The sequence below is a fragment of the Mytilus californianus genome, unplaced genomic scaffold (assembly GCF_021869535.1).
Source record: "Mytilus californianus isolate M0D057914Y unplaced genomic scaffold, xbMytCali1.0.p SCAF_12, whole genome shotgun sequence".
Classification (NCBI taxonomy): domain Eukaryota; kingdom Metazoa; phylum Mollusca; class Bivalvia; order Mytilida; family Mytilidae; genus Mytilus; species Mytilus californianus.
The window spans coordinates 12,978,981-13,080,819 of record NW_026262604.1 but is presented as its reverse complement, the minus strand read 5'-3'; the positions used below and the strand labels follow the sequence as shown (position 1 = coordinate 13,080,819).

The 101,839-nt window shown below is 32.6% G+C and overlaps 3 protein-coding genes and 4 long non-coding RNA genes across 9 annotated transcripts; all 7 read right to left on the bottom strand.

Annotated features, from left to right (window-relative positions):
* Positions 1 to 2,439: 2,439 nt before the first annotated feature.
* LOC127721401 (uncharacterized) lies at positions 2,440 to 5,720 on the bottom strand. The gene is made up of 2 exons (XR_007991215.1): positions 4,023 to 5,720; positions 2,440 to 3,864 (listed from the first exon to the last, which is right to left on the bottom strand). It is a non-coding gene; the product is annotated as an uncharacterized LOC127721401 (long non-coding RNA).
* A 5,836-nt stretch (positions 5,721 to 11,556) lies between these two features.
* LOC127721395 (uncharacterized) lies at positions 11,557 to 29,316 on the bottom strand. Of its 2 annotated transcripts, XR_007991209.1 has the most exons (4): positions 28,837 to 29,316; positions 18,780 to 18,852; positions 16,513 to 16,609; positions 11,557 to 11,815 (listed from the first exon to the last, which is right to left on the bottom strand). It is a non-coding gene; the product is annotated as an uncharacterized LOC127721395 (long non-coding RNA). The 2 variants fall into 2 exon arrangements; XR_007991208.1 differs by lacking the exon at positions 28,837 to 29,316 and having other exon boundaries at positions 18,780 to 21,673.
* A 2,804-nt stretch (positions 29,317 to 32,120) lies between these two features.
* On the bottom strand, positions 32,121 to 48,105 carry LOC127721386 (zinc finger protein 239-like). The gene is made up of 2 exons (XM_052228122.1): positions 47,961 to 48,105; positions 32,121 to 34,602 (listed from the first exon to the last, which is right to left on the bottom strand). Exon 2 carries the CDS (start codon positions 34,551 to 34,553, stop codon positions 33,525 to 33,527), a length of 1,029 nt encoding a protein of 342 aa, XP_052084082.1. The 5' UTR covers positions 34,554 to 34,602; positions 47,961 to 48,105; the 3' UTR covers positions 32,121 to 33,524.
* A 5,347-nt stretch (positions 48,106 to 53,452) lies between these two features.
* Positions 53,453 to 54,048, bottom strand: LOC127721396 (uncharacterized). Its single transcript, XR_007991210.1, has 2 exons — positions 54,019 to 54,048; positions 53,453 to 53,795 (listed from the first exon to the last, which is right to left on the bottom strand). It is a non-coding gene; the product is annotated as an uncharacterized LOC127721396 (long non-coding RNA).
* A 4,386-nt stretch (positions 54,049 to 58,434) lies between these two features.
* LOC127722289 (uncharacterized) lies at positions 58,435 to 63,024 on the bottom strand. The gene is made up of 2 exons (XM_052229179.1): positions 61,795 to 63,024; positions 58,435 to 59,498 (listed from the first exon to the last, which is right to left on the bottom strand). The coding sequence occupies exons 1-2, from the start codon at positions 62,474 to 62,476 to the stop codon at positions 58,435 to 58,437; spliced, it is 1,746 nt and encodes a 581-aa protein (XP_052085139.1). The 5' UTR covers positions 62,477 to 63,024.
* A 6,885-nt stretch (positions 63,025 to 69,909) lies between these two features.
* Positions 69,910 to 71,957, bottom strand: LOC127721389 (uncharacterized). Its single transcript, XM_052228125.1, has 2 exons — positions 71,686 to 71,957; positions 69,910 to 71,103 (listed from the first exon to the last, which is right to left on the bottom strand). Exons 1-2 carry the CDS (start codon positions 71,768 to 71,770, stop codon positions 70,583 to 70,585), a joined length of 606 nt encoding a protein of 201 aa, XP_052084085.1. The 5' UTR covers positions 71,771 to 71,957; the 3' UTR covers positions 69,910 to 70,582.
* Positions 71,958 to 75,101: 3,144 nt separating this feature from the next.
* On the bottom strand, positions 75,102 to 77,246 carry LOC127721399 (uncharacterized). 2 transcript variants are annotated; one of them, XR_007991212.1, is made up of 3 exons: positions 77,183 to 77,246; positions 76,072 to 76,151; positions 75,102 to 75,594 (listed from the first exon to the last, which is right to left on the bottom strand). It is a non-coding gene; the product is annotated as an uncharacterized LOC127721399 (long non-coding RNA). The 2 variants fall into 2 exon arrangements; XR_007991213.1 differs by lacking the exon at positions 77,183 to 77,246 and adding an exon at positions 77,030 to 77,107.
* Between the last annotated feature and the right edge of the window lie 24,593 nt (positions 77,247 to 101,839).

Sequence of the window (101,839 nt, the reverse complement as noted above, 5' to 3'; positions counted from 1 at the left end):
AACTTTGTGAAAACACTGTTTATTTTAAACTAAAGATAATGTTATTTATACCGGCGAAATCGTGTCATTCTATAATGGGCATCAAATACGACTTGTACTCTAGAGGCGTATTTAGTGGGGGACAGGAGTCCCGGTCCCCTTTGTGGGAAAATTTGTTTGACTAATAAGTTATTTAGGGATCAGTGAAGCATGACTGGAGCGGGCCCCCTCTTGGCCACTACAACCCCTTTATCAAAATTTCTGGATCCGCCACTGGTACTGCATACATACTTTTATCATCGGTACTTTATATTTTTCTCCTTTGCTTTGTTTTTACTTTTATATTTCGGCTCTGCGCTCAACTTAACTGTTTTTTCAATGTTGCTATCATGAGCACTGTGACATCTTGTTTCACTTAATAATGCTTTCACATTGATATGCATTTTATTTTATTTGCATGTCTTAAATTGTTTACATGAATTGTATATGCCTTTTATTTGTTCGTTGGTAAAAAGATGTACAGAGCTTACATTAAATTTTATAGGTTTACAATGTATCAAATTTTATTTTTCTCAACCTTGTTATGTTTTATAGTCTCACTTATGGGTACTTATTGGTCATCCCTAATGACCAACTTGTTTTTTATTTCTGTGAAGCAGATTTCCTACAAAACATTTCAAAGATAACAAATTGCTTCCCCTAGCGCAGCTATATACGACCGCGGAGGTCCTACCATGTCCTAACAGTTGGGGCAAAAATTGACACAATATTCGCGCTTGGGTCTGAATTTGGTTTGTAATTAAATATTTGACACATAATAGGTTTCTGACAGAGAATAACTGTAGTCAAGGAACTTAGAATTGGTTATATGTTTCAATTTATATTAATTTTTTATGCTTATATGCAATACACTAACTATGCTGTTGCGAATTGACCCCCCTCCCAAAAAAAATACACCCCTTTTGTTTTGCTTTTGTGCAATACACTATGCTGTTGCGTATTGACCTCTCATTTTTTTTTGCTCTTGTGCAAAACACTATTATGTTGTTGTTTATTGACACCCCCTCCCCCCTTTTTTTTGCAAAAATAAATTATATTTAAAGAAATTTTCTTTTTAATTTCTGAAATTTCTGTAATCTAGAATTTTAAATTTAAAATTCCAAATAGAATTTGCAACCATAATTACCCATTTAAATACCAAAAAAAAATTTTAAAACAGCAAGTTCTCTCTTGACAGCTGTATTTTTGACATTTTTACCTGTTATGTCTGTTTGATTTGTTCACACATCGTTGTCAATATAATGGAATTTGATGCGACTGTCATACAAGTGAGAGGTTTAGCTAGCAGGCTCAATTTTCTACATAAGAAAGTGTCTGTACCAAGTCAGAATATGATAGTTGTTATCCATTCATTTGATGTGTTTGAGCTTTTGATTTTGCCATTTGAAGAGGGACTTTCCATTTTGAATTTTTCTATTTTAGTATTTTTGTGATTTTACTTTTTTCTAAAAACAAATTGACAGCAAATTACCTCAAGACAATACAACATTTCATTATACATGATTTAAAAGTAGTGTAAGTGATGTAATTCAAACATAACATTCATGTACTTTAATAAGTAATTGTCCATCTTTAATTCTTAATTTTGAAGTGTTTTGGTTGTGTTGATGAAATAACATGTTGCAAAAAAAAGACTAGATGTGCCAAAACGACACGAATAGCCCGGTCTCAAAAAGTTGAAAATCTGCAATTTCAACAACACATGTAGACACAAACATGATGGTAGTCTCACATATCAATTCTGCTCAAAATCTTCAGGCTTTAAAAAACTCCATTTAACTGTGATTTTCGACCATTTATCAAAGTTCAAAGCCTGTAATTTCAGGAAAAATTAGTGAAGAGGAACTTAACATAAACTTGATCTGTAACTCATCATGGTCAACTCACATACCAAAAATCAGCCCAATATCTAAAGGCGTTTAGAAAAAAACCTGTATAACTGTGATTTTCAACAATTTATCGAAGTTGAAAGCCTGTTATTTCAGCAAAAATTAGCAGAGCGGAATGAAACTCAAACTTGATCTAAAACTCATCATTGTTAACTCACAAACCAAACATCAGCCCAATATCTGAAGGCTTTTAGAAAAAAAGCCTGTATAATGGTTTGTTGCGGAATGACAGAATGAAGGAATGACTGACAAGGGTAAAACTATATGGCCCCAACAACTTTGTTGCGGGGCAATATTTGTTGCAGGACCATACAAAGCTTAATCATGTGTAATTACTAGTTCATAAAGATTAGAAATGTTCTCAACTTGGAAGAAAAACACAGCACTTGGTATCATTCCAACATGAACTGTACAGAAGCTGTTGCTTAATTTGATGAAAAGCCACAACTCTATCTAGCTACTGAGAAGTGCTACAATGTTTATATATAAGCAGCACATAAACAGTAACAAGAAAGGCTGTTAATCTGAACTTTTAGACGACAGTAATTTCAATATTTAAACTTATCAGATTGATGTAGAAAACAGAAACTACACAAGACAAAACAGAAACTGCACTTCCAATCAAGTACACCCTACCCTTACTATGAAATCACATTCTCTCACAGATTAACTCCCTCTCTAAATTCCACTCACAATCATATACCCTCACTCTCTCAATCATTTTATTTTTCTCCCTCCCTTTGACATTCATTACACCTTAACCACCTACCCCTATACCCCTTCTGCTTCGTGTTAAGTCCCTATGAGAAAATTTGGTTAGTAGATGAATAAGATATTATAAGATGTACCAGATATGGAAGATCTTAAATTTTAGAAATGTGAAGGAAATTTAGAACTGATTGATATCAAACATAAATATATGAACCTGAGCCACTTTTAGAAATGTAGTCTTATTTTCTACACATAATGGTCATCATAGCATCCGTACAAACGATTAACAGCCAACTTTACAGAAAGCCAAATTGTGTAATGTAAATTTGAAAATAGAATGCTATTTTGATTGATAAACATTATGGAGGCCAAAAGTATATATCCAACTCTTAATTTTGAAGTGTTTTGGTGTGCTGATTACAAAACATGTTGCAAAATATGAAAAAACATAAATGAAAATTGCCAAATGGTATAAAAATCCAAATAGTTCAAAAACACATAACAAAAAGCCAAATGAAAAATGCCAAAGTTTAAAAATGCCAAATGGTATTTAAAATACCTGTCTGCTTGTACTAGCCAACCGGCCTGTGGGTTAGCTGGACTTTAAGGTGCTAGTTCACCAAGACAAATGCCCACAGTAGGTCACCTATCTTTTCCTTTTGGAGTACCAGTTTTTAAGTCTTTGATTTGACTTGGGGGCTTAACATTATCTGAAAAAAAGATAAAAAAATAAGTCTCCTGTACAAGTTAAAATTTGGTCTTAAAAGTAAATTATTCCATTTGTCCTCCACACCCAAATGGATAAAATAATGTAAAAAGTCCCTCATTTCCTAAATAATTATAAAATGACCTGCCTCAACTTATAAATTTGGATAAAAAACAGTAAAATATTCCCAATTAACATTTAGATAAAAACAGTAAAATATCCCCAATTAAAATTTGGATAAAAAACGGTAAAATATCCCCAAATTAAAATTTGGATAAAAACAGTAAAATATCCCAAATTAAAATTTGGATAAAAACAGTAAAATATCCCAAATTAAAATTTCGATAAAAACAGTAAAATATCCTAAATTAAAATTTCGATAAAAACAGTAAAATATCCCCAATTAAAATTTGGATAAAAACAGTAAAATATCCCCAATTAAAATTTGGATAAATACAAATAAAATACCCATTCCCCTTTAAAAGCATGTTACAGAGCTTCACATGCAGACTGAGCCACCTCACTCTCAGTTTGTTCTTGAAAAACAATAAAATATCCCCAATTAAAATTTGGATAAAAACAGTAAAATATCCCCAATTAAAATTTGGATAAAAACAAATAAAATTCTTTTTCCCCTTAAAAGCATGTTACAGAGCCTAACATGCAGACTGAGCCACCTCACTCTCAGTTTGTTCCAGTAAAAACAGTAAAATATCCCCAATTAAAATTTGGATAAAACAGTAAAATATCCCCAATTAAAATTTGGATAAAAACAAATAAAATATTTTTTTCCCCTTAAAAGCATGTTACAGAGCTTCACATGGAGACTGAGCCACCTCACTCTCAGTTTGTTCCAGTAAAAACAATAAAATATCCCCAATTAAAATTTGGATAAAAACAGTAAAATATCCCCAATTAAAATTTGGATAAAAACAGTAAAATATCCCCAATTGAAATTTGGATAAATACAGTAAAATATCCCCAATTAAAATTTGGATAAAAACAAATAAAATACTTTTTTCCCCTTAAAAGCATGTTACAGAGCTTCACATGCAGGCTGAGCCACCTCACTCTCAGTTTGTTCTAGTAAAAACAATAAAATATCCCCAATTAAAATTTGGATAAAAACAGTAAAATATCCCCAATTAAAATTTGGATAAAAACAGTAAAATATCCCCAATTAAACTTTGGATAAAAACAGTAAAATATCCCCAATTAAAATTTGGATAAAAACAAATAAAATACTTTACAATTAAAAGCATGTTACAGAGCTTCACATGCAGGCTGAGCCACCTCACTCTCAGTTTGTTCCAGTAAAAACAATAAAATATCCCCAATTAAAATTTGGATAAAAACAGTAAAATATCCCCAATTAAAATTTGGATAAAAACAGTAAAATATCCCCAATTAAAATTTGGATAAAAACAAATAAAATACTTTTTTCCCCTTAAAAGCATGTTACAGAGCTTCACATGCAGGCTGAGCCACCTCACTCTCAGTTTGTTCTAGTAAAAACAATAAAATATCCCCAATTAAAATTTGGATAAAAACAGTAAAATATCCCCAATTAAAATTTGGATAAAAACAAATAAAATATACAATTAAAAGCATGTTACAGAGCTTCACATGCAGACTGAGTCACCTCACTCTCAGTTTGTTCCAGTAAAAACAATAAAATATCCCCAATTAAAATTTGGATAAAAACAAATAAAATATACAATTAAAAGCATGTTACAGAGCTTCACATGCAGGCTGAGCCACCTCACTCTCAGTTTGTTCTAGTAAAAACAATAAAATATCCCCAATTAAAATTTGGATAAAAACAATAAAATATCCCCAATTAAAATTTGGTTAAAACAGTAAAATATCCCCAATTAAAATTTGGATAAAAACAAATAAAATACTTTACAATTAAAAGCATGTTACAGAGCTTCACATGCAGGCTGAGCCACCTCACTCTCAGTTTGTTCCAGTAAAAAAAATAAAATATCCCCAATTAAAATTTGGATAAAAACAGTACAATATCCCCAATTACAATTTGGATAAAAACAGTAAAATATCCCCAATTAAAATTTGGATAAAAACAGTAAAATATCCCCAATTAAAATTTGGATAAAAACAAATAAAATACTTTTTTCCGCTTAAAAGCATGTAACAGAGCTTCACATGCAGGCTGAGCCACCTCACTCTCAGTTTGTTCTAGTAAAAACAATAAAATATCCCCAATTAAAATTTGGATAAAAACAAATAAAATACTTTACAATTAAAAGCATGTTACAGAGCTTCACATGCAAGCTGAGTCACCTCACTCTCAGTTTGTTCCAGTAAAAACAATAAAATATCCCCAATTAAAATTTGGATAAAAACAGTAAAATATCCCCAATTAAAATTTGGATATAAACAGTAAAATATCCCGAATTGAAATTTGGATAAAAACAGTAAAATATCCCCAATTAAAATTTGGATAAAAACAAATAAAATACTTTTTTCCCCTTAAAAGCATGTTACAGAGCTTCACATGCAGGCTGAGCCACCTCACTCTCAGTTTGTTCTAGTAAAAACAATAAAATATCCCCAATTAAAATTTGGATAAAAACAGTAAAATATCCCCAATTAAAATTTGGATAAAAACAGTAAAATATCCCCAATTAAACTTTGGATAAAAACAGTAAAATATCCCCAATTAAAATTTGGATAAAAACAAATAAAATACTTTTTTCCCCTTAAAAGCATGTAACAGAGCTTCACATGCAGGCTGAGCCACCTCACTCTCAGTTTGTTCTAGTAAAAACAATAAAATATCCCCAATTAAAATTTGGATAAAAACAAATAAAATACTTTACAATTAAAAGCATGTTACAGTGCTTCACATGCAGGCTGAGCCACCTCACTCTCAGTTTGTTCCAGTAAAAACAATAAAATATCCCCAATTAAAATTTGGATAAAAACAGTAAAATATCCCCAATTAAAATTTGGATAAAAACAGTAAAATATCCCAAATTAAAATTTGGATAAAAACAAATAAAATACTTTTTTCCCCTTAAAAGCATGTTACAGACTTTCACATGCAGGCTGAGCCACCTCACTCTCAGTTTGTTCTAGTAAAAACAATAAAATATCCCCAATTAAAATTTGGATAAAAACAGTAAAATATCCCCAATTAAAATTTGGATAAAAACAAATAAAATATACAATTAAAAGCATGTTACAGAGCTTCACATGCAGGCTGAGCCACCTCACTCTCAGTTTGTTCTAGTAAAAACAATAAAATATCCCCAGTTAAAATTTGGATAAAAACAATAAAATATCCACAATTAAAATTTGGTTAAAACAGTAAAATATCCCCAATTAAAATTTGGATAAAAACAAATAAAATACTTTACAATTAAAAGCATGTTACAGAGCTTCACATGCAGGCTGAGCCACCTCACTCTCAGTTTGTTCCAGTAAAAACAATAAAATATCCCCAATTAAAATTTGGATAAAAACAGTAAAATATCCCCAATTAAAATTTGGATAAAAACAGTAAAATATCCCCAATTAAAATTTGGATAAAAACAGTAAAATATCCCCAATTAAAATTTGGATAAAAACAAATAAAATATACAATTAAAAGCATGTTACAGAGCTTCACATGCAGGCTGAGCCACCTCATTCTCAGTTTGTTCCAGTAAAAACAATAAAATATCCCCAATTAAAATTTGGATAAAAACAGTAAAATATCCCCAATTAAAATTTGGATAAAAACAGTAAAATATCCCCAATTGAAATTTGGATAAAAACAGTAAAATATCCCCAATTAAAATTTGGATAAAAACAAATAAAATACTTTTTTCCCCTTAAAAGCATGTAACAGAGCTTCACATGCAGGCTGAGCCACCTCACTCTCAGTTTGTTCTAGTAAAAACAATAAAATATCCCCAATTAAAATTTGGATAAAAACAAATAAAATACTTTACAATTAAAAGCATGTTACAGTGCTTCACATGCAGGCTGAGCCACCTCACTCTCAGTTTGTTCCAGTAAAAACAATAAAATATCCCCAATTAAAATTTGGATAAAAACAGTAAAATATCCCCAATTAAAATTTGGATAAAAACAGTAAAATATCCCCAATTAAAATTTGGATAAAAACAAATAAAATACTTTTTTCTCCTTAAAAGCATGTTACAGAGCTTCACATGCAGGCTGAGCCACCTCACTCTCAGTTTGTTCTAGTAAAAACAATAAAATATCCCCAATTAAAATTTGGATAAAAACAGTAAAATATCCCCAATTAAAATTTGGATAAAAACAAATAAAATATACAATTAAAAGCATGTTACAGAGCTTCACATGCAGGCTGAGCCACCTCACTCTCAGTTTGTTCTAGTAAAAACAATAAAATATCCCCAGTTAAAATTTGGATAAAAACAATAAAATATCCACAATTAAAATTTGGTTAAAACAGTAAAATATCCCCAATTAAAATTTGGATAAAAACAAATAAAATACTTTACAATTAAAAGCATGTTACAGAGCTTCACATGCAGGCTGAGCCACCTCACTCTCAGTTTGTTCCAGTAAAAACAATAAAATATCCCCAATTAAAATTTGGATAAAAACAGTAAAATATCCCCAATTAAAATTTGGATAAAAACAGTAAAATATCCCCAATTAAAATTTGGATAAAAACAAATAAAATACTTTTTTCCCCTTAAAAGCATGTAACAGAGCTTCACATGCAGGCTGAGCCACCTCACTCTCAGTTTGTTCTAGTAAAAACAATAAAATATCCCCAATTAAAATTTGGATAAAAACAAATAAAATACTTTACAATTAAAAGCATGTTACAGTGCTTCACATGCAGGCTGAGCCACCTCACTCTCAGTTTGTTCCAGTAAAAACAATAAAATATCCCCAATTAAAATTTGGATAAAAACAGTAAAATATCCCCAATTAAAATTTGGATAAAAACAGTAAAATATCCCCAATTAAAATTTGGATAAAAACAAATAAAATACTTTTTTCTCCTTAAAAGCATGTTACAGAGCTTCACATGCAGGCTGAGCCACCTCACTCTCAGTTTGTTCTAGTAAAAACAATAAAATATCCCCAATTAAAATTTGGATAAAAACAGTAAAATATCCCCAATTAAAATTTGGATAAAAACAAATAAAATATACAATTAAAAGCATGTTACAGAGCTTCACATGCAGGCTGAGCCACCTCACTCTCAGTTTGTTCTAGTAAAAACAATAAAATATCCCCAGTTAAAATTTGGATAAAAACAATAAAATATCCACAATTAAAATTTGGTTAAAACAGTAAAATATCCCCAATTAAAATTTGGATAAAAACAAATAAAATACTTTACAATTAAAAGCATGTTACAGAGCTTCACATGCAGGCTGAGCCACCTCACTCTCAGTTTGTTCCAGTAAAAACAATAAAATATCCCCAATTAAAATTTGGATAAAAACAGTAAAATATCCCCAATTAAAATTTGGATAAAAACAGTAAAATATCCCCAATTAAAATTTGGATAACAGTAAAATATCCCCAATTAAAATTTGGATAAAAAAAAATAAAATATACAATTAAAAGCATGTTACAGAGCTTCACATGCAGGCTGAGCCACCTCATTCTCAGTTTGTTCCAGTAAAAACAATAAAATATCCCCAATTAAAATTTGGATAAAAACAGTAAAATATCCCCAATTAAAATTTGGATAAAAACAGTAAAATATCCCCAATTGAAATTTGGATAAAAACAGTAAAATATCCCCAATTAAAATTTGGATAAAAACAAATAAAATACTTTTTTCCCCTTAAAAGCATGTTACAGAGCTTCACATGCAGGCTGAGCCACCTCACTCTCAGTTTGTTCTAGTAAAAACAATAAAATATCCCCAATTAAAATTTGGATAAAAACAGTAAAATATCCCCAATTAAAATTTGGATAAAAACAGTAAAATATCCCCAATTAAACTTTGGATAAAAACAGTAAAATATCCCCAATTAAAATTTGGATAAAAACAAATAAAATACTTTTTACAATTAAAAGCATGTTACAGAGCTTCACATGCAGACTGAGCCACCTTGCTCTCAGTTTTCCCTTAAAAGCATGTTACAGAGCTTCACATGCAGACTGAGCCACCTCGCTCTCAGTTTTCCCTTAAAAGCATGTTACAGAGCTTCACATGCAGACTGAGCCACCTCACTCTCAGTTGGTGCAAAAAATATTTTGACTGAGCCATCGCACATCAGTCAAACTGAGCCACCTCACTCTCAGTTTAACGTACCAGTAAGAATGGATACTTGATACGTATGACGGGGGACGTTCCTATACCTAAAAGGGAGGTATAGTATCTGTGAACCCCAAACACAGAGCGCGGCTTAACTTCGTCATACGTATACACAAGTATCCAATGCTAACTGACACATAACGTTGTCGTGTTTTTCATGTCAGTCACTGAAAATAATTTTTAAATGTTACAACTAAAATAATAACAAAAACCTTGATTCCAAGTTGCCTGTGGTAGGAAGTGAAATAATATCAAAAACCTTGATTCCAAGTTGCCTGTGTTAAGAAGTGAAATAACTTCTCTGTAAAATATATCTAGTTTTGAAATTCTTGATGGTTTTCTTAAGGATTGAAGAACATGTGGCATTCCGGTAAACACAGTGTGACAGCAACTCAACTATAAAGTAAAACCAGAAAGATATGAAAATGTAAAAAGTTGAGGTCTGGAGCTGGCATGTCAGTAACTGCTAGTAGTCTGTTGTTATTTATGTATTATTGTCATTTTGTTTATTTTCTTTTGTTTCATATTCTGACATCGAACTCAGACAACTCTTAAACTGAGTTTCACTATGCGTATTTTTGTGCGATTTTTTTTTTCTACAATGGCTAGAGGTATAAGGGGAGAGTTGAGATCTCAAAAAAACAACCCGGCCACAATTTTGTGCCTGTCCCAAGTCAGGAGCCTCTGGCCTTTTACTCTTGTATGATTTTCAATTGTAGTTTCTCGTGTATAATTAGGAGTTTAGTATGATGTCCATTATCACTGAACAAGTATATATGTTTAGGGGCCAGCTGAAGGACGCCTTAGGGTGCGGGAGTTTCTAGTTGCATTCAAGACCCATTAGTGGCCTTCGGCTGTTGTCTGCTCTATGGTCGAGTTGTTGTCTCTTTGACACATTCCCCATTTCCATTCTCAATTTTAGTCTTTAATCATTACTTTTCAAATTATGACTTGGATTGAGAGTTGCCTCATTGGCACTCATACCACATATTCTTATATCTATTTAACAATGAATTGTTCTTAGGTTATTATATGGAAAGTCATTTTACTATTTATTCGAAATTCAAGATATCTCATATAATATATAAGATATGTTATATAATATATAAGATATCTTATCTAATATATGATATCTTATTTAATGTATAAGATATCTTATTTAATATATAAGATAGCTTATAATTTCATTTTTATACAATATCTTATATATCAAATGAGATATCTTATATATCAAATGAGATATCTAATATATTATATAAGATATAGATATCTTATATATTATATAAGATATCTCATAAAGTATATAAGATATATTATATACTTTATAAGATATCTTCTGAATTTTATTAGATGTCTCATATAGTTTAAAAGATATTTTATAAATTTTATGAGATATCTTATAAACTATATAAGATATCTTATGTAATATGTGAGATATCTTATAAAATTATATGAGATATCTTATATAGTTAATGAGATATCTTATATAGTTTACAAGATATCTTATATAGTTTATAAGATATCTTATATAGTCTATTAGATATCTTATATAGTTTATAAGATATCATTGGCATTTAAGGATAGTTATTCTCATTGGCAACCCTTCCATATATCCTTATTTTTTATATGGTTGAGAGGTAAATGTAGTTTCCTGTGTGTATAACCGTGCATTGAGTTGCACTTTCAGGCTAAAAATAGACTTGATAAATTTCTGGCAGCACATCTATCAAGAATTAGCATATGACAATTTATTCTGTTATAAGTTTCAAGAAAGAAAATAAAAATTTGTCTATCTTTTATGTTGTTTTTGTTTATTCTAAACATATAAAACATTTTCATAATTCATTTAAATGAGCAAAAATTCTTCAATTCATACCAAGAATGTATCGTTTCAAACAAATTCTACTGAAATCTGAAGAATACCGTACAAGTTCTTCAAGTCTTTAATTGCATACAAATGTTTGTCACAGACTATTATCTGCCTTGTAAGTGTTCATATGAAAAATACCACATTTAGGTCATACAAATGCTAGTCCAGATAACATCCATGTAGTCTTTGAATTACTTGATTATTGTCTCATTTCTGTTAAGGCTTCACTTCTAATACAATTGACTTTATTCAAAGATGACGTGTTGACAACTCCTCTTCAACCAAATTGCTTGTTCTGAACTTCTCTCAACATACTGAAAAGTAAAAATAACATTTATTATCCCTAAAGTATGCATGTTTGAGTTTAAGCAGCCATTCATGTAAAGTTTAGTTTGATCAATTTTGAATTGGTAAATGATTATAAAAAAGATGTGGAATGATTGCCAATGAGACAAATCTCAACAAGAGACAAAATGGCACAGAAATTAACTACTTTAAGTCAGAGTACAGCCTTCAGCAATGAGCAAAGCCCATGCCACATGGTCAGATATAAAAGGCTCCAAAATTAGCATAGTAAAATAATTCAAAAGAGAAAACTAATGGTCTAATATAAGTACAAAATAAGGAACAAAAAACAAATATATGACGCAACCACAAATAACTACCACTGAATTACAGGCTCCTGTCCTCAGGGACAGGCACATACATACAGAATGTGGTGGGGTTAAACATGTTAGCGGGCACCCAACCATCCCCCAACCTGGAACAGTGGTGTCAATGTCATAAACAAGCTTCTGTCCAAGTTTGGTATACGTCCAGGTTCTTTAAAGAAAGTTATTCAAATTTTTAAAACTTTAACCACAGAGTGAATGTCCATAATGTTAACTGGCAGAAAAAATTTGTAAGGGTTCCGCAGAACCCAGTGTCTAGCCTACTTTTGCTGTTAATCACACACTCGATAAAAAATTATGAAAAAAACAATAAAAATATTCCTCTCGATACCATCTTTTGATTGTCAGAAGCTTCTGTCAAAGTTTGGTAAAAATCCAGGTTAGTTTAAAAATCTTAAAAATGTTTTAAAAACTTTAACTGCAGACATAACTATTGGTTTATAAAAATTTTAATCAAATATCGTCTTATAATTAAGCCTCATTTAATTTTACAATTAACTGGAAGAAAAACTAAGTCCATTTATAAGTAAAATACAGGAAAGATAGATATTTTTTTTACAAAATTTACATCTGGATACTATCTTATGATTAGAAACATGCTTCTGTCCAAGTTCGGTACAAATTCAGGATAGTTTAAGAAAGTTATCAAAATTTTAAAAACTTTAACGACAAAGTGAATGTAATGTTTCCTTGCAGAAAAACAGTCCATTTATAAGTAAAATACGGAAAAAATGGAATTTTATTTTTACAAAATTTACTTCTGGATACTATCTTATGAACATAAACAAGCTTCTGTCCAAGTTTGGTAGAAATCCAGGATAGTTCAAAATTAAAATTTCAAAAACTTTAACCACAGAGTGATTATTTGTGGCCGCCACCGCCGACACCCGACGGAATGTAGGATCGCTGTCTCGCTTTTTCGACTAAAGCTCGACAAAAACTAAGTTTATTTATTAGTAAATTACAGATAATAAACAGGATTTTTTTTTACAAAATTTAAGGCTAGTTTAAGAGAGTAATTAAAATTTCAAAAACTTTGACAACAGAGTGAATATTTGTGGGTGAAGCTGATGACAGAATGTAGGATCGCTATGTCTAGCTTTCAATTCATTGGAAACAGTTTTAGTTTACACAATATCTTATTTACTTTATAAAATTGGTACTGCTAATGTTATTGTTCAGCTTAAATAGATATAAGAAGATGTGGTATGAGTGCCAATGAGACAACTCTCCATAAAAGTCGCAGGCCTTGATTTATAAAAGTAAATCATTATAGGTCAAAGTACAGTCTTCAACACGGAGTCTCGGCTCACACTGAACAGCAAGCTATTAAGGGCCCCAAAAATTACTACTGTAAAACCATTCAAATGGGAAAACCAACAGTCTAATCTATATAAAAAACAAGACACAAGAAACTCTTATGAACCACATCAACAAACAACAACTGTTGAACATCATATATTTCATTTAATTTTTATATATATTATTCTGAAAAACTGGTGAAGACAAGTTTACAAGATATCTTTAAAAAAAATAATAATAAGATATATAAGTTTAGATAAGCAAGATTTTTTTTTTATACAATAAGTTATCTTTCAACCTAAAACAGATAATGAGTAAAACTAACACAGATACCTCAATAAGATGTTAATAAGATATCGTATTTACTATATAAGATATCACATCTTATATATAAGATTTATCTTACCTCCTATACATTTCTAGGAATAAGATTGGTTATAAGTGTCCACGTGGAGAACTGGTATATTCCATATTAGGTTAGTAGGGAGGCGGGGCTTATTTCAGTACATGTTTAGTAGAGAAGTTACGACTTTGGCTCTATTTGATTATTTAAATGTATTTAAATTTAATCTTAATATTTTAATAAATTGTTATTGTTGACATTAGTTTTTTAATGCAGACTAATGAAAGTAGGTTCTTAGAATTGAACACTTGAACACTTTAATATAATAAACAGCTGCGCCATGAGCGCATGATACGCCCTGTCGTCTTGTGTGAGAAGTTTTATGCAATAATCATAAATAGTTTCTGAGATACGGCGCGACATGTGAAAAAAATTTTTTTTTTACAAAAACTTCAATAACTCTAAAATAAAATTTTGAATCATCACCAAAAAATATACAGATCTTTAGATTAATATAACTAAGAAGTGTGTAAAGTTTTAAGCAATAGTCATTAATGGTTTTTAAGATATGATGCAACATGTGAAAACCCCCCTCTTTTTTACAAAAAACTCAATAACTCCAAAATAAAATTTTGAATCATCACCAAAAAGTATACAGATCTTTAGATTAATATAACTAAGAAGTGTGTAAAGTTTTAAGCAATAATCATAAATCGTTTATGAGATATGGCGCGACATGTGAAAACCCACCCCCCTTTTTTACAAAAAACTCAATAACTCTAAAACAAAATTTTGAATCATCACCAAAATGTATACAGATCTTAAATTTGGATTAATATAATTAAGAAGTGTGTGAAGTTTAAAGCAATAATCAGAAATCGTTTTTGAGATACAGTGAGACATGTGAAAAATACACACCCCTGTTTTAGTTATAAAGTCCTGTAACTCAAAAAGTTTAAATCCTATTTTAACCAAATTTAGACCATCATAAGAAAAAACCATTTTAAGTTTCATGAAATTTGGATAAGCGGTTCTCAAGTTACGGTGCGACTTGTGGACGCCGGACAGACAGACAGACGGACGCCTGACATTTGTATACCATAATATGTCCCGTCAAAATTTTGGGCGCATAAAAATAAGGTGTTGTTGTATGATTGCACATGATATAAAAAAGAAGATGTGGTATGATTGCCAATGAGACAACTCTCCACAAGAGACCAAAAATGACACAGAAATTAACAACTATAGGTCACCGTACGGCCTTCAACAATGAGCATAGCCCATACCACATAGTCAGCTATAAAAGGCCCCGAAATGACAATGTAAAACAATTCAAACGAGAAAACTAAGGGCCTTATTTATTTTAAACCAGGTGCTCTGCAGGGCACAACTTTATGCGACCGCAGAGGTCGGACCCTGAACAGTTGGGGCAAGTATGGACACAACATTCAAGCTTGATACAGCTCTGAATTTGGATCGTGATCAAATTTTTAACATAAAATAGGTTTCTGACACAAAACAAATGTCAAGATCTTACAAATCTATTGTGCAATATTGTGCAATTAAAGATTTCTTCTTGAAACTTTACAAAAATTTGAAATTTGAGAAATTTTGAGAAAAAAAAATTGCAACCCCCCAAAACTTTTTGAATCCCCCTTGGAGCAATTACCCCAAAACTCGATCCCAGCCTTTCCATTGTAGTATATGGAACCTTGTAGTACAATTTCTGTGAGATCCAAACACTTAAACACAAGTAATTGTCCGGAAACTAGAAAAATGCTTGTTTTTAGCCCTTTTTTGGCCCCTAATTCTTGGATGAATGGGGCAGTAACCCCCAAACTCAATCCCAGCCTTCCTTTTGTGATTTGGAACTTTGTGGTACAATGTCAGAGAAATCCATACACTTACACACAAGTTATTGTACAGAAACTACAGAAATGCTTGTTTTTGGCCCATTTTTGACACCATAACCCCCAAAATGAATCCAATCCTTCTACTTGTGGTAATAAACATTGTGGTACAATTTCAGAGCAATTGAAATACTTAAACACAAGTTATTATCCTGAAAGTAGAAAATGCTTGTTTTGGCCCCTTTTGGGCCCCTAATTCCAAAACGGTATGGACCATCATCCGCAAAATCAATCCCAACCTTCCTTTAGGGGTATTGAATCTTCTTATTAAATTTCAAAGAGATCCATTAACGTAAACTAAAGGTATTGTCCAGACACCAAATGTGTCTTCGGACGATGCAGACGAAGACATCATACCATTATACGACCCCAAAAATGTTTTGCAGTCGTATAAAAATGAACAAAAAACAAATATGTAACACATAAACAAACGACAACCACTAATTTACAGGCTCCTGACTCCTGAGACAATTCTAGTCTTAATTTAACAATTAAAGATAGTCGGTAAGATAAATTTGTTACCTAGTGTGCTAGTGACCTAATACGATATATACAGGGTCAGTAAATTCTAAATCAGGGTTCAGGCATTCACACTCACCCCATATGGAATTTACTGACCCCATATATATCATATGATGTTACTAGCACACTATAATTAATAATATCATGTAATATACAATATATATCCTATTTAGTTTATAAACATGATAACATATCTCAATTAGTTTATAAATTAAACATGGATAATTTTCAAGTCAAGACACTAAACAGAATGCAAAACCTACCATGTATGAGGTACAAATGTCCTGTGTACACAAAACTCAGGAACCCTGGGATGTGGTACTACATCATATACAATACTGGAAAAGTCAGGTTCAATATCTGCAATAAAAACATAATCATAACTGTTGTGGCTAAAAGTTTAATTAATTTGTTTATACGTACAAGTTATAATCCCAAAAATGTCTTAACATACAAGTTATAATCCAAAATATGTCTTAACATACAAGTTATGCCTTAAAACTTTTCCAGATGCACAGGTTTGTTTGTACTAAAGAGTAAATTTTAAGGTGAAAACACAGCCATTTTAGCCATAGGATCCACATGAACTTTACGATAAATTTAGATATTGCAGTCAGGATTCTACTTCGTCAAAATTATCTCCCCATTATGCCAGTTTATTTTTACAATTGTTGAAATGGAAGCCATTGTAGGGATGACGCGCTGCCGATTTAGCTCTTGAAAACCGATAAATTTATCCACCTAGCACCATAAAGATCCTTATTATAATAATGTCAGTTGTATTTTAAAAGACAAATGTATCTACTAGCTATAAATGAGCATCAGTTAATGTTCTTTTAACATCCAACTTAAAAGACTGTCGTCAAGTACTTTTAGTAAAAAAATAACTATTAGAACACACCTACTCTGTTTTTGTGATTCATTAGAAAGGTATTTCACTTGACCCATATATTTCATCTTTTAGTACTACCGGTAATTTTTTTATGTTATAAAGTCAACCTGTAGCCTTAATATATAAAAATGATATAATCTGAAGCGAGATCACGTATCAAATGCTCTTGCTTAATATGTTTTCAAGACAAAATATTCAACTCAAACACACCCTATCATAAAAAGGTGCACTTGATTTTCTCTTTTCGATACAATTGTTACCCATTTTTTGGATTTTTTTCTTGAGTCACATAACGGAAGGGCACACACGAAAATTACTGACCTAATAGATTGATAAGTTCTCTGTCCGTGGTAATTTTTTTTTCAAATCGGAGGTTATGCATTTTCTACATCCAACTTGATAGATACCCATGTCGTCGACTTGATATCTAATTGTTCTGCTTAACTATGTTAAAGATAAATTGAAAACTCATGCAAATGGTGTTTTTAAAATAAAACACTTCGTAATTGAGCAGAAAATTGTCATTTTATTTGTTTCTATTAACTTTTAAAATTTTTGTTACTATAGTAAACATAACAGTAAGCATTTATCGCCTTCTCAAACAAAGAGCTTCTATTCTTTTGTTCTATTTCAACCGGGTTTCCGCCTGATTGGTAAAAACAAATATAAATATGGACCAATTCAAGTAGTCACCTTCTAGGGTGTGCTCCACTTTAGTGACTCAGCAATTTTTTTTAGAATTTAAAGGTTATTTAGGATTTTTTGGTAAAAAATAAATGCTAGCAAATCTTAAAAAAACAAGTGAGTATTCTATGTTTATAGTTTTATAACAAAAATCTATGTATTAAAGTCTGGATTTTACAAAAATCTTGATTTTATTTGCCACAAAATCCTCTATTTCCATTAAAGGGGTCATATACCTTTACAAATATTTCATATACATCTATGTGTTTAAACAGGCCAAGACTAACCATTAATTGGTCAGTGAATTGTATCTCAATTAAGGTATAATTCATCCATTGACATATAATGTGGTATAATTTAATGCAGTTTTTATATAAAAAAAAACATTAAAGAAATATTGTAAAATGAATTAATTCATACATTTCTCCACCATTGATGTAATTGATTCAATAAACTCCACAAATTAATTGTTATTCCTGACATGTTTAATCTTTAAAATATCTGGAATCATTTATTTTGATCATTTATACAATAAAATCACATTAGTATATATGTTGAAAAAATTATGAGATATTACAAATGTAATAATAGAAAACTGACCTTTTTTTTATATATAAAATCAAAGACGTCCATTAAATATGAATACAAATGATATCAGCACCACTCAGTTCAAGATATAAGCAAATTCTAACCAAACAAAAGAATTTCCCTCCAAAAAAAAAAAGACATATGACTCAATGAACCAATCATTATAAAGAAGAGCGAGTTGTCATACCCCAAACTTTTTAAAAAAAAGCTAAGGGGTTATAACTCATTGATCCATGAAGAAGTTTAACAATAAACATAATCACTAGTGCATGACTAACAACTACTCACTAAGTAACTTAGAATTAAAAATATTAACTCATCAGATATATTACTTAGAACATTGTTAAAGAATTAATAATTGTTTACCTCTGCTAGTCTGCATAGAAGTTTATTCACTGGAAGTTTTGGAAGTTTCTTGTGATATGGGGCAATTCTGAATCTAAAAAAAATCAAATATAATTATTAAAATTTCTATGATGGAAAGTGCAAAAATATTGCATACAAGTGCTATGTAATACCAAAAGCTAAGCTTTAATGGTTATTATGATAAATTCCATAGCTTATTAGTACTACTGCTTATAAATTGGACAAGCCAGTTTATATATTAATCATGTTACAAGTGTGGACACAGATCAATGTGGATAGTGTTTGAATGTTTGACATTTTTTTCTGACAAAGAGACCTCTCAGGGGTTTTTTCCACAGAGTTTTATATTTAATGTGTTGCACAATGACAGCCAACCTGAGCCAAACACTACACATTAGCAGTATTTTTAATTTATCATTTAGTTTAAATGGTCAAGACTGTCATGGAGGAGAACCTAATTGCAAACACATTATGTTTCTTTCGGCATTATGATGTGATTTTTTGTATGGGAGATGGTATCTTGAGAGCATGCATGCATGTACTATTTATGTTACTTTGTGGTTGATCTTCGAATTCCCAGTATCATTAGTAAAATATTTCATTTAAATGTCAAAATTGTTTCTCAGATTAGAAAAAAATTAATGGTTTTAAGTAATGACAATTCCTTACATGATGCTTGGATGTAGATGAGCTAGAAAGTAAACTTCTGTGTTATTTTTTATAAGTTCTTCGAAAATGTCTTCTCCAAAGCATGGTCAAAATTTTTTTTTTTTTACCAGTATGCAATTGATATCAACAAAAGACCCTTTGTGAGCAAGCTTCAAAGACTCATATTTGCTGCAAAATTCAACTGATGAGATTTCTAGTGGTTATGAAAATGTCATTAAAATTTCTAATTATCTAAAAGTTCTAGTATTCAAAATGAAAAAGGTACTGCAAAAATATTCTTGTTTCCAGGCGCATAGCTATGTTTACGTCAAAACGCCCGGCGTACACTTGAATTTTGGTGAAAAAAATTTATTTTAATCTAAATGAATTAAAATGAAATGGTTAAAAGCACATCAGCTTTGTAAATCTTTCTTCAGACAATAGCTTTTAATTGCAAATAAAAGTGATGACATTCACTTTTCAATCAAATGGTACTGTGTTATATATTTGTTCATTTTCTGTCAAAGTCTGAATCTACTGTGAATTCTACTAACTTTCCTTTGGTTTAATGCATTTCATTATCTGCTGAGATTCGATATGTGGTTTGCATTTTTATGGAGCCTAAACCATTTATGTCGCGAAAGCGAGACATAGCGATCATAGAATTCATTGACGTTGTCACCATTTAGGTTTAGTATTTGGTTCAAGATTTTTTTAAATATCATTGTCCTTGTCAAATCTTCATGAAATTTTACGAAAGTTGGACAGAAGTTTTTGTGATCAAAAGACTTCAAAGAGTATCAAGAACAAGTGATGAAATAGTATTTTTAATTTTCCCGTATTTTGCTATTGAAAAGGAATTTCTTTTTGAAATTAACAAGTAGATACAGCTGTCTGGGGTAAAAGTTTATAATACAACAATTGCTTTGTCAAACCTACATTGAATTTTATGAATCTTTGGCAGAAGCTTTTTTATGATTAATCAAGGGCGTTTCCAGTATATTTGAAAGAGGGGCGGAGAATGAAAAATTTTTGGAACCTTATTTTTTGCCAAAAAACATCAAATAAATGTAACAGTTCCTGACTTGGAGCATGTATATTTTATAGCTAAAGTGTCAGGGTTTGACATTCTTTATGCCAAATTCTCCCATTATCTTAACAGCAGGAGACCAATAAAGAGAAATTCTAAATCCTACCGTTTATGGCGTTACTTAACTTTTCAATAGTCTCAGGCCAAGATTTTATGAATGGGAGGCGTAATTACAGTTGCCCTGGTAGAGGGTCCATTGGGAAGCTCAGAAGCTCCTGGGTTTCAACAATCTAGCATTAAATTATGAAAAAGCCAGACTATAAATATCTCTCTATTTTAGATTAGGGTCTGGTTTCTTTGAACGACACATGATACAAGACAAACAAACACTGAAATATAAAGTTCGTTCCTTCTAAATATTGTAGGCTTTAATGTGGAACACATGATTGAATATGGAAAATTAATGTCATTGTACAACAGTACTAAATTAAAGCAATCATGTCACTGTCTAGTTCCGATAGGTGGTATATGGTACATGAATAAATATGGGGCTTGAACTTGATGGCAAAATGTAGGTCCGATGATGTCACTTAGCTATATATAGTTACTCACTAATAGATATTGAAACAATATGATACTACCAAAGGCTATCCAGATTGAGAAGTAAAAATGCTATACCAAATATACAAGTTACTAGTATAAATGTACATTAACGCAAAACCTAAAATGAACATGAGGTCAGTCACTGCTGGGCCCTGATTTTCGATAAATGGTTATTCTAGACTGGATTCGTTAGAACCATTTTATGCTGATCTCTCATGGTGTAATCGTCAATTATTTTAATACCATAATCTGGTTTAATGTCTCTGTGATTCTGAATTAATATAAAAAGAAATCAGATGACGATATTATTTTTAAATTCTGAAAGTTTTAGTTTTTTTCATTTTTCAGTTGACAGACGGACTAATCTTTTCGCAATTAACAGACAGTCTGGGATTATTATTTTTTACATGATAAATTTGAAAACCTTTAGAGTTTTACACTGGTAATTTTTGGGGCCCTTTATAGCTTGCTGTTCCGTGTGAGCCAAGGCTCCGTGTTAAGGCCGTATTTTGACCTATAATGGTTTACTTTTATAAATTGTTACTTGGATGGAGAGTTGTCTCATTGGCACTTATACCATATCTTCCTATATATGCTTGCTTGCTTAATCCTGTTGCGCTTCTGTTCTTTGCTAGCCTCTCCAGATCGTGCCACTTGTACCCTTCTTTCTCCATCTCGGCTGCAACATTCCTTCTCCAGGTGTATCTTGGTCCCAGGCGAGAACTAGGATTCCATGGATCCCTTGACGAATTTTCATAATACATCTATGAAAATTAACTACTTCATGTCATTAACGAAATTTGCACAAACAAAGGGTCTTGATCGAGTGCGGCTCCCTTTATCATACTTGCCAACCTCTGGCAATGAGAAATCATGTCATGACATGACATGACATGTTAAAAAGCGTGTGAAAACGCGTGACGTAGATGCAGACTTTTTCATATGAACAATGTTCATAATTTCACAGTAATCATTATACAAATTTGTTAATATAATAAACAATTAAGAGTCTACTGTAAGTTTTTATTGAATTCAACTGTTGCTTTTGAAGCAACATCACTAGGCACATATATATTCAAAACAACTGCCAGTTTGGTTACATTTACTTGATAACAAGGCACAATTGTCAAGTTCTGATCAGAATTCAGTGTAATTTTATTTATAATTGAAAATGCTCTCTCACAGTCAGAATTGGTATTTGGCTGAACTAAAATAGCTTATCAAGCTTTGAACAAGTGTCATAACAATTTTTTTTGCCATCTAAAATGTCATCTTTAATCACTGCCTTTGCTTCCAACAAACTTATATGTTGCTATTGCCTGGTCAACACTGGGTAGTTCATCAGAAGACAGCTGGTACTATGAGAACTGATCCAACAGTACAGTGATATTTCCATCTCCTATGACCTGTTGAAATCTGTTGGCCAGATTTGAAACTGAAAAAGAAAAATATTTTATAATTTGATTACCAAAATGAGTCCATTATTGATTAAACATGTTAAATGCCTAATCAAATAGCTCCATTGTTGTTCTCCTCTCACATGTTTTGTTATGATTGCAACATGGGTGCACAAATTATGCGTTACTCGTCCCTTGATCATTTAAACTCGAACTCCCAAATATAATTTATAAATCTTGAATCTTGGTACGTACACATCGTTTTCGCTTAGCAATCTTATCTATAGACGACGGTACAGGCCCTGAAAGCAACCTCTTTCTATGGACATTTCCCCTAAGTTAATTTGAAAGAAAGAGTGTCACAAAATTGTAAAAACTAATCACAAACTACTTACCTTAAGGCGTTTTGCTGTTCGTCCATCATGATAGAATTTTTAAAAAACAATGGCTACCAAACAATTACTTCGGAATTCTTGTTATTTTTTGTCTAATAACGGAAAAACCAAAGAATTGCAATATCACTAACGACCAAAAAATCAAAACAACGAAAAAGCATGTAATTGCGTGTAAAGTGGTGAAAAGCGTGTACACGCCATGTGACAAAATCCTCGCGTGTAAACCGTTGAAAAAGCGTGTATTACACACGAATATCATGTCACTTGGCAACTATGCCCTTTATACATATTTTAAAGTAAAAGGTTTGGACATTTTCACTTAAACCAATGACCACTAGATACCAAATTAACACAACATGAATAAATTAAGCATAAGAGATAAACAAATTAGACTCTAAAGTATGTTGCTACAATGTATTGATGAGTTTTTAATGACAGAAATGGTATCCCTTTCTCCATAACTCGTTTGCCTTGAACCCACTACCAGTGGATACTTTAACTGGACCCGATTGGGGCCCAGAAACCCCTTGCCGAGGTTTGGGCATACACTTGAAAATAGCCTAGCTACGCCACTGGTTGCAAGATAATTTTGTTGTACGGATACAAATGCAAGTGATACCTGTACAGTGAGCTAGTTTTGTTGTGATATAGTGTTTCCTGTAGCTTTTGAAAAGGACATGGTAATTTTTTTCTCACACTTAGCGCTTTTGAATACACTTTAAGGGCACCCTAGCTTTGCACTGAGGACTACAATTTATTTTTAGGGCACTTTTACATTGATATTAAAGGTACTGTAATGGATAGGGATTTAATTGAATATACCCTGTTCCGTATTTATTGGTAAGACATAATGAAAGACATGTGTATAAGTAAAATTGTTAATTAATTCTTTTTTTGTCATAAAATGATCACTTCTAGACTCATCTAATAAAATCTTGATCATGTTCATTGTGCAATGGCCTAATTTCAATCCATAACTCTAGTTATAAACTTTAATACTTGATCACTGAGACTAATTGTTGAAGGATGTATGTGTTGTGAAAGTTGACTTTGCATAACCAAGAGCATATGCAATGGCCAATGTTTTGCTTTTTAGATGCACAAAAGAAGTGCCAAATATCTTTTCTACTGATGCAGGCAAGGGATGCAGGTTATTTTCTTGTTTTGGCGTGAAATATTCTTACTCCTATTTCTTGACATAATAAAATTTGTATAGAATTGAATTTTACTAAAGTTCAGCATAAATAAAAGTAAATATGCAGAAGCATGACAATATATTTATGATCAAATGTGTTTACATTTCTGTAAAAGAAGTTGCCAGTATACTTCATTAAGAACTGCATTTGAGTGAATCTGTTTAACCATGGTTGAACCCGGGGCGAAGTTCAACATGTTCAACATATTTACGGAAATTTTTGTGTTGCCATCTATTTTTACTGCAGGTTTTAACATATTTAAATCGAAATTATAGAAAACAAGAGGCTCTCAAGAGCCTGAATAGCTCACCTGTTTTTCAGAGGAGAAGATTTTTAAATGTATGTTAGCAAACTTGATGAACAAATTGTGAAAAATTGTCTTTAAAAGGCAATAACTCCTTAAGGGGTCAATTGACAATTTTGGTCATATAACTTTTTTGTAGATCTTACTTTGCTGAACATTATTGCTGTTTACAGTTTATATCTATCTATAATAATATTCAAAATAATAACATAAAACTGCAAACTTTCGTTAAAACTACCAATTCAGTGGCAGCAACCCAACAATAGGTTGATCGATTCGTCTGAAAATTTCAGGGCTGATAGATCTTGACAAATTGAACAATTTTACCCCCTTGTCAGATTTGCTGTAGAAGCTTTAGTTTTTGAGATATAAGCCAAAAACTGCATTTGACCTATATGTTCTATTTTTAGCCATGGCAGCCATGTGTGTCCATGGATCAAAACTTCAGATACAATTCATAAACTAGATACCCTAAAGAACATTAAGTTAAAGTTTGAAGGTATTTGGCCACATAGTTTCAGAGGAGAAGATTTTTAAATGTTTGCAAATTTGATAAACAAATCGGGTAAAATTGTCTTTTAAGGGCAATAACTCCTTAAGGGGTCAATTGACAATTTTGGTCATATAACTTTTTTGTAGATCTTACTTTGCTGAACATTATTGCTGTTTACAGTTTATATCTATCTATAATAATATTCAAGATAATAACAAAAAACTGAAAAATTTCCTTAAAACTAACAATTTAGTGGCAGCAACCCAACAATGGGTTGTTCGATTCGTCTGAAAATTTCAGGGCTGATAGATCTTTACCAATTGAACAATTTTACTTCAAGATTGCTCTAAAAGCTTTAGTTTTTGAGATATAAGCCAAAAACTGCATTTGACCCCTATGTTCTATTTTTATCCATGGCGGCCATGTTTGTCTATGGATCAAAATTTCGAATACAATTTATAAACTAGATACCCTAAGGAACATTTAGTTAAAGTTTGAAGGTATTTGGCCATGTAGTTTCAGAGGAGAAGATTTTTTAAATAGTTTACGACGACAGATAACGACAGACGCCAAGTGAATGCATAAGCCCATAGGGCCCCTTGAGCTAAAAAGGAATGCTGTTAGCAGATACAAAACAGAAAAGGATAAACACTTGATTATTTTTAGCAAAAGATAAATCGGATCAGGGTCTGGTTATAGACATTATTTGTAAAACTCTCCTTATTCCTGGGAAGCGTTTGCTTTACATCAAGGCTTGCTTTGCTTTACATCGTTGCTACAGTAGTTCAACCAATCAGGGAATGTTTATTTGGGGCATGTGACCTATTTTAACTGCAGGTTTTGGCACATTTTAGTTCGAAATTATAGAAAAATGGAATGTGGATAGTACATACAAAGTAGAAAATGATGAATACTTTTAGCAAAAGATGAATTGGATCGGGGTTCTGTCTGTATGCACAGTATTAGTACAACTCTCATTACTGATGCCATATTTTGGAATTTCTGTGACCTAAATGGTTAACGAAAATTAATATTTTTATATATAGTATAGTAAAAAAGGAAAAAACTCTCCTTTATGATCAACGTACCGTCGTAATAAAAATGAAGCAGGACAGATGGACGCACGAACAAACGGATGGACGCACAGACCAGAAAACATAATGCCCCTCTACTATCGTAGGTGGGGCATAAAAAATAAAATGCTCCGCTGGGTGCAGCTTGATACAACAGCAGAGGTCGAACCCTGAACAGTTGGGGCAAGTATAGACACATTACATTCAAGCTTCATACAGCACTGAATTTGGATTGTGATTAAATATTTGACACAGCATAGGTTTCTGACACAGAATGAATGTGGTCTAAGGATTTAAAAATTTTTAATTTACCTATTCAAACCATATTATTATTATTTGCTTTTATATATAAATCGGAAATAACCAATTTAAAATGGAAAATTTTAACGAAAAAAAAAAGGAAAAAAATTTTTTTTGAACCCCCTTATGATTGATCACCCCCAAACTCAATCCCAGCCTTCCCTTTGTGGTATGGAACCTTGCAGTACAATTTCAGAGAGATCCATACACTTGAACACAAGTTATTGTCTGGAAACTAGAAAAATGCTTGTTTTTAGGCCCCTTTTTGGCCCCAAATTCCTAAACGTTTAGGGCAATTACCCCCAAACTCAAACCCAGCTTTCCCTTTGTGATATGGAACCTTATAGTACAATTTCATAAAGATCCATACACTTACACACAAGTTATTGTCCTGAAATTTAGAAAAATGCTTGTTTTTTGCCCCTTTTTGGCCCCTAATTCCTAAAATTTTGAGCCAATTACCCCCAAAATCAATCCCAGCCTTCTCTTTGTAGTATGGTACCTTGCAGTACAATTTCAGAGAGATCCATACACTTGAACACAAGTTATTGTCTGGAAACTAGAAAAATGCTTATTTTTGGCCCCTTTTTGGCCCCTTATTCCTAAACATTTTGGGCAATTAACCCCAAACTCAATTCCAGCTTTCCCTTTGTGATATGGAACCTTGTAGTACAATTTCAAAAAGATCCATACACTTACACACAAGTTATTGTCATGAAACTAGAAAAATGCTTGTTTTTTTGCCCCTTTTTTGGCCCCTTATTCCTAAAATTTAGAGGCAATTACCCCCAAAATCAATCCCAGCATTCCCTTTGTGATATGAAACCTTGTGGTACAATGTCAGAGAGATCCATACACTAACACACAAGTTATGTCTTGAAGTTACAAAAATGCTTATTTTTGGCCGCTTTTGGGCCCATAATTCCTTAACTGTTGGTACCATAACCCCCAAAATCAAACCCAATCTTCCTTTTGTGGTATTGAACCTTATGGTAAAATTTCATAGAGATCCATTCACTTAAACTAAAGTTAGAGTGCGAAAACCAATGTGTCTTTGGACGACAACGACGATGACGACGACGACGCCAACGTCATAACAATATACGACCACAAAAAATTGTTTGCGGTCGTATAAAAACAAGCGACATCTTTTAAAACAAAAATACAGAAGAAATAAAGAACCTTAGTGAGCGCGCTCACATACCCCCACGTCCCCACATTGTCATTGGAGAAATTAAATAAGTGTAAGAAAAAAAAATTGTATAAGAAAAAAAATTGAATCATAATTTCCTGTCAATATGCACATCTACATAGAATGTCCTTATTATCTACAAAATTTCGTGAAATTCTGTTGTGTGGTTTCAGAGGAGTTGAGATGACAAACTGTTGCAGAAGTACATTGAAGCAAATAAGTTCAAAGGGGCGTAACTCCTAGAAAAAAAATTGAATCGTAATTCCCTGACGATATGCACATCTAAGTAGTATGTCCTTATTATCTACAAAGTTTCATGAAATTCTGTTGTGTGGTTTCAGAGGAGTTGAGATGACAAACTGCTGAAGTAGTACCTTAAAGCAAATAAGTTCAAAGGGGTGTAACTCCTAGAAAAAAAATTGAATCGTAATTTCCTGTCGATATGCACAACTACATAGTATGTCCTTATTATCTTAAAAGGTTTCATGAAATTCTGTTGTGTAGTTTCAGAGGAGTTGCGATGACAAACTGTTGCAGTAGTACATTGAAGCAAATAAGTTCAAAAGGGGCAGAACTCCTAGAAAAAAAATTAAATCGTAATTTCCTGTCGATATGCACATTTACATAGTATGTCCTTATTATCTAAAAAGGTTTCGTGAAATTCTGTTGTGTGGTTTGAGAGGAGTTGAGATGACAAGAAACAGGACTGAAGGACTGACGGACGGACAGACAGACGGATGGACGGACAGACAGACGGATGGACGGACGGACGGACAGACAGACGGACGGATGGACAGATGGATGGGTCAAAAACATTATACCCTCCACAACTTTGTTGCGTGGGGTAAAAAAAATTAGGCAGAAGAAAAAAAAATAATCGGAACAGAATCAATAGGTCTTTCCAAGAAAAGTAGGAAAGACCTAATAAGAACTGAGCAAAAAACAATAAGTTTGTTTGGGAGACTTAATTAAGTTTGGTAAAAATCCAGGATGGTTTATGAATCTAATAAATCTGTTTGTAATGTTAACTGGAAGAACAAGAATGTGTCCGTAGTACACAGATGCCCCACTCGCACTATCAATTTCTATGTTCAGTGGACCTCGAAATCGGGATTAAAAATCTAATTTGGCATTTAAAATAGAAAGATCATATCATAAGGAACATGTGTACTAAGTTTCAAGTCGATTGGACTTCAACTTCATCAAAAACTACCTTGACCAAAAACTTGAACCTTAAGTGACCAAAAACTTTAACCTGAAGTGACCAAAAACTTTAACTTTAAGTGGGACAGATGGACAAATGGATGAACTAACAAACGGATGCACAGACCGAAAAACATAATGCCCATCAATGTGGCATAAACAAATGTACAGTATTCTGTCCAAAGTGGAGAGATTGCAAACATGAGAAGAACATTTAACCTACCTCCTTGCTGACAGTCTGTCCTTCCTGAACACTTTTTTTCATTCTTTTTTCTACTTCACTGTGTAAATCTGCCAACTGTCAAAGAAATATAAACTTATTATAAGTATTATGCAATGACTACATAGAATAAAAAAAAAGAAGTTGCATGTGCTGTCATGTTAGGCATTTATAATTCAAATTAAAAAGTAGGTTTCTGTCATAGCTAAAAAGTGTTTACTCATTACAACTCCTCACTTTCAGTTATTTTGTGCAGTACTTTCTGATAAAACGTAACAAAATGCTTCGCTGATTGCATCCTGATACGACTGCAGAGGTCGAACCCTGAACAGTTTGGGCAAATTTGGACACAATATTCAAGCTTGATACTGTCTGAAATTGGATTGTTATCAAATTTTTGACATAATATAAGATTCTGACACAAAATAAATGTGGTCAAAGATCTTATAAATCCATTGCGCAATACTGTGCAATTAAAGATTTCTTCTTGAAACTTCAAAAATTTTAAATTTTAAAAATTTTGAAAAAAAAATATGAATCCCTTAAAAATAATTGGGAAAAAAATCCCCCCCCCCCAACTTTTTGAAACCCCCCCCCTAGGAGCAATGACCCCAAAACTCAATCCCAGCCTTTCCTTTGTAGTATGGAACCTTGTAGTACAATTTCAGAGAGATCCATACATTTACACACAAGTTATTGTCTGGAAACTAGTAAAATGCTTGTTTTTGGCCCTTTTTTGGCCCCTAATTCCTACATGTTTGGGGCAATTAACCCCAAACTCAATCCCAGCCTTCCCTTTGTTATATGGAACCTTGTGGTACAATGTCAGAGAGATCCATACACTTACACACAAGTTATTGTCTGGAAACTAGAAAAAATGCTTGTTTTTGGCCCCTAATTCCTAAACTGTAGCCTTTTCAATAGTCGTCTGGAGCGAAAAGGACGATAACTCAATTTTAGAATTTAATATTTTTCGGAGACGGTCAATTTCCGGAATTGCATGCTTTTATAGCAGGAAGGTTGAGCGTTCAGAAACGTTTATATCCACGGCATATTCTATATTTGTCTGTCAAATATCGTACTTTTTTCCCTTTTGGATTGATTTTTATTTTTTGCCACATGGGGGAGTTGGCTTTTATACCTGCCTATACGATATGGGGTTTGCTCATTGTTAGGGCTATACTGTGACTTTAATATGTGTTTTCTTTTCGCTGTAAGTTCTGACGGTCGACAGTCAGTTTACACCTTCATCACACGTGTAATTGCTGTGTGTACTCTCACGTGACTAAAAGTTTTCTATAAAACCTCAATTCTTAATCATACGCCTATTTTAATACCGGTAGTTTAAAACCAGAATGCATTCGACTCAAATTTTAATTGACTAGGTGTATAAAAAGAAGATGTGGTATGATTTCCAATGAGACAACTCTCCACAAGAGACCAAATGACACAGAATTTAACAACTATAGGTCACCGTACGGCCTTCAACAATGAGCAAAGCCCATACCGCATAGTCAGCTATACAAGGCCCCGAAATGACAATGTAAACCAATTTCGAAAACTAACGGCCTAATTTATGTACAAAAAATTCGTAAGGGTTCCGCAGAACCCAGTGTCTCGCCTACTTTTGCTGTTAATCGCAGGCTCAACAAAAATGAGGAAAAAAATCTATAAAAATATTTCTTTAGATACTATATTTTGATTGTAAGAAGCTTCTGTCAAAGTTTGGTATAAATCCAGGATATTTTATGAATCTAATAAATGTTTTAAAAACTTTAACTGCAGACTGTAATGTTAACTGGAAGAAAAACAAAGTCCATTTATAAGTAAAATATGGATAAACAGGTACAAATTTTAACAAAATTTCCTTCTAGATACTAGCTTTTGATCATAAACAAATCTGTCCAAGTTTGGTACAAATCCAGGACAGTTTAAGAAAGTTATTAAAATTTTAAAAACTATAACCACAGAGTGAATGTATTGTTTCCTGGCAGAAAAACTAAGTCCATTTATAAGTAAAATAAGGAAAAAAGGAAATTTTTTTTAACAGATTTACTTCTGGATACTATCTTATGATCATAAACAAGCTTCTGTCCAAGTTTGGTACAAATCCAGGATAGTTTAAGAAAGTTATTCAAATTTTAAAAACTTTAACCACAGAGTGAATATTTGTGGACGCCGCCAACGACGACGCCGACGGAATGAAGGATCGCTATGTATCGCTTTTCCGACTAAAGTCGAAGGCTCGACAAAAAAATATGTATAACACACAAACAAACGACAACCACTGAATTACAGGCTCCTGACGAGGGAGTGTCTATATTTCCTACCAGTACCGAAGGTCGTTGAATTGGTTTATTCCGGAAACACCGGATGCTTCCACCAATAACAGAGTGCATATGCTGAAATGTCACGCCTGTTTTACTTATCACTAAATTTATGTTGAAAGTCTGTAACATGAAGGTTTTACCGCAAGTATCACATAAGCTTAACATTATCAATGTTCTATGATAATGAGGTCATGGTCAGATAACACAGACAAGACAGACATGTTCACCTTAAAATTATTTCATTCCTAAATATAGCTGACCTATGACATCAAGAATTTGAAAAAACAGACCAAAACACAAAAACTTAACATTGACCAATGAACCATGAAAATGAGGTCAATGTCAGATGATACTGCCTAGAACTTCATGTATATAATCATTGTATACACTAAATATAGGTGACCTACTGTTGTGATACTGGCTAAAACTACATGTATACCTTACAATCATTCAATACACCAAATACAGCTGACCTGTTGCTTATAGTATCTGATAGACTGACACAATTACGAAAAATGTATCATTGACCAATGAACCATGAAAATGAGGTCAATGTCAGATAATGCCTACCAGACAGACATGCACATCTTACAGTCATTCATTTTACCAATTATAGTTGACCTGTTGCTTATAGTACTTGAAAAAAACAGACCAAAACAAACAAAAAATTAACATTGACCAATGAACCAAGAAAATAAGCTCAATATCAGAAGAAACCTGCCAGACTGACATGCACCCATTACAGTCATTCCATACACCACATATAGTTATCCTACTGTATACAGCATTTGAGAAACGGACCTAATTTAATCACATAACTTTAACCTTGATCCATGAAATGAGGTCGAGATTAGGTGAATCCTGTCTGACGGACATGTAGACGTTTCAAAAAATACCAAACATTTGCCAAATATACTGGTATTTATCCTAATACTGCATAATAAGTAAGAAATTCACATTACAAAAAACGTTTTATTTTTCAAGCAGTCACTGAACCACGAAAAATACTTAAAATCCATCAATCAATTAATGCTATAACATAGTAAAATACCCGGACGAACTTTCATACAATCATGAATAATAAAAATTATAATAATAATAGTATAAATTCTTTATTTAAAGAGAGTAACTAAACAATTATAGTTAGTTACATAAAACTTATCTTCCCTGAGACCACACAAACATCACAATACAATCAAAAACAGATATTTACACATAGTTTATTTACAGTCAAGTATTCTAGATGAATGACATTTATCAATTACTTACTAATCATGCTAATATGTGTTCTCATGTGTCTATGTAAATTATCACTAGTATGTGTTCTCTTGTGTCTGTAAATTATAACTAATATGTGTTCTCATATGTCTATGTAAGATATCACTGATATGATTTCTCATGTGTCTACGTAATTTATCAATAGTATGAGTTCTCATAACATGATGTGTCTGTAAATTATCATTAGTATGTGTTCTCATTTGTTTTTGTAAATTATCCATGATATCACGTATGTATGTGTTCTCATGATTTTAGTATGAAGATTATCACTCATTTTGAACCCCAAACCTCAAACATCTCATTTTAGAGTTTTATTCCCATTACATGTATGTATTCAAATGTGTCTCTTTGAGTCAACATGCTGATTAAAACCTTTACCACATACAGTCAAGAGATTAATCACCTGTGTGTTATCTCATGTGTCTCTTGACATTTCTAAGCTATCTAAACCCTTTACCACATACACAACAGTCATGAGATTAATGTGTTTTCATGTCAATATGTAAATAACATTGCTAACAAAACCCTGTACCACATACATTACAGTCATAAGGTAATTTGCCTGTATGTATTTGCATACATTTGTTTGGTACATCACAAACTGACAAATGTCATGAATGTGAGGTTTACATGTTTTGCCTGTATGTAATTTCATATGCCTCTTTAAATAAATAAGACGACTTAACCCATTCCCACATACATCACAGTCTTGAGGTTTATCGCCTGTATGTGTTCTCGTGTGTCTCTGTAAACCACAAAGTCGACTGAAACCTTTATCATTGTTTACCACATACATGTACATCATCAGTGATGATTTTTATCGCCTATTTGTGTTTTCATGTGTTTCTTTGAATTACTAATTAATTTGTGTTACCATGATTACTAAGCTAGCTAAACCCTTTACAACATACACCACACTCATGAAGTTAATAACATGTATGTGTTCTCATGTCAATATAAATTACAATGCTGACCAAACTCTTCCATATATACACCACTGTCATCAAGTAAATTGCATGGTAGGTATGGCCGTATGCTCATACTTTCTTTTTAACTATTAAATTGACTAAACCCTTTGCCATCTCAAATGTGAGGTTTACATGTTTTACCTGTATGTATTTTCATATGTCTGTTGAAATTACTAAGATCACTAAACCCTTTCCCACAAACATCACATTCATGAGGTTTAAAACCTGTATGTGTTCTCATATGTCTCTGTAAAATACTAAGCTGACGAAATCCTTTCCCACATAGATCACAGTCATGTGGTTTATCAACTGTATGTGTTCTCATGTGAATCTGTAAAACACAATGCTGACTAAACCGTTTACCACATACATAACAGTCATGAGGTTTATCACCTGGATGTATTCTCATGTGAATTTGTAAACTACTATGCTGAATAAAACTTTTACCACATAAATCACACTCATGAGGTTTATCACCTGTGTGTATTCTCGTGTGAATATGTAAATTGCCAAGCTGACTAAACCATTTACCACATACACCACAGTCATAAGGTTTATCACCTGTATGTGTTCTCATGTGAATTTGTAAACTACCATGCTGACTAAACCCTTTACCACATACATCACAGACATGAGGTTTATTTCCAGTACATGTATGTGTTCTCATGTGAATTTGTAATCTTCCAAGCTCACTAAACCCTTTTCCACATAAATCACAGGCATGAGGTTTATCTCTATGTGTAGTCATGTGTGCCTTTAGGGCATCACTGCGAAAGAATTCACTAGCACAAACATCACATTTATGACGTTTTTCACCAGTATGTGTTCTCATGTGTCTCCTTAAGTCACCACTTCGAGAAAATTCACTAGCACAAACATCACATGTATGACGTTTTTCACCAGTATGTGTTCTCATGTGTCTCTTTAAGTGACTAATTTGACTAAATTCTCTAGCACAAACACCACATTTATGATGTTTTTCACTTGTATATGTTCTCTCATGTCTCTTTAAGTCACTACTTTGACTAAATTCTCCAACACCAACACCAACATCACATTTATGAAGTATATTATCAATATGTGTGTTGATGTGTCTCTGTAAAGTACAATTGACAGTGACTAAATCCTCTCCTCCCTCTAACATCTGATTGATAATGTTAATCTTCAGTGTGTGAGTTCTTGTACAACTAACTCTGTATAAAGAGAAAAAAGAAATATAAAAAGAGCTCCAGATAAGAATTCACAAATTGGGGTTTTTACCCACCATTTTTTATGTAATTGAGTGAAAGAGTGTTTTCAATTGCATTATTAATTCCAATTCACCCCTCAAGCAAATATCAAAATTGGGTTTTTCACCACCAAGCTCCTTAATGTATTGGGTTTTGTCATCAAGATATTGAATTTAGGCATGTTAAAATGAAAGTATATCAAACCGAGATGTTCATCAACCTTAAATATGTTTCTTTCGTTATATATGTGATGGCTGTTTTATTTGGTTTATACCCTGATGAGCAATTGTTCGTTTAATTTGTATCTGGTTTATTTTAGTTGTTCTGCTAGTTTTGTATTTTCTCTTAATTTATATAAACTGATGCATGGTCACCGGAGCAGTCAGGGGACTTACTTAAAAGAGTGATTTTCTAAATCACTGATTCACGTAATATTATGTCCATAAAGGTTGGAAGTAAGGGTTGTCTTTCTTTAATAATCACCTATTTAAGTAGTACAAATAAATCACTAGACTAAGTGATTTAATTTAAATATAGAATACTAATGATCCAGGGACTAATTATGTTGCTAAAACTATCAGAACCAACATCTGTGTTGATAGGACATGTAGGATGACCGGGTCATGTCAGGTGATGACCTTGTACTAAATCTAGGATAATGACATAAAAATCACTTGTTTAAGTATCATACCTCAATTTCCTTTCAAAAAATCACTTCTTTAAGTATCATTATTTTAATAACCCCCTCTAAGGCCAAAAAAAAATATATGTCTGTTTACGGTTACCCGACCGACCATACTTTTGCGGAGCGTCTTTTTACCACAGAACACCACAGAATACCACAGAACACCCAAAATACAATAAAACTACTAAAATATACCACAGAACATTGAATTAATTTACAAAATGCAAAACTAATAATTCAGAATTATATCATTTTTACAATTCGGGCTACACTAATGACAGGACGATTGACCGGATGAGATATAAATTTCTTTAATGATCATAACTTTTTTTGTTATTTGGTAGTTTTTATTTTTTTATTTGGAGACCTTTGAGATACTAAACTATATTTTATAAAAATCTTTTAAAAACAATTTATTGTAAAAAAAAAAAGGTTTTTCAATAAGAAAAAATTATTTTCTATAAATAAAAGTTTTTCTATAAAAAAAAAAGATTTTCAATAAAAAAAATTGATTTTCTATAAATAAATGTTGTTCTATAAAAAAATGTTTTTCTATAAAAAAAAATATGCTTTTTCTATTTAAAAAAATGTTTTTCTATAAAAAAAAAATGCTTTTTCTATTTAAAAAAATTCGTAAGGGTTCCGCGGAACCCAGTGTCTCGCCTACTTTTTCTGTTAATCACAGGCTCAACAAAAATGAGGAAGTAAATCAATAAAAATATTTCTCTTGATACTATCTTTTGATTGTAAGAAGCTTCTGTCCAAGTTTGGTAAAAATCCAGGATAGTTTATGAATCTAATAAATGTTTAAAAACTTTAACTGCAGACTGAATGTAACGTTAACTGGAAGAAAACAAAATTTCCTTCTAGATACTAGCATTTGATCATAAACAAGCTTCTGTCCAAGTTTGGTACAAATCCAAAATAGTATAAGAAAGTTATTAAAATTTTTAAAACTTTAACCACAGAGTGATGAATGTGTTGTTTCCTGGCAGAAAATCTAAGTCCATTTAAAAGTAAAATACGGAAAAAATGGATTTATTTTTTTACAAAATTTCCTTCTAGATACTAGCATTTGATCATAAACAAGCTTCTGTCCAAGTTTGGTACAAATCCAAAATAGTATGAGAAAGTTATTAAAATTTTAACAACTTTAACCACAGAGTGAATGTGTTGTTTCCTGGCAGAAAATCTAAGTCCATTTAAAAGTAAAATAAGGAAAAAATGTTTTTTTTTTTTTACAAAATTTACTTCTGGATACACTCTTATGATCATAAACAAGCTTCTGTCCAAGTTTGGTAGAAACCCAGGATAGTTTAAGAAAGTTATTAAAATTTTAAAAACTTTAACCACAGAGTGAATGTAATATTTCCCGGCAGAAAAACTAAGTCCATTTATAAGTAAAATACGGAAAAAATGGAATTTTATTTTTACAAAATTTACTTCTGGATACTATCTTATGATCATAAACAAGCTTCTGTCCAAGTTTGGTAGAAATCCAGGATAGTTTAAGAAAGTTATTAAAATTTCAAAAACTTTAACCACAGAGTGAATATTTGTGGACGCCGCCGCCGCCGACGACGACGACGACACCGATGCCGACGGAATGTAGGATCGCTATGTCTCGCTTTTTTGACTAAAGTCGAAGGCTCGACAAAAATGTTGTTTTTCTATAAAAAAAAAAATGCTTTTTCTATTTAAAAAAATGCCTTTTCTATATAAAAAAAAGTTGACATGATGAATTTTACCGGCGCCAATTGCACTATTAAGATTAAGTTTGTTCTCCTAATTCTGTTAATAAATTTCAAAATAATCAACTATTTACAAAATTGTCAATAGATTGAATTCTAATTGCCATCTGATTATGCAATGTATAATTCAATTAAATGGTTTATTCCTCCTAAAATCTTGTATGTCATTTGTAAGAAATCTGTCATATAAAGGACACGATAAAATAACATGGGCTTCATCTTCTAAAATACCCTTACAACTATCACAGACTCGCTCCTCTAAAAGTAATTTCTCAAATCTCCCTGTTTCGATTCTTAGTGATGCTACACCACATCGAAATTAGACAAAAAGAACTCCTATGTGAAAATGACATTGGAATTGTACAATAAGTTTCCGTTTCAAAACTGTTCTTAAATAAATTATATGTTCGAAGTTTGTTACCACCTTTACCAGATAAAGCTTTTTCTGACTGTAAATTGCATTGCCACTGTTCAACATATTTACTAAACATTTTAGACATAATAGTATTGACAACTGAAGTACTATGAACATATTCTGTAATGTTACACAAATGTTCTGTATTACACTCAGAAAATGTTTTCGTTACATAAAAATTCCAATTTTTTATACACTTGCGTTTTTTACTGATAATGTCTGCCCATATGAAAACTTTTCTGTTTAACCGATTAGAACTCATATTGTTCAAACGGCACCATAGTAGAATTAAGCATTGCCATTATTTTTGAAAGATAGGAATAGATTTGATTTGATTTGATTTTTTTGTGTTTTAACGCCACTTTTAAGCACCGCTTTTGGGCTATTTCGTGGCGGCCAGTTTTTATTGGTGGAGGAAGCCGGAGTGCCCGGAGAAAACCACCGACCTTCGATAGGAAAACTGACAATCCTAGTCAATTAAGATTGGAGTCGAGTGCACCCGCACGAGCGGGGTTCGAACTCACAACCTCAGTGTTGACTGGCTAGTGATTACAGTAGTAACTACTTAGACCACTCGGCCACCGAGGCCCCAGATAGGAATAGAAGGAATATTTATTTTCAAAATGTAGGAATAGCAGGAAGACACCAAATTAAATGTATTTGATGTCTCAGGTGTGAAAACTTAAATGACATGTTAATTGGCTTGATGAATTGGTGATTACGACGAGTGTCAAAATTAGATAATCTAATTAAATTTTGGTACTTTTAATGTGCCGGTGAACTCGCTCAGATCATCATTTTGGACTCAAAATAAAGAATCTATATAGTAATGCTACATATGTCAGTTTTTAATTATTTAGATGCAGTTCAACTATTTCTTAATGCATACAAAATTTCGTAAAAATCTGAAATATTGTCCAAAGACTTTTATTTCATCTCAAGTAAAGTATGTGTATACAATGTTTCATCTGACTTGCCGACAGTATTTGGTTTTGAACTGCATCAAGTGTATCAAGAATCTATTCCGTGTTTCAAAAGCCAAGCTAATGTACTAGTTTGTGATGTCCATCGGAGTTGCCGCTAGTGTTGTCAGAGAACGTTTTCCCTGGACAATGCTGGAGACAACTACCAGCATGCCTCTACACAATTTAAGGCCCTGTATAAATTCTATACATAAATTGGAGAAGATACACACACATCAAAAGAAAAGTCCCAAATCATTAAATTTGAGATTTTTTACTATTATAACGACACACTTATAATATTTTATAAGTCAACTCAAATAACTGTCCAACAACAACTTCAAATATCTTGTTGAAAGTATTTGCTAGCCCTTAAAGGACTGCTTTATATATTATTCAATATTCAATAATATACATGTACTTATTATTAAACAAAAATGACAACTACAAAAACGATAAATTCTGGTATATACAAAATAGATTTAAGATATTACGTTATGCATCTAGTAGAAACATTCTAAAAAATGGAAGGAAAAAATTACAAGAAAAAATTAAAATGTATTTTAAAAAAAAGTAAATGTCACAAATATACCCCAGAATTACAATTGGTGGGACTTTAAATATTTTTTGTATATTATGGTTTTAATACCGGTAGGTGTTTTTGGTAAAGACCCAATAATAGGCCAATTCAGTTGGGGGCGTAGCGATAGTGAGTCGACCTTAAATAGAAAATTAAATTTATTAGAATAATAAATGTCAAATTATAAAAAGAATTAACAATAACAATGATATAATGTCTGAAGGATTTATATTTCGAAGTTTTGTGGTATATTTTTGGTGTTCTGTGGTAAAAAGACGCTCCCCTACTTTTGAGCGCCGACCCCAAGTCATTTTATTTCCCTCGTAAAGTGAAAAATAAACTGAACTCGTGTCAAAAGCGAAGTTAGTGTTGCAAATGATATAAATCAATTGCCTGATACATCCCAATGTTCACAATAGTGAATATGACAGCTGTTTTAAGGAAATTCGCAACTCGTGTGATGGTCCAAGGACACAGTTATCCTCCTTTGGTTACGAATATAGTCCCTAGTGTGAACAGTGTATAACTTGCATTTTTTTTTTATACACTTTCCCAATTTATTTCTTGATATTTTATGCATGAAATATTAAGTAAGGGGATGAAATTACATGTTAAAAAAATTTGGGTGCTGAATCTTTATGTTAAGTAGTGATTTGGTCCAGTTAAATAAGGTCAAAAATTAGAATGTCTGAAGCTGTCAAACTGAATTTTAGCCCCCCTTAACACAGAATTGTCAATATTTTGAGTTAAAGCTGGTAGAAGTTTCTATAATTTTGTATCACTAGTAGTTCACTACACTGTAAAAATCTTTTTGAGATAGAGCAGGTGCGATTTTTTTAATTTGAATTTATTGTCTAAAAGAAATGCACTACGAAATAACTGTGTTCTCGGGTCTAACTATGAATTCCGTAAATGTAGATTCTGTACTTTGGCAACTTTCCTGAATGGTTTGCTGGTTTCAATTTGTCAAACTCAATATAAGTAAAGGATTTACATCTTTGTTTGACAGAAATTCTGTTAAAATGTCCCATTTTGGCATTATACGGCTAAAATAAGCATTTTAAAGCAGTTTCCATTTTATGCCTAAGAGCCATGCTGACTTTCTATCTGACAGCTTTTTACGTTCCTGATATTTATGTTTCTATGCTTAAATCAATTTTAATTAACCATTTGTAAACTCTGAATCTAGAGAAAAGTAGATTAATATTATCACAGAAAAAATGTACAGAATATTTGTATTTATGTCCCTGGTTAAACGGCCTGTTTGATGTATGTGAAATGTGAAGAGCTTTGTACATAAAATCTGTGGTCCATCACAAATATTTTACTAAATCTGTAAAAAAAAACACTTTACAATGATCAGTACACCCTATTCATTTCATATGCTACCATAATTTTCTTCTTTAGGATAGTAAGTGGTTCAAATATATGCCAATTGAGACTAAAACTACATGCAAGTTTTCCATTGAAAAGTGAAAAACTGGTCATCAAACCATACTGTCTGCAAAAAAAAGTTGAATTCAAGAGTCCTTTTGCAATTAGACTTCTTGTATCATGACATCTTAGCATAGAAATGAGCAAAAAGTAACAAATTTCCATTTCTTATAGCCTCTGTGTGCATTTTTATATGTAAATATGGGCTACGGCCTAAATTGACTCTAAATAATTATCAGTCTTACATGGCCTAAGACCATATTATACTCATGTGGTATGCTTTTTGTAACTTTTCTTTACATTTAAAGTACATTTAATATATATGGAAGAACAATGTATGGTTAAAAAACTTCAAAAACTTCAAATTGGTTGAAAAAAATGCATGTTTATGTAAGGCTTCCCTTAATACGAAAATCTCTATTTTCAGACACAGGCTCATATAAATTTGACTTTTGAATAACTGTGATAAATCTGATAAATCAAATGAGTGTTCCGTTGCTTTTAATACTTATTATATTATATTCAAGAGTATTTAAAAAGCAAATTTTTGCAATATTTGAATTTTTTGGCCAAAATCTTGACAGTTGAAAATATTTGATTTAAACGTCAAAAATAAACATCCAAATTTCAATATTAAAATGGCCCTAGTTTCTATAATATATATCATATGGCCATGAAACTTGGCCAACTATCTCAAAATTTCCTAAGCTTAGGTCATGCAAAGTTTTATTAAAATTGGTCAAGTCTTTCTATCCTATTAGGTCCAAGGACACAGTTATCGTCCTTTGGTTTTTGTTGTCTACAAATATAGTCCCTAGTGTGAACAGTGTATAACTTGCATTTTTTTTTTATACACTTTCCCAATTTATTTCTTGATATTTTATGCATAAAATATTAAGTAAGGGGATCAAATTACATGTTAAAAAAATTTGGGTGCTGAATCTTTATGTTAAGAAGTGATTTGGTCCAGTTAAAAAGGGTCAAAAATTAGAATGTCTGAAGCTGTCAAACTGAATTTTAGCCCCCCTTAACACAGAATTGTCAATATTTTGAGTTAGAGCTGGTAGAAGTTTCTATAATTTTGATATTATTTGTATCACTAGTAGTTCACTACACTGTAAAAAATCTTTTTGAGATAGAGCAGGTGCGATTTTTTTAATTTGAATTTATTGTCTAAAAGAAATGCACTACGAAATAACTGTGTTCTGGCCAAAGACCACAATTAATGATCCTGCTTTTCGTTGTCCACGAATATAGTTCCTTTTAATTAGAGTGTATTTTTTCTTAATTTTTTTTCTTTCCCTTCCTCACTCATTTCTTAGATTTTTTTGGATGGAAATGAAAGAAGAGAGGTGAAATAAACTTTTGGATGTTGTATTTTAACTGATTTTGATATGGAAAGAGTGATTAGGCCAGGTGCAAAAAGGTGATATTTACAGTTTTCGGAACATCTCTTGACTTGTCCATAGGGGTATGGATGTGTATTGGCTAAATTTGTAAGATGCTGGGGAGCGATATTTCTGAATGTTTGATATATGTTTGGACTAGTGCTGTACTTTACACACACAAAATATTCGACAAAAAGAATCGGTGCATTTTTTTTAATGAAACAAAACGTTATAAAGAACTACATGTAATAGAGAATTTAATTGTAGTCTGTGGCCTAAGAGGTGAATTCAGGAAATATTGAATTTGTACTTTGACAACTTCCCTGAATGATCTATTGGTATTAATTTGTCAAACTACATGAGAATAAATGATTTCCACTTTTATTTGATAGACATTTTGTAAAAAAGTGACATTTCAGCCTACATGCCCAAAATTGAACTTTTTCAGTTGTTTCAATATTTTTACAAAAGTAGCATGCTTACTTTCTCTCTGACAGGTTTTTCTGATTTTCTATTTGTGTTTGTGGTATCTAATGTAGATGTTTAACTCATTGTTGAACACTAAACATACAAAAAAAGTAGATAAAATCAGAATGAGAGTGCAAAATGTGCTACTTTAATGGTCTTAGTCTAACGGTCAGTATGAAGCAAGTGAAAAATGAGGTTCTATGCACATACAAGTTGAATTCCTTTTAGCAGATTTCACTGAATCTGTATCAAAAGCACTAATTACTGGTTGTTTGACCTTGTCTGTTTCACAAACTACCTTTATTTTCTTTTGTTTGATAACTAGTGGTTAAAATATTGGCCTTTTGAGGCTGAAATTTCATGCCGGTTTTAAAAAGTAAAGTAAATAACTTTGCATCAGATCATACTGTCTACATATATAGTTGAAAGTGACAGTCTTGTTACATCCAGGCTCCATGTTTTATCATATCTGAGCAAAGATTTGAGCAAAAAGAAGCATATCTCCATCTCCCCTATCATTTATATGCTTTTTAATATGCAAATGTGGGGAACGACCTAAATTGACAACCTGTTTTTTTAAGCTTGACATTGCTGAAGACCATTTTATTCACATGTGTTATGCTATTTGAAACTTATATTTCCATTAAAAGTACATTTATAACATGTAAAAGGTTTTTTTATAACTTACCAACTTCAGAAAATTGTGGTAAGTGAAAAATATAACATTTCATATAAGGCCTCACTTCATTTGAAAACCTCTATTTTTTGGCACAGGCCCATATGAAATTTACTTCTGGCCATTTTTTATAAGTCTGAAACATGAAGTATGCTATCTGTTGCTTTTAATAGGTGATAACTTATACATAGAGACATTAAAAAGTGTAAGTTTTGGTATATTTTGGTTTTTAGAAGCCCAAATTTGATAGTTGAAATTATTCTAATTCAATGCCACAATTCAGCACCCAAAGTTCAGATATAAAAAATGCCACAATTTTTATAATTGGTATCATATGGTTTTGAAACTTTGTAAACTGTTTCATAATACACTAAGCTTAAATCATGCCAAGTTTTATTAAAATTGGTCAAGGTTTAGACCCCTAATAGGCCAAAGACCACAATTAATGATCCTGCTTTTCGTTGTCCACGAATATAGTTCCTTTTAATTAGAGTGTATTTTTTCTTAATTTTTTAAGAAGTAAAACTTCCGTGGAACCCTGTGTCTCGCCTGGGATTACTTCTGTCAGTGTAAAAGTGTAATGTTGACTATAAAAAGTTATCTATTGATCAGTGAAATACAGGATTTAAGACAAAAAACTTTATCTTGAAGATAAGCTTATTTTCAAGGTTCATAACAATCTATGAAGGTTTACAAATTTATCATGTAAAAACAGACAGTCTGTTAATTGTAAAAAAAAAAAGTCAGTAAAATACTGAAAAAAAAAAAAAAAATAAAAAAATTCAAAATTATCTCTTTTAAAATCATTAAAAATCTTCTGCCAAATGTTCATAAAATTCCATGAAAGTCTGACAAAGTAATTGATGTGTAACAATTAACCTCAAAATGTATCTACTTATTAACTACAAAACAACAAAGTCCTTTTATTAGTAAAATACGGAAAATAAAAAAATATATATTTTCATTATGCTCTGGATACTGACTTTTGATCATAAAAAGTTTGTGTCCAACTTAGGTAAAATTTCATGAAGGTTTGACAAAGTAATTGATGTCCGAAAAACACTTTAACCTTGTACGGCATCTCAATATTAACTGTAAACAAAAACTAAGTCCTTTTAGTCGACCGTGCGAGATCCTCATTGGTAGTCAAGGTCGTTAAACACCCCCTAGTAGTAAAATATCGTTGACATAACACTAGTGGTTCCCCATAAACAAACTTATCACAAACTAATGCATGTAAACCAAGCAAAAGTTTCAAAGTCAATAGACCATGACTGAGGGGGCGGGGCCAAATAATCGGTAAACGGACAAAAAGTCCCAGGACATAAAGTCACAAATTTGATAGGACAAAAAGTCAGGACAAAAAGTCACAAATAGTTTGTTGACAATTTGTTTAAATATATAAGAGAAAGATCTTGAAATATTTTCTTTTTATTACATATTCATTTTTAAATAATCTCAAAACTGAATTGTGACTTTTTGTCCTGTGACTTTTTGTCCGTTTCTTTTTGTCCAGTGACTTTCTGTCCTACATTCAAATAATCTCCATGGAAATGAAATGTGCCAATGCTAATACAACTGCATACCAAATATTATTTGCCTACCACTAGTGGTTCCTCATTAAGTGACCTAATTACAAACTTATAAATTGTTGACTCCGCCGCCGACAACGACGCAGGAAACAACATAACCTATGTCTCACTTTTTGACTCCCGGCGTCAAGGCGAGACAAAAATCAGAAGAAATATTCATAAAATTTTGCTCTGAATACTGTCTTAAATTTGGTCATAAAAATATTCTGTCTAACTTCCGTAGAACTCCATGAATGTCTGACAAAGTTATTGATAAAATCAAAAATAACTTTAACAACAGACTGAACCTAAATGTTGACGACGCCGACGGAATCTAGGAACGCTAAGCCACGGTCTCGTTTTCGCGACATAAATGTCGCAGGCTCGTCAAAAATGCAAACCACATATCGAATGAATTGCTTTAAACAGTAGGAAACTGAGTAGAATTCACAGTACATTCAGACTTTGACAGAAAATGAACAAATAATGTAATATGATACCATTTCATTACAGTAAATTTCGCCGTGACTTTTAAAATTTATTATTGAAGAAAGAATAACAAGAGTTAGACTCGTGTGGTTTAAGCTTTTTTTTTTATTTGTTTAGATTAAATTATTTTTTCTCCTAAATTCATGTGTATGCCCGGGCATTTGACGTAAACATAGCTACGCGCCTGACATGACTCAAAATCATGTCACAAAAAATAAAATAAAATGGAAAAACCAACCTACCTACCCTATTTTTTTAAAAATGTAACCTTAAACAGACATTTATTTTTTTTGGTCTAATTTAAACACCCTCGAACAGTGAAATTTTGATTGCGAACAGTAGAATTTTATTACATAATCTATAAGATGAAACCTTGAATTTTACAGGAAAAATACTCCCACTGATGGGAAAAATCTGTTAAGAAAGTATCAGTTCATTATGTAAAGCCATTTTTATAGCATTTTTTCAACTAAAATAGAATTTGCAGCTAAATGATTGGATCAAAGGCATAAACCTTGCTGCTTAAAAGAAGCAGAAAGTTCTTTTTTTTTTCAATTTTACTAATGAAAAGATATTTTCTAAACATATGTGTTTAAAATTTTGGTAAAATTACAAAATCACAAATTGTGACAAAACTTCGAATTTGCTTCTTAAATAAGTGATTTAAAAATCACTTATTTCAATAAGTCCCCTGACTGTTGAGTATGGCATTAACTAATTGCCTGCCTTCCTAGAGCACATTTGATCACCCTTTGGTTTATTTGAGTAGGTGTGGCTAGGTTTTTAGATTTTTATGTAGTTCTTGTGAACATTGGATCCTGTAGGACAGTTTTGCCAGTCCTATCAACTGTTCGTCAGACCTACTTTTTTTTAAAATAATAAATAGTTCCCAGTTGGATTAAGATACACCTTAAAACCTTGATGATCATGGGGTGGATTAAAATGAATGAGACCCAAATAAATAAATGACAATGTTGTACTTCACTTGCCAATAACAATCTATAGTTGTCTTATTGGCATAAGAACAATTAGGTCAAAAACAAAGAAAGTGGTAAGCTACAATACGTCAAAACGAATATATGTGTGTTAACTCATCAACAGAAATGAAAAAAAAAAAAAACTCTTTTAAAACAAAAAAATATTTGAATATTTTTGTTTAATTGTTATCTGTTCATTAGTTGTCCCTTATTAGAACTAATGGTTTCTATTGTTTTTCAACTATATAATTGATTTGGCTTTTCTCTGTTCCAACTGATTTAATTCTTGCACAACTGAGACGAAACCAGTTTTTGTCATACTAGTAACAATGTTCTCGTTAAGGCGCATATACTCGCCCTGGACGCGCTATGCATGAAGCTGTGCGTTTGAGGAACGCTTCCTGATAACACTAGCTGAGTCGTGTTATCATAATTATCCCTCAGCTATCAAAAATAAGCTGAACATATGAAAACATGCTTCTATTCAACATTATTAGTGGAAATTTACTTTTGTTTTAATTCAATTATTGACATAAATCACGAGCAATACAAAAATAATTATGATCACTTACACGCTAATTGGATAAATGCAGAGAAGATCGAAATATGTTTACATCGACATGTTTACCTTTTTGAGCAACTGACAATTCCAACAGGGACCCAGATCAACTATTTAATGTAACGCTCTATTTTTAGAACGAAAGGAGATTTTCAATTATCAATATTACAAAAATATATTTACACAATGATTATAGATAAGGGTAAATAACGCACACGAAAACGACAAAAAGGGTTGAGAACGCATGGTTTTGACATTTATTAGGTTTTCCTTGCATGAATTGGGTTTTTGATCACTGCAATCGTAAATTGCATTGGGTTTTCAATTATTTGTATTGCATGATCACGCAAATAGGCAGCTTATCTGGAGCTCTGTATAAAGACATAAACCTTTTGATACCTTCCTGCAATTTACACATTACATATCTATTTTGACATTCTCTGTATTTATGCATCTGTATGTTTGATAATTCTAATTCCATACTATATACAACATGTACAAGAATTTTATATGGTGTACTGCCTCATTGATGTATTACTATACCTCACATCTTGTATTTTTGTATCGTATATATATATTGTGTATTATTATTATTATGCATGTGTCTGTCCAAAGTCATGAAGCTGTGATTTAATGGTTGTCAATTGGCGCGTTTGAAGTCCGTGTATTTCATATATGTTTGTGAAGGGATTGCTTCCCTTAGAAAATGTGGTAGATACTTAGTCAGTCGGTTTACACGCTGCCTTGTAACACAGAGGTCCCAGGTTCGAGTCCCAGTGGAGACAAGCGATTTTGTAATGAAAATCATTGCTTCCCTTAGAAAATGTATGTGGTAGATACTTAGTCAGCCATAAGCGGTTGAGCTAAGGAAGTACTTCTTTAGCTCAGTCGGTGAAATAACACGCTGCCTTGAAACACAGAGGTCCTGGGTTCGAGTCCCGTTGGAGACAAGCGATTTTGTAATGAAAATCATGCTCTCCAGTTACATGTTTTTATTTTTTTCCCTCTAATTTCTTACAGGAAGCACCTAGATACTTAATTTGAACTTTGGAGGATAGTTGTCTCGTAATATTGTCCACATCTCATGGCTTTTCGTGCTACTAAGAATGCATTGTGACGTCACAATTTACATTGCAAAAGTATGCATAGTACGAATTCATATGACGTACGAAAACATATGATCTGACCTAGTCAAAATAATTATGACGCCTTGGAAGGCTATTTTAAATTTTTGCTTTGACGCCTTCCTGCCATGTAAGGCGTCAAAGAAAAAAATATAATAGCCTTTCAAGATGTCATAATTATTTGGACTAGATCTGACCCTAAATTATAGTAATATTATTTTTTGGCAATCACACGTTATTTACTGTCTTAAACATGACAAATTTCAGTCTGGATGTAAATAAAAGCTTCTTCATAGTTTTCACGTTATAAACAGTATTTAGTCTACCCATATATTTATCACTTCAGTTTGTTATTTATAAGATAAATCATCATCTTCTCATCATTCAGGGGAATATAAGTAAGGGGGAAGGAAACCAATGATACTATGCTTGGAAGATTTCGTTCGAACCTCTCTGGGTTTGACTATAATGTATGAGAAAATATCAGAGCTGTTCGAAAACTAATTTGTGTTATGCTATTGGTTAAAAGTTTTGACGGAAGTATGACAATAAGTTATAACATGAATATTTATATATTTGAACTCTGTTTTTCTATCACTAAAAGGTCAATACACAGTTTTGTTTATCTAGGCGGCGTATTAATCACAACCACGCGCCACATCGTTCCTCCATTATACTGTTGTAGATAGTATAACCATTACTGACAGTGTTTTTTTTTATTAATTAATTTGTTTTTTCTGCTTTTTGCTGATTTTGTGTGTGTGTGTGTGTGTGTGTGTGATCGAATAAATAGCAGATAGTTTGTCGTTAATCTGCAATACTTCATGTACACATTATACTTGGTCCGCGGTGTATTCGACTGACTGTTTCATTTTACCAATATAGTAAAATAAGCAATGAAAATATCAGAAAACAGAAATAGAAAGTATTGACTCCGAGGTCATAAATGATTGAGCTATTATATTATAATTCATGCAATTTAAATTTTATGACTCCCTTTCTATTTCTTTTTAATAATCGCTGTAGCCGTAACCTTTGCTATTGGTATTGTGTTTGAAGGTTAACACACGGTTTTCATTACCTTTATGGTTTATTCCTATTCAAAGAATTTGTTAGTTTAACTGATTGTAATTTTTCTCATTATGAATTTAAAAATTTGAACTCTCGGTAGAAAACACAAGCTAGGTTATGCAGATATACGAACGAATATATTTTGTATAAATTCATGATTTCCCTTAATACGTTATTTCATATCTTACTTTTTTAATACACGGGTTGGCAAGCGATCCGATAGGTATTTATTTTTCTTTCATTGGATAAATAATCCTACAAGTTTATTTGTATTGATGACGAAAAGGCATGTTACCACAGATGTAGGCCAGCCCTACATGCATTTGCTCCAGTTCCAATGTGTGTTTTCAAAACTCTTGAAGAGTAATATATATGCATTGCTTTACATCATATTTTACCATGTTTTCATCTTCAATCAATGTTTCATATACCATATCCGTTGCTGATCCAGGATTTAAAAAAAAAGGGGAACCACTAAAAAACTTCAGGAATGGGGCATACAGTCTATATGCAAGAGACATGTAGTCCCATAAGGGTGGGCGGGTTCACTTGTCTACCCATACCCTCACCTCAATCCAATTATGTATGGATTAAGGAGGAGGGCGTAGAATGCGTACGCCCCCTTTAATTGGATAATATATCATTGTTTAGCATTAAATCGTTCAAGCAATTCTGGACCGCCCCAAATCTTTACAAATTCTTTTGATTCTTGTTTTGAAAACACACTATCAGAATCAAAAACGAAAATAAAATATGAAAGCCAGCAACCAACGACAATCACCGAAATACAGCAGCACATGCGTTGAAGACCCATTGGTTTGCCAAGGGCTGTTTTCTGCACTTTGGTCGGGTTGTTGTCTCTTTAAACACATTCCCCGCTTCCATTCTCAATTTGATCCTCCATGACATGGGACAAACGCATACAGAACCTGGCAGGGTTAATAATGTTTGTTAGTGCCCAGTCCTCCCTGTAACTCGAGACAGTGGTCAATTTAAATCATGACCCACTCTTTGCGACATTTTAAAGATAAACAAAACTTCGTCAGAAAGACATAACAAAGTATATAAGTTCAGCACTGATCCTGATATGAAGCTGTTATCAGTCACAGCAAAACGGTAAACTACAGGCTCAATGCGACTAAAATGCTGATCTTTTTTAGTTTCAATTCGTCTTTTATTGACATACAATATTTAAGCAATATTTTACACACCACTAAGCACCATCGATCATGTCACTTTGGTTTGAATTGGTTCAGTAGTTTCAGGGAAGCTCTTTTAACTAGACAATAGTCTGTCATTCACTTGGATCTATTTGCATCTTCAAAAATGGCCACTCTCTTACATTATAGACCGGATTCTAATTCAGCATTCATGTCTTAGTTCTATTTGTAAATCATGCATATTGCCGATCATTTTGGCTGGTTACAGTTTCTCTTTTAAACTACTATTGAATTTGCCCAAAATGCAATAAAATGCTCTGCTGGGCGCAGCTTGATACGACCGCTGAGGTCGGGCAAGTATGGACACAACATTCAAGCTTGATACAGCACTGAATTTGGATTGTGATTATATATTTGACACAGCATAGGTTTCTGACACAGTATGAATGTGGTCTAAGAACTTAAAAATTTTTAATTTACCTATTCAAACCATATCATTATTTTTTGCTTTTATATATAAATCAGAAATAACCAATTTAAAATGGAAAATTTTAAAGAAAAAAAAAATACCTCCCCTAAATTTTTTGAACCCCCTTATGATTCATCACCCCAAACTCAATCACAGCCTTCCCTTTGTGGTATGGTACCTTGCAGTACAATTTCAGAGAGATCCATACACTTGAACACAAGTTATTGTCTGGAAACTAGAAAAATGCTTGTTTTTAGGCCCCTTTTTGGCCCCAAATTCCTAAACGTTTAGGGCAATTACCCCCAAACTCAAACCCAGCTTTCCTTTTGAGATATGGAACCTTGTAGTACAATTTCATAAAGATCCATACACTTACAAACAAGTTGTTGTCCTGAAACTAGAAAAATGCTTGTTTTTTGCCCCTTTTTTGCCCCTAATTCCTAAAATTTTGAGGCAATTACCCCCTAAATCAATCCCAGCCTTCCCTTTGTGGTATAGTACCTTGCAGTACAATTTCAGAGAGATCCATACACTTGAACACAAGTTATTGTCTGGAAACTCAAAAAATGCTATTTTTGGCCCCTTTTTGGCCCCTTATTCCTAAATGTTTTGGGCAATTACCCCCAAACTCAATTCAAGCTTTCCCTTTGTGATATGGAACCTTGTAGTTCAATTTCAGAAAGATCCATACACTTACACACAAGTTGTTATCATGAAACTAGAAAAATGCTTGTTTTTTTGCCCCTAATTCCTAAAATTTTGAGGCAATTACCCCCAAAATCAATCCCAGCATTCCCTTTGTGATTTGGAACCTTGTGGTACAATGTCAGAGAGATCCATACACTAACACACGAGTTATGTCTGGAAGTTACAAAAATGCTTATTTTTGGCCCCCAATTCCTTAACTGTTGGTACCATAACCCCCAAAATCAATCCCAACTTTCCTTTTGTGATATTGAACCTTATGGTAAAATTTCATGGAGATCCATTCAGTTAAACTAAAGTTAGAGTGCGAAAACCAATGTGTCTTCGGACGACGACGACGACGACGCCAACGTCATACCAATATACTACCAAAAATTTTTAAATTTTGCGGTCGTATAAAAATCGATTAAATCACTATTTAAGGGTAATAATTCCTTAAAGACTTATCCAAAAGTGTTTGCTGTGTACAGACTGACCAGAATAAAAATCAACAAAGTTTATACTAGACACCATTAGAACCATTCACCTCAAGTTTGGTAAAAAGTTTACAATGGACAACAAGTAAGTTTATACAGTAGTTCAGTGGCTTTATGGGGATGTGAGCTAAAAGGTTTACAGACGACAAACAATGAACTGAGTATGAAGACACAATTAGTCACTTTTGCCAGATTAGCTTAAAAAAAAGGATTCTCTCATAACTCATCTATTTTTAATTTGTGTATATGTCAATGTATACATTGTTTATTGTATTAATTTGAGTATTTTCTTGATCCAAATCAAACTTGTTTCATAGGTGGCTTTCGGTTGTTGTCTGCTCTTTGGTCGGGTTGTTGTCTCTTTGACATATTCCCCATTTCCATTCTCAATTTTATTGTTTGAAAAGTTTATGGCACTTGCCTTCCTCATGTCAGGTCAAACTTGATATCATCATGATGCCAATGATGATTCCAACAGTCTAAATTGTTATCAGGTCAAATATTTGCAATATTACAAAGCCTTGATGCAGATTTTTTAAAAATTTGTTGGACAAAATGATATATTTTCAAAGGGAATAAAAACAAAGAAGGCAAAAACAGCATTATTCTTTAAAACATATAAAACTTCTGTATCAGACAATTACTTTACTTTTGGATATATTGTAATGTGTGTGTCATAATTAGATCCTATCAAACTAACTTAAGCAGTAAACTTTTTTGTTTTAAATATGTACTACTTTCCAGAATGTTCTTTTTCGACTTAGCCCGATTGAGTGGTGTTACATCTTAAAAAGTCTATCCAAATTATTTTTGCAAAGAATTCCGCTAAAGTCGGTGATAGGGGCCGTCTTAAACTGGCAGTGAAGTGAGAGTTTTTTTTGCTCCGAGTTGAGGTCTCAATGTGACTTTGAGATGAAGAACAGCAATAAAAGCGCTGTTCCTTTGCTTTTTGTATGTTTTTTTGATGTGCATTTACTGATTTTGTGTCATGGATGGATACTCCATATCCTTTGTTTTTCTATTATTATTGAAAATCTCTAAATCCAAGTCACTGCACCATATCCTAGGGACAGGGCCTCAAAATAGTTGTCAAACTGATATGTACTGATAGTAATACTATACAATTATAGCCTTTGTATGAGGTCGATACAAGGATATATTGACCTGAAAGAAGTATATTGACTGAGGACGAAGTCCGAGGTCGATATACTTCTTTGGGTCGATATATCCTGTATTGACCTCATCAATAGGCTATAATTGTTATATTATTAATTTCCGACCATATTTGTATCAAGATCCTGATTGATGTTTTGATTTTGTCCCAAGTTGGAATTTTATAGATATCATATTGTCTCCTAGACAATAACAACATATAAATTGTTATTTCATTTACTTTTTTTTTTACATCTTATGTATATGAAGATTTTTTTTTCTTCAAATAATCAATCATAGATATTTTTTTAACTTTTAACAATATCATGAAATTCATTACATGACGTCACAAAGTATATCGGTTTTTAGATATTCTAAAAATATCCGTGCAATATGCTTTTTGCTGTGCAATATGCTTTTTGCTATCCGCCGTTTTCTCTCTACCTTCGAAAATATAGTTTAACATGTGACTATCTCTAAACGAATCAAATTTTTTCAAATCAAAAAATACGAATTAATAATATAACTTTATATTACTAGTAAATATCAATGATCTATCACAAGTAATACCTGTCAAACTTACTAACTTAAGCAGAAAACTTAACAATTGTTGATGCAAGAGCCATCGTCGCCAGAAAAGGAACCCTTATGTCTCACTTTCCCGGACTTTCATCCCAGGCGAGAAAAAAATATATACTAGTAGTCGATTGATTATAGCTTCTCATACAAAGAATAAAATTATTAATGTTTAAATAACTTATAAATAAAAAGTCAAATAAAGATAAAGTCACATATACATGTACATAAAACTATATAAGCTCAGTATTCAGAATGAATTCAATTAATTTGCTTTCATACGCTCAAATGGAAAAAAAAGTTAGGTCTTTAAATAGGAATATAGAACTCCTTACACAATTTATTCCTTGTGAAGAAGCTAATGAGGAACTGAAGAAATGAATTAATATCAGTCATTTCTTATGATTCAAAACAGCATCTGTATGTAACTCCTTTCAACTACACAAACTTCCACAATCAGATGAGTCTCCTGCAAAAATTGAAATTGAGAGATGAAATAAAGAATAAAACATTTTATAGCAGTAAAAGGTAAACTGTTTTATCAAAATCAAAACATAACAACTTTATTTTAATTTAACTACAAATGGTACAGTGGCCTATTACAATACAAAATATTAATACCGATTTAATTTTACTATTGAAATGTCCCCTATTCAAAAAGAACAAACTAATTTACTACTGGGAAAACTCACCTATTTCACATGTACTATAAAGACTGTTTATACAAAATTCTCAGAAAAGGTCCTGAATATGTTTAATTGTCATTTGTTCCATGTTTGCATTGTGTTCTGATTCTTTGTAAATATTTTTAGGGTAAATTAATTTATGTTTGATGTGATGTTGTACTAATCTTATTTTAATTGTCTGTTGTTTATACTGTATCTTTTCTTTGGTAAGTGTTAGTCTGTTATGTAATAGGGAAATGTGTGTTAACACCTGAGTAAACATCCAACCTGATACCTTCTTGCAAATTTCTTTGACCTGACAATTAAACCATCCTGATGTAACTTTCTGCCCTATATTTCGACTTTTGCTAATAAATGTGTCAGTGAACAAAATCCTCAAAGTCACACATAATGAGTTCATAGTAATTTAAATAATTTAATTACCCCTGATTTCTTTCAGAACTCACCATTTGAACTCATGATATGTAAAATTAAGGATTTAGTGCTCACATCAACATTATTATCAACCTAATTTTTTCCTGTCATAACCTATCTTGTAAATAAACTCCTGGGAAATATTGTGTAGCAATGCCAGTGGTATCCATGTTTGAATTAAACATAAATCATAATTGAATTAAAACTTTTATTTTATATATATATACATCACTAATTTGGCCCTTGGGGAATCTACTCAGCTAAAAATTTTAATTTTTTGCTCCATGCCTAAACCAAGAGCCTAGCTATGTGCATACTGAAAAGTAGCAAAGTATAGACCCCTGGCTTGACATCACACCAATCCAATTGGAACGATGGTTCAAAATAAATGCGTGAGGCTATCAGGAAGCCTATGAGGCTATCATGCCTAGAGGCTATCATGCCTAGAGGCTATCATGCCTATGAGGCTATGAGGAAGCCTATAATGAGGCAATGAGGAAGCCTATAAGGAGGCTATGAGGAAGCCTATAAGGAGGCTATGAGGAAGCCTAGTAGTGTTGATGTTGAATTGGTGTTGGAATGAATTTGTATGAAATTTGACAGTTTATCCCCAGAATTTCTTGGGGGATGAGTGAAATTTTTGAAACAACCAGTGATAAAATTTCATAAATGAAATCTATAAATCTGCTATAAACTGTGCTGAGATTGATTCCCCTGTCATGGCAATATTGAAGGTGAAAGGAGGGGTCGGCGGGTGGCAAGTTTTTAGCTAAAACACTATTAGAGCCAAAATTAGTCTAATAACTGCTTAATCTGCATTTAAATAAATGGATACTCAAGGCAGCATACACAGGTTTTTAATACACAACTTCTTAATGGGATACTCCTATGTGGGAGGAGTTAAAACTGCACCCAGGTTAATGTATAAAGAACAAAGGACAAAGGAAGCCAAATGCCACAAGTGGTCACTAATTAACAAGACATGTATATTTGTATTGGAACTGATGTAATTAAACCTCCTGCTAAGAACATGTGATAAACTTCACATCTAACTGATTGAGATATGATAATAAATCTGTTTCATCTCAACAGTAAAGAAAACACACATCCTGGGAAAATCCTAAAATAATGACCACTGAGTGTAATGAAAATCAAACTATGTATAAACATTACTAATATAACATATAAGTACCTATTTATACAAAATTCTCAGAAAAGGTCCTGAATATGTTTAACTGTCATTTGTTCCATGTTTGCATTGTGTTCTGATTCTTTGTAAATATTTTTAGGGTAAATTAATTTATGTTTGATGTGATGTTGTACTAATCTTATTTTAATTGTCTGTTGTTTATACTGTATCTTTTCTTTGGTAAGTGTTAGTCTGTTATGTAATAGGGAAATGTGTGTTAACACCTGAGTAAACATCCAACCTGATACCTTCTTGCAAATTTCTTTGACCTGACAATTAAACCATCCTGATGTAACTTTCTGCCCTATATTTCGACTTTTGCTAATAAATGTGTCAGTGAACAAAATCCTCAAAGTCACACATAATGAGTTCATAGTAATTTAAATAATTTAATTACCCCTGATTTCTTTCAGAACTCACCATTTGAACTCATGATATGTAAAATTAAGGATTTAGTGCTCACATCAACATTATTATCAACCTAATTTTTTCCTGTCATTACCTATCTTGTAAATAAACTCCTGGGAAATATTGTGTAGCAATGCCAGTGGTATCCATGTTTGAATTAAACATAAATCATAATTGAATTAAAACTTTTATTTTATATATATACATCACTAATTTGGCCCTTGGGGAATCTACTCAGCTAAAATTTTTAATTTTTTGCTCCATGCCTAAACCAAGAGCCTAGCTATGTGCATACTGAAAAGTAGCAAAGTATAGACCCCTGGCTTGACATCACACCAATCCAATTGGAACGATGGTTCAAAATAAATGCGTAAGGCTATCAGGAAGCCTATGAGGCTATCATGCCTAGAGGCTATCATGCCTAGAGGCTATCATGCCTATGAGGCTATGAGGAAGCCTATAATGAGGCAATGAGGAAGCCTATAAGGAGGCTATGAGGAAGCCTATAAGGAGGCTATGAGGAAGCCTAGTAGTGTTGATGTTGAATTGGTGTTGGAATGAATTTGTATGAAATTTGACAGTTTATCCCCAGAATTTCTTGGGGGATGAGTGAAATTTTTGAAACAACCAGTGATAAAATTTCATAAATGAAATCTATAAATCTGCTATAAACTGTGCTGAGATTGATTCCCCTGTCATGGCAATATTGAAGGTGAAAGGAGGGGTCGGCGGGTGGCAAGTTTTTAGCTAAAACACTATTAGAGCCAAGATTAGTCTAATAACTGCTTAATCTGCATTTAAATAAATGGATACTCAAGGCAGCATACACAGGTTTTTAATACACAACTTCTTAATGGGATACTCCTATGTGGGAGGAGTTAAAACTGCACCCAGGTTAATGTATAAAGAACAAAGGACAAAGGAAGCCAAATGCCACAAGTGGTCACTAATTAACAAGACATGTATATTTGTATTGGAACTGATGTAATTAAACCTCCTGCTAAGAACATGTGATAAACTTCACATCTAACTGATTGAGATATGATAATAAATCTGTTTCATCTCAACAGTAAAGAAAACACACATCCTGGGAAAATCCTAAAATAATGACCACTGAGTGTAATGAAAATCAAACTATGTATAAACATTACTAATATAACATATAAGTACCTATTTATACAAAATTCTCAGAAAAGGTCCTGAATATGTTTAACTGTCATTTGTTCCATGTTTGCATTGTGTTCTGATTCTTTGTAAATATTTTTAGGGTAAATTAATTTATGTTTGATGTGATGTTGTACTAATCTTATTTTAATTGTCTGTTGTTTATACTGTATCTTTTCTTTGGTAAGTGTTAGTCTGTTATGTAATAGGGAAATGTGTGTTAACACCTGAGTAAACATCCAACCTGATACCTTCTTGCAAATTTCTTTGACCTGACAATTAAACCATCCTGATGTAACTTTCTGCCCTATATTTCGACTTTTGCTAATAAATGTGTCAGTGAACAAAATCCTCAAAGTCACACATAATGAGTTCATAGTAATTTAAATAATTTAATTACCCCTGATTTCTTTCAGAACTCACCATTTGAACTCATGATATGTAAAATTAAGGATTTAGTGCTCACATCAACATTATTATCAACCTAATTTTTTCCTGTCATAACCTATCTTGTAAATAAACTCCTGGGAAATATTGTGTAGCAATGCCAGTGGTATCCATGTTTGAATTAAACATAAATCATAATTGAATTAAAACTTTTATTTTATATATATACATCACTAATTTGGCCCTTGGGGAATCTACTCAGCTAAAAATTTTAATTTTTTGCTCCATGCCTAAACCAAGAGCCTAGCTATGTGCATACTGAAAAGTAGCAAAGTATAGACCCCTGGCTTGACATCACACCAATCCAATTGGAACGATGGTTCAAAATAAATGCGTGAGGCTATCAGGAAGCCTATGAGGCTATCATGCCTATGAGGCTATGAGGAAGCCTATAATGAGGCAATGAGGAAGCCTATAAGGAGGCTATGAGGAAGCCTATAAGGAGGCTATGAGGAAGCCTAGTAGTGTTGATGTTGAATTGGTGTTGGAATGAATTTGTATGAAATTTGACAGTTTATCCCCAGAAATTCTTGGGGGATGAGTGAAATTTTTGAAACAACCAGTGATAAAATTTCATAAATGTCCATAACACAGATGGTAACAGCTGAGTGTCCCCAAGGATTTGTGAGGTAAGGGAGGTGGTACCTTCAATAAAGCCATGAGAGAAAAAAAAAACAAAAAAAAAACAACATTATAATAACACATTATCAAAATCAATTGTCAAAGAAAAACAATATCATACAGAAACTTTGTGAAAACATGCATATATATATATGAAACATTTGAAGATGAGCATTCCTTTAAATTCTGCCTAACCTACTTTGAGCTGTTTTAATAGATGCTGGCGTGACTCTAATGTATCTGATGTAACTATCTGAAGACCAGCGCCTTAATGTTTTTATCAAGTGATCTTCCATTTTTGCCTTACCAGCACTAGTGGCTGCCCCAATTCTAAAACTATGACCATTATAATGACTTGAGTTGAAGCCACATATATCCAGTACTTTTTTAATACAGGTGAGGAAATATTGTCTCTCCAGAGGTTTCTTATCAATGGTTATGAAAAGTGGATCAGTTTGATTGATAGGAGAAAATTCCTTCCTTATTTGTATATATTCTAACAAAATTGTGTAAGGGCAGATAAGCTGACCTAATTTATGTAGCTGTATATTTATGCCTTTTCTAAAAGGATCAGTTTTTGATTGTTTTAATTTCAAAACTACTAAGTCTGTGTGAAAAACAACATCTTCAATACATAAATTTATATCTGGATCAAATTGTGAGGCCTTTGACACTGTAAACTCTCCACATCTCAAAAATCCATAAAATGCGACAATGCATGCAGTTCTTAACATCAAATCAGTAAACTTGGAACAAAAACCTTTTCTCAAACAATTTACAATTTTCTCCAAAATTTCGAAAGTTATTGGTAATCTTATGTGATTTTTTGTTTTTTGCAGTCTTTTTACAGAATTTAAAACATAATCAAGCCTAATTAAAGGTGTATTATTAGCAGATTGCAAGGGATCATTTTGATTACCCTGTACATACTTATACCTAATTCCACATAAATATAGTTTAATGGTAGAGTATTGTAAACTCAGAATTTTAAAGCAGTGGGCTATGAAATAAATTAAAATATCCTCAGAAATAGGAGGTAAACTAGTAAATTGAAAACCATTCAATAACATAAAAGTCTCAAACTTTCTAAACCCAGTATCATAAACAGTTCTTGTAGTATTAGCAATAGCACTGTTCCAAAGTTCATTCACTGCTTTATTTAAGACCACATTACATCTGAGCTGCTTGGGCACTTCATTGGATGTTGTGCTGCACTGGGAGCTAGTTTGCGGAATCTGTCTATCTGAAAACGAGATAGAGCATCACTTATGTCATTCTGATATCCTGGAACATGTTTCGCACTAAAATGAAAGTTGTATTTACAAGCACACCATGTAAGTTTCCTCATTAATTTCATTATTTGTAAACACTTTGAACGGCCCTTTTTTACTATAGCTACTGTAGCTTCATTGTCACACCAGAAAAGAATGCGTTTTGTTGTCCACTGTGAGCCCCACAGTATTGCGGATACTACAATAGGGTATAATTCAAGAAAAGCCATTGAAAATGTTTTGTCAGGATAAGCAATGTTTGATGGCCATGATGAATAAAACCATTCTCCTTTGAAATATCCACCAAATCCTTTCGTTGATGAGGCATCAGTGAAAAGTTCCATATCATAACTTGAGTTAAATTGTCTACTGTAAAACATGTTCACACCATTCCAGCTGCTCAAAAAAAGTAACCAAAATTCTAGGTCAACACGGCATTCCTTATCTAATTTAACATAATGATGCAAATCATTGACAGTAGTGGACAGCCCTATGAGGTATGAAACAAAGGATCTACCAGGTAAAATGACACGTGAAGCAAAGTTTAAGTGGCCCAAAAGCTGCAACAATTCCCTTTTGGTACATGATTTTTTCCAGTATAATTTTTTGATGAATTCACAAATGCGATTGACTTTATTAAGAGGCAGTCGAGCTTCCATTTTTTCAGAATCTAGAATAATACCCAAATATTCTAAACATTTTACAGGACCTATTGTCTTATGTTTAGCTATAGGAATGTTCAGTTTTTTGAAAATCATCATCATTATAGCCATAGTCCTCTCACCATCAGCATCTGGTGGATCTATGGTTAGAAAATCATCCAATAAATGCAAAATGCTATTAACTTTGTAATTGTTTTCTGCAATATGACACAAAGCTTGGGATAAATGGTCAAAAATTTTAGGGCTTGAACGACATCCAAAAGTTAAACGGACATAAAAATAATATATTTTTTCCCATTTTATGCAGAAAAGAGGCCACTGACTTGGTATAATAGGACAATTTTTAAACGCGTCGGATATGTCGAACTTGCAAAGCCAGGAATTTCTTCCAAATTTCAAAATAACATCAATGGCGTCATCTATTCTTACATAAGACATTGAGCAATCTTGTTTGTCAATAAGATCATTAATGCTTAGATGGTTGTCATCATTATGTGGTGAAGATAAGTCCAATATTAAGCGCTTTTTACCAGAATATTTCCCTTCTGCAATACCAATTGGGCTTACCCTATATTTTTGAACAGGGGGATCCTTAAAAGGCCCATACAAGAAACCTTTAAAAACTTCTTTCTCTATCAACTCAGAAACCACATCTGGTTGTGTCCTAGCAGATAAACTATTCCTACATTCTTTTGTAGGTAAATCTGTTGTAGCTACCATAGTATCAAAACCTTTCTCTAAGCCACTGCATAAATAGTTAAAAAAATTTTTGTCAGGATGAGATACTAATTCTTTTGCAAGTTTAATAACATTAATTGGAGTAGTTGCCAGATGTGGAAAATCATGTAGTCATTGACCTTGCTTATTTGTTGTTATTTTCTCAAACTTTAGTGGTGAAGAGTTAACTGTATGTGGCTTAGATTGTACTTCAGTCCTACCTTGAGAGGGAAAAACTTTTTGACAAGCTAATAGGGTATGACCAGCGACTTTACATCTACTACAGATATGTGAAAAATGACAAAAACTCCTGGTACAACCCCTACTGGTATTAAAATTATTGCACACCTCCCTCCCAAAATGATAAACCTTCTTCTACCTAACTTATCAGTATTGTCTACCTGCCTTGATACTTTATCTGGGTAGTCTTGATACCCCATGGAGGTCTGCATAGGACAGAAAGCTGTAGTGTGATCAACCAAATTACAAATTTTGCAAACATTTACATTCCCACCAGCAACTATTAATGAAAGAAGATCCCTATCTCTTTTGCTCCAGTCAACCTTAATCCTTCTCTCCCTTAAAAGAGCTGCTGATTTTGCAGAAAACAATTTGTGGTAATCATAAAATCTATCACCATAAAAATTACTAATATCTATAATCTCATCTTCATAAGCATCCAGCTCTGCTCTACGATCAGGATAAGCTGATGACATAACCCTTTTAAACTTGCCAAATGCCTTAATGAATTCTTGAATTGTGAGTTTCCTATTTAGACGGGGATCTGGCTTCCCAGAGATATTTAATTCTAACCCATTAGCTGCAACAGAGTGAACTTGGGGACTTTCATAATTTGGGATTAGAAGAGATGCCAAATTAACATCCTTACCGTCAATGATTTGCTTCTGAATAGATGGAGATATTATGTCCACATTAGAGTATTCATCAGAACGCACTCCACATGAAAAATTTCCAATTTGTGTTCCTGAGATGAAAGATGCATTCTCTGTATTTCCTTGTAAACTGTTGTTATTTCCCCTGTTAGAAGTGTAGGTTTCACTCCTATTTCCAATCCCTGCATGGTTATACCACTGTTGAAGGTTGAATTCGCGATCTCTACTCATGTCATGAGTATTGTCTCTGTAAATTAACTGTTTGAAGGTCTCTTGAAGCCCTGCAAAACACTGAGCTATGTTTTGTGATTCTGCAGTCTTGTTCCTGTCTGTTCCACCATTCTCATTTTCGCCATTCGATACACTGCTTCTGTGTTGATGCACTGATTCTGCCAAGTTAATCGGAACAGTGTTCTCTGGTGAGGAATCTGTGTTAATCTCATCACTAACGTTCTCTGTCTGTTGTGTCTCTATAGGTGTTACTCCTTCAATACTATTCTCTATGTAAAGTTGTTTTAACACTTGTTTTGACATTCCAGTAGGTGTTCTTATTCCCTTTTTGTTAAGTTCTTCTTTCAGTTTGCTTATAGTCCAGTTAGATGGGTTATTAGAATCCCATTGGGTCTCATACGGAGAACTCCTAGTCTTCCTTCGCACACCTTTTCCTCTGCCAGACATTTTGTTGTCAGTTATTCCAATAATGTTTAAATTCTCCAGTTAAATTAGTCTGAATTATATTAAATTGTTTAAAAACTGTAATATAGCTTTAGTATAGTAATCCAAACACTGAAAGTTCAAGTTTTTAGCTAAAACACTATTAGAGCCAAGATTAGTCTAATAACTGCTTAATCTGCATTTAAATAAATGGATACTCAAGGCAGCATACACAGGTTTTTAATACACAACTTCTTAATGGGATACTCCTATGTGGGAGGAGTTAAAACTGCACCCAGGTTAATGTATAAAGAACAAAGGACAAAGGAAGCCAAATGCCACAAGTGGTCACTAATTAACAAGACATGTATATTTGTATTGGAACTGATGTAATTAAACCTCCTGCTAAGAACATGTGATAAACTTCACATCTAACTGATTGAGATATGATAATAAATCTGTTTCATCTCAACAGTAAAGAAAACACACATCCTGGGAAAATCCTAAAATAATGACCACTGAGTGTAATGAAAATCAAACTATGTATAAACATTACTAATATAACATATAAGTACCTATTTAATATCTTTATCCAATCAGTTTTTCCCACTTACATTAAGTGACCAACAGTGAACAAACAATCTGTAAATAAAAAAAAATATTGAAATATTACACTACCAGTAATATTTTTTGAACTGGAAAAAAAGTCTTTTGTTCAAATAATGTTCTTTGATCCATTCTGTTATGTCAGGGTCTTGTATAAGGTATGGGTTTTACTCATTATTGAATAAAATTGAGAATGGAAATGGGGAATGTGTCAAAGAGACAACAACCCGACCATAGAACAGACAACAGCAGAAGGTCACCAACAGGTCTTCAATGCAGCGAGAAATTCCCGCACCCGGAGGCGTCCTTCAGCTGGCCCCTAAACAAATATATATACTAGTTCAGTGATAATGAACGCCATACTAAACTCCAAATTGTACACAAGAAACTAAAATTAAAAATAATACAAGACTAACAAGGGCTACAGGCTCCTGAAGACCATTTGTTGACTAATAGTTGCTTTAATCCTGTCATTTAAACTCTGTTGGATAGTTGTCTCATTGGCAATCATACCACATATATCCTTATTTTATACAATACTTGTTCTGTGTATTTAGTATATGAAATTGTTTGAGACATTGAAGAAATTGATTTTTTTTCTCCTCTTAAAATAACTCAAGGTTTTTCTGTGTAAAATGTTTATATATGGCAATGGTATTATGAAACTACAATATGTTTGAACTGTTCTGTGTAAAATTTAAATTAAATAAAACATGACAATATTGACAGATAGTTTCCAATGTGGCACATATTTTATCAGTCCAAGGACAATTATATATTACTTAAGAAAAATTTGTTTGGTTCTAATATACTTCTATGTATTAAATATCTTACAAAATGTAGTCACGAAATTCCTAACAATGTAATTTTCCGTATAATATCTATTAACAAGCAGCATAACTCCTGTAAAAACAATTTGACAGCACAGTTCCAAGACCTTGCTGGTATTAACCTTTGATAATGATTTTAATAACTTCTGACACCAAAAAATGTACAATGTATACCTACCATCTGATGGATGCAAGGTACTTCTACAAAATATTCTATATCCCCCATCCAGCATGGGTCAAGAAAACAACAACCACATTACTCAGTACAACATGCATTTAATACCAACTTCTGGGGGTATTGCCTAACCTTAGAAAACCAGGTATATAATAATTTGCCAACCCTGAAAAATTCAATGGCAAACTTTACATGTTATGTAATGTGAGTATGCAGTGGCGGATCCAGAACTTTTCATAAGGGGGGCCCGCTGACTGAACTAAGGGGGGCCCGCTCCAGTCATGCTTCAGTGATTCCCTATATAATCAACCAAATTTTTCCCACGAAAGGGGGGGCCCGGGCCCCCCAGGCCCCCCCCCCCCCCCCCCCCCCTGGATCCGCCTATGGTATAAACACTGCTTTGTGCTAGACAGACGCACTAGTCAGCTTTTTAACATGCCATTTCTACTGTAAACATTCTACAGGAAGACATGAGCGGCTTTAGGTATCAGACATTTCACAGAGATGGATTTTGCCCCCCCCCCCCCCACATGGAGCTACATTTATGGTTAATTAATATATATAATACAGACTTTTTACCCGTTTCACTCCAAACATTATCTAGCTTTGGGGGTTTTCAACTCTTTGATCCGCATCAGTTTAATTATTGTCCTCAGCTGACCAAGTATTTACTCTAGTTACCCCTTAAAGCAGAGGGGGCTTAGCAGAGAAGCAGCAAAACCCTTTTTCAAGTCATAGATTGACTTGGCCCCAGATCCAACTTATAACTTCCCATGATACATGCCTGCACACTACAGTTTAGTTACATTTTGTACCTGACATTACTACAAGACATCTGAGGCAGTTCATGTACATTGTACATATACAAACTGTATATACATGCATGTGTAAATGTAGAAGCAGCCTGCACTGTTAGCCACTAGTCCGATTCCCCAGACTAGTAAAATTTTATTTGGACTAGTTGATATCTGAGGCAGTTCATGTACATTGTACATATACAAACTATATATACATGTATGTGTAAATGTAGAAGCAGCCTGCACTGTTAGCCACTAGTCTGATGCCCTAGACTAGTAAAATTTTATTTGGACTAGTTAATTTTCGCAAAACTTTGTTTAGACACATAAGGAAAATGTCTGAATATTTGCCTTCGGACTAGTAGTTGGAAAAGATTTTGGTGCAGACTGTCTAAGAAGAGGAATGTACAATATGTATTTCTATTAAATAATTTTGCCATATATATACATGTAATATATGAGCTTTTCTATTGTGGTAATGTGAATAAAAAAGATACTGCCAGGGTATATATCAATGTATGCTGAGACAGCAACCATACGACACAACTAAATGACATCTAGGTCCTACATGAACATATAAATTTGGGATAGATGATCAGATGGACACATATATGATAGCCAAGGCAGCTGACCTTGGCTATGGATTATACCTTCAGATAACTACCAGACACACTGCATAACTCAACATCCAAGCTGAACATGTATATTGTTTTGTACATCATGCATGTTAAACACTAAATATTGCATTATGGTTGTAAATTGCAAATCACTTTTGCTTCTGAACATCCTTTTCAGAATAAGGGACTTTTTCTAGAGTTGGACATGTACTGGGTGGTAAACAATTTTTGACGTTGTGTTTCATTAGCATATCAATAAAATAACAACATGCAACATGTGCAACTGAAAACTCGTTATTTTGTTTACCGATCTTACTTTTTCAACATATAATATCAAGTAAAAATAATATATCAATTTTATTTTAAGTTATAACTTAAAATATATGAAAGTATATCTTTTGTACGCCAGAAAACTGAAAAAGTTGAAATCCCCATTATCTTGGGATTTCAATTTTAACATTTTTCAATAGCACAACTTTTTTGCAGTCAGATTTAACATATTTGCACCGTGTGATTATAATAGGCATATAGATAAACCGAAAGATCATGATCTTAAATAAATTATGGCAAAGTAACAAGTCATTCTTCTTCATACGATCTGCATAACCAACCTTTTTGTAAACACAAAACTTGATCTTCCCCGGATATCCGCCATGCTTGCATTAGATTAATGAGTTCTTTCCCCTTACTGCATCATTATCACAGGGGAATATAAGTAAGGGGGAGGGAAACCAATGATAATATGCTGGGAAGATCTTATTCGAACCTTTTTGAACTTTACCATCTCAAACGACTAATTATCAGAGATTATCGAAAAATAAATCGTATCTTGCCATTGGTTTAAAAACATTAACGTCAATATGACAATCATTTATAACATGAATATTGATATATTTGAACTCTATTATTCTAAAATTAAAAGGTCAATACACCAGTTTGTTTACTAGCTAACGCGTATTAATCACAGTCATGCACATGTTTAAATTGGGATATGATTATATATATATGTATTATCAGATTATAAAGTGGCAACATTTAAAAAAAAGAAGACTTTACATTTATTTGTTTCCGTTATGGACATATTTTTTTGTAAATTATTAACGAATTGGTGACTGGTAATTTGCATTCGAACTGTTCGTTGTTCAGTTACTCTGAGTCAGTGATGATTATTTCATTTTTTTCGTCTTCATCTTTTTATAGACATTTGTTCTATTTATATATGGATGCATAATTTAGCTACTTATAACAAAAGCGGCTTGTTAATTAGTATGCATGGAAAACAGAATAATTGAATCCAGTTTTCTATATTTTTTAGGACCACTCACTGTATTTGTCAATGTGAAATCATATAATATGCATATAAAAAAAAAAACATTATTGTGTCTTTTTCTTTTCTTTTCATCTTATCAATAAAATCTATTAAAGAGTTTATAGAAAAAAAAGATGTGGAATGATTGCCAATGAGACAAGTCTATAAGAGACCAAATGACACAGAAATTAACAACTATAGGTCACAGTACGGCCTTCAAAAATGAACAAAGCCTTATAAAAGGCCCGGAAATGACAAATGTAAAACAAATAAAACGAGAAAACAAGCGGTCTAATTCATGTACAAAATAATGAACGAAAATCAAATATGTAACACAACAACTAACGACAACCACTGAATTACAGTCTCCTGACTTGGGACAGGCACATATAGAATGTGGCGGGGTTAAACATGTTAGCAGGCGCCAACCCTCCCCTAACCTGTGCTATGGAGGAATAGTACAACATAAGAACAAACCATAAAAATCAGTTGAAAAAGGCTTAACTCATCAGATGGATACAAATACAAATACATCTATAACAAAAATACAGACTCCTTGCATTTATTTAATAAACCAGCTAGCTCCACCCTTTGACCACAACCTGTGATATATTCCAGGCGCGGATCCAGTCATTTTGAAAGTGGTATCATTGGGTTTATTTTTTTTTTATTTGGGGAAATAGACTGTCTAATTGTTTGTATATTTTCTTAGCGTGGATTTAAATTTTGAAATCTCATCAGGATAATGCATGTAAGGAGCACTATTAACACTTAAAACACTAAGTCTGAAACTCAAACACAGACTGCATGTATGTACATAGTTTGTAAAACGGTATTCCCCACTATTTCCTATCATTTCTTATTTACTTTTGTGTTCCAAGAACAGAATTCAAACCTTCAAAACAACCTGCTAACTACTTTTTCATGTAATATATGTTTCTGCTGGGGCATAACATGTTGTGAGCAAGTACACTACCCAGGTTGTAAAGCATATCTTTAATGCTAAACTTGAGGTTCTCCGGGGTAATAAGCGACGGTCCTACTAAAAAGCGCCCGGGAGAATAAAATAATAATATTTTCCCAACAACAAGAAGTTTGCATGGAAATAATAATCAAAGCGCGAAAGCGCTGTAAAGGCAGTTAACTACAGATTGTGTGTATTTTTAGTCCAGTTATATCATTATCTTACATAGCACAGTGTACTTATCAGAGGTGGCTTTCAGTATTTAAGATTTAGAGTTCTTTAATGATATTGAACAAGTTTTATGAATGTCATATTCTGAGTACTATATGAAGGCGATTGTTCTCACTTGTTTATGAACTAGTGCATTATGTCCAGTTTGTACCTTTTTTTTTATCTATGTTTATAGTCAAATACTGTTTAAAATAGTAAGGAATTTTCTTTTTAGTAATAAGTAAATGTTATCAACTGTAATTTATTCAAGTTTGCAAATGTGGTTTGTTACTGGTAAGTATGGATTATAGTTGTTTCATTTGCAATCATAACACATCTCCTTATTTATATAATGATCTATATTCAACGACCTCAGGTACAAAAAACATGTATGTAACTAAACTATGATGGGAAACCTTTGACTTCTTTCTTTTATATAAACTTTTGATTTGGTACCATAGAACTATGTAGAATAAATGTACATTGCAACATGTCAACTCTTTCAATGACAATACTTTTTATAGAAACTATAACTCCAAGCAAAATTATATTTCCAAGTATAAAGTAATTTATGAATGAAAAAAGGAGTTCTTAATTAAGAAATAAATTCGCTGAGCGCAGCTTGATACACCCGCAGAGGTCCAACCCTGAACAGTTGGGGCAAAAATGGACACAATATTCAAGCTTGACACAGGTCTGAATTTGGATTGTAATTAAATGTTTGACATATTATAGTTTCTGAATAAATGTAGTCAAAGAACTTGAAGTCGGTTATATGAATTGAATTTATATTCAATTAAAGATTTCTTGCTGTTGAGCAATACACTCTGCTGTTGCACATTACTTAATAAATCTGTTGCCAGACTATAAACAAATAAAGTTCAATTTCTTCTCAATGTCATATTTGAAATTTATGAAAATCAATAGGGAGATTACATCAATAGCTATAAATAAATCACCAAAGTTTCATGCGAACTGCTTAAAGCATTTTTGAGTTGTTGTCCAAAAACTGGAAAATCCCCCCTTTTTTAATGAATAAAACCCCATAACTCAGAAATGTAAAATCTAAAATTTATAAAATTCCAAAGGGAGCTTACGGATTGATAATTTAGTCTTAGATGCAAGATTTTTTTATCAGTTGTTAGTGGCTTTGAACTAGCTGTCAGTAACTGCGAGTACTCTCAGATCTGTACTTAGTATCTTTTTGTTGTTTGGATGTACAACTACCCGGCCACGTCAAATTGTATTTGTATTTATCCATCTGATGAGTTAAGCCTCTTTCAACTGATTTTTATAGTTCGTTCTTATATTGTACTGTTACACCACTGTCCCAGGTTAGGGGGAGGGTTGGGATCCCGCTAACATGTTTAACCCCGCCACATTCTGTATGTACATGTATGTGCCTGTCCCAAGTCAGGAGCCTGTAATTCAGTGGTTGTCGTTTGTTTATGTGTTGCATATTTGTTATTCGTTCATTTTTTGTACATAAATTAGGCCGTTAGTTTTCTTGTTTGAATTGTTTTACATTGTCATTTCGGGGCCTTTTATAGCTGACTGTGCGGTATGGGCTTTGCTCATTGTTGAAGGCCGTACTGTGACCTATAGCTGTTAATTTCTGTGTCATTTGGTCTCTTGTGGAGAGTTGTCTCATTGGCAATCATACCACATCTTCTTTTTTATATTTACATCAACAGATATAAACAATTCACCAAAGTCAAGGTGAGACAACAAAACTTAGTTGTAAGATCTCTGAAATTTTTTACACGGTACGAGTTTTTCTCATTGTTGGAGATTGTACGGTGACAGTAACACCTGTAACTGCTTAAACCCATTTCTTATGCACTTTGGTTCGATAAACTCACTGAATATCATACCACATCTCCTTATTTTTATATGCATTACAATTTACATGTGCATGTAATTGTAAATATATATATATCAGAACAAAATTCATTGCGTCACTTTTATTTATGCATCCTCTGGCACAATACAAGTTCTAAAATTACACAACATAAAACAACTACATGTAAATGTTATTTCAGATGAAAGTTTTGTTTCAGTTCCATTCATAGGATTTATTAGAATTTTGTATGTTTTGCCAAGTCCAATAATTTGCTCTATGTGCACATGTTAATTGGAGACTTTTCTATCCCGCATAAGAGTTTTGGAACTAAGTCTGTTTCTTTTTTTGAAAAAAGTTAGCAAACAAATCTTGCACATTTAAACCTTTGTCTACCATCACACTGTCACCTGGATCACATAATTGAACTGTTCTACATCTTTCAACTATTTCACAGTCACTTGTACAACCAACATATGCATTAGAGACATAGTTGACTAAACCACCAGGTGTCGAACATACAAGTATTTTCAGTGTTTCTGTTTTTATCTGATGAAAAGGTTGCCTGAGCTCTAGGAGCTTTAGGTTTTATCACGGGATATTCTGTGCTGTCAATAATAATCTAAGTTGCAGGAAACTTTAATTTGAAGTTGGATGGCAAAAAATACCCGACTAAACCACTAGATGGCCAAGTGTTAGCCTCACACCACTGTTTAGACATAAAAACAATCCATGTATACACAATATTCTTAACACTAGATTCAATCTATAATCTAGACAGTTCAAAGTTGGTTGTATAATGCATCAATTTCAACTAAGTCATAAAAAAACTGATTTTCAACTGACACCCTATCAATTTGAAAATATATGTATCTCAAACAATGTGCTGCTGGACCAAGTGTGGTCAAAACAAATAAAAATTTAGTATACAACTCTAAACCGGTATAAAAATGCATGGCTGTGTCACGTGTCTTCATTTCAAAATTCTCTGCTGAAAACATTGGCATTGATGGTGTTTGCGTACCGGTAATTCCATCTGTGAAGCTCAACATTAGCTCGGCAGTTGGTGGTGGACAGTCATAAATCCTTTCTGCAGTATGAATGACTTCTTCAGGAAAACCAACTTTACAATCAAAACTTTCCTCTAGATTTCTACTACAATATTCATCAAGTTTAGTTCTTTTGTTTTCACAGGAAACTGCCCTGATTTTTCTTTTTGCGGACGATTCAGTTTCTTGCTTGGTCCAGGAAAATAGGCTGGGAATGGCTGTAGACTTAAGTCGCTGTATGGTGGGTTTGCGCCCTGAAAAAGGTTATAAAACATTAGTTTTTTGATAATTAATTGAACTTCCATTAGCAATGTATACTTTGTACTACTTGGCAAAATATTAACTAGATTTATTCATTACAATCTGGATAAAACTATATATGTTTGCCTGATTCAATGTATGTTATGTAAATCCAAAGGACAAACAATGAGAGACTTATGCAACAAACGTATATTATTTGTACCTAAATACATTTTTAACCGTAATATAGATGAGAGCATGTCATTGTTTTGTTCCTGTAAACATTGTCATTGATATTTTTCAAGAAAGTCTATGAGGCATAGCTTATGCATTCCTGTCATTACTACATTAGCATAATTACTGCTAAAATAATTCTCAGTATGATATACCTCTTGTAAGAAATCATTATAATTGTAGCAATCACCAAAAAATCTCAAACAGATCACATTGAATCGTAATCCAAAAAATTATGACGTCTTGGATTAACCACCCCCTTTTATTCTAAAACGATAATTGCGGTTGTAAACAGACTTTGGTTTATTCGCATGGCGATTACATATATAACTATATATTTCAAAAAGAAAATAGAGTTTTACCATGAATAGTTTCCTGCACGTAGTCTTTTTCAGTAAAATGTGCCTTGCAAACAACAGCTGATTGAGATGGACTCCACGATTTCATCGTGTTCTCGTCCAATCTGCGTATGGGCCATGGCGTTGATCCAACTTTTCCTTCTTTTTAAGTCATTTGGAAATGCATGTCCTCCTCTTAAATGACATCCAGGTACACAACAACTATTACTTGGCATCGTTAATTAAAAATGTAACTGCAATAGTTGCACAGTGCAGAAACCGGAAGTTGAGGGACAGGATCGGCTACCACGGCGCCACCTATTCAGGAACGATAATTTGCTACTTTATATAACTGCGAAATAACAATTACGTTAGACGGGTTCATGTGCATAAACAGAAATGCGCTTTAAATTGTATAATATAATTCATGTTCAGTCGACCTTTAATTATTATTTCAACGACTGAAATGATTTATAAACATCTAGATTGCAGATAACACTCGAAATTCACCCGACCTCTTTCCACACGGAATTCAAATAATTCTAGTTTGTCAATCAGTTGACTGCTTATAATGCAAAATACAAATATATCAAAAGTTTTTAAAACTAACAAAACACAATGATCGTTTCTCTATTTCCCAATGTAAATGAAATGAAACAAAAAACATTTTAGATCACAATAAGAAGAGGAGAGAATTCAACTTTTCCGGATCTACTTGGAGCCTAATGACCCTCCACGTAGATAAGTTGGATATCGCGGAAGGAAAGATTAACCCGGCAACCAGAAAGGCATTAAAGCACTGCCTTTAAAAATGGACATGGCGATTACAACCGAACAAATGCACAAATTGTTGCTGATATCAAGGGAATGGTAAAGACACAGCATTGCAGGGAAATTTATACCGATCTAGCGTCTGAAAAAATTCTGCTCATCAGAATCTAAACATATCATTGGGGTGGACCGCACTTTTAATTTGGGGGCTGCATATGTTACTGTTACAGTGTTCCACAACCATAACTTAATAAGAAAGATTTCAAACACTCCAGCGCCAATCATGCTTGGGCCATGCTACCTCCACTGAGCCGGTATCTTCTACACTTACCACCGATTTTTTAGCCACCTCCAGTGCTTTTTGGACGATATTCCTGGAACACAGATTAGTGGCAAAAGCAAACTCCTGCTTTTTAACCCCTTGTTTTAACTACGGTACATGTATAGTACTGCTTTATTTGCCGATTTATTATAAATTTTTTATAAAACCAAAACTGTTTAAATCGCGGCATGCGATTTGTAATGCTTATCGGTGATTCAATGTTATTTGTTTTATACCAAACAATGTGCATAACTAACTTATTTCATCGACACAAAGTTGTCTCATGCCAATACAATATCTTTATATTTTCCCCGGGCGCATTTTCTTTTCCTCGGGCGTTTTTTTTCCTTCCCCGGGCGCTTTTTCTTCACCCGGGCGCTCCCGGGCGCTTTTTAGTAGGACCCATAAGCGATGTCTTCTCGGTCCACTCTGACATCCGCCCAGATACTCATGATAACATTCCAATAGTAAGACACCAGGACGGGTTCATATAGAAACTTTTGAAAGCAGAGAAAACTGTGCACCTTATGTTCGGCATGACTTTAACAGAGGACCATAAAAATACTCAAAATCAAGGACAACAATAAGGCTGAAGTAATTTGGTTCAGTCACGGGTGTGTTAAAAGTTAATAAACTATTCCCAGGTTCCATTATTTAATTGACTGTTGACACAGGGATATACGTCTCGTTGTAAGCAATTAAAATGATAAAATGGAAAGGTTAAAATAATTGCAAATACTTTTACACATTTTAACCAAGAAAAAATATTCCAAGTCATTCAATGCCCATGACCAGAGGCGCAAGGCTAACTAATCTCCATGGAAATTAGATATGCTAAGGTGCGGATCCAGAATTTAAAAAAGAGGCCTGAGGGGGTTCGATCCAAGTCTATGCTGTACCATACATGAAACCCATAAATAAGGGTGTGGGTCCCTTGACCCTCTAAATCCATCGCTGATGCTGAAAATGCCAAAAGTCAATACAAGTGTGCATATCAATTAACTATCACTGATTTTATCACCAGATTCTCATAAGCATGACTTAGATGAAGGGGGCATATAATCTCACTGGGAATGATATGCTACTGCTTATACAACTGCATTACACATGCCATTGACCTAGCTACAGTTTAATAGTGGTTCTGAACTTCACTTCAATTCATCTGAACCAATCTAACTTTAACATGTAAACTAGGCAATAGTTTCAAGTTCAATGGACAGTGACTGAGGGGAAATGGAAAATGATCTCTATGGGAGGAATCATGAATATGTTTGCCCTGAAATTAAGTTAATCAGAAACTTCAATTTTTAAACTAAGCAAAATCCATGGATATGATATACCAAATATGATCGAGTTGAAATAAGGTTTTCTTAAGTAACCTAAACACAGACTTGTTCAAACAGCGACACGGGGGTCACCACGCTATAAAGCGCACACACATGTCTCACATTAATGAAATCTTAGAGGCAAAACAAAAACCATCAAGAATGTTCATAACAACCAGGTGTTTGTTGGCATGCACCTCTATCTTAAACATTTCATGAAACCATGATGAAAATCAGATTTATATTTTTATATTGTGTAACACATAAAGGATAATCACCCTGGAATGTAATTTAGAAAACACAGTGACAATATGTTTTCACTGTATTACCTAACAAAAAGCCCAATATGGTTGCAAGAGCTAAACGGTATCAGATTGGTCTTAGCTTCAAAGAGCCAGTAAACCAATACAATCAAACCTGTCAGATATCAGTGTTTGCGTTTGAAGTTCCCCATAAGTATTTTATTTTGGTTCCGATTGGAGACACACCATGGACCAATTGTCATCATAGGCGGTCAAACGTTCATATTTAAACCAAATATTTTTGACTTTTGTTCTAATTTCCAAAAGACTTCATAGACATATTGGTACAATATATATGTCTCTGAACACATGAACTGAAATGAAATCAAACCATGTAGGAATATTCTATAATAATACCTATTGTGAATATTGTTGTTATGTTTAGTTTTAGTGAGTTGTCTGGTTTAAGAGTAAGCTTTGATAGTTGGTTATCTTGTTGGAATTATTTTACACTTTGTAATCTTTGTGTCTTCCATAGATTGCTACACAAGGCCATACATAAGTGTGACCTGTATTTTCTAGCATTTACTTTGGTCTCTGCATGGTGGAAAGATGTCTCATTGGCGATCATACCACATCTCCCAATTTTATATTGATAATCATACAGATCAAAGAAAATTAAAGCTACAAGTATCATTCTATTAAACATACAAAATTTCTGAGAAAGACAATTCTGTGCTTTTGGATATATGGTATTAATAATAGACAATTTCAGTCAACTTGAACTTTCACATAGACAGTTAATTTTTATGTGAGCCTGTCTGTTTCATATAAATGGTTGACAATATATCATTTATCCGTGACATTAAAATACTCTGAGCATACATGTAACATGACATGGGAAGAAAGATAGTCAGACATACCAAATAGTTCTTATATTTGGGATATTACATGTGACTGTAATATACATGTTAATATTTTCATGATAGCAGGTCTAATAACCACTTGACTTGGTTAAAAGATTTCTTGGATTCTATGAAAAGGAATGCTTTCATTTTTGATAAGCATCTTGAGAATTTTGAGTTGATGTCTATTAGCAATTTTCTGCCATGTCTGCTGTGCAGCTACATCTTGTTTCCTGGTATTTTAGAATTAATTGCATGCAGCCACAAAGGTCCAGACCTGGTATTGTTCTTTTTTTTTCTATTTTTTGATGCTCTTGTTAAAACAGTTTTAAAATTTTCAACATCTTTTCTTAGTAGCTCATTTTTACCTGAAAAAGAGAAGTAATATAATATTAATCAAGAATTAACAAAATTGGCATGTAATTACACATGTATATAAAGATCAGTGGTGGATCCAGAAATGTTTATAAGAGGGGGCCCACTCCAGTCATGCTTCAGTGATTCCCTATATAATCAACCAAATTTTTCCCACAAAAGAGGGGGACGGTCCACTGCCACCCCCCTAAATCCACCTCTGAAAATAAAATTGTCTTATTGTTACTGCTGATTCATTTTAATATCAATTGTGTATACAACAGATGAAAACAGTCCAATGAAATTATATTTTCTAGAAGTATGTAAGATGAGTAATTTACTATTAACAAACAAGTCCATTTGCATTGCTTATATACACAAATGACAAAAAAATGTTTTTTTAATTGAAATATAGAACTCTAATAAATGTTTGTACATTCACTGATAAGCTGATACGTCATTTCTAATAATTATTTCATATATGTACTTACACCTTTATATCAAAACAGTCTCTGTATGTACATGTATCTCTTTCTTTCCATTTCACATAACTCTACAATCAGAACAGCATCTGCAACAACCAAAATTTAATGTTTATGACCCCTTCTGTAGCCATGTGAATTACGAAATTTTCAAACTGCAATAGTATCAAAACAGCAAAAATAATGAATAATAGAGATGGGCCGTTTTGTACATATATCAAGGGGAAACTTCGTGCAAAGCATTATTATTTATTGTTTCATTGCATTTAAAAGAAAAGGGGATTTTGTGGCAAATAAACCAAGATTTTTGTAGAAAATCCACAGACTTTAAAAAAGAGATTTTTGTTATAAGATTTTAAACATAGATTACTCACTTGTTTTTCTATGATGTGCTAGCATTTATTGTTTACAAAAAGTCCTAAACAACCTTTAAATTCCAAACAAAATCGTGCTGAGTCACTAAAATCGAGTACACCCTAGAAGGTGTACTTGAATTGGTCCATATTTATATTTGTTCTAAACAATATTTTGATTTATAAACTTGTCCTAAGGAAATCATTGCTAGCACTGCATGCAATATTCCTCTATCTATCAAGCATAGAATGGTCAAATATTAGATTACAAGGGAAAGGCTAGATTTTATTTAAAATTTACATGTTTAGCATTGAAACAACAAAAGGATACATAATTCTTAAAGAGCTCTAATTAAGAGCTCAATGACATGTTCCTTGCTATTAATATTTATATATGCAACCCGACTTTAAATAAAGATTACTTTACTATACTTTACTTTAAAGACTTTAAGACAAACTTGTCATATAATCAGAAATATGATTTCAAACAAAGCTGTCCAGTCTTTTGTTTTTTATGGTCATCATCATCAGGGATTAAAAATATTCTGAGTAAATACTTAAAAGTTAATCACTTTAAATTTGGTTGCCTTTATGAAAGGAGCAAAAATGCTTACCATGTGCAATACAAAGATGTAATATTGACCTGGCAGTAACAATTAAACAATGACTGAGAGCACAACATGGTACATTTTTGTAAACTGAAATATAATATGACTATATCAAGCAATGTAAATTATATAATAAAATCTAGGATGTAGTTCACTTACATTCTGCCAACACTTAAAGTAGGAACTATTTCTAGGACTCTCGTGACTGTGTAGTAAACAATTTGTGAGGTGGTGTTTGATTAGCAGATCAATAGAACAACAACAATGTCAACATGCAACTGCAAACTCGTTATTTTGTTGATTGATTTTATTTTTGTCATTCAATATCGAGTATTATAACTTTACAAAACATTTGTAATGGATAGTGTGTCAAATAATCGAATAGTTTATCTTTTTATGTCATATTCTTGAAAAATGTTGAAATCGCAAGTACCTTTCGATATTTTTCAATAACTTTTTGGCCGTCTGGTTTAAAGAGTTTTTACAGTGCGATTATTATTGTCATGTAGATAGATCAAAAGACCATGTTATGAAATATTATTTGGCAGACTTACGAGTCATTCTGATATGTGCGATCCGCTAAATCAACCTTTTAGTAAACACAAACTTGATCTTCCCCGCATAAACATGGCGTTTGCATTATTGTAAGGAGTTGTTTCCCCTTACTGGACTTGGTCTAATTTACAGGGCAAATATATAATATAACTTTAATATAACTTTATTGCAAAACATGAAACCCTGGCGGGTTAAAATGCAAACATAGTACATTGTATACACAAGTGACAAGAAACATAATACATGATAAATGTTTTAAACAAATCAAGTTGATATTAATAAATATATATATATATATATATATAATAATTGACCAATGTGGACCTTATTTTCGCAATTCCATAGATTGCTTTATATAGTCTACAACACTAGACAAAATATCTTTATTGGGATCTAGAATAGTTTTAAGTTTAGAGTTTGAGTCAAGCTGGTTAAAATTAGGATAATTGGTTTTAATTGCATTTATAAGGGAATGTCTTACATTACTGTTAATTTGGCAATGAAGGAAAAAGTGTTCCTCATCATCTAAAATTTTACAAACTTTGCACAGTCTGTGTTCTCTTTGAATTTTTTTATAACGTCCTAAAAAAACAAAAAACACTTTAAACACTAACACCACTGGTAACGGTTTACCACCAGCATGTGGCCACACGTCTCTCTGTATGATGAGTTCTAGCTGACTGTCAGGCAACATCGAACACCAACACCACATTAATTAGGTTTATCACCAGTATTGTGTTTACATGTCTGTGAGTTCAGGCTGTAAGTAAAAAATTGAGCACTTACACTACAGTAAATATGTTTATCACCAGTATGTGCCCACATGTCTCTCTGTGATTTTGGGCTGTAAGTAAAACTAGAGGCTCTCAAGAGCCTGTGTCGCTCACCTGACTCTACTTGGGTTTTTAAAATCACATAAAAAAGGATAAAAATCATAACAGATACTAAAATAATGATTGAGGCCAAATTTGGTATTATATTAGCCCCATAATTTAATAATAAACCCTGGTGGCCATCTTGAACAGTAAATCAGCAGACATCTTATACGTTCGGGTATTTCACATCCAATCTTTTATGGTAATATTCTTATCAAAGCACAAAAATGTCAATACTCACCTCAAAAGCTAACAAAACCTTTAAACAGACTTATTAAGAAGGGATATAGTTACGATACTGTTGTCAGGTCATTAAAGATTGCATATTTTGGCTTTAATATTGATTCACTTATAGGGTCTTTGCATCGGAATTAAACATATTTATTCTAAAACCAGTTGTTGGCATGACACTGGTTATGTTCTTCTCATATATTTTATGATGGTATAATACTAAACCCCTAACAGGAGGGATTGTGCCTGATATTCATATGATGAAGACATAATCTTTCAATCAGTTTACTTGAGGTCTGGAGCTGGCATGTCAGTAACTGCTAGTAGTCTGTTGTTATTTATGTATTATTGTCATTTTGTTTATTTTCTTTTGTTTCCTACATGTATTCTGACATCGGACTCGGACTTCTCTTAAACTGAGATTTACTGTGCGTACTGTTGTACGTTTGTTTTTTCTACATTGGCTAGAGGTATAGGGGGAGGGTTGAGATCTCAAAAAACATGTTTAACCCCGCCGCATTTTTGCGCCTGTCCCAAGTCAGGAGCCTCTGGCCTTTGTTAGTCTTGTATCATTTTTAATTTTAGTTTCTTGTGTATAATTTGGAGTTTAGTATGACGTCCATTATCACTGAACTAGTAAACATATTTGTTTAGGGGCCAGCTGAGTACCACCTCCGGGTGCGGGAGTTTCTCGCTGCATTGAAGACCCATTGGTGGCCTTCGGCTGTTGTCTGCTCTATGGTCGGGTTGTTGTCTCTTTGACACATTCCCCATTTCCATTCTCAATTTTATTTTTACACTTCATCAGCACCTCATAAGGAACATTGATGACATGTTTAGTTTCATTCCAAGCAGTGGTTCTCTAAAAGAAGACATTTGTATGTATTTCCCATAGGGTCCCATGTCAAACTAAGACCCCCGCTGGCGTCCATCTTGGATGATGGTTCGGCTACAAAGTAACAACACATGGTCAGCACCTTCTAAGGAACATTCATGCTATGTTTGGTTTCATTCCAATCAGTGGTTCTCTAAAAGAAGACATTTGTATGTATTCCCCATAGGGTCCTATGTTAAACTAAGTCCCCCGATGGCGGCCAGCTTGGATGATGGATTGGCTTCAAAGTAACAACACTTAGTCAGCACCTAATAAGGAACATTATTAGGTCCGCGATTTTTTACTTATCATCTAAATATGTTCATCTTAACATAAAAAACACATTCACAAAGTTTTAAATATATATTCTTTCTAATAAAGGAGAAAATCAAGTATTTGTAACTTTTTTGGTTGACCTACGTCACTGGGTTGTGACGTTTTAACCCGATTTGTTGAATCATGGGAAAAAATAAAATCTGTTAAAGTCTTAATTGCTTATCAAAATTTTACGTAATTAAAAGCGCACAGATGACCGTTGGTCCTAGTTAATAACAACAATATAAGAATGAAAGAAAATGAATATGTGTGTATCGTTTTGTATTGATTGAATAAAACTTCCTATATGAAGTTATCTAAATATAAATATTTTCGAATTAATTTCATAAATTATTGAGATTTTTTCATAAAATATCTGTAGAACATTTTTACTGATATTGAACTGAAAATATTTTAAGTTTTATTTGCCGTTATAACTTTGATAACCATTTCAATGCAAAATATTTGTGAACAGAGTTTGTATATTATTTTGTAAAGTCATTGTTTATTTCTCGATTTGAGGAGAATTCGTTTGAACTTTACCTTGCAGCAATTTAGCCTCAGGCGTACACAGGTGTGAATTCAAGCGTACACAGGTGTGAATATTGTCATTTTGAATGGATTAACAGAAAGAGTATAGCGTGTTTAATATACCCAGATGAAATACCCGATGACAATAGAGAAACAATAATTAAATTGTACAAATTAATTAAAAATTTACATTCAACTTTTTAATTCCGGAAGTGTTACAATATTAAAATGGAACAATTTTCGGTTACGTTCTATGCAATTAGCATAAAGTTAAGATATGAAGTTAAAAGAATAGTACTTTTAACCTTAAAAATTAAATGTTACATTTCCCAATTAATAATCATTGCACATCTGTTTAATTTACTGTACCGGAATTCTTTAACTTGTATTAAATCTGGCGATGTTTAAATGCTAACAATCGTAAAACTATCGCAATTTTAAAGTTTTTAATTGAAAAAATACAACAGTACAACATGCATGATTTTTTTGTAATTTTCTTATTAACATTTCATTCTTACATAATTAAATTCATTGGACAATCACTTAGACAAATTATTTGTGAAAAGAATACCAATTATCGTTTATACATACATTATAAATCTAAGCTAATACATTAATTTGTTTGAGGATTTTGTTTAGGATAGCCGTCATTAATCCAAATTAGTAATACAGTTATTGTAATTAAAGGCATATCTTAGTAATGTATTACTGATATTGACGATTTTAGAACAGTTCGTCCCAACCTCGTTGTTCTTGAAACAATCTTTACTAGTATACTTGTAAGTTTCCTGACGTATCAGCGCCATTGAGGATGAGCTCCAGAGAGCTCGCAGACTAGTAGCGTATTTGTTTGTTGGGACAGGAGAGGCCACTTGTACAGATAAACAAGCTTATGTTGTCAACACTATCAGAAAGAGTTCCCATCGTCGGATGGGATATATGAAGGTTCCAAGAATGAACTATCGACATGTCTAACTCTGAACAGTTAGTAAACGGACTTAACAATGATCTATAGACATCGACCGCTTGTTCTTGATATTTGAAACTGCATGTATATGTACGTTTATGAGAGTGATTATTTATCTTGTGTCTGACGAAAACTAAATGCCTGCATGGTTATATCTTGCCATACGTTTGTATTGGTTTGGTGGGTGTTCACTCAAAATCGTAATTCAAAATTGTGTTTGTGAGATGTAGATTCACTTCAATACCGAATTTCGTCTATATATTTCACAAGTGTATACCACGGAGAAGATCTGAAGGTATATTACTCCATTTTGTTTGGCAAATATTACATGCATGTCGGACCATGATTTGTCAATCTGTATGAAAAGATTTCCAATACAACCATATTGAGTAGGAATTTTTACATGCTAAACTCTCGTACTAGTATTACAGGGTTCTTGTGTCGTTTAACTCAGACACACATCTTTTACTTTAAGATGTATGAAAGGTTCTAAATATATATATATATATACATATAAACGCCTAAAAAGTGTACACAACAACACCAATAACAAAAAAAGGAACTATAAATGTAATTATTTATAAATATTTCGGATAACAGATATCCTTCATCAGTAAATATGATTGTGATGTTGAATGAATCATATATCAGTCTACTTAGATTAAACTATAACAATCTTGAAATTTATACAATAAAAAAGTCAAACCGAACATCAGGTAAGACGCTTGCACAATTCTAAATATGTGTTAAACACGACATAGGTTATATGACTAATTACAAAAGAGAGTTCAAATATATGCTTTAAATAAAAATAATAATGTGCGATATGAACTAGCACAATTCTAAAGCTTTAACGGTGACGACAGTTATGATGTTACAAGAACGATTGCGTCAATAAGAATTCCAAATAAACAGCACTGAACGATCTAAATTTGTAAATATTTCAAATTTGACAACGGTAGAGTAGTTACAACAGAGTCTGCGTATTTAAACATCACAAACAAACGGCCGTTAAAATATGATAATAAAATTTGACTAAGGTTAACTAGTTGAACGTGGCTTGGTACTTTTACATCCCTCAAAAAATTAAGCAATTTAAATTGGTATATTCAACAGATTTTAGAGATGAGTAAGGTAAAGAAATAGAAACAGAGACTGTAATAACAAGCAATATAACCCAAATGTGAAGCACTGCATGGAGTAGAACTACATCTTTTCATTTATCCCATTTGGTGCCAAAGTTGTTAATTTTCTTATCCAAAATCTTTCCCGAGTGAGTCTATCCTCCCTAGACCAAGCAGAGTTGTGATCAATGATTGTAATGGTCAGTCGATTGAGATCTGCCTTAGTGTGGCCAGGGGATCTCAAATGTCGACTGAGAGGGAGGTCTGGCTTGCATTGGTAGTCGCTACGATGACCGTTCATTCGTTTGTGAAACGGCTGTTCTGACTCGCCAACATACTGTTTACCACATTTACACTGTAGGAGATACACAACATTTGTAGTCTTGCAATTAACATTGCAAAATATGGTGTATTCTGTACCAGTGGAGTGACTGTTAAAAGTCTGGGTAACCAGTATTTGTTTGCAAGTCAGACATCGTTTGTTTCCGCAACCCTTGCAAGAGCCCACAGACGAAGAGCCTGCTTGAGAGGATAAATCAGCTCTCACCAGCAAGTCTTTAAGGCTTTTGGGCCTACGGAAAGCCAGTACAGGTGGCTCGGGAAAGATTTTGGATAGTTTAGGATGTTTTTCGATTTCTTTCCAATTTTCGCGGATTAGGTGAGATAAGTTGTCAAATTTTGGATGGTAAGTCAACACAAAAGGCACCCTCCTGTTGACCTTTTTGACTTTATATTGTAAAAGTTCATCTCGGCTGATGTTGTTAGCACGAGAAAAACCTTTATCAATGTCTTTTCTTTTGTAGCCCCGATGTTTTAGGTGACCGCGAAGTTCTTGTAGTCGTTTTTTTGCAATATCGTTGGTGGAGCAAATCCTTTTTATTCGTATGGCCTGGCTGTAGGGAATGCTCTTGGTGCAATGTTTAGGGTGACAACTCAATGGAGATAGATATTGATGTTTGTCTGTGGGCTTGCAATACAGATCTGTAAATATGTTTCCATCCCTCACTTGCGTTGTAGTGTCAAGAAATGTGATCTTAGAGTCAGAGATTTCATATGTGAATTTTATTGAGGGATGGGCATCGTTGGCATGTTGAATAAACAAATTTAGTTCTTGTTCAGTATTATCCCACTTCATGTCAATATCATCGATAAATCGGAACCAAGAGAGGGGTTGATAAAGAGAAGAATTGAGAATTCTCTGTTCTAATTTCCCCATAAAAATATTGGCATAAGACGGGGCCATCTTTGTTCCCATTGCTGTTCCATTAACTTGGAGAAAGTGTTCACCATTGAATGTGAAGTTATTGCATTGTAATACCAAAGTTAGAAGCTGGATGAGACATTCAGTCGGTGGATGTAACGTGTTACGAGAGTTCCAGACTTCCCTACAGGCTTCAATACCATCGTCATGGGGGATGTTAGTATAGAGGGAGGTAACATCAAGCGAGACAAGGATCGTTTCAGGTGGGAGAGGGTTCAAAGATTCCATTTTCTTAAGATAATGTGTTGTGTCTTGTATATATGATGGTAAATTTTCCACATTTTTTTATATATATAAACATATATATCTTAAATGTAACAATAATCAAACGCCTATAGGCAATCACTTAAATGGTATGAAGTTTTTATACAGATTTATTCTTATTTACACAATCATTAACAAACTAAATAAATTTAACAAAGTAACACCGTGACACTACGATATAACAAATGGGATACTAATTATTTTTAACCATGCTATGCAGAAACTTAACACATCAAGCAGGAACATATATATAATATACTGTTCCCAGCATCAAGTTAGTGCACGTGAATACCAATTAGGAACACGATGTGTGATTTTGTATAAATTAAAAATATCAAAGCGAGCAATAACTTTGTCAAGCAAAAATTTTTTTTCACTATGCCTCTCTTTATCTCCGCTCCTTTACAATAACTATTTCGCTTTTCGTCGATCATTCTCTATATTGTTCTCTATTCGGTTATTTTTTTTTTCACTATGCCACTCTATCTCCGCTCCTTTTCCCCCTGTCGTCCTAATCCTAATAAAGATAGGGACATTAGACATAGAAGGAGCTCTCTTATCTTCAATGAATTAATATTGATAGTGACTATAAGTGCTGCATTACTTTATATATCTGCATGTTTGCCAATCGACAAAAGCTTTTATCGCACCGCGGGTAAATTATTACGTTGTGATTGGTTTAACGCCGTCACGTGGTGACCCCCTATGGATCCGTAGGGGGTTCATGACGTCACGGCTACTGTTAATGGTGACGTCATCTTTTGATGTTTTTGTATTTCATTGTTTATTATTCTACAAAACGTTGCAGAAAAGTATCGCGTGCGATAAATTCGTTATACGGGTCACTACTGACCCCCTACAGACCATAGAGGGTGAATAAAATCCATAGGGGATTCGGCCTTCGGCCTCACCCCCTATGGATTTTACTAACCCTCTATGGATCCGTAGGGGGTCAATAGCGAACCATATAACTTATAGTATTTGCGTGAAGAATTTTTTTCTTCAAAAATATGGTCCAGAATCATGACAAAACAATATTCATTTCACAAAAATGTTCAAAGGTCATGTTTATAATTTTTTTTAAACTTATTATCAGCAAAAATAGTGGATAATATTATTATCAGAACATCGTTCATTAAAAGGTGGAATTATAATTTCAAACACACACAAGATAAACAACGTTAGACACAAATATATGGTTCAATAAATGTTACCTGTGCACACCGGGTACCTCAATAAAGAGGCCATGCATGAACCTGCATTATATAATTGTGTAATACGAATTTTTAGTTGACAGGATGTCACTGGAATACCCAGGGACGTGTATCTAATATACGTCCTTGGAATACCTAACTGAATGTGTCGCTCTGACACGACATCTATCAATAATTCTGACATACCTATTATCAATTCGGGAGGAAGCCAAAATAAATATATAATAAGATAACGTAAATTAAATTTAAATAGAAAAAAAACCTATAAATTTTTCACCGAACATACCAGATAGAGTCACACATTTAACTGTAAAGCTAAGTGTCTTTATAAGTGACCGTTCCGAATTGATCCCGTATCAATTTGATATAACTTAAAGATTAGTTTAAAAAACCCACTTTTAATAAAAAAATTGAGATGTCCGATATTTCGATATTTACATATCTATAACCTTGGAATATTATACTATATCAACATATTATGTCCCAGCTAAAACCTCTTCCTAACATTGCTCCTTGTCAATAGCCGTTAAATATCATAATTAAAACTAGAGGCTCTAAAGAGCCTGTGTCGCTCACCTTGGTCTATGTGCATATTAAACAAAGGACACAGATGGATTCATGACAAAATTGTGTTTTGGTGATGGTGATGTGTTTGTAGATCTTACTTTACTGAACATTCTTGCTCCTTACTATTATCTCTATCTATAATGAACTTGGCCTTAAATTTACAAAATTTATGAAAATTGTAAAAAAATTACTATAAAGGGCAATAACTCCTTAAGGGATCAATTGACAATTTTGGTCATGTTGACTTATTTGTAGATCTAACTTTGCTGTACATTATTGCTGTTTACAGTTTATCTCTATCTATAATAATATTCAAGATAATAACCAAAAGCTGCAAAATTTTCTTAAAATTACCAATTCTGGGGCAGCAACCCAACAACGTGTTGCCTGATTGGTCTGAAAATTTCAGGGCAGATAGATCTTGACCTAATGAACAATTTTATCCTCATCAGATTTGTTCTAAATGCTTTGGTTTCAGAGATATGAGCCAAAAACTGCATTTTACCCTATGTACTATTTTTTAGCCATGTCGGCCATCTTGGTTCGCGGGCGGGGTCATCGGACACATTTTTAAACTAGATACCCTAATGATGATTGTGGACAAGTTTGGTTAAACATGTCTTAGTAGTTTCAGAGAAGATGATTTTTGTAAAAATTTACGAAAAATGGTTAAAAATTTACTATAAAGGGCAATAACTCCTTAAGGGGTCAACTGACCATTTTGGTCAAGTTGACTTATTTGTAGATCTTACTTTGCTGAACATTATTGCTGTTTACAGTTTATCTCTATCTATAATAATATTCAAAATAATAACCAAAAATGGCAAAATTTCCTTCAAATTACCAATTCAGGGACAGCAACCCAACAACGGGTTGTCCGATTCATCTGAAAATTTCAGGGCAGATAGAACTTGACCTGATAAAGCCAAATTGTGTAATGTAAATTTGAAAATAGAATGCTATTTTGATTGATAATCATTATGAATGCCAAGAGTGTATATTTAACTCTTAATTTTGAAGTGTTTTTGGTGTGTTGATTAAAATATATGTTGCAAAAAATGAAAAAAATGTAAATGAAAAATGCCAAATGGTAACAAAATCCAAGTAGTTACTATTTAAAAGCAAAAAGCCAAATGAAAAAATGCCAAAGTTTAAAAATGCCAAATGGTATTTAAAAAAATACCTGTCTGCTTGTACTAGCCAGCCGGCCTGTGGGTTAGCTGGACTTTAAGGTGCTAGTTCACCAAGACAAATGCCCACAGTAAGACACCTTTCTTTTCCTTTTGGAGTACCAGTTTTTAAGTCTATGATTTGACTTGGGGGCTTAATTTTAACTGAAAAAAGATAAAAACAGTCTCCTGTATAATTTAAAAATTTTGTCATAGAAAGTAAATTTTCCCTTTGCCCCCCATTCCCAAATGGATAAAAAAATAAGTAAAATATCCTTCATTCCCCAACTAAAATGTTCATAAAATGGCCTATCCACAACACTTGGTCAGACTGAGCCACCAGGCTAGGCTCAGTCTTAAAGATTTTTTTGACCTAGCCATTGAGCTTGGTCAGATTGAGCCACCAGGCTAGGCTCATTGGGAAGACTGAGCCACCAGGCTAGGCTCAGTCTTAAAGAATTTTTTGACCTAGCCATCGAGTTTGGTCAGATTGAGCCACCAGGCTAGGCTCATTGGGAAGACTGAGCCACCAGGCTAGGCTCAGTCTTAAAGATTTTTTTGACCTAGCCATCGAGCTTGGTCAGATTGAGCCACCAGGCTTAGGCTCACTGAGGAATCGCACTCAGTTCGTACAAATAGTAGAAGATACTTGATATATATGAAAGGGGACGTTACTATACCTAAAAGGGAGGTATAGCATCTGTGAACCCTAAACACAGAGACCGGCTTAACTTCGCCATACATATCATGAATAGTATCCAACTTCTGCGTGTACTTACTCAAATTTCTTTTCAGTCCGTCAACATTATCAAGATTATCTTGTAGACAACTATAAAATATGCATATTATTTAACAGAGTTTAAACTTGTTGCCATTTTTTCTATTTTCTCTCTTTACAATAAAAGTAGATGGGCATAAATAAATAGAACACTTCTGCTTATATTCATTTACCACAGACAACCTTTGATATGGAAATCTTATTTCATGTGTCACAAAAACTATACTGATTATATAATATGAGGTCAAGGTCAGGTAAATCCTGTCACCTTAAAATGATCAATTGTAAAGGTCAAAGTGAGGTGAAAACTGTAAAACATGCATGTATTTCTTTCAAGCAATTAATATACCCAAATTATTCCTTAAATTAAAAAAGTAGTAGTCCTCACACCTTGATAATACATTTTGTTTATTTAGTCTTTAAATCAAGGTCAAGGACAACAGGACTACTTCAGATCATTAGGCATCTGAATACTGATAACTTATCCGTTGGATGTTCTGAAAAAAAAGCTTTATTCACTCTACCAACAGTTTAGAATTTACATATATGATTATGTCCCATGCATTTATTTTAGAAGCATAAAAACAGACACAGTGATTGAACAACAGCTATATAATTATCCTAGCTGTTATCAAATTTGTACATAATCATGCATGATCAGCCAGAAAATGATTAAAAGAGAAACATAACAGCTAAATATGCAATTCCAATTCAGATTCTGGAAAGAAAAGAACATTTCTCGATATTCATAGAAAAAACTTTGGAGTATCACAACCTGGTCATGCTGGTGTCATTCCGAGTAAGACAGAATACATATATTTAGCTGCTGATAACATTGATGAAAAGCTACAACTCTGTCTAGTCACTGAGAAGTGCTACAATGTTTATATATAAGCAGCACATAAACAGTAACAAGAAAGGCTGTTAACCTGCGAAATTCAAGACAGCAGTAACTTATCACAAGTGGTTGCACTGTTAAATGACAAAAATAAAACATGTAAACTAAAAATTTTCACAGGAAAAGGTACATATAGTGGTTTATTTGGCCCAAAAATAAAACTGGTCTCTAAGTAGCCGGATCGTCCTTAATTTGCATGAAATATTTGCTCTTGGAAATAAGGCAAACAACAATCAATTAATAAATGATTAATATATAAGTTGTTAGCCAGTATTTTACTCATAATAGGTAATGGAAACATCTGGTTTCAGTCATTTTCATATATATGAACAAAAAATCCTTATCAAAAGCATATATTTTTGAAAATACAAAAAAGTATCATGGAAATGATATTACTGGATTAAGATGGATCTTGTATTGTGTTGAGAGTAAATACATTTGTACATTTCTATTGTAGTCTAGCTAGCTCCTACCTGTATGTTTTGGATTGGTTTTTTTTCAGCAGTATTAGCTCTTCTCAGACTAAAATTTCCAAACTGCTTCTCCATTCAAGTTCGACATCTGCTGTCATCTATCATTTCCAAGTGTTTTACTTTGTCTCCTGTGCACTTAACATGAGTAACCATTTTATACTTTCTGCAAAGATAAGAAAAATCTTGTTATAATCATGTGAAAATATAATAGATATAAAATTATAACCAAAATTATAATTAAAAGCCAAATTTTAATAATGATATTGCAATGAACTGTCACAGAGGCAACCTATTTTCCAATCTTTTGTATTATTTTTTCACCTTGAGTCCATCCATTGCAATTATACCATCTTGATAGACAAAGATGGAAGGATTATATGCACATAAATCTGGTTTAAGCACGACACATTGTGCTCCTGTACAGTCAGACAGGGATCTTGACCATGTGTTGTTAGTTGTCTTTGTTTGCTCATCTTTATTTTCTCAGAGGAGATGGACCATTCTCTATATGGCAGGTTGTCCCCAACATGCTCAACATAAACATGAAACTTAATAAATAGGCTGTTATTTTTCTTGTTTGAATTGTTTCACATTTTTCATGATGGGGCCTTTTATAGCTGACTATACAGTGTATTTTTCACAATTTTGAAGACTGTACAGTGGCTTATAATTGCTTACATCCACTTCATTTGAAAGCTGGTGGACAGTTGTCAGTGATTGAACAACAGTATATTAATATCCTCAAATTTGTAAATCATCCTCAAAATCATGATCAGCCTGAAAAGGATAAAAAGAAACCTAACAGCTAAAAATGAATTCCAGTTCAGATTATTGAAAGAAAAGAAAATTTCTATATGTACAGAAACTGATGCTAAAATTGATGAAAAGCTACAACTCTATCTAGTCACTGAGAAGTGCTACAATGTTTATATATAAGCAGCACATAAACAGTAACAAGAAAGGCTGTTAACCTGTGAAATTTTAGACAGCAGTAATTTCATGATTTAAAATTAACAGATTACTGAAGAAAACAGAAACTACATGAGACTAAACAGAAAACTGCACTTCCACTAGACCAGTACATCATGTCCTTACTATGAAATCACGTTCTCTCACACTTTCTCTCCCTCTCTACATACCACTCTCAATCATATACCCTCACCCTCTCAATCATTCTCTTTTTCTCCCTCCTTTTCTCACCCTTTCACGACAATCTTAGCCACCTATCACCTATTCCCCTTCTGCTTGGTGTTAAGTCCCTATCAGAAAAGTTGGTTAGTAGATGAATACAATTTTTATAAGATGTGTCGTACTGACTTTTCTGCTGCGTCTGATAACTTTTAGCGCCTGGTGTAAAACAAGAGAAAGTTCTAGTAAATATAGATGTTTATTATTGGAAATCAGTAATCAAAGTGCTACAGATTTTACACAATAAAATAGCAAGTCTCACTTGATAATAAATTTAGAATTTCACAACTGAACTAAATTAAGGGACATAACTCTATGCAAATTTTAATCAATTAAGGTGAGAGGTACGTAAATGAACGCCTCTAGCGGAAAACGGGAAAATTTGCGTTCGTTGTTATGAGAGTTATCTCCCTTACACCAGAAAAATATTTTCAAGATGTCGGAAGGTATTCCGCTTCGTCGGAAAAATGGTCAATTTGGTTGAAAAGTATTAAATGCTTCTCATCAAAATATAACAAAAAATGTATAATTGGAAATGAAATGTTTTGTCCGAGTAAAACATTGCTTCCCTCCCAAGAAAATGAAAGTAATTTGGCATGGCGTGATGGTCGAAGAGTGGTTGAGTTGGGTTACTAGCTGGCCAACTTAAAGCTTGCAAGAACTGCTATGCACCATTGTTTCCACACAACTGTTTAAAAGAACAAAAATACGATCTCGCAAGTGTTTGTATATACCTTGTTGTAGCTGTCCCTACACAAACTTAATAAACACTGGTAAACGGCACTGATCAGATACTTCAAAAAAGGGAATGTTGATATGGGACGTGAATACAAAATGTACAGTAGTATGGGTAAGAATATTACAAACACCTGCATATACACACAATAACAAATTTAGCTCAAACTATAATATTTTTATTTTATTTATTGAAATTCCATAGCCTATAGTCGAAGACTTACACTTACAGTTGCATACAAAGAAATATATTCGTTTCTCAAAACAACTGTCAACACTAAGAGATATTCAATTCTCGACAAAAAAGAGGAAATACACTGTTCTATGCTTAATAAACACTAAAAACCAGTAAAAGTCTGAAATGGCCTATATTTGTACTCGACTGTACTGATTTTTACTCGACCAGTCTGAATTGGTCTGAAATTTACTTGATAATACTCGACTGTAGTCTGAACCATACTTAACAGTCTGAACTTGTACTCGACCAGTACTTAACCGTTTTATTTTCGTCTGAACCATACTCGACCTAGTCTGAACCATACTCGACTAAGTCTTAACCAACCTAGACCTAATTTTTGTATCTATCTATTGTATTTCATCAATTTAGGAACTGTTTTTAACAGCTATTTCCCCTGGCTAGAAATTTGAACAACAATTTGAAATTTAAAATGTATTCAATATGGCATTGAAACCAAAATTTCACAATAAACATAATATAAATTCAACTCCATATTTATCAACACTTACATATATATATCACCTTTAAAATAAAATTAAAACAAGCTGATCAAATAATCTCAAAACTGAATTGTGGCTAATATTTTCAATGTTATTCAAATTTTTTTGAATGTTTCAGATATATTTTATGGTAACTAGACAATTTTCACCATTTACTTAAGCCCTGTATAGATTTATGGTGTCAGTTGAGTTTAGTTAATAATGCAGTGAACATCTTTTTTATTAAAATATATTTAAAATAGTATATAAAGCAACTTAATAAATTTTAAAAATCACACCTTTGTTTTGTAAAACCAAGAATTTAATATAATCATGATAGAACTTCCATAGCAATCCTTGATAACCATTTAAAAAAGGAAATGTGTTCCAAAGTTGCAGAAAAACTTTATTTCAATTAAATTTAAATACCTTTTGTCAAAATTAAAGACATGGCATACAAGAAGCACTTTAATAAGGTTTAATTACCTCAGTACATGTGTGTTTTACAGGTAAAAAGAAAGCCCTTTTTTTCTTAAACTCGTGTATTACTTATCTAGTGAATTCAAAAGGCCTTGCGATTTAAGTTTTACAGGATGTTGCAATTTTTAATGAATGCTAATTAGAAATTAATACTCTCTGGCCAGGTGTGATCTTTTTAATGAGTTTGCCCCAAGCAGGAGGTATTACTTTATACTTTACCACTAATCAGAAGAAAAATTTTATCTATTTCTTTAATTTTTTTTATCCTTTTTTGATATATATTATATATAATATATCCCAAATTATAATAAAAAGATATATTTCTAATATAAGGTTAAACAATTTCAGTGATTTTTTGGCTGTTGTTACCTCATTAAAAAGATAATTATATAACTATTGTATGTAACCATGAAACCTATATATAGTTTTTCTTTAGGAATTTAGGAAAATTAAGTTTAAAAAAAAAAAAAAAAAAAAACACATGCCAAACAAGAAGCACCTTAATAAGGTTTTATTACCCTCAGTAAAGGTGTGGTTTTTAGTTAAAAGAAAATCTTTTTTTTAACAACACTCTAAAACTTTAAAATTAATATAATTAAATTATTAAATAAAATAATTTAATTTAACTATCTCTATTTGATAAATCTGAGAATCATGTAAGGATGTAAAAATATGTTTTTATATATATCTTTATTTTATTGTGGCTGTTGTCATGTCAGAAAAAAAGAAATTAATTTTAACAGCTAAAATTAAAAAAAAGTATAGGTTTTTTGATCAAGTATGGTTCAGACTGGTCGAGTATTGTTCAGACCTTTGGTCGAGTATGGTTAAGACTGAAAAAATTGGTAGAGAATGGGTTAAGACTGTTTCAGACTGGTCGAGTAATAGTTCAGACTATTTTCAATGGCAAAGATAAGGGTCAAGTACAAATCAGTACGGTCGAGTATGGTTAAGACTAGGGTCGAGTATTGTCGAGTAAAATTCAGACCAATTCAGACTGGTCGAGTAAAAATCAGTACAGTCGAGTACAGATATAGGCCATTTCAGACTTTTACTGGTTTGTAGTGAAATAATGATATTATTCTTGATTTGATATTTGTGTTATATAATCACTTTCTCGCATAAGTATAAACATTTGGAAGTTTATACAAACAAAAAACCGTTGTTTACAGTGCTTTCTTTCACGTCCGCAATATGGTCTATAAATAGAAGTGGAAAGTGCTAGTACCGAGTGTGAAAAATAAAGAATTAACAAGCAAATAATTTTTAATAAAAATATTGAACAAGAGTTTTAAATTGCTGCGTGACATGAAATTTGCGGAATTACATCAGAAGGGTAAGCAAGAGAAAAGGAAAAGAAAATTAAATGCGAATCGAAATGGGGGTGGGACCTTGTGCACGGACGTAAAATGTTCTTTCAAAATGAACAAAAATTATAAAAAAAAAGTTTTCACGTTGCTCTTTAGTCAATTTGAAATGAACATTGTGAATAATGAGTTTAAAGCATGAAAATAAGCGAAGGAAAAATTACAAATCCACTGCTCAAAAATTACCCTTTAGGTGTAATATCACCATTGATTTTCCCCTATTAGTCTTCGTTAAATTTGCACTTTTCAAAAAAATTGTGCAGAATTTATCTATGTTTCAAATAAAGTAATACTTGGCACGAGTAAAGTTTTATCCTGTCCAGTATCATAGAAAAAATTTCACATAACATTTCATTGCATATAAGAAAATAACCATCACTGGAAGTTAACCAATCAAATGTTCACCTCTTTTTTATCCGTGTACCAGCTTTAGTAACCATGTAACCTAAAGTTTTCAAAATATTCTATTGAAACACAAAATAAAAATATAATGGCGCTTAGAAGCACCCAAGATATATGTTTATGACCCAGAATTTTTTTTTACTGCAATGAAATGTAGGATTAATTTCCTACAACTGTCAAATTCAAGGGAATTTTTTTTTCATTGACGTAAACCCCACACTGATTGAAGAAATAAGCTATACATGTCTAGGGTCTCATATAATCCGTAAAAAAAATAATAATCGGTAAATAATACATTTTTCAGACAGGATAAATATTCCATAGGCGCTATAGCGCATTAGTTAAGAGGAACAAATTATAATCAAAGAGACACGTTTATGAAATCGTAGGAATGGTTTTAACTGCAGATTAAATTAAGCTTGAAATTTCTCATTTTTGGCGTAAATTTGACGTTATGTCTATGTACTTTATGGTGTTTTCCTAATATTTTCAAATGATTGTAACTTTGAAAGTAGATCGGTTACCCACTTAAATTTTTCGATTTTTCTTTGTATTTTAAAAAGTTCTACGTGCATACAATTTCTTAAAAAAATCGCTGGACAAGTGATTTACGTACCTGTTACCTTAAATAAAACTTGCCCAAACTCTATTTTATCAAGTGAAACAGCTTTACAAAACTTTACGTACAGGTTAATGCATAATACAATATATTAAATAAACCGAATCGTTTCAACTTAAATGGATACTTAATTTCAAATGTTTTGCATAATTATTTGTTGCTATGGAAACAATAAACATTTAAAATTAATAAAATCTTTGTCATACTATTTTAATATTTAATCGCATAAAATCTAATACCAAATACAATTTATTTATGAATAAATTGGTATGTGAAATAACCTTGCATAATGCTTAAACAGTATTTACTCCTTTTGCAAAATATTAAAATAAAGAATATACCCATGTTGCTAAGCAACAAACATGTACTTCTGTCACGAGTTCCGTGTATGTGTGTTATACAATAAATTAACTAAATTCAACTTAGATATAAGTTCTAAAGTCAATTCAAATGTTCAAACAATTTTGTAAACAAACTGAAATCCTGCGGACAAGTGTCGCTTTCCAAAACCTAATTTATGAACTAAATATGCAATCTATATACAAAATATAAAAACACAACTTACAGAATAATGAAGTAGAAAATAAGGTTTCATGTCTTTGTTATTTAGCTTTCGATAAAACTCTATAATCATTGCTTTATCAACAAAGGTAGCACGGTAGTATTTGCATTCCAGAATTTAGGTTGCTCTTTTGTGTACCCTACTTAGGTCAATGTATCTGAACAGTGTGATTGGACTAAAAATACAGTATCAACTGAACATACTTTCCCAAACTGAGGGATGAATCAGGTGTAGAAAAATATGAAATAATTTTACAAACAGGTGAAAATGAATTTTTGAGAATTTTTTTAAATTTTGTATTCACTGCATGATAAAAGACCTAAAAGCACTAGTGGCCTTAGGTTTTTAAAAATAGCAAAAAAAGTAAACGGTCATGATACATATTCAAATTTATTTCTGATTAGTATAATGAAAGTACTTTAGTTAACTGTGTATGTAGAATTTTTCGCAGTGCTAGAAAGTGGTGAAAATCCTAAAAAGGCTATCATTATCCCTTATGGGCCAGGAAATACTACCGTGCCACCTTAACTGGGATATATATGTTTACACAAAATCAATAAAGGTATTTGTTTTACCTATGCAATTTGTAAGTTTATCAATAAAAAGTTGATTAAGGGCAACTAGAATAAAAACAGCCCTTAAATTTCACCCCTGGGAGTGAAAATTGCTGATTCAGCAAATTTTGCCTGATCTGTGGGTAATAATGTTAATATTTACCTAGAAAGTAAAATTTCTTTATTTTTAAGAAACTTGCAATACATTTTTAATTATAAAGTTTAGTTTTAACTTTTCGCAGTGTCTGACACTTGTGCAACAACTGGAATTTGAGACGCGACATATTTTAGTCGCCTGTACCTCCTATAATTTTCACCGTAATAAATAAAGTGCATAATTTTTTATTTTTTTCCACACAAGTACAGCTATACTAGTTTTCTTCAGGTTTAATTTGTAGTTCTGTGGTAACATGACACCAGTAAAGAGCTTTTTTGGAACTAGTAAGTGGTTAAGGGATCCTTACTTATTCATTTAGCCCTCATATTTAGCTGAAATAGAGATAGCATTAGGGGTTTCTTTACATTGACAAGACAATTTTTTGGACAAAGAATGTGATTATGATTGTATATCAGCAAGATTAAATAGTTTATTCATTTTCCATGCAAATGTCATTAATTTATTTGATTTTCTGACCCTGAAAAGCACAATAAAGCTAAATTGATTATGTAAGGGGACATAATTTAACTGAATGCATACATGAGAAATAGACAATGAGTCAACTTAAAGATATATTCTAGTACATGTATTGTCAAAAAGATCTTTGAATAATAGTAAACTGCCATCTAAAGAGTCTTGTTATATTGCCTTCATAATCTGGAAATGCTTAAAGGAATGTAAGGCATGCTGTAAAATGTGGAATGGACTTTACTATCAGTTTTCATGATTTGGTGCTTAAACTGTTTCTTTCAGTCAGATTAACTATAAATAGAGTTGGCAATCCAATAATTCCTCCTGAATCACCATGGTTTACTTCTGTGTTGATTTGAAAAAAACATATATTTGGGTTTTGTTCACTCCTTAAGTAAAAATGTTCAGATGAAAAAAAGTGAAAATCTGCCAGCTGGGGTAGGGGTATACTTTTTAATTTTTTTTTGGTAAGAAATAAGTGAAGACTAGTATTCTTTATTGTAATATGTTTCCTAGTAAGAAGTCTATGCATCATAGGTGTCATGACAGATTTCAAGTTTGTAATGTCTTGGTTAAGGTAGCACGGTAGTATTTGCATTCCAGAATTTAGGTTGCTCTTTTGTGTACCCTACTTAGGTCAATGTATCTGAACAGTGTGATTGGACTAAAAATACAGTATCAACTGAACATACTTTCCCAAACTGAGGGATGAATCAGGTGTAGAAAAATATGAAATAATTTTACAAACAGGTGAAAATGAATTTTTGAGAATTTTTTTAAATTTTGTATTCACTGCATGATAAAAGACCTAAAAGCACTAGTGGCCTTAGGTTTTTAAAAATAGCAAAAAAAGTAAACGGTCATGATACATATTCAAATTTATTTCTGATTAGTATAATGAAAGTACTTCAGTTAACTGTGTATGTAGAATTTTTCGCAGTGCTAGAAAGTGGTGAAAATCCTAAAAAGGCTATCATTATCCCTTATGGGCCAGGAAATACTACCGTGCCACCCAAAAGACATTTCTCCCGGCAAATAAAAATTACAAATTATCTCCCCTGGACATTATAATATTTAAAGTCAATACGGATACAATATGAAATATTTCCGGACTTTCAATAAACTTTTGAAAATAACTATTATAAAATCAACTTTATATTTCTAAATATAGAATAGATTTGTATTAAATAAATTCCTGAAACATTTATCAATTGTTTACATAAATAAAAAGCGTCGCGTCCTAAGCGTAACCAATACAAAATAATTAATCACAATGGAAACGAAATAAAATCTATACAAAATATATACAATTAATTTACGTGAATATCATAAAATGAATTTTAACTTTAGTTTGCTTTACCCAAAAATATAAAGTAATTAAAACTCTTTAATTTAAATAAAACAAAAATACAATAAATATATTTCAACTTACCTGGTGTAAAACAAGAGAAAGTTCTAGTAAATATAGATGTTTATTATTGGAAATCAGTAATCAAAGTGACCGTTGAAAACGTAAATTGTTTCCATGCGGGCGTGGTTACATGATCACTGATTTCTTAACTTTCTCCTGTTTTCACCAATCAAAAAGTACCTTGTATCGCTCCATCGACCACAACCTATTTTCACTGGTTGGTCAATAATCAAGTCATGGGTGACAGGTGTTATTAACAATTTCACACACGAGTAATAGGAAAAGGTTGTTGACCAAAAAGCCTTAATTTACATGTAAGGTACATAATCCAAAGTAAATAATTTAGCACTTACATGTCTCTTTGTTATCCAGCTTAATTATGTAATCTAAATATTCAAGTTGTATGTCATTCTTCTTTATCAAAAATTAACATTCCAAAAATAATGTAACTTACATAAGGAGAAATTTTAGAAATAAAATAAAAATTTAAACTTCAAAATACTTTAACTCAAATTGTAAAAATTGAATGATTTTCACTTTATGAATTGCCAAAGACAAAATTTTAATATAACAGATGTACCAGAAATGGAAGATGATTTTAGAAATATGATCGAAATTTAAAAGTAACTGACATGAAATATATTAGATATATGATACTGAGCCACTTTTGAAAAATGTAGTTCTTTTATTTTCTACACATAATGGTCATCATAGCATTCGTACAAAAGATTAACAGCCAAGGTTACAGAAAGCCAAATTGTGTAATGTAAATTTGAAAATAGAATGCTATTTTGATTGATAATCATTATGAATGCCAAAAGTGTATATTTAACTCTTAATTTTGAAGTGTTTTTGGTGTGTTGATGAAAAAATATGTTGCAAAAAATGAAAAAAATGTAAATGAAAAATGCCAAATGGGTAGACTGAGCCACCAGGCTAGGCTCAGTCATAAAGATTTTTTGACCTAGCCATCGAGCTTGGTCAGATTGAGCCACCAGGCTAGGCTCATTGGGAAGACTGAGCCACCAGGCTAGGCTCAGTCTTAAAGATTTTTTTGACCTAGCCATCGAGCTTGGTCAGATTGAGCCACCAGGCTAGGCTCATTGGGAAGACTGAGCCACCAGGCTAGGCTCAGTCTTAAAGATTTTTTTGACCTAGCCATCGAGCTTGGTCAGATTGAGCCACCAGGCTTAGGCTCACTGAGGAATCGCACTCAGTTCGTACAAATAGTAGAAGATACTTGATATGTATGAAAGGGGACGTTACTATACCTAAAAGGGAGGTATAGCATCTGTGAACCCTAAACACAGAGACCGGCTTAACTTCGCCATACATATCATGAATAGTATCCAACTACTGCGTGTACTTACTCAAATTTCTTTTCAGTCCGTCAACATTATCAAGATTATCTTGTAGACAACTATAAAATATGCATATTATATAACAGAGTTTAAACTTGTTGCCATTTTTTCTATTTTCTCTCTTTACAATAAAAGTAGATGGGCATAAACAAATAGAACACTTCTGCTTATATTCATTTACCACAGACAACCTTTGATATGGAAATCTTATTTCATGTGTCACAAAAACTATACTGATTATATAATATGAGGTCAAGGTCAGGTAAATCCTGTCACCTTAAAATGATCAATTGTAAAGGTCAAAGTGAGGTGAAAACTGTAAAACATGCATGTATTTCTTTCAAGCAATTAATATACCCAAATTATTCCTTAAATTAAAAAAGAAGTAGTCCTCACACCTTGATAATACATTTTGTTTATTTAGTCTTTAAATCAAGGTCAAGGACAACAGGACTACTTCAGATCATTAGGCATCTAAAAACAGACACAGTGATTGAACAACAGCTATATAATTATCCTAGCTGTTATCAAATTTGTACATAATCATGCATGATCAGCCAGAAAATAATTAAAAGAGAAACATAACAGCTAAATATACAATTCCAATTCAGATTCTGGATAGAAAAGAACATTTCTCGATATTCATAGAAAAAACTTTGGAGTATCACAACCTGGTCATGCTGGTGTCATTCCGAGTAAGACAGAATACATATATTTAGCTGCTGATAACATTGATGAAAAGCTACAACTCTGTCTAGTCACTGAGAAGTATTACAATGTTTATATATAAGCAGCACATAAACAGTAACAAGAAAGGCTGTTAACCTGCGAAATTTAAGACAGCAGTAACTTATCACAAGTGGTTGCACTGTTAAATGACAAAAATAAAACATGTAAACTAAACATTTTCGCAGGAAAAGGTACATTTAGTGGTTTATTTGGCCCAAAAATAAAACTGGTCTCTAAGTAGCCGGATCGTCCTGAATTTGCATGAAATATTTGCTCTTGGAAATAAGGCAAACAACAATCAATTAATAAATGATTAATATATAAGTTGTTAGCCAGTATTTTACTCATAATAGGTAATGGAAACATCTGGTTTCAGTCATTTTCATATATATGAACAAAAAATCCTTATCAAAAGCATATATTTTTGAAAATACAAAAAAGTATCATGGAAATGATATTACTGGATTAAGATGGATCTTGTATTGTGTTGAGAGTAAACACATTTGTACATTTCTATTGTAGTCTAGCTAGCTCCTACCTGTATGTTTTGGATTGGTTTTTTTCAGCAGTATTAGCTCTTCTCAGACTAAAATTTCCAAACTGCTTCTCCATTCAAGTTCGACATCTGCTGTCATCTGCCATTTCCAAGTGTTTTACTTTGTCTCCTGTGCACTTAACATGAGTAACCATTTTATACTTTCTGCAAAGATAAAAAAAATCTTGTTATAATCATGTGAAAATATAATAGATATAAAATTATAACCAAAATTATAATTAAAAGCCAAATTTTAATAATGATATTGCAATGAACTGTCACAGAGGCAACCTATTTTCCAATCTTTTGTATTATTTTTTCACCTTGTTTCCATTCATTGCAATTATACCATCTTGATAGACAAAGATGGAAGGATTATATGCACATAAATCTGGTTCAAGGGGGTACCCAACACTATACACCAAAAAAAACCTGTCGTTTAATTTTTCTTGTTTTTATCCCATTGATAAACTAGGCTAAGCTAAACATCTTATAAAAATTTTGAAGGATTTGAACCATACGTTTAAAAGATTTGGCAACTCGAATATGGCATCTTTTACATGCTAATATCAGCCAAATTTGGAAGTTTAAGAAATATGGGTATAGGGGTATATATGTTAAAAAAATTTAAAATTGATCCTAAATTGACAATAGCATAGTTAATAGTGAAAACTGAGGCGAATTTTAGTTCACCTATTCCCTTTACTTGTATTTTTTTTATTCTGGATTAAAATTTTTGTCCGAATTAAAAAAGGGGGGTCTCAGATTCAGCCCCCAAAGTGGATATGATGGGTCAAGTATTTGAAGAAAAAATTAAAAAAAAAAAAAAACGTGTCGTTTAATTTTTTTTTAAAACTAACCATTTGTAGTGCTATATCAGTTTGTTATTTTTGCAAAAATTTATAAATTTTTATCCACCAGATTTTTTTCAATTATAGTTTTTTATAATACCACCACCCTCAATAAATAAGAGCAAGTTCCATTCTGATAATATATTTGGGGCATAGTTTTCTTGTCTTTTGACCTAGGGCTTAGATATTTTGCATGTTGAAGTATCATCATGAGGTAGAGTGTGACATATCATGATGACTTTCATGTGACCTTGAAATTTGACCTCAAGGTCAAATAAATGTATTTTTGATAGAAAACAAGGCCATATGCATTTTTTTTGTTGTTTTTTTACCTAGGTCTTGCATCTTTTGTATGAGGATGTATCATAATGAGATGGAGTGTCCTGTGTTGTGATTATCTTCATGTGACCTTAAATTGACCTCAAGGTCAATTTTATTTTTTACTATAAACACTTTACCATGCCTTGTTGTCTTTTTACCTTGGTCTTAGATCTTTGGTATGTAGATGTATCATCATCAGGTAATGTGTCTTGCACCATGATGACCTTCATGTGATCTTGAAATTTGACCATCAGGTCAAC

Coding starts and splice junctions, on each gene's coding strand:
- LOC127721386 (XM_052228122.1), bottom strand. CDS start 34,553: ATGTTAGAGGGAGGAGAGGATTTAGTCACTGTCAATTGTACTTTACAG.
- LOC127722289 (XM_052229179.1), bottom strand. CDS start 62,476: ATGTCTGGCAGAGGAAAAGGTGTGCGAAGGAAGACTAGGAGTTCTCCG. Junction 59,499..61,794: donor TCAGAAGCAAATCATTGACG/GTAAGGATGTTA, acceptor TCTCGTTTTCAG/ATAGACAGATTCCGCAAACT.
- LOC127721389 (XM_052228125.1), bottom strand. CDS start 71,770: ATGAAATCGTGGAGTCCATCTCAATCAGCTGTTGTTTGCAAGGCACAT. Junction 71,104..71,685: donor CGTGCAGGAAACTATTCATG/GTAAAACTCTAT, acceptor AACCTTTTTCAG/GGCGCAAACCCACCATACAG.